Source organism: Filicampus tigris, chromosome 14 (genome assembly GCF_054856515.1).
Source record: "Filicampus tigris isolate MCC_2025a chromosome 14, RoL_Ftig_1.0, whole genome shotgun sequence".
Lineage (NCBI taxonomy): Eukaryota > Metazoa > Chordata > Actinopteri > Syngnathiformes > Syngnathidae > Filicampus > Filicampus tigris.
In genome coordinates this window covers 15,686,951-15,831,129 of record NC_141230.1, presented here as the reverse complement: position 1 = coordinate 15,831,129, position 144,179 = coordinate 15,686,951, and the positions used below count along the sequence as shown (strand labels likewise).

At 39.7% G+C, this 144,179-nt stretch overlaps 1 protein-coding gene and 1 long non-coding RNA gene across 5 annotated transcripts; both read left to right on the top strand.

The window, feature by feature from the left end:
- Positions 1-44,061: 44,061 nt before the first annotated feature.
- epha3 (eph receptor A3) lies at positions 44,062-127,831 on the top strand. Of its 4 annotated transcripts, none has more exons than XM_086050993.1 (18): positions 44,062-44,228; positions 50,430-50,494; positions 58,007-58,667; positions 90,154-90,309; positions 92,124-92,483; positions 98,775-98,899; positions 103,954-104,116; positions 104,291-104,396; positions 104,848-104,912; positions 106,471-106,596; positions 108,494-108,679; positions 111,410-111,471; positions 113,956-114,165; positions 115,874-116,023; positions 116,155-116,348; positions 120,476-120,631; positions 123,134-123,252; positions 124,870-127,831. In XM_086050993.1, the coding sequence occupies exons 1-17, from the start codon at positions 44,135-44,137 to the stop codon at positions 123,210-123,212; spliced, it is 2,958 nt and encodes a 985-aa protein (XP_085907119.1). In that variant the 5' UTR covers positions 44,062-44,134; the 3' UTR covers positions 123,213-123,252; positions 124,870-127,831. The 4 variants fall into 4 exon arrangements, with proteins under 4 accessions (XP_085907119.1, XP_085907118.1, XP_085907116.1 ...); XM_086050992.1 differs by having other exon boundaries at positions 123,131-123,252; XM_086050990.1 differs by lacking the exon at positions 123,134-123,252 and having other exon boundaries at positions 104,294-104,396.
- Positions 127,832-133,312: 5,481 nt separating this feature from the next.
- LOC147136526 (uncharacterized) lies at positions 133,313-135,396 on the top strand. Its single transcript, XR_015089707.1, has 3 exons — positions 133,313-133,624; positions 134,455-134,553; positions 134,910-135,396. It is a non-coding gene; the product is annotated as an uncharacterized LOC147136526 (long non-coding RNA).
- The last annotated feature ends 8,783 nt before the right edge of the window (positions 135,397-144,179 follow it).

Below are 144,179 nucleotides of genomic sequence, written 5' to 3'. Positions count from 1 at the left end.
AAAAAGTGGTAGTCAGTACAGGGAGGACAGCATAAATTGTCCTCCATAGATATACCCTAACATTATTTGGTGTGTTTTTTATTTCTCCATGTTACTGTCAATGTGAATATTAAAGTCTCATGTTATGACCAAAGCGTGGTAGTCAGTACAGATAACTGACAGCATAAATTGTCCTCCATAAATATACCATAAAATTATTTGGTGTGTTTTTTCCCCCCCATGTTATTGTCAACGTTAATATAAAAGTCTTCTGCTATGACCAAAAAGTGGTAGTCAGTACAGACAACTGACAGCATAAACTGTCCTCCATAAATATACCATAAATTTTGCCTTGAAGGTCTATAAATTATTAAAACAATAACCTCTAGACCACCTTTTATGAAGACACTGAGATATGTTATAGTCACAATTCCTTTACACTGAAATAATGATTTTAAAATGGAAGCAACAATGAAACCATTTAATTAACACTTCCAGTAACCCTGGGCTTGCGAAGGTTATTTGGTACTGCAAAGAAAATGTAAAAGCATGACAATCACATATTTACATGGTTTATTTGCCATCTTTGCACACACACTGTGCTAACTCAACCTGCCCTAACTGTGCTGGCATCCTGCGCCGCTCACAACCCAGTTTGGCAGCATGCTTGCCATCAGCCCTGCCATCTGCTGGGCTCTCAGCAGCTTGTTTGGAGGTTAATAGCTTCATGATCTCTCTATCAGTCTTCTCCATCTTCAAATGGTTAAGTCTTCCACTTTGGTGGTGATTAGCAGAACCCATCGTGCAGCCGTCATTGCTGCTTTTTCAGCAAAAGTTGAGCCTTCGCCGGGACAACAATCCCAGGTTGTTACCGGACATGTGATATCAGAATAGATTTTATAAAGCGTGCAGCCACAACACAATGACACATCTGGAGCCAATGGAGATAGATCAATATCCCATTCTCAGAGGCACTGGGGTCTCTAACAGGCCTATCCTTTTTAATAGGCCACAGATCACACATACAAAGCCGGCATATAATTGCATTTCTGCTGCTGACAGCTTGGTAGTGAGATGGGATTTTATACAGCAGGCATGTGAAACGTGATCAGTTGCATGGATTTACTGTATGTTGACAGAGATCAAAATGCTGTGACTGATCATTTATCGACAGGTTTTGTGTTGTCTCCACACATAAACACAGCTAAAAATGAATAGATGGTGCAAGCACAGATTTATTTTGATGTTTGTTCAGTGGGAGATTGTATTCATATGCCACGATCCACCACCACCTCATTTATAGGTTGAGCTGCATTAAATTAATGAGAACAGAGATACAGATACCTGGTGTAAATGTGGCAGGTGTGGGGTAATGGGTCCAAGGCTACTAAATGTGCAGAGGTCTTCTTGAGTCAGGACAGCAGGGACCTGTGTGCCCTCTGAAGGAGTCTGTCACTTTAACTTCTAATCAACCCGATCCATAACCGACCGATTTTCTTGGAAAATTCTCAAACTGCCTCTTAAATTAAGTTTAAGTTTTTTTTTTCCATATGACTTCCGAATGACCCCCATAAATTTGCATATTACATAGCTGAGAACGGAATATTAAGCGCTTCAGCGAATTACTGTCTCTCAGTTGATATTCCCTGTGCAGCTTGAGGTGGGGAGCAAACCAGCGGGCAGGCATTTAAACCCCTTTTGAAGATAATGTGATTTTTTTTTTCCCCCACTCTTCGTTTTGGACGATAAGGACGTGTCATGGAACGTTTCATTATTTTTGGACACTAAGCATTTTTCTTCTTCTTCATATCTTACAGAGTGGAACAAAAAATTAATCTGGCATCATATTATTGGTGGTTCGGATGAGGAAAGAGAGTGGGTTCATGGGAGGGGAGGGGGGGGGGAGTATTCACTACGATTGCTGCCAGATCGTCTTCAGGGATCTGCTCTGATTCTGATGATGCTGGCATACGTCAACACTTGCAGGCTCGAGGCCCAGAGATGACATGCTTTCACACCAGTGCCACCAGTGTTTGCTCATCATCCAGAGGACACAACAGGCATGAACAAGCCAGTGCATATCGCTAAGCCTTTTGGGGTACACGTGAACTTTTTCAGCAACATTACAGTAAGTGCAATTGGGTATCTGACTATAATTGCTCCAGCCCATGCATATGTATTATACAAACATGAAAAGGCCTGATGGCTTGAAGGGAAACGAGGATCTCTCAACACATTCTAATTAGTGATTCCTAACAACACTTAGACCCAAAATGGCTGTGTTCCACAGAAGAAGCCATATCATGGTGTCAGTTATTGTTAATACGTATGCTAATTTCAAGAGAGGATGCTGATCATTCTCAAGGCTGGGGATGATGAGCTTGACAAGGCTACAGTTGATTGAGGATACACTAAGATTTCCACATACCCCCGCAACCTCACTTTTTTTTCCCCCTCTGGATGAAAACACTGAAATAGATTTATGAGATTTTGCTTCCAATATCTTGGCTGACATCATGGTAGTGCCTTGGCAGTAATGGAGGACAAACATTGGCAGACAGCAGACAGACAAACCCACCGCACACATCTCATACAAGCACGCAAATCAAGTCTGAATATCAAGAACCAAATAAATCATGTCTTTGTCTTGTCTGCAGAGAGAGCGTGTGCTGGAAGATTTTTGAAGCTGTCAAAATTCCAAATGCTCCATAAGCACTTTGTCTAAAGTGTGTTATTCCCTACTCGCAGCAAAGATGTCAGATTGGTGTTTATATTACAGCACTGTCTCGTCTAGGCAAAATTTGGCCTTGGACACATCTACTCAAACTATACTGGTGATGAAAGCAAGGTTTATGTTATTACTATTGCGACGACTGTCAATAATATGCGATCATTAATATTGATGTAGCTTTTCACAAATTGTATAATATGTTGGGATTTCCCCGTGCGGTTCTGATTATTATTATTTTTTTTTATCACAAATGGCAATAAAATACAATTAATCCTAAATACAAGTAGATCTATCTGACCCTGACTCACTGACGGATGCCAAATTAGGCAGACCAGCCTATAGACGGGTAATACCCCCTCCCCTCCCCCGGAAAAAAAGGCGACTGGCTGACGACGGAAGGGTACCCACGCTGCAGACGAATGACGAATAACTGACGCTCAATTTTTAGTAAAATGTCAAGCTCTGAATATATAGACAATATTATAGCCACACACTGTATAAGTGATTCAGCTTGGTTATGGAATACACAGAATATAAATAAACACATTCATTAACATTCGGTCAAAACAATCATCTCCCCATGAAGCTAATTAAGAATGTTAGCGCTTATTAGTTAGCCATTTATAATGTATGCTCTTTTAGTGAGCCTATAGGCACAACAAACCTCACTGTTATTACAGTGAAAAAAAAATAGAAACAGTGTTCTCTCATATACCATGATTTCAACTATGGTCAATTAATTCCCTGGAGAAAATCTGGAATACAAAGGGGGTGTGGGGGTTGGTTGAAGGGTTAAAGTCTCGCTGAGAATTATAATAGGGGGCTTTCAATAAAGAAAGTCCTCAACAATAGTTAAAATATTAGATAGTGTATGTAAATGTTTAAAACCAGTCAGTGTTAACTACTATATCAACTACTATGACTATAAAGTAGACAGTATGTAGTCCAACATGTCGACATTAGATGGATGAGTAACACCATAACGGAAACACTTCATTTGACTAGTGCATGATGTCAGTATTAGCCTTTTGACGATCTCTGGTCAATGCAGCTAACCCTAACCCTACTAAATAAAACACACACTTTTCAACTCAGACCAGCATGTTGTTTGAAATCAGCCATTATCTTAAAGCTCATCCAAATATTTGGACAGCATGGAATGGGGAATCCCTGCATGAAAAGGTAATACCGAACAAATGTGAGCTGCAGCTCATTCAGGCAGTACGCTTATTTAACTGTCCTGGTGAGGCTGAGATCAATGTGATTGTTAGAATCCTGTCAAAACAGCGTGATAGTAGGCAAACAGTGACCCCTCATAAGTTGATCATTCCTACCACATGGAGGATGTTTGTGCAGATCTGCTGGGTTCTCAACACAGGAATGCATGTCCAATTCCTCCCAATCTTTCTGTTGGCTGCATTTTCGCTGTTCACTTGGCAATGCCAATAACAAGCTTGATCGAAGTACATTAAAGAGATTATAGTGACGATGATTAAACTGTGATGAAATGCATTTGTCTGTTTGTGCTTGGTGGTGGCTGAAGTATGATACCACGTCAAGGTTAACCCGTAAAGGTTAAGAAGACAGCTCTAGGCTAAAATAAATGACAGGGACGCAGACTGTTGACTTTGCTGACATGGACAAAATTATACGACAACCTGTTTGGAAAAAAAAGGAGATGGAATCGAAAGTGCAGACATTGATAACTCACATTACCCTGGTGAATGCTAAAATAAATACTGTAGATAGACAGATAGATAGATAGATAGATAGATAGATAGATAGATAGATAGATAGATAGATAGATAGATAGATAGATAGATAGATAGATAGATAGATAGATAGATAGAGATAGCATTAAAGTGTTTTGTTTATTTTTAACATTCCAGACAAATTGTGACAAATTGAGAGCCAAAAGGCAACAAGAACTTGGTGGAACCACAAAGGCAACTTCATGGGAAAGTGACCATGTTGAAGGCATAAGTCACCTTGAAATGTTCAAATTGAGACCTCCTGTTGCCTTGTTTCAACGTCTCAGTCCCTTATCCTTGAGGAATGTCTGAATTTGGATGGATGAAAGGCAATAATAACATTGTTGCTTTTTATGTTATAATAGCAGTCTTATTTGTAAACTCGTGTCCACTCGTGAGAGTTTCTAAAAACTGTGCACTGTACTTCAAAAACTGACCAATCCAATGTATATATATATATATATATATATATATATATATATATATATATATATATATATATATATATATATATATATATATACACATATATATATTGATTTCGAATGTAGAGGTTACTACATGCATTTCGTTGCCTTGTGTTTGTTGAATGTGTAATGACAACATTGAACTAACTGGAGTTTAATTATGGCTTTTCAAGGATTGTAGGACTGAACTAATTCCCCATGGCCATGCTTCAAGAAGGCTCTGTTTGGTAGAATGGTATTTGTTCAAAATATTTTGTATTTGATTGATCACAGTGTACTGTACAAATGTCTACCGTACACCCATTCACATCCCAGAATGTGAACCCTCTGAACAGCCTCTGTCTATATAAACACTTAATAACGCAATCACTGTGGGTATAAATGGTGGCTTATTTTCCTAATTGTGTGAGTTAAGTCAGTTAAGTGCACATACTTAGTGTGTGTACGTGTTTGCATGTGAATATGTGTAACCCTAAACCACAGTCAGAATCTACCAATAGGGTAACACTGTCTGACCTCCAACATGCATCATCTTTCTCACTCTTTTCTATCCACTTTTTGGCTTACCCGCCAATGTTTCAATTTGGGTCCTTTGATTTTTTTTTTTTTCAAGAACCGCTTTTCATGTTTTCACTTGCCGTCATGCATCATGACTCTGTCTATCCCACAGACATTGCCAGTAATAAATGGGTTCACTCCTCAGAAGGTCTATCTTCACTTCACTGTTGATAACTGTCAATGTATTTGTCATCTTGAGTGCTGATCGATGGATTGTCTGTGTGCGTGTGTGTGTGTGTGTGTGTGTGTGTGTAAGAGAGAGACAGACAGAAAGAAATAGATTGTGTGTATAAGATCATTGGAGCCACTGTTTCAGATTGGGTTGGCTTGTAAGATATAAGAAGGTCAGATCTGCCTGGACTGAATCAATGACTTTGGGGCCGAATTGTCTGTTCTGACAAACACACACACACCTACCTGTTTGTGGCAGATACAATGACGCCTAATGTTCAGATGCTTAACAAGCAGAGAAGAACTGGAAATGACAGGGAATTTCTGTCAAATCTGTGAACCTTGAAGGACTGTGGTTAGCAAATGAGCAGCTGTGTAACCACCGGTGACCGTACTGAGGTCTACACCTAATAAGGCCTATGTGTAGATGAGCATTATAATCCAAGTGCTGATGTGGTGCATGTCCCCGTCTTTCCATCCGTTATTTGATATAAAACCTGATACAATCATGATTTATTTATTTTTTTGTTCTGGTAATGAATAAGAACCATTTCATGAATGCGTCTCATATAAATCAGAGGTCACCAATCTGATTCTTCATGGCCAAAGGACAGCAATAATTGACCAGCCGACTGTGTTTTTAATCAGAAATCCTACTGGGACTGTAATTTGTATGCAAGTGCAAGGGTTACAGCTGATTTTGAAAATGTTTAATGAATACACTCATTGCCTTCCATTCTTTTGTCATCGTCTCCAGAGAGAAGCTTAGTGACGCTTGCGTCTTTGTACTGGTTCACCTCTCTGGAAGTAAGAACCAGAATCGTTCCCATCTTTGCCAGCTGAGAACACGACAGACGGTAGAATAGAAGATTGAAGGTGAAGCCTGTTCACAAATGAGTCTGAATACCTTGATGAACAAGATTTGACAGTAAACATGAGAGCTAAGAATATAACAAGTAATGTGTTTATTAGTAAAAAAGAAATGCAGCTGCCCACCCAAAATGCAATAATTATATTGATCACTTTAACATAAAGTAGCCCAATAATCCGACACGATGCATATGTTTCCACCAAGTGATCTCTAAATTCTGATCAGGCTTGCATTTGTAGCATTTTTAGCATGACATCCTAGATGCAAAATAGTGTAAAAAGTGAGTCAGGACAGGCTGAATATTTTCTGTTTAATGAACTTTACAATGGCCACGTTGCCAAATCCTTTTTGAAATTAATAACACTTAAAGTTTGCATTCAAAACAAACAGTAGATGCGATTTTTAATATTTTGCACACATTCCAAAAACATGCATGGTAGGTTAATGGGACAGTCTAAATTGCCCCTTGGTGTGATTGTGAGTGTGTATGTTTGTTTGTCTCTGTGTGCCCTCTGATTGGCTGGCAACCAGTTCAGGGTGTACCCAGTCTACTGCCCGAAGACAGCTGGGATAGGCTCCAGCACCCCCGCGACCCTCGTGAGGATGAAGCGGTATAGATAATGGTTGGATGGAAAATACATCTTTGACCATCCTTCCTCTTTAATTTGAGTGTTACCAGGAAAAGCACAAGTAGTACCATGCAGAGCCTATTCTTAAAAAATATATATGAAAATTCATTTGAAGTATTTTCAGTGCTTCCATGGGAATGCACACACTGCCCACTTAAAACAACGCATGGAATACTTACAATGTTCAGGCCGCTTACATAAAATCCATGAGAATGCTTTTATTTGCAATAGAGAAAATGGAAGTGACTATAAAGCTAAATCTTTGAAGTTTGTGACTCCCAACAGAAAAAAAGGACATAAAAAGATGTAATGATACCTGAAGTTAGCACACTCATATTCAAAGCAGTTGGATTCCGAGTATCATTGTCGCAGTTGTCGAAGTAAAAACATGTATAAACATTTCAAAATGATTTTTCATTGTTTGGTGTGATGGTGATACAGATTATTTGTATTTCAATTACTTTGAAACATGAGAAAATTGTAGCCCGTCCACCTTCACTGAATGGATTTTGTTCCAGTCTATACTACCCTGTTTTTCTTGTTGTGCCCAGAAGATAATTTATTTTCTTGACTCTGCTAAGTACACACAAACACAAGAAAGATGAGGTGGACAAAATGCCACACTTTATAAACAAGGTAAATGAAGGCAGCCACACTGATATACTGGAAACTGTGTACTTATGTAAATGTGTGCAATTTTTGACAGCTCATACATAATTATTTTTATCTTCCTGCTGACCGCAACATTCCCCCCCAACCACTGCGACTGGAGAATTTCATTAGCGTTCAGTTAGTTGATCATCTTTTCCTTTGTGATCCACTCACACATCAGTGGGACCTTACTCATTACTGGGTTCTAATCACACCACAATGACCACATGCTCCACTTTCTTTTTCCTCATATTTAAAGAATGGAGTTGTTGGCAATATTGGCCAGTAAAAAAAAAAAAAAAAAAATCAGCAGATGCCTTTCATGAACTTCTATGTCACCTTGGGACTCATTTAAACAAAGCTAAGAGTTCTGGTGAATGCAGACTTTAAAAAAAAATAAAAAATACCACATGTGCTACTAGAACGCAGAAAGTATCTGCAACTGCTTGTTACTCGTTTCTGACTCAATTCATGTGTTTTGGGTGTGACCTGAAAGTGTCATCTCCCATCTCCCATTCTCTGCAATGTCCACACCATCATGCACATAAAGTAAAAGTTGAGACAATTTAGTGTTTTCTTCAAAGGACTGTCAATAAGCCAAAAGAACAAATGGAAGAGAAAAAGATTCATCTTTATTTACCATTACATTTTCCATGGTTCTATCATGTGAATCAAAATACTGCTGCTGGAGCATTTGGGGTAGTTTCCAAGCAGACACATGAGTCACTAAATTATAATTTTAATAGGGGTTTTAAAAGAAAATGAAGCCAGATTGTAGTATTAAGAGTGGTCCATGAATTGTAGCGTCATCTCTGTTTGGACACATTTGTGATCCTTTCACTAGTACAAGACTAATCGTGCTGATCGTTTAGCCCACCCGCATTTTAGCAGTGTTGTAAACTGGGTGGCTTCGCTCCCTACTATCGCGAGTGATGGATAGTTCCCACCTGTCACCACGACGCTTGTAGTGGTCCCTTTCAAGAATGAGGGCCGGGAGGAACAAATGGAGGTAGAGAAACAGAGAAAGACAAATGTCTTTTGGTTCTCTGTTTTGTGCTCTTTATATTGGCTGGGGGGTGGTATGATGGGGCACTGTAGACATGATTCACTTTGAATTGTGTTCTGCAGATGCAAATTGCTACCAACCGTTGTGTGTTTTCCGCATAAATCTTACTTTCTCCCTTCACGAATCTCTTTAGATGCCACGGTATTTCGGCATACTCACAGACCTCCATTTAGCTCAACACTTTGATGTGCTTTTCACTGAAGAGTTTCCGTTACCAAACACTGTTGATATATCAGCATTTTGTAAGTCAATCCCCAGTGACGAATCCATGCAAACATACTGTAGTTCCTCGTACAATGACTGCTGGCGGAGTCACTGATGGCACATTCGCCTGACATCTGTGCTAATGTGAGAGTGAATGGTTGTGTATCTCTCCAGGATATGTGCCCTGTGATTGACTGGTGACCAGTCTAGGGTGTAGCCTGCCTTTTGCCTGGAGTAAATTGTCATAAACTCCAGCTTCCCGCGACCCTGAACAGGGTAAGCAATAAAGAGAATGGATGGAAAGTGGTTGTTGGCATTGATTTACTCAACTGCACAGATAGGGGAAACCTTTATTTCAACAAACAGGTTTATAGTAATGTAAAGTAATATTACAGTGTATAATCCGAAATCCCAAATATATTATGATGCTTAATTTCCATTGTAGTTTTGAAGATAAAAAAAGAAGTACTCTTAGATAATACAAAAAATTGGCAAGAACTTAACTCGTTTGGACGATATTCAACAAATTGTCATGTGCGCCAGACACATGTCAAAGGAAACACCAAGAAGTACACCAGAATCCTCAGCATGGCACAGAGTGATCTGCCAAATTTCCTAAAAGGCAAAACGAGGCTTTCACTGGCTCAAAAATCAAGATGTGCCCATTTGTATGCTTAAGCACAGCTGAGCCATCTACAAATATATAGTCCGTAATAGTCAATGTATTACTTATTACACTATTGTGAAACATTTGTTATCAGTGGCAAAATATTGTGACACTTTGTGATTCCCAGTGATGGGCTTTCCGGAATGTTCCAGGGACGGAATGGCCTGTCCGTCCATCCTGGACATACGCCCATTTTGGGGATGGAGGATGAGAAGTTTTTTAAAATGGACAGACTAAGCAAGGACGGAAGTGGGTTTTTGGCCATCCCTGTTATCATCCCAAACCGGGTCAAGTACCGACTGACGCCCACTTCATTGATGAAAGACAGAAACATGCCCTGCCTGTCTTGCATGTGTATTCCGCCAATACGCGACTTCAGACCGAATGTTAAATATCACAATGCGCCGCTTGTCTTGTGCGTGTTTGCCGTGTTTGTATGCGGGAGGGAGTGACTTCACTTTGCTTCCAGCGTACAAAAGGAGGAGCACTCATCTTACGTCCAAAACAGTTTACACATCGCTGGTCAGTCTGGTGACCGACGGTGGTGGTGTTGGCAGCTAAATGCTATCTTGGTGGACACTTAAACAGTTGTAAACAATTCAATCCACTCACAAGATACTCCCAGCTGGTTAAGAGAGCTGGCTTTGTTGTATGGCTCTCGGTCCCGTCCCACAGGCCGCAAGGCTATCGTTGTCCCACATTGTTTTTTTTTTTGTTTTTTTTATTTCACCATATATGTGTCTGTACATGTTTTTTTTTTTCCTTTATTCGGCTGTGTCTGCTTAAGTGCATACATGTGACATACTACCAGCTAATGGACGGAGGACAGACCGGCAATATAGGGTAAAGTGCCCAACTCTGGTGATTCCCAAAAGAGTTACACAGATGCAAATATTCTGAGTGGACTGGTAATTACGGAGGTAGGTCAAATGTTTTATGTCAAAATTTAAATACCCCCATATCGTGTCTTCCTCAAGTGCATTTAGACAAGATTGCAGACTAGGACAGGGAATGGTCAAAAACAACTTTGTCCTTGTGAGGAGATGCATTTATGCTGGCGTTAGTTGAACTCTCGGGTTGTGTGTACGTGTGTCTGCGTGTATGCGTGCGAATGTGCGTGTGGATGTGTGCGCACAGACGATACCTTGCTGAAGAAGACAGCTAGGGGGATATGGGAGTCTGAAGTGGTTAATTGATGACTGTATGTTTAAGCTGCTCTTATAAACACAGCATATATTTTGGCAGGCAAAACAGAAGGCTGCAAAGAGACAGAATGTTTCCACACAGCTGCCAAGTGATTCTTGAGTGGACCTTTGAAATATTGCAATGCAGCGTACTTTATGTCTTATCTGTGAGGATTTCACGCAGTAGGAAATTCCCTGCGCAAACATAACAGAAAAAATATATAAAGCAAAGATTGTATTACACATTGAAATGCTGGTTCTAATAGCAAAGGGTTTTCATTCACTAAACAATGTTTTATGACCAGTTAAAGTTTTACTGTACAATGGTTCACATATTTATAATTTTAACAAAGGTGCAAAGCAGAGCATTTTACTAAAAATTGAGCGTCCGTTATTTCATCACCCGTCTGCAGCGTTGGTACCTTTGCATAATAATCATTCGCCTTTTTTTTCCGGGTTTGGGGGCTGGGATGTTACCCTCCTATAGGGCAGTCCGCCTCTAATTTTAAATGGCCGTCCGTCGGGGAGTCCGACTAAACTTTCAAAAACTTTCAAATGTTCCCTTATACAGCGATTAAGTTAATTTTATATTCATACAACAGATTAAAAACTGTTTAGTAACTTAGAAGTATAAACGTGCAGTTAATAATGATCTGTGATAGTGATATGCTGGAACAAATTATTTGAGTTAAATAAAAATCCATCTCAATTACAAAAAAGCCTTTTGAAATTAAACACATTTGGAGACGATAAATGTAATCGAATGGAACGTATAATTTAGGCTTCCACTGTTTTTGTAATAATTATAATTACTGTTATGCATAGTAGAACAAATTGCAAAAAGACACAGCTGCAATCGTCAAAATCTTTTCGTCTCATTTTAACTCCACACAGTCACATTTTTAAATTCATAGTCTCAAAAGCTATTGGACGATGAGCCAGTTTTCCTGCAGTGTGCTTGCCGTATATCTGTATTGCATATGTGTGTCTAGACAGTCATGCGATGTTTCAATGACTAAAGTGTGCCTTGGCTTCTTCTTTGTGTGTGGGTCTGGGAATCTGTTGCCAAACACAAAGTAAAATGGATTGTCTTGAATCTCCCCCTTGCTGACCCCGACACACACACACAAATTACACAGGGAAAAGGTTTAGTCAGTATTGAGAATTTCGCTTTCCAAGTGCTTACATCCAGTTTGCCACCCACCACAGCTCTGTGTATGGCATGCTAAATAAATCGTGTTTCAAGTATGCACAAACACCGACGCTCACTTGAGTGAGTTCAGCTTTACCTCTTTGAACTCTGAAGAAGCAAGGCCACATAGGGTTGCATAACCTGGCTAGCTTGCTGGATTTGAAAAAAAAAAGAAGAAAACACAGGGAATTCCTTTATCTCTCTATCTTGTAAAACTTCAAGCTGATACCTGGCCTAAGCATCAAAGAGGATATGGCAAATAAATGCATCATTTCAGGAGATGAAAATTGCAGCTGCGGGTGTATTTTGGATGCAACAATTGCAACCCCTAAAGACCTAATTTAAGGCTGCAGAAGAAGCAGTTTTATCAGAACTAGACACTTTCTGAAATAAATTGTGATTGAGGTGTCAGTAGCTCATCTGTCAGGAATTATTCTTTACATCCGAACAGTATTGGAAAAAAATATTAAAAATACAAGTGGTTGCTGGAGAGATGCTAGTCTGCTTTGTGGCCTCTGTCAAAGTGTCCTTGAGCAAGGCATCAGCGGCATCCCTCAGCTAAAGTAGTGCAGCAGAGTTTGCGTGTCCCTTTCATTCTGAATATCTACTTGTATGCATGCAAATGTTCTGGTTATCTTTGTTGTGTGTGACACTACAGCACAGTGCAAGTTGAATTACCCTTGAGAGAATATATTGAATATAATAGTACATTTTAAAAATGTGACAGTGTCATGCAGGAGTGACAGCAGGTTTAGACAATGCATTTGATACTGATTTTGTTCAACAGAATATCTGTCAGAGTAGGTTAGGTGTTTATGATGCATTTTCAGTACCAAATACAACTGTCAACTGTTCTGTCAGGGTCGAAGGCTCCATTTGTTTACTTTTCTGGATGATGAGGGTTGTAATATTGTATTGGAACTTTATCGTAGTAACATATGTAAAAAATTAAATGGTGGTTATTTTATATTTCCTCTAGTTGATTGTTAATTCACACTGTATGTGCAGACCATATGGTTAATAAAAAGATGCGCTGATTTATTTTGGTGTTGAGTGCTTCTCATATCAGGAAGGCAATTACCAGGCTATTCTGTTGTTGTAGCAAACAAAAGACCATCATCATTTTCTTTTAATGAGATAAGTCTTTGTCAGAATGAGAATATCTGTAGGATTCCAATAATGACGAACCTTGGAAAAAAAAAATTCCAAGGCTTTGCAAGATTGTTGTCACAGTGTTAGGTAGCATTCAAGGATATTAAGCAAAAACAGACTCTGACAGTCTCATTAAAAGATGGCCACGTCAGACTCCCAAAGGACTTCAGTCATTCTCTCAAATTGGTTGGCAAATGTTCCCAGAATGCATCAGTGGAGTCTTCTGCAAGCAATATGAGCTTGCCTTGTCTCTACAATATATGACGGGATATACAGCATACTTTAATCTACTACTCGTACTAAGAGATGTATCCTGAATACAGTGGTGACTGAACTAAGTAAGTGACTCAAATTACTTTTTTTTTTTTCAAGCAATCGATCGGCCGATTTTTTTTGTCTTGCGTCGTGAGCAAAAAAATGAGTTACGGAGTGCTTCATGGTTGCAATGAATTTCTCAACAGGTGGTGAACAATTCTTCACAAGAGAGGCCAGAGGACTGCTTCACACTGTTTATTGGCATTCCTCGTTTAAGTTTAAACAAAATAAAGAGAATTAATTACAGGTCGCCTGTTTAACCATACCACATAACTCACGAACGTCAGCTACTTTGATGCTAATGCATGATGCAAAATGACGTTCTTACATAAGTAGTGTCAATGGTGCAGTAGTTATAACCATTTAAGCAACAGATTTTTTAAACAAAAATGGTGTAGCAACATGGGTTTGAGTGAATGTATTTTTTTTTTTTTTTACGGTTACACTTAGATAAATTACACACACCCCACGAAAATACCATTCATTCCAAGGGGGAGGGTGTTTTTCGACACAATAGCTTCAGCTCTGAGTAACCCACGTGGACGCTGTAGATATGTGGATAGGTCTTGTCTAGCCCTATCTAATGTTTTATGATACACTCCTGTTCAACACTCCGAGCATGAGGCCTGACCAAAAACCAACTTTTTTCTTTAGCCTTCCCCTAACCCTGAAACCAAATTTCAACCACGGACACTCTGAGTGGATTCCCAACCCACTAACCTTAACCCTAACTTCGACTGACCCAAACCCAAATACTAATATCAACCGCTAGTGAGTGCGCCCACAGCTAGGGACATGTGGTACTAAACTCATCCCACTTATTTCTTTGTGGAGGATAGTTTTGACCACAACCTTTGAAGCCAATGGCCAAGAAAGTCAGAACTAATGTTGACGCCCCGTTTCCCAGGCTCCTGAAGACGCTGGGCATACTTATGGAAATTATCTCGGCATCCTTCGGGAACGTAAACCAGAATAAGATAGACATTTTAATTGCTAGTTTTTTGGGGGGAAAAGTAATATTACATACTCAGGGACAGAGAGCATTATGAGCTGACTGGGGGAAAAGGAGCACCCCTTAGCATTCAAACTATAGCATTGTGGCACTAATGGGGCATTAGATTGGGGTTAAGCGGATGAATGGGGAATGGTCCGTTACCTCTAGCCTGTGGCTAAACATACAGGGACGCCGCTGTGCATTAGCATAATTGCTGGACACCGGAGCACAGCGCAGTGATTGAGCTCAGAGGACTAGCACTGAACTCGAAGAATGGCTCTTGGATGGGAAAAGAGGATCTGGTAAAATGGTTAGAGGGGATATAAAACAGCACGGATGAAGCAACACTGTTTAGACGTCAGTGAATGATCACTTAGATTCTTTGCTAAAGGGGAGAGGTAGTGCAGGAAAGAAAAAGAACAGGGCGGCTGCAGCAAAAACAATCATGTGACTGCTTGTAATTAAGCAAAAAAAATACTTTTTTTCAACAGAAAGCGCAGCAGCTCTTGATGAGATAAAATGATCTCAGGACTCAGTAACTTTGTCATGTGTGTTGGAGCATACAAGTCCTTACACTCGTAATTTTCTATCTGTGCTGGGATTGATTATTTTTATTTTACTTTTATCAAGATGCGGGAAAAACAAGGGGCGGGAGGTAAGAAAGTCTCATTTTTTAGTTGGTCAGTTGCAACGCCAGAACAAGATGCAATTCACAGAGATTTATTAAGCGAAGTGTGGAATGAGCAATGGCAAGAGGTCGTATTAAAAATCGATGGCATTTTTCAGCATTTCTCAACCTTACTGAGCCAAGGCAGCCATATTACATTAGAAAAATCTCACAGCTCACCAAACCAAACATAAGTGAACTTCAAAAGGCAGTTTTGTTGTGAGACACATTGCTCTTATGATACACAAGAATTGATAAAAAAAACTCAGTTGAATTCCTGACAAATATAAACATCATACTACTTTAAACACCAACGAATAGGAGGTCATCTGTGATTAGGATGAGTTCAACATCTTTGCAGGAATGCTAAGCAACATCCTCACGGGGCTTGAAATCAGGACCCATGGCCACACCGCGCCTGTGAGGGTTCCCTGAACCCGAACAAGTGTTTCCCCTCCCACCTTGAGCCATCGCACCGCTCCCCTTGCTTTGGGTTGCTATTCAGCTTGTTTACCATACCAGCAGGCCTATTCAAATCTGCAGTGAGCAGGTCTTACAGAGCCTTACAGAGCCAGTGAACTCTTCCTAACCCACTAATCAGACCTCTCCTCCCTTTCAGCCCTAAAACATAAGGCCCTATCTTGACCACCATTTTGTAGGTCAGCCACTGTGGGTATTGTGCAGCCAGTAGCCCCACCAGAGAAAGATCCTCCTCCTATTGATGCATAGAGAGCATCTCACCCACAAACCTCCCCTTGCAGATGGAGGCACCTCAAGACACCCAGTTTATTAAGCTGTCACCGCGCATCTAAATCTGCTCCCTATTGCAATGGTACGAGCGTTTGCAGAGAGCATAAGAACCCATTGTGTGACACCAAGGTATTCACAGGAGTATGTAAAAAAAAATCCCACACATTAGTAGTAGTGCACACACACGCACACCCCCCCACACACACAGTAAAATGAGATGCAAATCCAGCAATTTGTTCGGCAGCGTGAGTGTGCTTTCATTGTGCGTGTGACATTGTTAAGTGCATATCCACCAAATTCCTCTCTTTCAGTGTATGGTAGTATAACAGCACCTGTAGTTCAGCCATCTTAACGTACAGTACGTTATGGGTGCATTGTGTACTTAGGCAAGGAGGAAGCTCACAAATAAAATTTTACCAGTTAGTCATGGTGGCAGTGAGGGCAAATGTTGCCCAAATACACCCACTATGTTGGAGATGAGCAGGCTTATGGAGATGAGGAGAGAAGATAAACAGCAGCAGAGTGAGGGTGAAGGGGAACTAGATGCTAGTTAGGACTTCCAGGTTCTTTCTTTCATTTAGACCTCCAACACTCACAGTGGATTTGCATAGTTAATGGGAATTTGTGGCTCTTATATATGCAAAAGGCATTCTGCTAGGGTATTACAGAAGCCTACCTTACTTGTAGAAGCTAGTGTTAACAGACACCGTCCTTAAAAAAAAAGAAAAAGAACAAAGCAAAGACGTTCAGAAAAGCCACTGGGGCAGCCGAAGAGCCTCATGTTGGCCATCCGCATTTTTGTACTTTTGGTAATATTTCCCTTAACTCGGTTGATCCACTGAATCCTGCCTCAACTCTATTGGTGTGTTATACATTTTAAAAGTTATTCTTATAGTTGTCATTCTTAATTGTCCCCTTTTCTGTCTGGACTTAATGGCTCATTCAAAGTAGTGCAAATTACCTTGTCAGACCTTAAACCAATAAACTGGCCTTTGCTAGCTACCATTCTCATGCAAGTGGGTATGCGTGTAAGTGCGCGTGTGTGGCGGGTGGAAATTATAGGCTCAAAAGGTAAATGCGGGCATTAGGAAGGAAAACTAACAGTAAGCCATTCAGTGACACCCTCTGTTGTTGAGCCACTGCCCAAGCTCTCAAACTTTAAAACACACACACAGTGTAAATATATTAACAGATATAAATGATGGACAGAACCAAGTTGAGGGAATAAGTACTCGCCACTCAGATGCAACTTTCCCACCAACTATTGCACAGATTTAAGAAGATATATGATTTGTTTTAAATGAAGTTGTTTTGGAGCACATTTAACGAAATAGCTCTGTTAGGTGCTTCGAGGACTAAGTTACAGTAAAAACATTACAGTCGTGCATGCGTTTCAATATCATTACGTCTGCCTTGTGCGTGAGATGAAATATGACCCAATTAGCAATGGTAGCAGTTTTGTTTTTATTTCTCCTTGAATGAATCTGCTGGAAACTGAACCGTAGTGTGGTTTGGAATGGTAGATATTTCCCAAGGTATTGCTTCTGTGAAATAGTTTACATATGTACGCTGCCCACTTAGGGCCTGATTTACTAAGGTCCAAAAAAGCGGGCGCTAAATTGCAGGTTTGCTCAAACAGATTGCAGGCACTGTTGGTGGGTGTGTTGCATGTGATGAAAATGTTGATATGCATAATCCATATAAGATTGTGATCTTTGACTAAAATCCCAAATAGCGGACACTAAATAACATGTTCAATGAATGCAAATATTTCACGTGCTGTTGGCAACAGGTGTAAAAGTGGAGAAGTCTGCCGGATTCAAAAGAGGGTTTTGTGCTTTCAGCAGCTCTGATGGTTTTTACCATTTAGGTGATATGTCATGACTTCTTCTTGTGACTGGTTTCAAGTCAGCCCCTTACACCATTCAGAAGCTGCAGAATTGCATGACTGAATAGACAATATTTCGCAATAATGGTGCAAATTTTTGTTGGCATTTAAAAAAATGTTTGCACAATACACAGTTGCATAAGTTCATTTCACCACCACTAATTCTGCCTGCACTACACTGCCATTGCTTTTTTTTCACTGGTTTTGACACAAGCACTTCCAAATATGGGCAAGCTTGCACCGGGGTCCCTGTCGCCCTTGCTCGCAACCACGCAGCAAACTCCAAGAAAACCAAGTGCTGTGTGAAAAGGCTTTACAATTACAAGACTGTAATGACTTATTGTTTAGCTTTTGAAATATGTTTGCTGCCGTGGAATGCATGTAGATGACTTTTTGCACATTTATTACGCGTAATAGATGTGCAAAGAAAATAGTCCAACAGCCACGAGTTACAAATAGCAGACACATAAGAACCCTCGAGCACTTCCAGATGATCTTTCAATTATACCAAGTGAATTTCTCTTTGTTTTCCAGCACAAGATGGATAACTTAGAGAATGGGCTGTCAACATAGTAAACAGCACTATGGATTTAATCACAATAACACATCTAAGAGCTTAGAGATTGTTGAACAGGGGTACGTTTTAACAGGCAGCTAGACGGGAAATCGATAAGTTGAGCGAAAGGAAGAGCTGTTATGTGATGGATGAAGCTTGGCGAGGCGAAGGGTGATTGAGATGAAATGACCAGGAAAAGGGAGGATTTTATTAACTAAGGGAACTGTCCTTTCAAGAAAATAAATACAAACACCATACATTTAAGTGATACACAGACAAGGGGAGAAAAGGAGAAAATAACAGTGAATGAATAAAAACTTCATATCATTTGACCCATCTTAGTAACTGATCGCCATTGAAAATTGTACACAATGCGAGTTTGCTGGCAGTTAAATTACTGTTGTCTTATTCATTTTCAACACATATCTAAAATGTCTTGCATGCAGGCTAATTCATTCTGGTTGATGCCGTTTAAAATTTCAAATGTGTTTAAAGTACATACAGTTCATGAGTCTAGAATGTGTTTGTATTGAAAATAAACTTCCTGCTTTTAGTGCATCTGTGATTTGTGTGTTTTTATATTTATAATCGCTACTGTATATTGTGACAATACTGATAACCAGGATACTTTGATGTGAACTTTTCACCCAAAAGTCAGCTGGGGCAGGCTCCAGAGCGAGTACCGTAGTAAATTGATGGATGAAAACTACAAAGTCCTCAAAGATCAGGCTGTACTAAATCAAATCAAACCAAACGCTTAACATTTTTTCCAATCAAGTTCAGTTCGCAATGAACCCCATAAAATGAGAGCTACTTCAGCAACGCAGTGGAAAAATAATGTGGTGGTGCTGTTTCCAATAGTTCTGTAATATGAAGATGAACTGGCAGTTATGTTTGTCCTCAAGTCATCTGTTTGTTTTATAATTGCCCTTCTCCGAGTGGGGAGGCAGACAAAATTCCCTCTCTTATCAGTGGTACTCCTAACATCCAAGATAAAGGTGTAAACAAAGCATGCTGCTCCATGCTGATAAATCTCTGCCAAATGAACAGTGTTCATTTCCTAACAAAGTAAAAGTTTGCCCATTAACATTAGGAGGTATTCAAAATAAATCAGTTACTTGAAAATCATTGATGTCGCAGTTTAATGATAAAAATACTGTTATGGAAAAATCACATAGCATTGGAGTTTGTTCCCTTTGTAAGTGCAGCCAGTTTAACTAATTCACTGCCAGACATTTTCCAACCCTCTTTTACTCTAACGTTTGAAAAAAATTGAAAAATATATACATACATTCCTGGAATTGAATGGCTGGACTGTGAAAACACAAATAAATATGTCAATGGCAGTGAATGAGTTAACAGTGTAAGATAATATTTGAATTTTTACATGCATTGCATTGTATTGAGCTTCTGTGTTAGCAAGCATCTTTAGCGACATTTTGAGAACGGAAATACCACATCTTAACCAATAAACAGCTATGCACTTTTGACATTAATTGAATCAGTCTTGGTTAGTGAGAACTGTGTGAGTGTGTGTATTTTTATTATTATTGTATAGACATTTCACCAATTTAATCCCTGAAAGGAGAGTCATTGTTCACCTTGCCGTATATTCAGTATTGTGTTGTGCGTTACAGCATATATACAACCGAACCACACACATGTTGTATGAAAGGGGGGCTGTCATAGTTCTGGTTTGAACAAAAAGTGTTTCAGCTGTGTTGTAGAGTTTTCGGTGCTTTACTCAATGGTACCTCGATTTGTCACGAAACACGAGCCTGCAAACAAAGCCTGGTCCTTACTCGTCCATAGATGAACATTATTTTGTCATATGTTGGTGGTTATGTAGGACTGGCAGTAGCACCACCACTTTTTGAGAATTACCCAATTAAATTACATTTAAAAAGCATGAAAACAACACCAATTGGCTGTACCAACAGATGACCTCAACGACTTTAGATCAGTTTGACGGCTTCCCGATACACTCATTTGGCTGGCTCACTACAACCAGGAAGTAACATGTTTTTCAAATACTCTGCTGAAATAGTCACTGACATGTTTACTTTTCTTCATTGGATGGTGGTTATATTGCACATGTGCCTTCTATTGAGTGAGTCAGTCAAAAGGTGGGCTATATGTCAGAACATGGGCCTCATGATAATTTCTGTTCCTGTTATATAACTGAGATCATCAAGTCTTCACATTCTGCAACTTTGACCTCATGGTGTTTGGGATGCTTTGAGTCAAATCAGGAAATGCTTCTATGGGCAGTGCTGGAAACAGTCATCTATGTAGAGAATAATATTTGGTAATCAAGCTCTTTTGTCTGCGAGCACCATTTCCCTCAGTTTTGTTCTCTCTCCATACACCTAACAATGAGCCACATACTTACATCATAGCCATATTTGAGCAGAGCTTCTCAATAAGATCCTTTTTAACGTTTGTGGTATTTGATAATAAAATCTGTGCAATACATGCTCTACCAAAATCTAGTTTGAATTCTTCTCGTCATGCCAGAATTTCCTTCTGGATCAATAAAGTATCTGCTTAACCTAATTCCAGTTACTACTGCTCCCTTTGAATGTGGTGGTATCCCTGCCAGGACACGCAGCATCCACTCAATGAAAGACCAGTCTGTCAATGCACTTTCTTGCAGACATGTGGTTCTTATTTCGAAGCCGGAGGAGCAGATTAACATAAAAGAGGGTGTGTAACAGTTTTCGTATTCAAAACCCAGCCTGGAGCAAGAGGGGGCCTCGGTGGGATTACCTCATTTAAGATCCCTTAAAAACTCTGTTTACCTTGCAAAGTGCACATCTTAAATGAAGTATTGCTGTGGCAGCAAGCATATCAGGGTCATTTCCATTAACTTCCTTATTTCACCGAGTACTTGGTATACTTTGACAAGCTGATACAAACTATTATGTTCTCAAACCAACATGAGACTCATTCATACGTCTCTAGCACTATACTGTACAAGTAAACAATAAAATACAAGATGGCCGAGTCATGCACACTGTGATTGTGACGTAGAATGGAAAAGCTAAGCAGGATGCTTCCCAAAAGTCACAATGTTGTCAGACTTAAATTAAATGGAGGACAACCTTGTTGAGTTGTTTTTGTGTAATGACTACTATACTACTACTTTGTGTTTTCCGCCAGTCTAGATACCCTGTGGCACCATTCTTCTTCACACAAGTCAGCATACGGGTACTACCCCAGACGTCTGATTTGGGTTAAGACACTCTTTCATTGGAGAGACTGTTAAGTGTGTGGTGCATTGTTGATCATTTCCAAGTGGACAAAGTCGATTTCCAAGTACTGGTAAGTTTTTTACTATGAGTACCACGTTTGTCACCAGATGTCATCAACAGATCTTTTGTGAAAGTAGATCTTTGGAGGTTCATTAAAATCTAGATGTGACCCAGATCATACCAGTTCATTTTGAAGTAATGCTACAAGTTAGAATCCATATCCAACATGGCCTTCTCCATATCTTTTCTCCCTGTTTCCTCACTCAGTGCTGCACCCTCCCGATACGAGTTTCTTTGTCACACAAGAGGCCATTTGAATAGTCACCTGGAAAATACCCGATAAGAACAAATCCATTGTCTAAGAGAAAAACTATTTAATTTTGAGCAGTTTGAATAAATCATAATACAGCTGGTAATGAATATCCACTATTACTTTTTCATTACTCTAGCCAGTCATGTTATTAAGCTCTAAATATAACCTCATTATATATTCCATTTCTATGAGCTTAATTCGAAAACCAAATGGTTCTCTGAACATCAGGTGTGCATTTCACTTTACAATTCATGCACAGTCTGGGGCTCTTTCTTTTTTTTTCTCCCTAGCTCTCACTCCATCTCTCTGAATTATCGCCACCATTCACACCCACGGCCACCAGATAAAGGAAGGGGAATTGGAGCTAGTTGAGAGAAACAAGGTGAATCGCCATAATGAAAGGATGAAATTATTTTACTGATTGGTACTGGGAAATGTTTCACAATGACATCAATTTGGCCAAAGCATCTCTGTGGTGGTATGGAAGCTGAATTGAATCACCCAGATATGTTACTTTTCAAAAATACATTTGGGAAAATGCTTTGCACCTATATGTGTGTGTGCTTGTTTTATGTAAACCCATCATCAAATGGCATGGAATCTGTAATTAGAATGAAGATGCTACATAATGACCTTGACCCTAAGAGGTGGGGCAGATGATGTCTGAATCTGAGTCAGTGAACTAATTCATCTCGACACAGGGGTCAGAGGTCATGGATGAAGCTGCGATAACAGACAGAGCTAATGAATAACAATGGATGGATTAACTGGATGCCAATCCTAGTTTGTGAGGAGGTTTGGCCAATGATGCCCAACAAATTTCACATTAGGAATAAAAGTCATTATGTCCAATGCACCTGAAAGTCAAACACATATTCGAGATATATATATATATATATATATATAACAATAAGCTAATAAACTATACCTTATATATTTGAATCGTTTTTTTTCAAAAACAAAGGGGGATGGATGTGATCATGAGCACATTTATTTAATTTTGTTTTTTTGGGTGCAAATCCAGATGGACGCTCAGATCCAGAAATAATGATACCTTTTATCAAAAGTGCAGGGATGTGTGTTTGTGCTCACTAGAAAGTGATGCAAATCATTTATGTAATTATATCGTGATCCTACACAAACAATGGGCCATTTTGTTGTCAAATGTATTTGGATATGGGTTACCTGGTTTCATCGTTGATAGTATGCGCACCATTGCTCCAGTGTGAATACATGGACTGACTACCGTGTGTTGCGTTACTTGCGTTACTTTTACGCTTTTGAGTAGAGATGAGCATTCCGTCCCAGGGACCTCCGTCACGGACAGATGCCCATTTTGGGGATAGAGAACGGAAGTGGAAGCATTTCGTTCTCCTCCTAAAATAACATCATGTTAATTTGCAATAATTATTTTTATTACAAAACAACTTTATTGCATTATAGCACAAACGTTTTGCAATAAAATGCAATAGTATTGCATTATAAGACAATTTTTAATATTCTCGTGATATCCTCTGGCGGGCTCCGGTTGGTGGTTGTGTTGGCAGCTAAATGCTATCTTGATTAAACAGTTAGAAACAATTCAATCCACTCACAATACTCCCAGCTGGTAAGTGGATGTGAATAGGAAATTAGTCAGCTGATGAGCTTTAAATAATGTTTATGAATTATGAAACCTCTGCCGTTAGCATCTCTCCCACGGCGTCATGCACGGGCACTTTTTTGGGCGGGGAGGACTGATGAAATGAAAGGATGGAAGGTCTTTTAAAGGACGAGGATGGATGGGGTCGGAGGATGATCATTTTTTTAGGATAAGGACAGAGGGACGATGACATGAGGGTGCCCATATCGTGGCCGGAGGACGGACCGGTAAAATAGGGTAAAGTATTTATCTCTGCTTTTAACACTTCTGCTTACATATTCTACATTAGGTAAATGACCATGTGTTTTGTTGCCACTCAGAAGTTACACCGAGACCCTCAATGATGTTCATTTTTGGGTCAAGCTTTGTGACCCAGACGAACCTATTTTTCTTAAGAGGCATTTTATCAATACCCTTCCTGCTGCCACTCTCCCTGGCAAACCTGCATTTTGCAGCCCAGTCTTTCTTCAGAATCTAAACTGATTCTTAAGCTGCTTGAAGTTGTTAGCCTTTGTGTCGACTGTCAGAAACTCGTCCTGCGATTATGCTGTGGTTTTCGATTTGACAGACCTCTTCCTGCTAGTTTCGTCCACTTTACACTGGACCTTTGATGGCAGAGGAAACCACGTTCACTGACTCCTCAGTTTTCTTTGCAGGCTCTCTGAAAGGAAGGCCTACACCTGAACACTGTTAGTCCCTCTGTGGAACATTCTGTTCCAAGTTTGAACGTCTGAAGGTTGAAATGTTATCACCAACTGTCTTGGATTTATTTCATTCATTTAGTTGAATTGCTGCCAAAGATCTGGGAGCTACAGACTTTGTTTATATAATGTTTTTCACTTTTCTTTTATGTCTCAAATACCACCGAAGGTACAAAAAAGTTATGTAAACTTCAAATACAAGTTAAACCTCACCCCCGACTTACTAAAAACGGGGGGGGGGGGGGGCATTTTGGACAACACACAGAAAAATTGAATGTCACATTCCCAGGGTTCCCACAGTCAGAGCATCACATGAAATATCAATTTTTCCAAAAGAAATATTGAAGGGTAAAACTATTAATTAAGTCTAAAATTATATTATTGTATAAAAGGTTGAAAATCTAACATTTCAATTTTTTTTGGAGATATCATCAAACAATTGTGAAACAGATTTTTGAGGTCAATTTCTGTCACAGTGTTCAAATCTTCAGGGTTTATTATACATTAAAATAAGAACTAGATATTTTAAAATATGTACATACTAACCAGTTTACACTTATACCTTAGGGTATACTTGGGTTACTTTTATTTTAATAGGAATGATTCTGTCCCAAGTGAAGATCCTTGGGGTACTCCAATGAAAGCCTTAAAGGTCACTGTGGGGGAGGATACCTGCTTTTTCTTTTTTTTTTTTTTGACCCACAGGGTCACTGGAGGCCTGTATGATGGAGATAGCTGAAAGGAGTGAAGATAACAGGATGGAATAACAATATGTGTTGTGCTCAACATTACATTTGCACATACATTCAAGCCCTAAGTGCACATGTGTTGATGAGGTCTCCAGTCTGTTGGCTTGTTTGTACGGTCAGTGCTGCATTAAATCCTCAGCAGTTCGCCGCTGGCCACATGCATGAGCCGGAGATAACTGTGTTTGCATCTTAAAGTCCATAGCCCAAATATTACTTTGTATTTTCCCTATAGATTAAAACTGGCACTTGGAGATAACAAAGGAGCTTAGAGAGCCTATCGTGTTGTTTACACCTGCTGTCCTCATCTTCCACATCATTATAGATAAACTTTTCCCCCCATCAAAAAGATCAGTTCATTTTTTTTTAAATCAAATTTTTCTTAAACTACAGAAGATACCAGAATGATAAACACGGAATGGCTAAAATAATTGTATGGAAATGTGTATTTGTGGAAACAATTTCTGCTGTCCCAGTGTAAAAAGCAAGATCATATAGGCGTGACTGGATGAGTTTAGTGCGGTAGAACCTGAGATGTCTGACCTTTCATCTGTTCATCTGGATGAAGGGACAAAAAAAAGAAAACAATCCCAGATAGACCCTAACATCTCAAACCTTAATCTTCAATCAATTTGAGTGAAAGCTTAGATGTCAGTATGGAGTTGAACGTGCTATTTTTTGCGGGGGCTGATAGTGTTGCACCTCTACATTTTAAACACTTTTCCCCCTATTTTCATTCATCTAATTTAAATAAAAGCAAACTTCTTTGTGTTGCCTCTTGGGTAAAGAGCTGCATATTGACACAAATGCTGGACTAATGTTGGTCTAATTGCAACGGTGGTACTCCTGGATTGTTTTTCAGCAAACCTAATTGTGTGGACAGGCAGAGTGAACTAATTATCTGCATGCTGTTTTCCCAGCCAGTGCTGGTAATTTAACAGCAATTGACCTCCTGCAGTCTGCTTGAAAATGAAAACATGTAGGCCGGTTTGCTAATGAGGGGACCAGAGACCGCAGGGTTCTTCGGGGCCTTGCACTCGACACAGGACACAGAACCCCTCACTTCATTTCCAATTTAGCTCTGAACCACCTCCAGGGAAGACATCATTGTCCTCATACAGTGTAATGTCTGAGACTTACAAACTTCAGTGGAGGAGATGCCTGTCAGGAAAATAATCAAATCCCTATCAGTGTACAGACAATAATGTTCAGTGCCAAATCCAGGTTCAATCCCACCACTATGGTAGGCCACAGCTCATCTGTGACCCTGACACCCAAACACTAAAAATCTGATCTTCAGGATTCAGGTTTTGTGATACTACTACTTACTTCAGAAGCAGTTTCTACACTCCACTTACCTTTATTTTGTAGCAAGATAAAGATTATCATTTGCATATTTGCCGGGGTGTAGACAGATATTCTTCTGTGGGATAGCCAGGGTGACAAACATCTCATTGAGGGGTGCACACGCACATTTACTTATTTACTTACTAAACATCTCTGTAACTAAGAAGTCATTGTTTCTCATGCCATCTGCAGTCAGGGTTTCGTGACATGAAATGCACGTATATCCAGAATCGTGCCCAACACACTCACAATACAAGCAAGATCAACTCTACATAAAAAGATATACATTGCCGAATATAGTTTACAATAAATAAATGATTATTGAAACCATTAATAAAGAATGCACAGTATGTGAAGAATGTTAATAGTAGACACAAAGGATATGTTGGTGTTTCAAAATGTTTACACTCATGGAATTTTAGACATTTTTGTGAATGTTCTTTGTATATTTTTACTTCATGCTGTGGCTTCTTAAGCAAACATGACTGCTTTATGAAGACTAAGTAACTTCACCACCATAGTGCGTTTGTGTGCGTGTGTGTGTGTGTTGTGATCATTCACCGCAACCAAGATGGTTGGTGGTTGTTATCATGACTGTGTCAGTACCCAGTAATTTGCGATGCCAGTGACTGGCTTAGACAGAAGACAGCTGTCGTCAACATGTCCACATCGAAAACATGCGTGAACTTGTATGTTTTGTTGAGGCAGCTAGACAAGGACACTAAAGTTAGAGTGGGAAATAATACCAGCAGATTAGCCTTTTTTTTCCCCTAGCCAAATACCAATGTGTCTAAGAGCAGCTCTCCCACACCCATTTTAAGAGTCAAAATAAGTTCTGGATTGGAATGTATTAATGGCCAAGGCCAATGTGCAACTGCAACTCCTCCAGAAAAATCAAAGGGAGTATGTCAACGTTATGTGTGCGGAAAACCCATACATTTATAAGCGTACCCAGATGAGCATTTTCTCTTGACATTGTACCCAAATTTACACTACACTAAAGGATAGTCAGTGTGTGTATGTGTGTGTGTGTATTGAACACAGCAGCTTTCTGGCGAGGATTGATATCTGCAGCAAGCACATTCTTTGCTGGCAGTACAGTATAAGCTGTTGATGCTCAACATGTGCTGAATTTGCAGCAACAGTCTGAACTGCTGAATCACCTTCCACACTGTGAGCAACTCCAGCGGTATCATGTGGAAAGGTGGGAAAGAGTCACCATCTATCTGCCACCTGCTTTGTACTTTCTTTTTCATCAATACCCTCCATGGATATGACACCAAGGTCGTGATTTACTTGAGGTTTACACATGCAAAAATGGGCTCCAACTTGATTGCTCACGCAAAACAGATGTGGACTCTGATTTACTAACTGGACGCACCCAGGACTGCGTCTTCCAAAATGCGCATTCTGCGAGGAATACAGTAAATGCAAATAGATTAATTCAGTGGGTGTAATGTGATTTATCAAACCTGGAACTCATTGCGATGGGGGATTTTGTCTTTGAAGATCTGAAAGGCAAGCACACACCAGCATGCGCTGTTGCTAGAGTAGCACAGGCAAAATGAGAGGAGACAAGGTGAACTTAAAAGTTTTTAAATGCTACAAATAAAAATGATCACATCATATTGTTTATTCAGCAAGGTAACTCTCGAGCTTCTCAATGATTTCAGGGCTGATCTGGAGCCTGCCACAACAAGTCATAGCATCCAAACTCCTTTCATCTCTGCATTTCTGGGCATTGGGGTCATTTCTGCACATTGTGACAATTGGTGCTTGGCTCTCCCAGAACAATTTTCTGTAACTCATGATAATAAACTCATAATACGCTTGTTTCACTTCCACCAAGACTTCCAATTCCATCACTTCAAACTTCATTTTGTTCTTGCTTAGGTGAAAACCATCAGTGTCCTAAAGGACAAAACACTCTTTTCTCCATAATATTTAGAAATGTTGCCAACACCTCGTGCAGTCAGTTAGAGTGACCGAAAATGCAATTTAGCACCCACTATTTGGGATTTTAGTAAAAGATACACAATCTCAGAACATCCATTAATCCTCGGAAACATCATTTTTATACAGTTTCACCAATGTGTGCCCAACTACCCATTGTGGAGTAAATGAGGACTCATGGGGTCAAGTCCGTCCGGGTCCCTGAATATGGTAAAAAAAAAAAAGTAGTGCCTACTGTGTGGCTGATTAATTCTCAACTCAAATAGGTGCTATGTCTCAATCAAAGGTCGTTAGCATCATCCAGATGAAACAAATATTTTTTTTTTTGACATAATAATTCCTGCATACAGTAGATATCACACTCCTAACCAAAACAATATAAAAAAATAATACCACAAAATAATTTAAATATTCAGCAGTTTGATCATGTCATGAGGAAACTTTCCACAACCAGAACAAAAAGATCAATTTGGTCCCTGCAGTCAGAACGGCATGTAAATATTTTCAGTGTCGGTAAAACAGTGTTCATCTGTTCCCAATTGTTCATCATCCGCTTGTCACTCTAAACATTTACATGACAGACTCAAATAGGCACCATGTATACAGTAGTGTCATAATCAGAGGATGTACTGTTGATGCATCCCCGTCAACCTGTGGACATGTGATTTATGTGTGGTCAGCCTCTGTTGTATTGACCTGCCATCGATTGTTAGCTGTGAATGAATTCATTTGTTCCTCAGTTTAGACATTAGTCATCATTTTCCCTAACTTGAGAACTGCAGTGTTCGAGTGTGGGTCGGCATCAGTGTGTGTGTAATGTGTGTGTGTATGTGTGTGTTTTTCACCCCTACCGGTATTCTGCTGTAGATTAACATGATCGCAGAAAATCAAAGAGAATAAAAAAAAGACAGTAAAGTAGAGCACTGGGAATGTGGGTGGGCATTGTGCAAAGTCAGTTTGAATTCCTGGCAGTGCATCTGTGTATTTTCCAGGCTAGCTTCAATAAATCATGCTAAATGCACTATGTTAATGAAAAACAACTCATTTGTTAGTCTCGACATATGCAATTGATGACTTCAGCAAGCTCAATCCAAAATGAATCCGACCAGACTCCAGATGAATATTTATCAGTCGTTGCATGGATATTATTGTATCATGATGAAAAAAAAACCCAGATTTCATGAATATCATGATGAAAAATATTGATTTTAAAATAGTCTTTAGATCACTGTCAGCCATGAAAAAAAATCCTGCACCGAAACCTTGCCTTTTCATTGTATGATATGTAATAGCTTATTTCTTTTGCCTGTTTATCCCTTCACGAGGCCAGTAAAAGCTAGCACAGAGTCCTTAAATAGCCTCCCAACAATCAAAGCCAATGATGGTTGCTACAAACAGTATCATGCTGCACTGTATGATCAGCTGTGCAATTAATTTCCTCCCTTTTACGACATGAAGGGCTGTTAAGATGCAGTGTCTGGCATGACGAAAGAGGGCAACCTTGCGTGAGAGAATGGGGAGTGTGAGGTTGGCAGAGAAGAAGAAAGGGAGGGAAAGTGTGTCAGAGTGAAATGTCTGACATGCAACTGAGTTCTTTGACCTGGCAGGCCAACAAGTAGAATGGCTCCAAAGCAGCCAGAAGTGAGGGATGGATGTTAAAGAGGGAGAAGGGAAAGAGAAAGAGGTCATGTTGGGAGAGAAAAAAAAAGGAGGGGCTTACCATTTTATTCAAACGGACAAGTGAATGGAATATTTACGGCCATGTATTTCAGACATGGTGATATTTTTCTTCTTGATTCACCTGTGTGGTGAAGACCCGGTACACATCAAAAGACATTAAAAAAAAAATCCTGGAGTATTCTGGCAGACAGTGTGGCAACTTTAAATCACATTCAGTTAAGGTCTAAGTCACGCTAACCACCAAGCGGCACCAGTCTTGCACATTCTGTCATATTGACCCACAGTTTATTTTTACCACTCAGCGCCTGCTACACACAACATCACCATCATGGATTACCACACCATCAGTTGCATCACTCACTTTTAAAATACATTTAATGAAAACCCGAGCGGCCTTGTAAAAGTGGTATTTTACTGTTCACCCGACAGTGCAGTTATTCAGACATTTGTGCTTACTAAACATGTACACCAAAAAGTCACCGGAACTAGCAAAGAGTTTACAAAAAAGGCCACAGGGTACAGTTTTTTTTTGTTTTTTTGGTTGCACATTTAATCTCCAGCCTTGCTGTCTTTTGCTCCTGTTTGACTTTTATTTCAGTTATTGCTTGATTGTTAAGAGAAGTGTTGCAGTGTCATTTATATTTTACATTGTTCAGCATTATTATCAAAACATATACTGTTTAAAAAAAATCATAATTGAAGTCATTGTCATTTTCCTGACCATAATCATTTGAATTCCCATCCAGTATTCAAACAGCAAGCCGTGAATGATGAATGTTTGGTCTGTCAATTACAATCTTAAATCCATGTGTACAATTCATCTTTACTTTTTTACAGTGGCAAATAAGATACCCTGAGCAAAGGGGTAAAGTGTCTTTATGTGTGATTGTCATTCCTAGTTAGACACTCCACTGACCTGAAATAATCACTTGAGAAGGGCAACAACACGTTTCTTCCTTTTTTGTGCAGGATAGGGGAAAAAAAATGAGAGCACTTGGCTAAAGTGAATCATCAAACAACAGAACTTAAACCCATCAGATTAATTTACAACCATTTTGTTCACTGACTGATGACACATTTTGATGCTTGGTACCAATGTTTGCTGTAACACGAAACCAATAAGTAAAAAACAACAACAACAACACCAACAACACCAAAAACATTTAGAGGTAAAGGATGGCATGATGCTAAGCATGTGTGTCAGTTAAATTGTGCCACTGGGCCTGTGTCACAATGCTTTAGAGTGTAGACAGTCTAACGAGCATGCGTGTGTTCATTGGTTGGATATACACGCAAGCCCTGCACCATGAAGCCAGTTGAACATATTGTTTGCTGACAACTTTGATAGAAGAATTTCCATTTCATTCTCTGTCATCATTTTCGGTGTCAACAATGACATAAGGTTACACGTCCAAATGCACTACTAAGTTCACTACTACAACCACCGAATGCCATATTTCATTTTCATGTTATCTCCTTGATAAAACATGATTTTAAATAATAGTAATACAATAGGGGCACGGTGGTCGACTGGTTAGCACGTCCGCCTCACAGTTCAGAGGGCGTGGGTTCGATCACGGCTCCGGCCTCCCTGTGTGGAGTTTGCATGTTCTACCCGTGCCTGCGTGGGTTTTCTCCGGGTCCTCCGGTTTCCTCCCACATTCCAAAAACATGCATGGTAGGTTGATTGGACACTAAATTGCCCCTTGGTGTGATCGTGAGTGCGGATGTTTGTTTGTCTCTGTGTGCCCTGCAATTGGCTGGCAACCAATCCAGAGTGTCCCCCGCCTACTACCCGAAGACAGCTGGGATAGGCTCCAGTACGCCTGCGACCCTTGTGAGGATAAGCGGCATAGATAACGGATGGAGTAACGCAGTAAGTTATAGTGTATTAGGTGTTTTAGTAAGCCACACTGTAACTGGTGTAGAGCAGAAACTGTACATTGAATTATTGATTTTAGACAGGCAGCACTCCAACTGTACATATGTATATTGACAACTTATGAGTGGCAAATTCCAATGCCTCGTTCTGACCTGAACTCTCTGAACTCTTCATCTGCTGCTGGATGCCTACGCAGTTGGCTTATCAACCACAGAGCCACAACAAAGTGATGCAAAAAATATCCCCTAATTGGGCACAGTTGCTGGGATATTGTTTGTGCCTAGCAATTAGCCACATCTCAGCTGCCAGTTGCACCGTTTTATGAGGAGTACACACTTCACAATTTCACTCACAGTCTGCAATCATCTATGTATTTGAATGGATCAAACATACCGCTGGCAGGTTATATATACAAATCTTTTTTGGAATAAAGGAAATAAACTAAAATACCCCTCATAAGGTGCATTCTGTTTAGAATGTAGTGAAAATGCTCATATTGCAATAACTCGATGTCAGAATTATTCTCAGTGCGATGCAAAAGCAAATGGCCGTCTGTCTGATGAGAGTTGTTTCCTCTGTGTTTTCACATACAGTGTGCACGCAAGCGATAACAGTAAGCAGCGCAAGAGTCAAGGTGAAGTTCATATCTGGAATCCCTTTATTACTGAAGCACACACATGCATCCCTCTATAGATTCCTTCAGTGATTTACCGGAGTTCAAAGATATCTTAGAATTACAGCATTTTCCCACGCTGACTCCAGCAACAAGCCTGTTAGCTAATTTGCTAATGAAGACTAATGGAGGTTATCTCCCTGTGCACAGGATAATTCCAGCAGCAAAGACAGAGATAATATAATGGAAATGTTGATTAAAGGCAGGTACAGGTCTATCCAAGTGTTTATTTTTCAACCCGGCAACACACATTTCCCACCAACCTACTACACAAAGGCCAAACGGCAACACAAAAGATCACAGCTTGTGATGCTAACTCCCTGTGCTGATGGTTAATCCCTCTCCATTTAATAACTCTGAAACAAGACAGGAAGAGCACCAGCCAGACATTCCTGACGTGAAAGATGTGATGACTGAAAAGGCGTCTGAGTGCTCAGTTTCACTTGAACGTGATGCAAACATGTTCTGCGTTTTTCCACTGCGTTTCAAAAATGGGAAAACAACCCAAAAACGGTTGAAGGCCCATAACACAGTTTGTGAAGTAACATGGTAAAACAAGAGTCATTGTGTTAAACCAGCAAGTGCGCGCATGCGTGTGTGTGTTTAAGTTTTATGTTAAATGCCACAAAATGTTTGGACAAAGTCGCCATTACACTTTTCACTTTTTTTTTTTTTTTTTTTGCACACATTATTGGCAAGCATTTCAAGTCATGCATGCATATATATACTCTTACTTTGAGTGGACAGCTTTTTTGTGAGTAGATTCATTTATTGGCAAAGTCATAAACGAAACACCACTTCTGAGATAAGCGTAATTATTTTCTTGCTCACTTCTTAGCTCCACTTAGCGTTGCCATTTTAACATTAGATTTTTGAGTCTATCACTCAAGCACATTCAGCCTGACATGTGCCAAGTCAACGGAACTTTCTGTATCGATAAATCTTTGTAATTCTTGTTTTACACACTGTAAAAGTATATCAATGCACCTGAACCTCTCAATACTACTAATATGAACTCATTGTTTCTTATTTTCACTTCATGGCAGTGTAATTTCGGAGGGAAACAACTGACAACAAAGCTATACACGTTTTACTGATATGAAAAGTGGATTTTAATGACTGCTGTTACTTAATATTCCTTATATTAAACAGTGCCAATCAATGAAGACATATTGACATTGCTGTCTAGTAACTATAAGCTATGATGTCCCAGGTGGTGTGTCTTATAAATGCTATATTGTAAGACAATGTTTACCTGTTGTTAATGTGGGTTTTTAATTTGCATATTTGCATGCAAGCACTTGGCAGAGTGCTTGCACTAACTACTTTAAATGAGCAAGTGACAAGGGACACTCACAGCTCAAATACATTTCCTATCCATTGTTTCATATAATTTGTAGTAAATCCTGAATCCTGAAAAACATCCCAAAAGATGTTTTAACTTAATGGATTTATTAAAATAAATGTAATCCACTGCTGCAACAAAGAGCATTTTTAGTGATCTCTTTTTAGAGCCTGGGAATGATGATATGTGGAATATTTTATGCTTTTGAAGAAACAGAAATTAACAGTAAGGTTAAAGTATCTTCCTACTGTGGAATCTCTGAGGTTGAATACAATTCTTGCCGGGTGGCTGCTTGGCCTCTAAATTATACAAACATTATACAGTATCGTATAATAATATACTCTGGCTTTACTTCTGTCGAAAATGACGACACCTACACCATGGAAGTACTAGGACACCGTAAGGACAAAAGTAATTATAATGTCTGCTTTCTTGTACCGTAACTTGTGGTGTTTAATCTTGTACTTTTCTTGACAACCCGTTTTGAGGCTGGTTCTTCATTTAGCGTAAGACTTGTGAAAAGGCACATGAAAAGCAGAAGAAAAAGCAAAGCAAAACCCAGAAAAAGGTCTGTGGCTGTTGCTGTATATTCATTAATTTGTCAATAATATTCATGTAGAGTTAATTAGCAAGACTTAAAAAAAAAAAAATATTGACTTAACTCTATTTATAGTCTTCTTTATTCTCTTGACATTTTTGTGCTTCTTATTAAATAGAATCTATGCACACCAGCAAAACCGTATCTCATTTGAGAATATTTATTACACATTTTCAAATATTTTCAAATACTTATTAATGATCCTGCCATCATACATTATACATCACACACATTAAAAAAAATGCTTTCCACCAGACCAGATTCTAATTAAGTGTTGCACACCATCGCCTTGGCTTTTAACAGACATGCCCAACTAATCATAGACAGGCGAAACCTGAGGGAAAGGTTTACAGCTGAAGAAAACATATATTACCATTAAAATGTTTATTTTTGTTCCTGTTCTGTTCCCGATTCAGTTTCTTAAACAATAGTCAGTGTTACTTTTTTTGTTTGTTTTAACACTTTCTCACTTGTTTAACATCATCCTTCGGCAGAACACATTAATCTTAGTGTAGTGTGTTTGCGTGATACTCATACTTTTCTCATTCCCAAATAAATCAACTCAGTACCTCTACTGAAAACACTGTGTAGGTCCACACAGCACAAATACATGGGTAGGTGTTGAAATAATCAAATTAATATAAGTAGTTGAGTGTTTGCGCCAGGGTTTGGCGTCACTTGATGCTTCAGCTGCGTTTTCTTTGCATGACAGCTTGACTGTATGTTGCTCAGGTAACAGCCATGATTAATGAATAAGGGACTGGCCATTAATAGCTTGGGCAGAGAGCAGGCAACAAGTGTGTGTTTGTAAGTGCTTTTGTACAAAGCGTTTCCTGACTCCAGTGTCGTCCTGTTTATCCCATAGCTTAACACAAAAGTCCCTATCAATGTGCTGCACTTAGCTTGTCAGCAGATTTAAGATTTGAATAGGCGTGTGAACGTGAGCATGCACAAATAATAGTGTGTCGCGGAAAGTAACAATATTAAAGTGTTAATGTATGCGTGCTATTGTAGGTTTAGGTATAATGTACAACTGTATCTGATGATTAAAAGGTAAGACAGCAGTGGGTCAACAATGGTGTTCCCAGTTAGACTCATTTAGAGACACACTACTGTAGGGTCTACCCTCCATCATCTGTATGATTAAGGTGCTTTTTTCCTGAATATTTTAATCCAAAGTCTCTGCAGCAGCAACCGAGAACTGCAGTGAGTGAAAGCTATTTAAACATATCTCGGCATGCAAACCGATCTTATCGCACTGACTGATGATCCCATAATGCCCAAGTCATTTGCTGGGTATTTGCCATTAAACGTGTCCATATGTAATTATCCAATAATATTTAATTTGACTTTGACAGGTTGTGCGTAGCTTTAAAGTCAAATTGAATTAGGAGGCAGAACAGGAGAGGAAAGGGCTTGTTTGCCTTTCTTATGCAGCTCCCCAAGACAAAACCAAAGCATCAAAGAGACCATGTTTTTTTCTTCCTTTCCAATTAAACATTCTTGTGGTTTACTTTTGTGTTTAGTCACTCCCCACAAAATAAGCGCTCTTACGACTGTTATTGTTTGGGAGTATTTTTCAAATTGATGCCTTGCCACCTTACAGAAACCCTCAAGTAATAGCAAAATTGTTAAAGTAAAAAAAAACAATATATATATATATATATATATATATACATATATATATATATATAGTAAATGCGTATGTGAGTAAATGTAAATGTGACAATTATCAAGCTACTCTTGTTCATGAAGAAGGAACACTTAAGGATTAAACTGATGTAATTAAATTCTGTGCATCATACACAGTTCCATCCTGACCAATATGATGAAACAAAAGTTCTCTAAGTGAATGTTTCAAATCGAGATTTGTAATGGTTAATTTGCATTGAAGACCCAATTGCAGGAAAACAGGGAGGCGATGCAGACACCCAAAAAGTATATAATCCAAAAATATAAAACAAAGAAAGAAGGCACTTTGGGGTGGTAAAATCTAAATGAAAGAAAGTCCAAACAAACCTGAATCAAAGCAACAAAACAAACACTAGGAAAAACACTCAGCCTGACTTGATTTGGACAAGGACAACAAACAAACAATGAACCGAGAAGAATCCAAAAGGCAGTTAACTAAATGAAAGTCAACTGACAAGACAACGAGAAACACCTGGACAACACACAAGTGGGTGACGGAGGAGGCTGATGAGAACAGGTGAACACAAAACCCTAACGAGAGACACTGAACAAACCACGAGACAACACATAACATGAAACAAAACTAAAAGCACTCAAAATGTACCAAGACTAAAAATACAGATTTTAACAAGATTTGCATCAAAATTCCTTCACATGTGTCACTTCTTCACAGCATTTCCTAAAAACCAGGTCCGTAGTCCTGTGATGTAAAAAAAATAAAATAAAAAATAAATAAACCTACAAATTAGCTAACAAATGGTGATGCAAATAATAGCTTTGCCTGCTTCATGGAAATGTGTTATGCATATCCCTGATGGCCTGTGAAATTTAACTGTAAACTATAAAACTGTAACTGTTATGCATTAGGAACAATGTTAACTGTCCCCATGTTTTAAAATAACCCTCAATCAGCAAAGCAACTTTCACATAATAGCGCTTTCATATTGTTTTCCCCACCCCCCCAGACACTTCCCGCCGCTCCATATGATTGGCATGACGGTGTCTGAATGTAGGAAGCCAGTGAATTGTTTGTCATGGGACCAAGGCCTGACACTGTGTGTTGTGGCAGGTTAGTCCTGAAGCAGAATATGCCACATGAAGCGTAAACCAATTAATCAGTTCTTCAACCAGAGGGGCTTTTGCTTCATTTGTGCAAATGACAGTAAATTAAACACACTCTTCCAAGATAAGAAAACGTAGCTCATATGACACTGAAATTCCTTTGCCCTGAGGTATCAGTTCTGTCGGGAAGTGGCTACTTCAATAAGAGGCACCAACTTTCAATGCTTTGACACTTCATTATATGGTGGAACTTCTCATGGGAAATAAGTTCTATTGTCTGTAATTCACATGGCAGCTTCCAAATGTACCTGATTGTATTTCTTTCTTACTGCTTCTACGAAAAGTTCAACATAGCTTTTTGTGAGGAAAAGGTTACACAAATACAGAGGTGCGCATTCCGTCTGACTGACGGACTGGTCCGTCTGTCCGTCCATGATGGACGCCCGTTTTGCTGACGTTAGATGATACTACGGACTAAGCATGGACGGAAAAGGATTTTCATCTGTCCGTGTAATCATAACTAACATGGTCAAGTCCGAACGGAGCTCACTGTCCATTATTGACGGATGCCCGTTTTGCTGAAGAGAGACAGAAATGCGTCCCAAACTGCATTGTCTGTATATGTACAGCAGGTGGCAGTATGCGCCAATGTGTGTTGGTATATGGTTGTGAAATTCATATTTTTCCACCCCCCACACTCCATTTCCGAAGGTGGCAGAAATGCTCTAAAAGTTGTTTTCCAACCGCTAAAAGACAGAAGAAGAAGTAAAAAAAAAGGAGACTACCTGGATTGCATCTTTGGCAACAATGTGACACGGGATTCTGGTTAAGGAAAGAATAACTCTAAAGTAAAACTTGTGTGTTAGTGTAGAGCTGTTTGAGCAGAAAGCTGACACATTATGATGTGGTTCAAATCTGTTCAGATAATGGATGTATTTTTCATCCTTTGATGTTTACTGACAAAAGTGCGGTTAAAATAACATGACGGACTGACCAACAGACGATTACAGTTTGGTTCGGCTTGAAAAATAGACAGGCTGATGGATGACGAATGATGCACCAGCAATTTTTTTGTGAAATGCCCACCACTGCACAAATATTGATACATTTAATATTATGAGGATTCTGATTCAACTGAAGATCCATAATTATGATCTATATTTGGCTATGTATATATACGTTTTTAAAAAATACAAAAAGTGAATGGCTGTTTTCATTCACTGGTGAGATCATCAGCAATTGCAATCTTGACTTGCAGTGTACTTTTGCAAGAAAATGAAAGGACAGAGTATTGGCGATGGTGAAAAAAACATGAAAAGCGCCATTCGTGAGATGTTTGGTATAGTGGGATTGTGTTCCATGCCAGCAGCCCGCTAGGCTCTCCTCCCTCAGTATGCTGGGAGTATGAAGGAATGCGCTGCCCGAGAACCACAGGGAGGAAGAAGGTACTGACAGCAAACAGGAAATCCAGCCAGCCAGTCTTTGTTTGTTGGTGTGTTACTGTGTAACACTGTCAGGCCTTGGCAGCTTCAAAGCCGTTAGAAGCTCTCTATAGCCGCGGCTAGATACATCGGGATTTACATCGCAGCTCTGAATCAATATTTGCTTCCATTTCATACTGGATTGTTCCACTGGCAGAGGTTCAAGAATGGTCAGTATTTGTGGCAAAAGGGTGGGGAAAATGGAGCTCATCAGACCAAATGAGATGGCAAATCTTCGTGGTTGCCATTTTACTTAGCCTAGTGTGAGTCATCTCTCCAGTGAAAGTGAACATTAGGACTTATGACTACACATTGACAGTTGTCCAAGAAAATGACGGAATAAGAATTCATTTAATCATCCATCTTCTATCCATCCATCCATCCATCCATCCATCTTACGTCTTACCTCCTGTTCTGGGTCATACTACAGCTTAATGCACGTCGCACGTAGGGGGAATAATTAAAATGTTTTGGTAATACACTCAAATGTGATGAAAGTCTAGTCAAAGACCCTTAATCAATGATGTCATTGATACTTTTTCAGCACAGTAATGTAGTCACCAACCATTTTGGCACCATAGACCAGTTTCACGAAAGGACATATTTTGACGGACCAGCATGGAAACTAATTTAAAAAAGGATTAAAACTACAACTCACCATGACGTAAAAAATCCAGTTGTGTTAATTAGAGTGACAGTCTGTATGTTTCTCTTCAACGAATAACTTGTTGTAATACGGGACATCACGACCAGGCAAAAAATTAAGCTTTTTTGTTTTACTATCTATACTTCAGTTGTTATTCTTTTATTGCATTTGCGGATACACTTGAATATATCGCACGCAACTGTGCTACCAATCAAATTTTTGGTGAAATATTTCCGCACACTTGTTGCATCGTACAACAGTAAGTGTTACGACACAAATGTTTAGATGTTGGTGAGTGTTGTGAAATAAAGATATATATGAAGAAATAAAAGCATTTTGTTCTTCTGGAATAGCCTTAAAGGATTTAAAAAAAATTATTTGAAAGGCATAGTTCCATACTATGTTCCATTTCTATTTTCTAATCTAATTCACTGTGATTGTTTTCAAAATAAGTACCTGCATTAGATTTGGCCCAACGGCAGTAGTAGGGGGATTTGGATTAATAGTCTTCCCTGGTGCTCAGTTTATCTTGTGTTTATCCATCCATACAACCATTTTCTGACTGCTTATTTTTACTCGGGCAAGAATGAGCTGTAGCTTATCCAAGATGACTTGAGGCATGAGGCAAGGTACTGTACACCCCAAACTGGTCGCCAGACAATTGCCAGAATAAAACGAAACAGGAATACTGTGACTTTGGGGCAAAAAAAAAACTTCTTTCAAAACTAATAAGAATGATGTGTCTATATTAGAGCGTAATAATCTTCAATTTATAAGGACTTCAGCAGGCATTACCCTTCTCGACCATCATTCCACACTACTCAGAAGCCTAACCCCACATAGCTATTAATACGTGGTTTGTACTTACCAGTTAGTTGGTGTTGCACCTATTAGCATAAACTTTGAACCAGCGAGCATTGCCGTGGCCTAGCACATGATTTAGCTTAGCACATGCTTTAGCTTAGCTCAAGCTCAACAGGCATGGAGCAACCCCGTGACATGACCCCATGTCAGTAAGTTTCAATCAAAATACCAAACCCTAGTTCAGTTGAATTGGATGAAAGCTAAGGGCATTTCTTTATTAATGTCATTTAACGTTTAAGGAGTAAATTACTGGGATGATGTGAGATGAAGGTTGACACACAGATTCAAATTTGCTGTAAATCCAAAAGCCAAAGCTATAATGTGGCAAGAGACTTTGCTCCTTATTGTATCAATCGACAGGCCAGAACTCACAATTACCTTCACAGAACACAGTATACTACATTACTATTTCTATATTCAAAACATGTTAGGCCATATACGTGGTTCATAATACCTGCAAGTAAGGCTGAGTCTCCTGTTGATGGCAGGAGATATACCATCAATGTTATGAATTAGGCTACAGTTTTTAAAAATTGATAAGAGGCTTACACAGGAACACTGGACACTGGACAAACAGTGGACTTGAAGAAAGTTTCACTCATGATACCAAACTGGAACTAAACAGTATCCCATCTATCATAATAATGTGAGTCAAAATCAGTCTTGACATGCTGTTGAAAACAGGGAGTGAACTGTAAATGCAGCAAAGCCCACTGTTAGCAGAGTCACACCATCAGGAGAGGCAAACCAGGCCCTTCCTGAAAAAGAAATGAAATGTGAGGAGGTCCTAATAGCATCCATGTGCATAAATAGTATACTGTATATACAAAATACGCGGCTGTTAAAAAAAATGAAATTAAACATGTTACCAAAAATGCAACATTTATACACCAGTCATTCCAGCCCAATCCAAATGTGTAGAATTTAGTTGACATACACAGACATCAGCATAACTTCAAAGAGTACCTCTTGTGTAAAAAATAACAATCACAACAAAATGTGGAACATGTTTGTCTTGATTTCAACCAAGTTTTTGTTAGTTGCTGCCTTTTGTGACTTTGCGTGAGCTCTGGATCAAGACATAAAGTCATTTAAATTCAGACGCTGTTTCCAGGAATCTGAGCGAGTAGCTGTGTTGTTAGTTGCTGTCTCCTCTAACTTTGCCCATACGTCAAATGCCTTTGCAGCCGTCAACCCCCCACCACAACAGCTGGTGTCTCAGCACAGAAACTGACGTTGCACTGTCAGTGCAGGCTTTTGCTGCGGATCAAGTCTAGCGGTGGCAGGGGCCCCTAATGGCCCTTGCAGAAACATGCACAGAGTAGGATATAATATCCCTCAATGCCCAAAGATTTGGCCTTCACTTGTAAATTGGATGTATCCTCTTCAACCACCACTGTTTGGTCCTTCTCTCCACATTAGATTTACAATACATTATAACCATGGAAATGTTTAAATATCCATTTCTGTCACTTGTTATGAAATAACTGGAGTCAGTCCCAAAGGTCTTGCTAGAAAGTGCCTTTTTTAAACACAAGGACATTTTGTTAGGTCAAAGGAAGAATTAAGACTAAGACAAATTGTACAAAACCGCAACATCCAAAACTTAGAGAGCTTGTCCTTAATCTTTTGTGTGTTTTGTTTATTGCTTGAAGTCCAAATCAATCAATTCAAAACCAAAGCTTATGTTCCCCATTTTCTACCCAATCAAGCTTAATTTTTAACATTTGAACTTCAATAAGAAAACTGTCAAATACAGGAGTTTTCAGGCACTGCGGACAAGAAGACTGGTACGTTTTATTTTAGCTTCATATGTGTTTCGTTAAGGCAAATACATTTTCTGATTGTTGTTTATTATTTTGCTAACCTTTCTTTCAAGCCACTTCCAAAATACTTGTTAAGGGGAAGTCAACCCAAACATATTTTTTCAAGAATATCTTTGGGTTGATTTCATACATAACAACATATTCTTGAAAAAAATATGTTTTTATGCAAGCCCACTAGTTGAAATAAAGCATTCTGATAAATATTGCGTTTGTGGAATAAGAGTTAATCCACTCATTTTTAGCCATCTCTGGGGGCAGCCATTTTGTCACTTCTCTCGACTGAAAATGACATCCCACTACCCAGGGCTCAGGTAACGACCAATCACGGCTCAGCTTTAGAAAACAGGCGAGCTTGTGATTGGTCATTCCCTGAGCCCTGGAAAGTTGTGATGTCATTTTCAGTCGACAGAAATGAGAAAATGACCGCCCCCCTGAGATGGCTAAAAACGGGCGGATTTTGCTGCTTAACTCATATTGCACAAACACACTATTAATCAGAATGCCCTTTTTCAACTAGCGGTCCTGCCAGGAACATATTCATGAAAAAAGTATGTTTGGGTTGATTACCACTTTAAGTAACCCCTGTTGTTATTTGTTTCTTTAATGGAAATTACAGTGTTTTGTTTTGTTTTTTTGTTTTTTTCAAGATCCTAGTTGGATTGTAGTCCGGGATGTTTTGGCTGTTTTGGCATGCATTTAGTATTTTCTCATGAAACAAGAGTACTAACCCATTCCTTGGTGGATGCAGCGGAGTAGCAAAGAAGTTTGGGGCCCTCAACGGCACTTCCTCCACCGACAGAGGAGCCACAGGCTCAAAGCGGCACTGGTTCCTGCCGGCGAGTATTAACCGCCCCAAGAGAGGTAAAAGTCCGTCAGTACTTGAGCTTGCTAGTAATAGTGTTAGCAGGGCTTCATGGTCCAATGTTTCCTCGTAAAGCCCCTCCGTTTTCTTGCATTTTAAGATGCATTTCACTGCACGTCTACACTTTTTTACATTATCATGTACAGTATCATGGATGGCCCAAATGGCTGCCACATCCCACAATGCATTGCGGTTCCCCAAGCATACACTACTGAGTGTGAAAGGGCTAAGACTTTGAGAATATGATTTGCTAGCGAACAGTACACACCAGATGTTATGTTTTCGTAATATAGTGTGCTTTCACTTATTTCTATATTATAGGCTACAATATATACTTTTAGCTACACATTGATTAAAAACAAGCTAAAGATAACTTTGTTCAGCAGATTCATTGAATTAATTGCATATCCTTTCATTGGAAACAATCCAGTGGAGTCAAAGGACGGATTACATTTGTGAACTGAGGTGCCACTGTATTACAGTTGCAAGTGCTACACAGGTGGCATCTTCATTTTGTTTTATTTTAGGGGTGAGGGGTCGGGGCAATCTATTGAAAGCTGTTGAAAGAAAATTTGATGTGCATTACTGCCGTCTGTATGACTTGTGAAATATAACACTAGTGTTCGGACAGCAGCAGCAAAGTTGTTAAATCCAATTAATTCAATTGTGCAGAGAAAATTAAAGGGAAAGAACAACACTACTAAAATTGTATGTGCAATACAACATGAGTAAATCATGAAAAATTGAGTACCATTAGTAATGTTTAATTCTGTCCGCCATATGGTTTCCTTTGCTTTCACTGTATCATACCTATGTGTTTAAATTGGTGTACGTACTGTAATTCTACTGTCAAAATGTTTTCTTCTTTATTTTCAAGTCAAAAACCGATTTGCAAATTTTTCATTCACTCAACTCTTGTGAAGGTTGCTGTCCCCTGATCCAGACGGTGAAGTATAGCTTGCTATGTATCTCTCTCTCTCTGACTGCCTTTTATTGCCGACTTTGTAGGACCCAGCGGAAAAGCGCCTGCGTGATCCTGTAGAGTGGGAGAGAGCGGCGCGCATAGTAGAAGCTCTCAGACCAGTCAGTGGCTTCATGGAGTTATGCACCTCTGATGCACCGCCATGGATTGCAATTCGCGATCGCAGCTTTACGTTTTACCTCTTTTACTGTCTCTCGTGCTTCCAGTTTTCACCATCGTCTACCCTCCAAATGAAGGTAAGCAAAGTCTGCCTTATTTTTGAGTGCCCATGTGCTCTTTAGTGTGCGCGCGAGCGTGCGTGCATGCGTGCTTCGCTTCTTTGGCCGCTGCTTTGCGCTCCTGTCCGATTTGTCCAAGTGGTTGTAATTCCAACAAAAACACTACAATGGAAAAGGTGATTCGTGGTATGTCATATGAAGCGTTAGTACTAGTAGCAATACATCTGTATCAATCGCTGATCGCTGCCCACTCTGAAACATGACAATAGACACAAACACACCAGACAGAGTTCCGTAATTTAGGATTATCGCTCCAAAAAGGATTAAGTACTTGGATGGGGGAGAATGTACGGATTGCCGACCAGACATGTCGCCAAGACATTGCAGAGTTATACCGGGGTGGGAAAAGAAAGCTCAAAAGAAACTAAGACTGGCGGATCTGTCTGTTCAGCCACGTACGTAAATCTGGATTCCAGTCGTTCCTATTTTTAAGCAGTAAACAATGTACTAGCCACACGTGCGTAAATACGCGCAAACCACTGTTCTTTATGTTTTGACATGCATCGCCAAAACAGTTCATTTATGATTGGTGGTTTTGCAACGCGCATCTGAAGTTAGTATATAGCCCGAATGCATTGTAACTCAACACACGAAAACAAATAACGGTACATTATGAGTCGAAATGAGTCACTCCTAATTTTACCCGATCCCTGTCACTATGCCACAGTGTGTGGGGCGGCTTTGTGAACCGCGACAGAAGGAAAAGCGTGGACGTTTAGTCACCTGTTTAAACACTTGATATTGCCTTGCGAACAAGTGAAAGTCGCACATGTTCTACTTTGCACACCAACTTCAAAAACAAGTTGTTTGGCTTCTTAGTTAAGGCCAGATATCGTTTGGTAATGTATTTTGTAGAAAGATCAAAACAACAAGCTGGCAGACGAGTGCGCCATGCTGGATGTGTCTGCGATGTCTGACGTGCGTGCATAAATTATCGTGCAATCGTATCAATTGTCTATTGTACCATGAATAGAGATCACAATAAATATATTTACTTTGAGCTTCCCTGATAATTTTGCTTTTTGTTCCTGTTACTCACTTTATTTAATTTATTTTAATATACTTGACATCATTCGGTTGTGGGAGATAATGACAGCTGCGAGGCCGTCAATGTAATCTCTGTATGTGGTTTCTAACATCGCAAAACATGTCTTTAAAAACATGTATATCAAGCGTTTTGATTATAAGCCTAAACTGACTTATTTGGACTTTTAAAAAGTTGGACATATGACCGCTGTCCCTTATTCACGTGGGAAAAAAAAGTCAGAACTAAACCACGTTACATGTGATGAGTTTGGACTGTGATCATGGGACAGCAAGCCCTACCACCCCGAGAAATGTGTATAACTTTCATTTTATTACTAGTATGAAAAATTAAGAGAAAGATCACACTAAACTATATTGTTAACATACTGAAGGCGCAACTAAATATTCAAAACTTTTTTTTTTAAATTGTATTATTCAGGCCTGAATGGGTTTAGTTTAGTTTTAAAATAACACTTCCGATATATAGTGTGATCTTCCCAAGTGAAAAAAAAGTTTGAATAAATAAATAATTATATCTGAAAATATAGTGAACTCTCAAAATTATGTTTTATTGATTTGTTTTACCACATCAAGCTCAAAGAAAGAATATAAAACAATTTTCTACAATATTAGAGTATGTTCTTGAATACGTACATATTCAGCGTTTGTGTGCGAGTGTGGGGTGTGCGTGTTTGTGTGTGTGTGTGTGTGTGTGTGTGCCCGCGCACGCACGCGCGTGCGTGTTTTTAAACGAACTGAAAATAATCAATGGACGAATAGAACAAATGACCTATTCTCTATTATTTTTTAGCACAGCATTGAAAATGTGCTTTATTTTGTTTGTGTGCGTGGGTGCGTGTGTGTGTGTGGCTTTCAAGCTGAGGAAAAAAGTTCGTAGTGACTTTTAAGAATTGCAACAGTTAACCTATATCTGTTCTCTATCCCAGAGTTAATGAAATGATAGGATCATTATGAAGATGAATTAAAGACAATGTAAAGTTGCAATTTGAATATTTTGATTTGAATGTTAAGAAATATTACATTTTTTAGTAAATTTGTGGTCATACATTAATTTATCTCGTCGTTATATGCATTAAGGCTCTTATTTAGAAATTACAATTATGATATCTAATTGTGTACTCAAAATATGAATTTCTTTGTTTTAATTGTATCTTTTTTTAAAGATAATTTAGCTCTTGTTTTGTGCCTTATTAAAATATATTGTGAACTGCTAGTAATTTAGAGAATATCACCGTGTTTTGCCTTCACATAGCAGGCACCAATTTTTTTCCACTCTTGAACATTGAGATGTATTTTTGAGGAGGCTACAGTTAGTGTATCGCTGGTGTGAATTTGGCCCTTGCTGCTGGGCGTCGAGGCCTTGGACCGGCTATTTTTAGGCGGCATGGGGAGCTTTGGCCCCGCAAGCGCAGCGGGGGAGCCCCGCTGGGCAAGTTCAACGTGTATGGCGGGCATGGTACCTTTTTTTTTTTTGAGGGATCTGCTGAAAACAGACTAAAACAGACACCTTGAAAAATATCCTTTCACCTAAAACGCGCAACCTTACGTGTGACAACCAATCACTGAGCTGGAATAACGCTGACAAGAAACGGTGTTGAACATTGGACTTGGATAACAGATAGGTCCTTTTGTCGGTAACCGCAGTTATGTAGTGCATATGCTGCATATATTTATGTTTTTATTGTTAGTATTATTGTGAACGTATAGGTGTATGATAAGTATAGGGCGTGTGACTATAAAAGAAAAAGAGAAAGAAAGAAGAATGGGGCCAGAGGGGTTGGGCACGCAGCAGCAACATCAGACAGAGCGACTCTGCACTTGAATTATTCATAATGGGAGGTGAACACTTCATCCTTTAACACAGACACAAGTCGCCTTGCTGTGCCTGCACTGCAGCCTGCCAACCTACACATGCACACAGCCGTTGCAAGACAAAGCCCTTTGACTTATAGCCTATAGTGGATATACTATAGCATCATTCTATTCTATTCTATTCCATTCTATTCTATTACTCATATGTTTTGATCTGTGTTCATCAATAGTTCCTGTTATTATTTTGTTAGGTGCACAATGAGGGGAAATTCCATGACTTGCACATCAATGCTAAAATCATTAACTTGACAATGCACACACACGCACACACACAGAAGTGCATATCGTACAAATATTTCCTTTCAACAAGTGGTGTCTATGATTTTCCCCCTGACTTAGTAAAAAAACAACAACAAAAAAAAAACATACTTTGATTGCCCATAGCAGTTTGACCTCTACACAGGGTTATTTTATGGTCACGGCCAAGGTTGCTGTTTCATATCAACCGACCGATTTCAACCACAGAGACATTTCACATACGGTCTGGCTCAATTTAAAGAAAAATGAAAAATACTATAACCTATAACTGTTTCCCGGTTAGAGGCACTCCCTCACATGGGTAGGGGTAAACTGCGTGATGCTAGCATGCTAAGTGTGTGTACATGAGCGAGGGGCCTGCCTCTGTCTGCTCCTGTGCATGTCGGGGTCTTTGTTTGTGTCTTTTTAGTTGTTTAGTATGTTATATTATATGCATATAATATAAACGAACATGTTTTCAAGTGTGTCTACTTTGATGAGGACTTTGGTGTGAATGTGTGTATTTTTCTGGAACTGCGCTCCAATTGAGTGTTTATATACTGTATGTGTGAGTATTGGTGCTGAATTCTCGGCCGAGTGCAGCTGGATGGAGCATTTTTTCCCCCCGCATGCGATATAAGAGCTGTTTAATTTTCTGCTCTCAAATTCCCCCGCTTGGCTCAATTTGAGTGGTGGGCTCGCCTCATTGAGAAATGTAAATTGGAAGCAATGGCCCTGGATGCTGAGCTGCTATTATCTGACATGAACAGATAGCTTCATTAGACTCTAATAGGAATGTGTCTGCTGCCATTCAACTGTCTGATTGGCCCAAGGAGGCTACAGTTCAGGTGGATCCCAATTCGGTTTTGTACACCACGAGATACACAGAGCTTTTTTCTAGTGTGAAACCACAAGATGAACTCGGAGTGCTGAGTTGTCTTTGATAATGCTGCTTGTGTCAGGTAAATGTTGTTTGACAAACTAGACAGTGGAATGTGACAAAACCGTACCATTCAGCAAAAGCATATTCTGCAATGTCATACAGAAGTTTTGTATTGTTTGGGTCTGGCGTCGTGTTTTTGTGTGCACAGTTACCATTTGTTTGTCCGTGATGACAGAAGATGACATCTTCTCATGATAATGTAATAGGAAACTGTATGCAAACAAATGCACAATTATGTTCAAATTGGGCAATGTTCGTGTAACTCGAGTAAACTTGTTCACGCGCCAATGTGAGCTCCACGAATTTGGCCAAAAACCCACAACAAGACACCCCCACAAAATTGCCAAGTTTCGCAGCAGCACTCTTCACCAACACGGCAAACATGCTTGCTGAAAACATATGTTGGAGCAAATTTTCAAAAGGGCTGCATTTAGGGAATTATGGTCAGAGTCTATTCGTAAGAAAAGGTTCAGTATGTATTAAAATCTCATCACGGACATTTTCGCTTCGGACTGACTGAGGGCATTTTATGTACTTGCTCATACATTATTTCTTTCACATCGCAATTGATTATTTTATTTTATTTACAAAAACTAAGAGAGGCGTCAAATGTGAATTCCGTAATAATGCACAATAGTCACATAACTTTTTGTCATCAAAATGGAACTACATAACTAGATAATTGTACCTACAATGTATTCAAGGTTCAGGTACAACTAAAAAATGATTTGTGGTTGTCGCTAAGATTCCAGGCACATTTTGTGGATATTCCTGCTTTGCACTGCTTTTTTTCCCTGCATCTCAGCAATACTGAGATGGAAATTACATGGCATGCTACGTTGACAGCTTGTGTATAGAACGTGTGTCAGGTTTGTCGGGATGCCTCCCGCCAACACATTTTAAAATGCATACCCCTGAAACGGCATTTAGATCAGATTGTCTCCTTTATTTAAGTCACGTCTGAGAAACTTGAGAAAATACAGACACTGAGTCAATGCAAATTTCTTTCCTTGGCTCACTTGGACATATTTCCATTTGTGTAAATACAAATTAGAAATAAAATGCTTGCTACATAATCATTGCAAATGAAAATTGGTCTGCAGTCAAGTTTGATCCCCCCCACTTTGCCAATAGTGTTGACAGGACTGAGTGTTTTCCAGCCAAGAAACTGCTCGTCACATCTCACCGTCAACCTGGGATGAATAACCAGAACCAAAGTTCTGGAACTGTAATTCACCCACACTAGTTTTCTCACATATGTTTTGTCAAGTAGAGTGTCCTTCTGGGAAAAGAATACTGAATGCCAACTTAATCACTTTGGGAAAATGCGCTTATATTCATAAGCCGTTCCGTATTTGTTTTGTGTCAATAGTCGTTCTTCGGCTTTTATTGCAACTTTTATGCCTTTTTTGATAAACAGAATCATGCTGTAAAGACTGAAATCATGCATCTCAGTAGTCCCTTTGCATTCTTTTCTTCAATTGTTGTGGGCGGCGACGGCAGTTCGTTTGATTTCCATATTCCATCACAGTCATTTTATTCTTAAAGACAGAGCTTTCCGTATATTTTCTCAATATGAATAAGGCACACCGTGTCTCTTTATCTGTCATCTCATTACGGAATGATTTACTAGCAAGATGTCTGAATTACGCTTAGACTTGTTTTATTTCTTCTCGTGTCGCTCTTTTCAGAAACGAGCAATTATAGACTACCTACACGCTGCTTCTGTTCCCCACAAAATGTATAACATGGTGTTGGGTCGACAACGGGCACAATGGGTCAGAAGCTCACATCAGCAAAAATGACCTTTTTTTTCAGTGCCACATGTTTTCCTTTCTGATATCTGTGCCTAGCAACTTCTGCTTGCGTGACTTGCGTCTGCCTTGACTGTTGCCAAGCACAGAATATGTGTATTGTGTGGCAGCTGAGTAAACAGTGGCATGATCAACGCTAGAGTGCTTGAACTCGGGATCTCTCTTGTGGGATTAGATAAGGGCTAATTGGGGCTAACAAGGACGAGGCACTCATATGTTCTTTGTTTTCTCTTTTCCCCTCGACAGTGAACCTGTTAGATTCTAAAGCAAGCCAAGGAGAGTTAGGATGGATTTCCTACCCGTCGCATGGGGTGAGTATCCTCTGTCTCCAGTTAACTTAGTCATGTGATCCTCCTGACATTGACGAGCTGCTGTTATTTCCACTGTTACGATATTTCATGTCGGTTTTGCCAGTTTGCCGACTAGGATTGTTTTCTCACTGTCCACAGGATCTCTCTCGCTTTGTCATGTCAGACAAATAAGCCAAGTGTAGATTAACCCACTTTTCTTTAGACATTTTGGTCCATTCTCCATCTCACTAAACATTGAACACTCGCCATATGGTCGAGATGCTTAAGAGAAAATGTTTGTATTGGTGTTTAATGTATTTGTGTGCGTGTGTGTGTGTGGGTGTGTGTGGGTGTGTGTGTGCGTAAAAAGAAAGATTATGGCATTAAGGGATTTTGGGTTGTCTGGACAAAAGCATGCTTGCCGGAATTTTCAATGTGCTCAACCCCTTTCTGGCACGATATGTGTTCAAAATTGACCTCATATTTTACCCCTTTTTTATTTTTTGATGAAAATACTGTAATTTAATTGTTACGGTCATACTAAATAAACCAATTTTCTATTTGGAATTTGAAGATATTCCACAATGAATTTTGGCAGCAGACCTATATATATATATATATATATATATATATATATATATATATATATATATATATACACACACACACACAAATAATATTGATTGACGTTTCCTTTGATAAAAATAAAATTTAAAAAATCTGAATGTGACAAATTTTTATCTTGCTTAGCCTATAAAGTGTGGTCAGGATTGTGAGGAACAAAACGGAATCCTGCCTGCATTGTGATATACTGTAGCTTTGCTGGGAAGCTAAACAATAATCATTGCGTGCATCCACTGAAAGCTTTATTTTTTGAAACCACAACAAAAATGTTAGTATTGCATTATGCAAATTTCACACTTGAGTGTGCTTTTTAAAATGAATTCGCACCACTAGTTTTGGGGTTAAAGAAAAAAATCTGCAGGCTCATCTGTCAGCCTTTCTCCACTACAAAGTCTCTGCAGTGGGTTCTCGCTCAGAGTTTATTTGTCTAACTGGTTAGGCTACTGTGCCTCAGGGCTGGCCTGCACACTCACATATGCACACACACGTACGCACGCATACACACACACACACACACACACACACTAGCACATTTTCTTATTTTTCCTTGATTAAGTGTTACTTTTTGGCTGTGACTTGAAATAATTCTCATTTTCTCAGAGGAGCTGCCAGTAGTTTTTTCTTCAATCGCATATGGAACTGGAACCGTATAAAAGCGTCTAACTTGGTTATTTATCATTATAAAGTTTATCTTAAAAAAAATACTTAGTGTGAAAACGGTTGCATTTCCTTGGCAAATTGTGAAAAAAAATTGAAAGGTTTTTTGGACAAAATGAGGTATGAAAACTCTACAGTGGAGGCTTTTCATTTAAATGCCGCTAAAGAAAGATGTGCATCGGTGGGAAAAATCAAGTTCTAAAACATTGATCATACATTCCGCAGTTATACATTGGCAAAGATAAAATTCTTACATCATAGACATTGACTAAAATTGCCATATTTTGACGACAGAGCTACATGAGGGGGATACAATTGTTGCTATTTGAAATTTGGCCAGCAGGAGATGACGCAAAACTAAAGTGTCAGCAACAAATTTTGACCAACATTGGAAGCTCCACTGCAGAAGTATGGAGTAACTACAGTAGTCTTGTATAAATATGTGAAAGTAGATAGTGGGAGTTGGTCGAGGTCGGTAGACGGAAACGCTAACATACCCCGGTTTAAAATGATAGGCGGACCGGCCTATAGGCGATCACTAATGAGTACTGACGATGGTTAGGGAAAAGGTAGTTGGAGTAAAAGAATGCATTTTGTTTGGGAATTGTAGTGGGGTAAAAGTAAAAGTTGCCAGAAACATAAGTAACGAGATAAAGTGCATACAGTATATGGGAAATTTCCACTTAAATACAGTAATGCCATATTTGTACTCCATTCATTCTAAGACTGGTAGTGACACATTTTAGAAAATAAATAACACAGTCAGGGGTACCACTGCCGCAATGTCCTGAGTGAGTGTGAGCTAGAAAAGACAGCGATTGAACAATATGAGGCACAAAAAAGGCAAAAGCAGAGAAAGGCAGGATGAGAGACACACTGGCAGGGAAAGAATGCTGATGATGAAGTCCTCAAGGTGAATCATCTGTAATTACTCACGTCATCTAGTGACTTGCCCCGATAAGCAGCCTGCCCTGGGACACCGCTGCGCACAAATGATTTCTCATAATGTGGCACCAAGCCCTGACACACACGCACACTCCCTCACATTGACGGAGAGGCAGTGGCTATTGGTCCACTGGGGCACAACACGCTCCGGTCAGAGCAAATTAAAGAGTTCAGCCTCCCAGGATGTTCACAGCGTAGACAGGCTGAAATGATGAGTGTCTGTCTGTATGTTAGTATATGCCAATGTGTGTGATCCAGATATACTCTTATCTGTTTGGGAGGCAGGCTGATGGCTGAGCAGTGTCCTGGGAGCTTAGCCGTCCACAAGACTAAAGAGAGTTACAGATTACATTCTTGAGTGCTCTGAAAGCATTCTTCAGCAACAAACCAACACCCCAGACACTCTCTGGACATGCAAATAGAATTAATGGCTACACACAATGTGAAGTCTATTTTTCGTGGAAACCAGTGGAGAATACAACTACATTGCGGCATTGGCCAACAACTTTGCATATCCTGTGATCATAAACTCGAACAAAAGTTGAAAGTTTATGAATGGAGTTGAAATTCATGCAATAAAACATGAACATTTTGACAATGTATTGGTACACATAGCTGACCTTTGTCCAGCCAGTGTGAGATTGATTCCTACTCAGTGAGTGACTGTGGATTTGAATTGTGTTTGACTTGATGTGCAGTTGACCAGCGAACAATCCTGGATGTGCATTAAGTCAGCTGGGTTAGGCTCGAGCTTCCTGTGACCCGGAAAACGATAAGCACTAGAAATGGATGGAACATACACATTTTACTTAAACAAAACTACTTAAAATAAATAATAAAATAAAATATGTGACATCTTTTTTTTTTCCTGTCCTCATTTGCTGTGAGCAGCTTCGGCCTAACAAAGTCAGTGATTGGAAAGTTGTTCAGTTCAGACGAAATTGATTCAAAGATTATAAGAAAAGCAACACACTGTTCCCTCACTTTATCATATTTCATCATTTTCATCCCCGCTACTTTGCTTTTTTTTTTTCCTCTCGAGTGATTGTATTTTATGTTTTTTCACAGTATACTTAATGCGCTTGTGGGAAAGGAAAACCACAGTGGCCGATGCACTTTTCAGTCAGGCCAGGAAAACAGTAAAACAAATAAAGACAATGAACACTTCATGCCCGAACACTCACATGCAGACTCAGTTCACGTGCCACCTCACTAGGCCCCGCCTCTTAAAGGCGCATGCATGTACACAGACACTTGCTTGGAATTTTACATTTTTGCCTTCAAATGTGTTTTAAATGTGTTAAAAATGTGTTGGGAGGGTAACATTATTAAAACAATGTTTTTTTCCCCCTATGGATTCTCAAATAGCGTGTTTTCACCTATTGCAGGAAAAGCATTATAAACTTTCTCATCAAAGTTTTCATCGATATTTTCTCTCATCCACAAACATTTGGTATATTGGCATCAGTATAAAGGAGCGCTGAGTCAATGTGACTGCTAAATAAAAAGACATCCTTGTAATTGTTTCTGTAGCTCCACAAGACCGCCAAAAAGTGCCTTTTCCCATCACATCATAGAAGTTGCATACGGTAATAATTACAACTTGTACACAATCTTGCCTGAATTGAAGCTAGCATGGCTTTATTTACACCAGCTCATCTGTGTTATGAACATTAAACACATTCACATCTTGTTGAAAATTCACCCAAAATCAGATTGGCAGCAAAGTCAAACAGAGGAAGCATGCAATGTGTGCTCCTTTTGGATAACAGAGGCTGAAGAAATGCCCTTTGACTGATATGCAGCAGTTGTCGTGTCTGTGACCCCCGTGACCCCCACAGAGGCCAGAGTGTAAGATGGCTCCACACTTGCTGTGGACAATTTTGTCCTACTGTGGAGGAAAAAACATTCAGTGATCAAACCATTAACTACTCAGGTATCACCATTAGGCTAAAGTGTGTTTTATAGGCTACAAGCATGCGTTTACGTATATGATGAAGTTTAAAATGTAGACGTAGTGTATAGAAATACATGAACGAGAATCACAAGGTTAACAATCACAGCAAAGTTATTATTGTTGGATTCATTCAGGATGCTTACCTTCCGTCGTTTCGTAAAGTTTTGGTCCGAACGCATTGTTACCCAATACTTTACACTGGCCCGTTAACTCTCATTGACCTTCCTTTGAAGCGTGTGAACTGGTGAACTGCTAAGGCGTGCCTGTTGCCATAGTTGTAATTTCTTTAACAGCTCATGTTACCGCACTCTCATTTTACTGTCCCTTAAGTTGCTCCACCTACAGCAAAGATCAGAGAAACCTGGGACAAGATCACACCAAACAGTGGCCCAGCTGTGACCATGGGGGGCAGGGGGCAAAGGTCACAAGGACCGGTGTAGGGTCCTAGTGTTGTTATATGTCAATTAGGAGCCAATGGGAGGGGAGTTTCACCCACCTGGTGATAAACAAAAGACTTGTCCGCTTGTTGCTTTTAATTATCGAGACATGTTTGGGAAGCAAGAGTCTCCGTATCCACAGCTGGAGCTTCCTCAGTTGTTGGATGGGCTTCTTATTGACCCTCTAAACCTTCATTTTTACAAAATCATTTGTTGGTATCTACAGTTAATGTAATTTTGCTGTAAATGAAGAAGACCGTTGTCTCCAAATCTGCCTTATTAACTACTTATTTGGGTGTTTTTCGCCGAGTTTAAGACGTGTAATAGTGTTCTCCTACTTCATTTCTGTTCTGTGTTTTAAATCATAATTGAACAATTCTTTTAATGGGTTGATACATTAGCATACCGCAGGGCAAGCTATTGTGACTCAGGTCAATTGATATTAATAGGATGACATTTGGTTCAACGGCCTCCTTCACAAAGAATCCTTTTCGTGAATGACTAATTATATACTGTACATATAAAAATAATGACAATGTTTTAACATCGAGTATTCCTGATAGCTTCCCTTTTTCTTTCTATAATAAATGAAGAACAAAACAGACAAGCCAAGCAATTTATTTTAATTGTTTTAATTGTACAATTTTGACAAAGGTACAAGACCTACAGCTTGGCATCAGCGGTCCATTTATGTGAAAATCAATTCTATACATATTTTCAAGGAACCGACAAAACATTTTTAAATGAAACCTGAAATTGTCTCAATGAGAGGAAGGTATTTTAAAGCAAAAAACAGAGCATATGTCTAGTATGCAAACAGCACCAAGCAAAGTGAAATGAACTTTCTCACAAACAATAACAAAGACAGTTGATGAGAGCACAAGCATCAATGATCCAAACCCACTGAACTACAAATGGGCCACTAAATAGACATAATTACTTGCCACACAGAAAAGACACCTCTGGGTAGAACACTGTAGTAGGCTGGTAACTGATTGGGTGAAACAGAAGCAGTAGGGCGGAACTGGTGAGGCAGTGAAACTAATAACACTGACACTTGGAATTAAACATTCATCCATCCATTTTCTATGCCACTTATCTTCATTAGGGTCAAATGAAAGAATAAAAACACAACTGATTGAAATAAAAAAATACACATGAACCAATTCCAGCTCTAGTCCAGGTATCCATTTACTGTCCTATCCTGGTCAGCGTCACAGGTGAGCAGAAGCCTTTCTCCGCTGACTTCGGGCGAGTATCTTAAAAATATCTAAAGCTAATTTCTGATACGGTCGGCCGGCTATTTTACATCAGGAGTAAAACTCCATTTAAAGTTTCACTGAAGTTTAAAAAAAAAAAGCCAATAGTGCAATGTACGCTTTATTTAGCCAGAGCACTCAAGTGTGTCTACTTTTGCCTGTATTTGTTAGACCTATAGAGCGCTTAGACTACACTGATGAATGAGGTGATGCTGTGAAACTATGACAGTGGAGGATAAACACCAAAGGAATTTCAAGGACTGTTTTTTTGTAGCTTATGGTGCTCTCTCCTTCCTCCATCACTCTGCTCTTTGTTGCTATAACTCTAGTTGAGCTAGCATCCCCTCGCCAGCTCTCCAGACTTTCACTTGAGGTCTTTTACTAAGAGATGAAAAGCAAGTGGCTACCCTCAAGCCTGAGAGGTCCTTGAACACTCAAAAGATATGATTGGCACACACACAATCGCAACAAAATTAGTAATAGAGGACAGAAGCACTCAAACCTCGCCTTGCTTTGTGCACGCTTTTAAAGCACCTGCTGCGTGTCTACAGTGTGCCTAAACATGCCACATGAACCCTATGTGAACTATACGTGAATGCACATGTGTCCGGAAGGGTTTAAGTTGAAGTAACACTTGTCCAAAAGTGCCGATAATTTTGTTTCCACTTATCAAGTGTGTCTCTCTCTCTCTTTGTTGCTCAAAAGTGCTGCCCATCCAGGCGCCCATCCATTCTTCATTTCGCTAGAAGAGAACAAAGCATCCCTTTAGACCCAATCATGCTAATGTCTGTCAATGTAACCACAATGAACCCAGTGTTTCAGGTGTTTGCGCATTCATCATCTCTCTGATTCACTGTTGATTTTCCTGAACTGCGAAGCCAAAGCGCATGATCAATGAGTCTTCCCACTGTGTTGAATTCAAAAGGAATGACGCCGCTTTCTTGTCTCCTTTCCTCTCTCATCGCTTTCTTCCAGTGGAGGGAAAATGTAAGATAGCCATGAACGTTCCTGGTATACACTGAAATCTCTCCATACTTTCTAGCTTTTCTTTTTTTTTCGTAGTAGTTACCGCACGTTTCTAGTAGCATTACTATGACGTAGATAGCCAAAGACTGCAGTCCTCACTTGTAGATCAACTGTTAGTAAAAGGGGTGGAAAAAAGCACTACACGATTTTTTTTAAAGAACATCCCACCAATTGTACTGATTTTAACCATGTTTCTCTATCACTAGAACATTGTATCTATTTGTTTAAAGTTCGGTGTTCTATAAGAGATCTGGTAGTGGGATTTTCCACCCTTAGGTGTTTAGATTTCAGCATGGATGTGTCTGAATCTAAATAACTTGACTGTAAATGGTGCGGAATGGCAATAACTCACTTTTTTCTCTCTATTATCCTTCCCTATTTTTCCTTATTTCTTCTTCTCCTCACCCCAAATGCTTTTCTTGCACCTTCTCATTCTTCAACCCCTGACTGCCTCCCTTTCCTGATCTTTTACTTCTACGGTTTCTCTCTTTAACTACCTTCCCTACCTTACTTTCTCTACCTTTCCTGCAAATTTCCTCCTGCATTTACCTCTGCGACTTTCCTATCTTTTGCCTCTATTTGTCTTTCCCTTCTCTCCTTTGTCCCTTTCCATCCATTTCTTTTTCAGTGGGAGGAGATCAGTGGGGTGGATGAGCATTACACACCCATCAGGACTTTCCAGGTGTGCAATGTAATGGAGTACAGCCAGAACAACTGGCTTCGCACCAACTGGATCCCTCGTCAGTCAGCCCAGAAGATCTATGTCGAACTGAAGTTCACACTGAGGGACTGCAACTCCATACCATTAGTCCTGGGCACATGCAAGGAGACCTTCAACCTTCTCTACTTGGAGACCGATGATGACCAAGGCAGTCACTTTCGAGAACACCAGTTCTCCAAGATTGACACCATAGCTGCGGATGAAAGTTTCACACAAATGGACCTTGGCGACCGCATTCTAAAACTCAACACTGAAGTACGTGAAGTGGGGCCCATGACCAAGAAGGGCTTCTACCTGGCATTCCAGGACGTGGGTGCCTGCGTCGCTCTAGTCTCTGTGAGGGTTTACTTTAAAAAGTGCCCAAACACTGTGAAGAATCTGGCCTCCTTTCCTGACACGGTGCCAGTGGACTCCCAGTCGCTGGTTGAGGTGAAAGGTTTATGTGTCAATAACTCGAAAGAGGAGGAACCTCCGCGAATGTACTGCAGCACAGATGGCGAGTGGCTTGTGCCTATTGGAAAGTGCCTGTGCAATGCCGGCTATGAAGAAAGGAGCAACACCTGTCAAAGTAAGACTTTTTATTCTTGCATGCATTCATCATTCTGTGTTTTATTTTGTCCGTCACCTTCCCATGTATCATGTATTTTCTTCTACACATTCTTGAACCCGCCTCCCTTAATCACACAGTGCCTTAGGTCTTTGAAAAATTGGAAGTCTTATAATGCACATTTACCAAATATGCAGATGTATTTGATGTGAACACTTTCACACCTCATATCTGTCAACCCAGAAGAACCTTTCTAACATAAAATGTCCAATCTTTGTTTTAAGTTGGTGCATGTGCTTTCTGTGTGCGTAGTGCGTTCAAAAGAACCCACAAAAACCATAGTGGGGGTGGATGAATCAGCAATCACACATTTATTTTTCCATTCATGCATAATGTGTTATCCAGGTCTTGGCTGTGTGTTCAACACACGGTAGTTTGATAGTAAGCCACTCTGTGTCACATCATTAACTTTGGGGAGATCTGAACCAGAAGACCAAGAATGGAAGTGATAACATAAAGAAGAGGGTTGGAGAGTGGATGGTAAAATACGAAATAACTGCGGTGGTGGTTGTGGGTGTCGGAGGAGACATGAGTGAGTCGGCATTACATCAAGTCTGGAGATACTCAATTTCACCCTGGAAGTGTATTGATACCCTGGAGGTGGTTTCCAGCTATCCTGCTGTTTAATTTTGGGCTAAGGTCTGCTTACGTCATTATCTTGCATGAAATGCAGAAGACTGATGTGAGTTGTTGTCAGTTGGTTGCTGGAGCAAAAATACGCAATGAGTGGATGGGCTGTTTTTCTTCTACTTGACCTCAACTAAGATTTTTAGCAATAGATTTAATGTATATGCTCTCCATAGTACTTCTATTTTTTTGTTTTCTGTACACCATTTTATGTGTCATTTTCATATATACTGTTAGACATATTCATTTGAATTTTCCATTCATTTTCGATGACCACTTGTGCTCATTATGGTCTCAAGTGAGATAGCGCCTGTTCTAACGGGTAAAAACTGAAACGGTCATCAATCATTTGCGGGGCACATAGAGAAAAGCATTCACCTTCATTCACGCCTATGCTTTGACTGACCTAATGTGTATGTTTTGCGAATGTGCTAGCAAGTTGAAGATGCCGGAAAAATCTGCGCAAGCATGGGGAAAGGCTTGAGATTCAAACCTAGAGCCTCTTTACTATGAAGGAAATGTGCAAACCATAATTCCATTTATTTGTTATTTTATTTTGAATGGATAAGAGTAAATTATCTGATGATGGTTTGTGACTGTGATATTCCCATTGGGACAAAGCAACCAAGTGGGTTCACAGGATTAGTGACGTAATGACGATGTTATCACATATCAGTGCGCCTTTTGCCTACAAAACTTTAGCTTGTATATTTGAATGTCTTGTCTGAATGTAAAGTACAGAATTCAGGTACACACGTTTGAAAACAATGGATTTTGAAAAACATAATCATAAACCAAAAGGCATGCGTTACCTATATAAACTGTTTGTGTTACATTGTGTTTAAACTAGCTACCATAATGCACACATTTCTTATTATTCAGAGTCACATGCATCATTTAAAAATCAGATACATGATATTGTGACATCCTGCCACAAAATGAGAGCATCTTAGCAATTGATGTTATTTTCCTGAGCTAACCCAGAGTGTTTGCACAGAACTCAAACATCATCTTACCAATTCATCCCTCTTGCCTCTTTTCTCACTTTATCTAAAGGCCATCACATGACCACGTCTGCTTTTTCTAAAATTGTTTTGGAAACTCTGAGATTATACATATCAGTGCTTTCTGGCAACTTCCTGTTTAATTCATGCTCCTCTGGTTTATGCATGTGTTTACATTTTTTTTTTTTTCAAATTAAAGCCAAAAGTGCTTGCAGACACAGCATGTGCCATAAAACCCCAAGCTGTCTTCGATGTGGCTGGCAGCAGTGGTTTATATCATTCTATATGTTCTGCTCCAGAATTTGAATGTGTTTGACACCGACATTCCTGCTCTAGCTGTCCACAATGACTGTATGCTCTCCTTGTGCAGTATAGGAGACTATGTCTGCATCCCTTTTATCATATCTGGTTGAAAATACTGCCATGTTGATGCACTTTCTGCTTTCCAAAGCCCCACTCATTGTTAATTAAAGATCAAAGATTGTGTCACGGGTTAAACCCCTGCTGGTGGGGCCAAAGGAACTTCTTTTCTGGGATGGTGGACCTCTGGCAGACTCACCGTCCTCATGCTTTGTTATCATGCGGGTATCCTGTACTAACAAAACGTCAAAAGATAGAGGAAACTTATGTATACTTGTTCTGCTCTGATAAATGAGGATTATCATGAGTTGTTGTTGTTCTGATAATGCTTAGAAACAGACATTGACCAGGCAAAGGCATTCGCCTCTGACCTGGGTTATGACCTGCAATGCTGAAATATCATTAGAATACTTCAAAAAGCTGCAATCACGACATAAATAGATGTAACATCAAATGCTCATCGTGCGGGATAGAGTCGTGTTAAGGTTGCTTCAACTTTTCCCTGTGTATATAAATGTTGTAAATGCATTATGCTGGCAAACAGCAACGAGCCAACATCAACCCCTTGAGCCAATCAGACGTCTTTCACTGCCTTACTCCCTGTGAATTGTGTGAATGTTTGGATGTACTGGACAATCTCTTATTGAATTCAAAGTGCTCTAATGGACTCTAATAAGGTCTTATGTTACGCTGGAGTGGGACAGCTGCATCAACAGGCCCCTGCATCCCCCACGTGTAGCCACCGTGGGCCCCAGAGCAGAGCTCGATGCCCAGACCCTCTGTGTTAACAGACAGATGAGTGTATGCAGTTAGGTCACCTTACAGACTGATAGTAGGGAAGCTGAACACATATTTACAATGCAGTGGACAGCAAAAACGGATAAATACTGGCATGTGTAAGCCCACAGACAATATCAGTGGCCATATAAAAAATGAAGGCAGGGACACCCAAAAAAAAAAAGCAGGAAGTTTTGCTACAGTCATTGACTATACATCAGTTTTTCTATTTCACTTTTCTTTGGCTGTCTGGAAATTGATATCTTATATAAAATGTAATGCTCTAATTAGTAAGTGGCATATTTTTGTTCTTGTTAAATCGAAGCCAAAAGTCTACACTTGACTCAAATCACGTTATTTCAAATCCATTGTTTTGTTGTATTAGGTTAAAAATTCTAAAAACGATCAGCATTCAAATACATTCGCAACTTTATCCGTACTTACCGGCACACGCACAAACAAAAGTTAAACGAGGTTCACAGCTGAGTAATCAGTTCATGACTGAATTGATTTTATTTTCATTTATTTAAATTTATTTACCTTTATTTAGTCAGGCAAAACAGATTAAGAACACACTTCTTATTTACCACTGTGGCCCTTACAAGAAGCAAATTGAAGTGAATTTAATCACGGAATGTGGTGAGTGAGCTGTTGGTGTCGAATGTTTTGGTGTGTTAGTGATTCTGCTCTTTGTTGAATATTTCATGTGTTGTTTTTCATCACGGCTGTAGAATTAATGCAGGATCTTCCATTAACTGACACCTCTGGCGAGATGCGAGGGGGCCAAGAGAGAACATTAGAGCAGTTTTTTTGTTTATACAGACACAAAAGTGTCTTTAAAGGGCCTCTACAGAGTACACTTTCATTATTATCGTGTGCGTGTGTGTGCAGAGTTCCCTCCATAATATGAACTGTATATGGAAACAAGGTTGTTTTTTCTGCGGCGCCATCAAAAGTAAGCATGCACCTGTACGTTATTAGAAATGGACCACCATGATCAATCTGTTATGATCCAAATGTGTGTGCAAGCATTAGTTGTGTGTGGCACAGAACGGAGGCTAAATGTTGTGAGTGCGTTTGGTTATTTCATCATCAATATCACAGCGGACAATGACGCGGGGTCTTAGTGTGTGAGCGGTCGTGACAGTGGTCGCCAGATTACCGTATGTTTTGAGAGTAGCCTTTCCGCAGAGAATGTGGGGCCAGATCTAATCTAGCTAAGTCGGTCTTTCATCTGTCATTAGAACAAACTGCAGCAGGTGAAGCGACTCCTGTCTACTACCATCAGTGTGAAATTCCTGCCACCTTAATTTGATCCTAAAACAGCAAACGGATGTCTGTAAGGAGAGTATGGATGTGTGTGTACAAATGTGTTTGTGTGTGTGTGTGTGCCCCTATATGCATTTTGCAAATGCAAGCAGCTGTCCGGTCGCATGTTGATGCGAGGCCAGAGTTTACGTTCTCACTTGATGTATCCAGACACACAATACCTTAACCGGCCAGCCTGTTGTGAATGCTTTAAACAAATAAGATATTCATACAGTAACTGCAAAAAAAAAGAAAAGAAAAGGGTTTTGACAAAACTTGATTCAATGTCCTTGTCACATCGGATTTAGAGTAAAATGATAATTTGGGGGTAAATATTGTGGCACTGTACATAAATGACCTCGATACAACTATTTGATGATTTTTTTTTTTTGCTATGTAATTTTAAGGAAAACCAAGAATCTCAATCTTCACATTTTGCTGTTTTGTTATGTATCAGTGGTGTTGATCATGTTGAAGTGGCATTGGGGAACCTGCTCCATTTATAGATTATTTTACTCCACTGGGTTATTACAGTAATACTGCTGTCTTTATGAATTCTCTTGAATTGCTGACATCAACCTGAGAAAGGAATCAATACAATTGAGTCGATACATTAAAATGGCCAAATATAACACACATTTCCTTTATGGGGTGTGTGTGTATCTATGACATCAGGACAATCAACATTAGACATGTAGGGCTTGATTTAGTGCATAGTACCGAGATCGAAAATGTTCACTCAAGTGATCCACTGTATGTGATATCAATGAAATAAATTGTTGTAATAATTTTAGCTTCAAGCACTTCAAATGTGAAACTGTTTTCTCAGAAAGGATCTGGTCTTTTTGTTACCTCTTATTTTTCCTGTGCCTCCTACTCCCGGTTCTCCATAGCAGTGCCATTTGCACCTGCCTTTCAGAGGTGGTATTTAAAGTGGAAGTCAACCCCCAAAAATTCCTTGCAATGATATGTTCTACGCGCCTCCATTAGTCTAACCATGTCATTCTGATTGATATTGTGTTTGTGGAATATGAGTTAAGCAGCAAAATTCCCCCCTTTTTAGCCTTCTCAGTGGGCGGCCATTTTGCTACTTTCTGTCGACTAAAAATGACATGGCAGTTGCTCAGGGCTCAGCTAACGACCAATCACGGCTCACCTGTTTTTTGAAGCTGAGCCACGATTGGTTGTTACCTGAGCCCTGAGCAACTGTGGTGTCATTTTCAGTCGTGAAAGAGGCAAAATCGATGCCTGTACAAAAATGGGTGGATTTTGCTGCTTAAACTCAAATTCCACAAATGCAACATTTATCAGAATACTGTGTTTAAACTAGTGGAGCTGCATAGAACATATTATTGTAAAGACAATTTTGGGGTTGACTTTCCGTTTAAGACGCAAAATCAGCCATCATATGGTCATACAGTATGTTTTAAAACAATTTTTTGTGTGCTAAATTATTTCATTTGCATATAATTGATATGATATTGATATGAGTCGCATTTTAGCACTATTGGAAGACACTCCCTGGGTGCGCTCAGTTAGAAGACCAGCTTTTGTTGGTGTAATAAACTCAACAACAACAACAACAACAACAATAATGATGATGATGATGATGATGATGATGATGAATGGTAAGCCATTCCCTATTTTTTCCCAAACAGCTTCCTAGCCAGACATTTTAGGCTGGGTTCTATAAAACCACATTTATTGGCTCTGCTTTGCTCCCTTAGAAAGTCTGGCTTTGTTTGTGTTGACCGTTATATAACCACTCGCCTCTCGAGAACATGTCATCTCTGCTCACACATGAGCATGCATCTGTATAGTATACTATACGTCTCTGTGTTGTAGCCTTTATATTTATATCTTCGCAGAGTAAACCGAGCAATTGTTCTCCGTTCCAGCAGCACTCAGCTACACATGATACTTTTACTCTAGATAATGTCTTTTACCGTTTGCTGACCAGATTCGGTCTGCATTGCGCTTTGTGGTTCAGTGTGGAGTTATTTAATACTACTCAGAGACAACCAACAGAATGCTCACATATTTTCAAAACAGCCATTTCATATCAAATCATCAAATTGCGCTGTCCGGTGTATGAATGCACTTTTTTTTTTTCGTTTTGGTAAATGAAGTGTTATACTGTATATGGCTGTGTTGTATGCTAGTGTTCCATTGCATCCGTCCTCTCCTCCCTTGTCACATTAGTTTAGTGTGAAGGCTTTCTCTGCTGCAGCCTTTTGGCTGGGTGCTCCCTGGAATGTAGCCATTTTGGAGCTAAGAAAGAAAAAGAGAAGAAGAGCTGAGAAGAAAGGACATGGTTTGGATTGAGTGCTCCAGTTAGAGGGATCTCATAGTACCTTAGTACCTTATTGCTAAACAGTTTTAAAAAAAATGTCAAAAACATTAGGCCAGTGAGAAGTCGCTGTGGAATACATTGTGAGTTATTTTTCATAACATCAGACGCAAAGCTAAGTATGGCAACATAGATTCTTACAAGCACATAGTCCTCACATCAAAAGACTAGAACCCTCCTGTATCGTTTGACTTTTTGGGGCTCCCCCATTGCCTCGATGTATACACAAAGCTAATTAAAAAGCTTGGTGAGGGGCCTGCAGTAATCATACCACTCGATTACACAGCAGCCTGGAGGAAAATCTGACTGGGGAGGGGGAGCAAAAAAAGAAGGGAGTGTGGAAAAAGTGAAAAGAGAGAGGCAAGAGGATGAGTGTGTAGTTAATTAGAGACACCCTTAATTCAAAGACTGGAATTGACTAAGCGAGGCAACTCAGCAATAATTCTGACCGCTGGAGCATATACTGATCCCTCTGTGTGTGTGGGGGTGTGTGTAATGTGCGTACGTGTGTGTGCTCGCGCACGCGTGCGCGTTTGTGTGTGGTAGTGAAAGAGAGGGCCAGAATGTTCAAATAAAACACACACTCACATGCTCATCCTTCGCAAAGTTAACATTGCATGGATATAAGTGTGCTTACCGTGTACTGTACAGTATTCTGCTATTTCTCGGAGCATCGTTTGCACCCATGCAGCTATATATTGTGTACACTGAAAAACAAAGAGTGTGATGAATTGACTTGATTATATCTTGTCAATTGGGTACACATAATAAAATCATCTGGACACGTTTTAAGTAGATGTAAAGTCTACTTAAAAAAAATCCTGATTATTTTATTTCGAGCAACCACTTGACAAAATAAAATCGAGGTAATTCAGAAAAAAACCTTTTCAATGTATATAGTTGTTGTTCCAACAGAGCAGAGAGAATATGTGCCTGTGAGTAATGCTGTATACTCCCTTTATTTGCGTTGCTGTTCCATGTGTAGCAATTGTTTGAAGGTTCATAATTACAATGACATCTATGCTAATTTCTGTTAGCCTGTCTCTGACATTATAGTGTATGTTAACATTAAGCTAATAGACTTCGGTAAGATGAAATTGTATGGTTTGGTTGAACAATTTGGTGATTTAATATATAATGTTTGGTTCGCTTTTATTTTAAGGAATACTTTAAAAGCGGGTCACTGATGGTGTAGTGGTACACACGCCTGAGTTGTGTGCGGGCAGCGTGGGATTGGTTCCCGCTCAGTGACGGTGTCTGTGTGTGTGGCCTGCGACTGGCTGGCGACCAGTTCGGGGTGTAGTCTGCCTTTCGCCCATTGTCAGCTGGGATAGTTTCCAGCACCTCCCCTCAACCCTGTACAGCATAAGCGGTTTGGAAGATGACACATGATACTTTAAAAGTGCTTCTTAATGTGTTTACGTGTGTTTTATTAAGATTGAATGTCTTTAAAAGGGAAGTCAACACAAAAAACTTCTTGTAATATGTTTTATGCGTCCCCAGTAGTCGAAACACGTCTTTCTGATCACAATAGTGTTTGTGGAACATGAGTTAAGAAGAAAAACCCACCCGTTTTTAGCCATCTCAGGGGGCGGCCATTTTGTCACTTCTGTCGACTGAAAATTACATCACACACCCTCAGATAACGACCAATTACAGCTCACCTGTTTTCTGAAGTTGAGCCGGTTCAGACTAGTGGGGCTGCATAGGACATTTTTGGGTTGACTTTCCCTCTTAAGCGTGTGCGATGGGATAAAAACAAAACAAAAATATCTAAGTATATGAATTATCTACATTGTGGATTTTCACCTAATATAGTTGGGTTGGGAATGTATCCCCTGGAAAAAAAAAGGGGTTTAAAGACACTGATTAACTAAACTTGTGTGTTTACGTTTTTTGGGGGCAAATGAGCATGCCCTAGCTAAGGTTGCAAGTGGGGTTTGTTCATTTGTGGCATCATTGCCTGTTGCGCTCCTCTTTATGGGCCTTCCACTGCAAGCTGGGTAAGCCTGTCACCTTGGGGCCCTAGTAATGTTAGGACTTCAAAGCTGTTGGTAACCAACCACAGGCTGAGGAATTTAACTGAACAACAAACACATCCAAATGAACACATGTACGCACACACACACACACACCCCCCCCCCCCCCACACACACACACACACACACTCACTCACACGTTCAATGAAAGGACAGATAGATAGATAGTGTGTTTATTTGTTGAAGAGTCCTGGCTAGTTGACAGCACCACTTCCCAGTGGTCAGTCTTTGTGTGTCAGCGCGTGCGCATAAGGACTCCCATGCGTGTGTTTTTGTGTCTTTCCACAGGAAAGAAAAGATACAAATGCTGAGCAACATTTTTTTTATGTATGTTTGCATGCAAACCACATACGCAATTGATGGGTGTGGAACTTTCCCTGACATGGATTTTAGTGTGCGTGTGTGTGTTAGCGATTGCATGTCTTGTGTGTGTACACTAGTATGTGTGGGTGGCCTTACAGTGAAAGCAGGATGGACATTGTGGGAAATGTTGTGTTTACTGACACTGTGGATGTTTGGACACACATGTAATGTAATAGGGAAGTCAATCCATCACTGCTTGATAGGCAAGTAAAGGTGAACTGAATAAGAAGAAATAAGGAAACTGGGTTAAGAGGGAACATAAAGAAAGAGCTGTCAAAGGTTTAAAGACTGCTACTGACACTCTCAAATGAATGCTCTGAAATTTCTGCTGTTAGATCTCAGATAGTGACTTGCCGTATCTTTTTAACATGATTGTTGAGTGGTTGTTCCCAGCATATATTGCTTTTAGGTGTATCTGTAATAAAATACAATCAAAAACAACAACACATATTTACTTGGAAAGAGCTATCTTATTTGCCCCACTAGATCAGAATCTGCGGATTACATTTGGATGTATATAAAAAGATTAAACGGTAATATAGAGTTGCCTGAGGAGATATAGGGATGGATGAGGTTGCCCACTTGTGAGATAAAAACTAATATTTTTCATTGAGACTACCTTAGAACAAAGCCCAAAAATGATATGATGTTGCTGTCTATGCACTTGATAAACGTATAATGTGCACTTCATTTGGTACCCGTGGGGCTGTATAACAAATTCTACCTTTGCAACACGAGCAATATTGTCATTTATATTGTTTTGTACTATAACTTATATTTTATACTAGAAATGTTTTAGAGGCGATAAGAGATGTTTTAATACTTTGCACTCTTGAGTGGACTATTTTTTGCCAATGTATTAGAAGCAGCTTTCTGTGCGATACAGTTTGACGCTCGAGTGACCACAATAATAAACCTACTTGTCAATTAATACCAATCTGACTGTGTCAAACCTGTTCAATGTCTTCCTCAGAGGACATTTTAATATACGTCTTGTGCTAGATCTCATTCGAATTGCAGGTGTATCTTTTTCTATGCAGTGGCTCAAAAGGCTTATTACTAAAAACCCATCATGTGTGAAGCGTGCTTGTCCCTCAGACTCATCTGGGCGCCGCATCTGTCAAGTGTCTCACTTATCTAAACAGCTCCTGTAGGCATATATGGCAACATTTTGAGTAGTTGTCAGGAGCATCATGTCTCTGTACAGCTGCAATTTTGAGACGGAAGCTTCCAGCCACATAAATGTCTGTCTTGCAGCAGCCGTCTAATCTCGGTGCACTGGTTTGTCACAGACGCAAGCGTGACAAGAATTTCCACAAACTCTCCAAAGACAGCGAAGCAACATCTGTTTTCACTGGAAATAATTGCTATTGCTCAGCTCTGTCTTTTTCTCTTTTTCCCATATTAAAGAGAAGGTATGACAACGGCTCTACTCATCCCTCCAGATTAAAATTTTCTGCTAGACGAATCATACAAACAGTCTTAATACATTTCTTTACAATGTAACACTTTGTAACACGCCCTCATGCTATCACACTGTCACAGCATGTCACTTGTCTGGCCCAAGTAGAAGGCTTTCATTCTGGGATGGTGGGAGGAGTAGAAGAGTGTGTGGTCTGGCTGGCTTTTTGTTTTACAATTTTTTTTGACACATGTTCAGTTCATTGAATACTCAAAATTTTCCTTAGGTGTGAATGGGTGTGTGAATGGATGTTTGTTCCCTGGGATTGGCTGGTTGGGATAAGGGTCCAACCCACTGTCAACCCTAGTGAGGATAACCAGTATAGATGGATGGATAGATGGTCTAAAGTTTTTCTTGTCTTTTGCACTTATTTTTATCACCATGTACAGAATTAAATGCTTTCATCAAAATAGCCTTAAACGATTTTATGTGACAGCAGTAAACAATATTGTCATGTATATATTTATTTCCATATTATATCCAGTATGTAATATTATATTGCATTGGTATTTAGTAACAAAGCTCAAACATATTCATGGAAGCATGAATGCAAAATGTAAAAAATGATTCTAATGAACAGTAAATGAACAGACAAATTGGTCATTGGTTACACCTTAACTTGGGTATTTGTTGGGATTCCCCACAAGTTAACATTGGTCTTGTTACTTTTCGCTCTCATTTTAATTAATGTGTGTAAGCAACATACGCTAAGGGGAATCTGTTACATTCTGTAGGTGTATGCATGCAATTGAGTCCGATACAAGAGATGCATGCAAAATGTTGCTTTTATAAAGATGACACTCAGTTTTGATTTGCTCCCAGGAGGGATTGTGCATGTGTACCCAATTTTATTGTCTGTGAAGAATTTCTCAGTAGACATAACACAGCTCAATTTAACATCAATATGACATTTTGACCATTCTATCTGACTAACTTGTGCTGTTCTTTGTGTTAGCACAGTCTTCAATTAAGGTCTAAAACGATCGTTTTGATCTTTCAAGTCACTTATCTTGATTTTTTTTTCCCTCCCAACGATCAGTCTGTGAGATTGACGTAACATCCAAAAGATTGAAGATTGACCTAAAAATGAGCACAATATCAGAAATCTTACTCGCTGAAATTCAAGTCTCATCTTAGTATTTTGTCATTCTGAAGTTTAAGATCTTAAAAAAAAAGATTATTCCTAAACTGGACAGTATAAATTGTTCTCTTTCATGTTTCCTTTTTTAATTTTTTTTTTTTATTGCTGAAACGATGATGGGAAATATACTGCCAGAACTGCTAGAAGTAAAATGTTCCACCACTTCTGTGTGTGATAGAAGAGCCATGGAGAGAGAGAGAGAGAGAGAGAGAGAGAGAGAGAGAGAGAGAGAGAGAGAGAGAGAGAGAGAGAGAGAGAGAGAGAGAGAGAGAGAGAGAGAGAGAGAGAGAGAGAGAGAGAGAAAAATAAATGCACAATTTAAGTGGAAGAGACACATCTGTCAATATACTGCATACAAGTCATTAGTAAAGTAGCGGTGGTGAAGACAAGAAGACGATGTGCTTACCATTGCACAAAGGCATTTTCAGCACCCACATACACACACACTCACACACATCCTGTGGTTGTGCGGTATTTGGGGCTGTAACAAGTCAGGGTGTTGTGCACGTTGCCCTTCCAATTTGTGATATTTGTTGGTTATTGATTGAAAACAGAATCACGCTGTGCAAGTTTTAACTGGTTTGTTTTTCATTTTGGAATTTAACACCATTTCACTCTTGTGCCACTTGTTCAGCAAAGTTAAAGTTGGCTGAAAACTGACACTCATGGAGATGAGTCACCTTCTGTTCCCTTTATACTCTGTATCAGAGACAATTTCTCAGCGAGGAGAGAACATTTGGGCCCAGTTAAGCTGTATCGTTTGGCATCACTGACTGGCAACTGACCCACGTGGATCCTGAGGCTCGCAATTTCTCAAAAGAGCAAACAGTGATTCAGAAACCTCATACTATCCAAGTCGGTAAGATGGTGGAGAGTTACCGATGATGTTGACCACATTTAATGTTTGTTTATTTTTTTAGAGATACATATTGAATCGTCTTTTATTGGAGAGATGCACTCCCCTAGCAACACCAGATCCTGGCGTAAAGTGAGCAATAACTGCAGCCGTTTTCTTGTTAATTGCATTGTGCATAGCAGGAAGTTTAAGTTCACTTTTGGCAGCCCCTGTATATTGTGTTTTTTTGTTTTGTTTTTGTTATTATTTATTTATTGAACCGGTTTATTTACAAAGCTGACCTGACTGCAGACAGCAGGGCAAAACAAGACAAAAGGCAAAAGCAAGTAAAAAAAGCTACAAATACGTCCAACAGACTGTTGGGTGAACCCTATTTTTTATTCTGTTTGTACAATATTTTTGTGACCCATTCCTCTTGCTCGGTCTCAGTGTGTTTCTTTGAATGTGTTTATATGGTTTTAAAAGTGTTTTAAGACTTTAAAAAATAAGTAGCATACATGATATAAAAACATGCCCGTGTATTTAAATAAGTCATTTCTATTTTATGGAATTTTACTTACCACGGGGGGTCTGGAACTTAACCCCTGTGAAGGAGGCGGGATTACGTGTGTGTACACACAGAGAACTTCTACTCAAGCCGACATGTCTAAATGATCCATATGCTCAGTTTCCATGCATCCATGAGCTTGCGACCACAGTTGATCAAGATAAAGGAAGAGCTCCCTGTACACTCATTTATTGCGCAGTCCACACTTCTCTGTCCACTTGCAAGAGGCAGAACGGTGACATTTACCCTCAGCTGTAGCGCTTGACTTAGAAATGGTGTCAGACGGAATGACGTGCCCTCTAGTGTGTGAGTGTTTGCGTGCACAAGTGTGGTAGTGGGTCATTTGCGTGCGAGCTACATAGTGCTCTGTATGCATATACGTGCATGTGAGTTTGTGTGTGCTGATTAAAAGCGGTTAGGCCTCAGCGATCAGGCCTTTAACTGCCCTGCACTCTGAATGCCAAACACAACTGAGCATGCTCAGTGCAGCCAAGCATGGAGGCTGGAACACGGACGACCTTAAAGGCCTGCAGCTGTGTGGATGTTTGGGTATGTGTCTGTTCTCATCTCCGGCTTGACCTTTACCCTCTCCTTAGACCAGGCAGTGCAGTCTCGAGCAGCCACGTTCATGTTTAAATTTCTCATTACTGATGCCATCGAGCAAACAAAACAAAACAGTGACTGCAAGATTACCTAATGCACTTACGTGATCATTAATAAATCAAAGCTCACTTAGATGTGTGTGCTGCAAAACCTGCCAATGTTTGGCGTTTATATAGAACTTACAGTACTTTCATGCTAAAGAGAAAACACAGACACAGACACGCAACGCATCAAATTAAAGACTGCAAACGAATTGTAAAAAAAAATAGCAAAGTAGCAGGTTACCTTGGTCACCAGTATTTAATCATATTTATGAATTTAGGGATTTTTTGGGGGGTGAAATGCCACAGCTACAACAAATGGTATTATCCATATTGCGCAAGCTATTTTAAGTCAAACCTAATAAAATAAAATGAAAATATCTGAAAATCCTGATGGGCTGGAAACAAAGTAAAGGCATTTTATTAAAATCAGTGTCAAAAAATATATTTAAGGACACACAAAGACATCTCTGATTTAAATTTGCTGTTGACCAGTGTAACCCAACATAATTATCTAATAACCTTGGGCCACACACAGATTAAAATACTTAAAGGTGTTGACCACCATGCATGTTAGCTAAACTAAACTGTTTTAATTCTAAATTGTCCAACAGTGTGGATGTGCATTTGATTGGTTGCTTGCCTATGCATTATGTGATTGACTGCCAACCAGTCCAGGGTGTACCCTGTTCATCGCCCAGCTAGAATATGCTCGGGCTATCATGCGGCCCAAAGGAATGAAAAGATGGATGTAAATTAATAATCACTTTTAAAACAATCAAATCCAGTTGAAAATGATTTATTTAATTTTGTTTGTATTTGTATCCCTTTTGTTTTCATTTCATTGTTCATTGCGAATAAACCCTTCACAAGTGGGTCGCTCTTCCAAGTTGGCCTCAATCACTTGAAAATGCGGCTGTTGCATATGCAGGCAAAAATGTATGATTCGAACTACAAACACTGTTCTGTATTCTTCTGAATTGCTCTTCCTGTAGGGATATTAATGTGCTACTTAAAGCAGGACAAAAGATCTAACCTTTAAAGGTTCTGGGACACAGTGCAGATGAGCACTGACCTTTCTTAGAAATTACACACACTCATGCACATATTTTCTCCCCCTCACGCACGCACACAAAGCTGCATGCGGGGCAGTCTGGGGAAGAAAGGAAAAAAGAGGCAGACAGCAGTGTCCAACAAAATTACTTTACTCATCATCCACAGATTTCCCACCTCCAATTCATTTCCCCTCATCTCCACCTGTTCAGATACATGGCAGCAGGTATTTGTCATGGTGAAGGTAGCATGACCCATGCCTGCGATACACGTGACCAGTTTTGCCATTCCTTCCACTTGGCTAGGCTTTTTCCGTTAAATGTCCAATTTCAGCGCAGGAAGGTGATGCCGAAGTACAAATTCGGACAGTATTTAGGAGGAACATCTTTGATTAATAAATGAAAGATAGCTGTAGGGATTCATGCTTTCCTCACTTGTCTTATGTTAGAAAACACTTCTGATTTGTATATTTCCCCTTTTATAGTCAACACTGGGAATAGGCATTTTATTAATTTTGCTGTTTTCTTTTGTAGCTTTATAGGTTGCCAGTTAATTTCTGTTTTGGATTAAAGCATTTAAAGGCATTTACTAAAACGACGATGATCATCATGAGTTTCAGGTGCTCTGATGTAACCGATGTCTGTTATTGATGAGATCCAAACTCTAATGAGCTTTGGACAATTAATCCATTGATTTACATGTAAATGGTTCCTGAAAGGCTACTATGACTGCCATCTGCATGTACTTACCATGCTAATGCCGTGCGTAGTGACACATGCACACACACCTCTACATACACACTCGCACGCACGCACGCAAGTGATTTAGAGGTTGATAGACGAGGTGCATGTGAGATGAAGGGAGACATGGCCGCTTGGTGACTCGTAAATTGCATTGCATCCAATTAACAGCAAAATAAGGTGTTAATTACGATGCCCACCTACTAACTGAGGGTGTACACATCTTTTGATTATCAGGTGAACATCTTGCACTGCGCCATATCCTTTCTGACTACATCTACCCAAAATGCTGTTTCTAAAGGAGCCACTTGCAATCGATTCGCTCTGGGCAACAGACCGTGGAGTCTGTAAACTTTGTTTTTCACACTAGGAAAATGTAACATTACAGGATTCTGCTATTGGCCAGTTAAATTACTGGGGTTCAGTGTTAATTACTAACATGCTTTCGTTTTTCTCTCAGTGAAATTATTCCCAGGTGCGGGAAAGAATCGGCTTCATCACACTTTTCTTTGAGTCAGCTAATACTTTGTGTGTGTAGGTTACTTGAGAGGATAAGCATTTGTTGTGCAGTTTGTCACATTCTTTTGGAGTTAATAATGTGACTTATCGGCACAGCTGGGCATTCCGCCTAGGCGACGGACCGGTCCGTCTATCCGCCTATGATGGACGCCCATTTTGCCGGCGACAAACAATAAACGGGAATTTAAAAAAAAAGACGGATTAAGCATAAGCGGAAGTGGATTTTCGCCAGTCTATGTAATCGTCTATAACCTGACATTGATTATTGTTTCCTTTGATGCAGGTAAATTTGATGATTGATTCGTGCATTTTACATCAGGCGTGTGTTTGGTCAGTTAATGGGTCCTAATAGCATGCTGCGGGATGTCAGGGTCACACCATGGACTGTTGACAATAATAGATGTGTGCTCGCAGATGATTCCTGTTAGTGCTGCTTGTATTCTGCCCGTTTATCTCAGAAAGAAAATGCCATCTATTGACGGATAAATGGATTAAAATTGTGCGGTAGTTGGTCGCAGTTTGTAGTCATAAACGCTAACGGAAGCCCGTTTAAAATCATAGGCAGACCGGCCCATAGGTGGGTACTATTTTTTCTGGCTGAACAAAATGGCGGATAAACGGACGGCAGAAGGGTACCCCGGCTGTAGGCGGAAGGAGATAAACGGACCGCAATTTTTTCATAAAATGCCCACCCCTGCTGATTGGTGTGTTTTTTTGATAATGTATTCTAGGTCCAGACATTTCAAGGTTTCTATCTCTGTTTGGTTTTGCTTGTGCACGTGTGCCAAAAGTTCCGTGAAGCGACATGTCACTCTATAATAATACCATCAATCACGGCCTCCGTGTCTTCATTCCTCTCTGTGTCTGCGGCCTCGTTAATTTAGCTTACCATTTATGAGCCTAAGAAAACAGTGAGGGAAAAAACGACGACGAAGGCACAGCAGACGCTTGCAATGCATGGGAATGATGAGGTCTGTGAAGTTCCATGTAGCACACCACGTCACTTTGAATTAATTGCACTAGATTTGTAACATCTGGTTAACATTGGAATATGTTTTCATACAGTATACGCCGCATGTTTCTGGACATATCACAGCTCGTCTGTTCAGTAATTAAGATCATAGGTGAAATTAAGATGAGTCATGGTTACTGGTAATTAGGAATGAAGGAAACTAAATCTGTCTTCTCAAATACAGACTGAGTCGAACTTATGGTGTATTCACACAGTAGGAGGCAGTGACTTACCTCTCATCATCTAGCTATCTAAAACTATAATTCATGTTTTCATATTTGAGATTGTTTATAAAATCAGTACGTATAATGTATGTCTTATAAATGTAAATTATCATACAGCTAAACTATATTCATTTAATTAAGCTCAATAAGATGCTTACACTTACTAAAAGCTATTATTCCATGTGTGTTAGTTATGTATGTTGATTAGAAATGATGATGAGATATATTCCAGAAGTCCTGCAAATTGCCAATGTAATATTTTTCACAAAAATGATCCGGTTAAGTTTTAGGGGAAAAATACGGTTTGGCTTCCATTGTTTGTTATTGTGGTTTGTAAAATACACTGTCAACTTGGAAAAGTGAAATTCTGTGGTTCCTAACAGGAAATATTGCTAGCAGTCTCCCTTTGCAGTCCTTCAAACCAGTATTGATCCATCCAACATCTTTTTGGGGGAAAGACCACTACTTTTGTTGACTCGCTCTTGCTTTACATAAATACTTCAGTATTTATAGGATAGCTGATATCTTAAGCTAATCATTGACTAACTGAGATGGAACACAATAAGATAACAAAGACGCAATGGAGCAGATGCCGAAATCCATCTGATCTGTATGAGATGCGGGACCGATTGAACATTACCTACGTCAAGAAAAGGAGAAAAAACATTTCAAACAACACGCATTACATGTTGTCTATCCGAGCCTTACAAGAATATACAGTTCACTATGTCAATCACAGCAATCTGCCTGTCATCGGGGAAATGCAATGTGATAGAAATCACAAGCGCTGACAGCAAATTATGTTGTGGTTGCCTTTGCTCTCAGAGTGCTAAGTGTGATTGTGGCTTTTTACTAAAAGAAAAGAGAATGTCCAAATTCTGAGTGTGTAACAGCCATGAGCATTTTACTTTGATCTTGCTTTGAGTTCTAATGCTGCAGTAGCCTACTAGCACTGTGTTTCTTATTCCATCAGCCTCTCTGCCGTAAAGGTGTGCTTTAATCTGCATTAAACTTTTGCGGAAGCCAGGATGGAGTATGTAACTCACACTATTGGATAATCTTCATGAAGCTGTAACGTGCCTTTAGCTTCACTGCGTGGCTTGAAACGGAGGCTGCGTAGAGTTTAGAGTGGTACTCAAGTGCGCTGGGGGGCTGCTACTGTGTGTGTTTGAGCAGCTTGAGATGATCCTTTTTGCAGGTGAAAATGGCATAGTCGTTGAACATAATCATTGGCTAGGTTTAGAGTTGGGCATTTTAATTAAAAAAATCCATCTAATTCATTCATAGGAACTGAGGTTGCTAGAGACCAAGTTACATTATATTGGAAGCTGAAATAGCTTAGCGATAACCTACAATATAAGCATTTTGATCTAAGTAGGCCAGTTCGTTTCAAATGCAGTTAAAATTAGGGTGTTTTCCGTTATCGTTAAAGAGTACCAAAATTAAAGATGTATAACACGTAAAGCTTCTACTGGAATACCAACCACAGCGGTAAGAACATTGAATGTGCACCATCTTCCAATTCGAACACCCAGACAAAACACATGTGTCTGATGTCTCCATTGTTTTTGTTTAATTTCTTGGTGGGATACTTGGTGTGCCATGGTGGTTTGATGTCATACTCATACAAACATACTTACAGGATGGGGGTTAAACTGTAGCACGGAGAGTTTAGTTGAACTACTGCACTCATTGGAAATGTGGCTACAGATCATAAACTGGAGCATCGCCTCTATTTTCCAACATGATGTATTTGTCTGCAATCGGAACTCTTTGCCATATTTGTTTTTAATGACAGACTGTTCTGGGTGGAGGTTATCACCCTTCCGCAAAGCGAAATACCATGTGTGTGCCCAGCAGGGGGACATTCCTGCTAGCCCCATGATTTCCTCTGGTCATTCATGCGGTCTTCATCCCCACTGTAACGGTATTGTCTTGGGGCTCAGCCTCCCTGACAGGCCCCCCACACGTCAGTCTTTGGCCACCCTGACAGCGCTGCCCTTCGGCTTCGTGTCAACCACGTTGACACTGAAACGCGTGATGGGACAGTGAGACCTGACGAAGATGAGCCCTTTGTTGGACTTAATCCCATCACTTGGTGGCCCCCCCCCAAAAAAAAAGATAATTTTACTCTTTGCTTTTAATTGCTTTTAATGTACTTTTTTTTTTATTTAGTTAATAGGTGTTTCCCTTTTTTAAAAGTAATATCACATTATTCTATATTACGTTTTTGAGGTGTTCTCACTTGCTTTCGACATCAACTGCATGTTTTCTGATATTTGAAAGTACAGACAGTATTTACCACATAGCAAACTGAGAGAATGTTTTAGACGGTTCCCATGAAATGTCGACAGTGAAGTCACACAACAAAACCCCCAACTCATTAAAAAAAAAAAAGGTAGAAAAAATCTTCCTCTGACTAAACTTGATTAGAGTTCTACCCTTTTTTCCCTTTTGGTAATTGATAAACTAACAAGAGAATGCGGCTGTGTGAACCAAGAAAGGGCACACAATGCTTTCTATAAGTCTATCAGCTACACCAACAAAACGGATGTATGCAATGGAAGCAAAAGGCAGGACAGAGGGCATCTGCCTCTACTTATGAACTCCACAAAGGGCATTCAGCTTTTCTTTCTTGGACCCTCACTCTTTCCTTTCCTCGCTCTTACTGCATTATGTGAATGTAAAAGGCGGCTGTGCGTCATCATTTAAGGAAGAAGCTGATTAAAGGTGATTAAGCCCTGCCCATCCATCACTCCTGCTTTTCAGCCTGTCACAGGCCCCGAATTGAGGAGGAAACTATTGTGTTTATGTTTATGTGTGTGTTCAATGCAGAAAGAGTGACTGTTCAGCCATCTATGTAGTTAAAAACTCCACTTTTACTCTGTAATTGAATGTCATTTTTTCAAAGCCACATAAACTAAATCTGCATAGTATTAACATAATACACAAGGGTATTGGAATTACCCAAATGGTCCATAGCGGCCCATTGTTGTAAGACATTCTAGCATTTTCGCAAATCAAATGATTGATGTTCACATCCTGCCAGTGAAAGACTTTCTTTCCTTGCCATGCTTTTCATTAGAAGTCCTTTATTAGGCAAGGAATCATATTTGGTTACTCACAAAGAGAACCGATGGATTTGTTCCATAATTTAGACAAAGAAACTAACCATATTAATGGTTTTGCTGAGCGAATGGATATAAAAATAGATACGACATACAATGAACTATCATTATGATTAAAATAAAGTATACGGGCACATAATTAGTGAAATTATCATTAAATGCACTCCAATACATTTCTAGTGATTGGTTTAATTTAGATATAATTCAACATTGAATACACACATTGTTGGACTAACAAACAAACAAACTAACTAACAAACTAACTAACTAACTAACTGTTCTACTTGCAATATATTCTGGTTTTAAACTTAACTATTATGTCAACAGAAAGCACTAGACCAATCTGACGATTTTCCTGACAACTTTCCAATAGTGGTGTTCTTCCCACTTTGATAAGGCATTTAAACTATCATGAGATGCTTAAACGCATAAATGAATTTCATTGCAGGTTTTACACTGTGTTGAATTGCTTCTCACTAACTTGGGTGTGCAAAGAAAACTGTGTATGACAGACTGGCCACTGTCTGATTTCAATTAACAAGCCCAAACCAGCTCCATAACATGAGTCAGCTTTGGTTTTTGTAGCCCCAAAGACAGAGAAGTGGTTTGGGCTTGTGTCCACGCAGGCGTAAGTTGTGTATGATTATGGTTTAGTACCAAACAGTGTATCCCCAACCTTCTGCTTGGAAAGATCATAGTGATACTGTGTAAGATAATACTTTTGGTAAAACTGTTGAGGCATTATAAGAAATTCACTTTGGGCTCCATAGACATGCTACTGGTTACACTGCAGGGTGCAGTACTGGGGAAACCTTTCTGCTGAACATGCTCTTCTCCAGGCGTCTCAATCCCGCTGCCAGAAACCACGCACTGCACCACACCCCTAGGACACAGACTTACAAAGATAAGTGTGGAAACGAATAACGGTGCAAATGTAATTCATGAATGTGATTAACTAAGGTTAAGACAAATGGGTTGTTTCCTAAACTGAAACTATGCGGAAGTGATAGAGAAATATTGTCAATGAAAAGAAACACCAAGAAACAACTAGGTTGAACTCATCTTTAGTGGAACTGACAAACACATAACAGCCAATTACCCGGGATGAAGTAGTCAGTCCCTCTAATCCAACATCAGTGACCTCTGATCTCTCAACCATTTTTTCTGGAAAACGTCTCATAGGCACACTCAAAATATTTTATAAAGTAACTGTTCATGAGAACCATCCATGTGTAATTTTTACATGGGCGATACTTTCATTGCGTCCACCGAAAGCTAGCTTTATATGAATCTTGAACGTGTCCTGGAACCAAGGTTGCAAGTGCAACACGCACTGCCAAAGTGAGCCATATAGTCATATGATAGCCAAAGCGTATGGACCCTGAATGTTGCAACCATCCTTCCTTCCCTCCACTCAGATCACTCTTTCGGGAGGCTGCAATCTCAAATGACATTGCACAAGAGGTGGGGCACCTCTGGACAGGTCACCAGTATATCACATGGCTGTCATGTACAGATAGAGAATCCATTCACATTCACAAGTCACACCTCCAAGGAATTTTAAGTAACTGTCGCCTGGTCTTCTGTGTTTGCCTTATGAGAGGAAGCAAGAGCACCTGGAGGAAATCCATGCCGTCACTGGGAAAAAGCCACCAGCAATATTTTATGTCGCACTTTCTTTCATCTGTATATTATGCTCAGGAGTGTCCATCATGGTGAAAAAGTCTTTGGATCTTAATTGGACCCTGGAGAGTTGTTTCCCTGAGCTCTTATGAATCACCACAGGATTCTTTGACAGTGTGATTTGTGTTTGTGTGCGATCCAAGTTTAGTCCACGGATAGTGTTTGGAGAAGACCCTTGGAAATGCCTACCATACTTGTGTCCATCAGCATTGGCAAGATTGTGGGCCTGTGCTCGTGTGCTCCTGCATTTGCACGTGTGTTTGATTTACTTGTGGCAGGTGTGCATTTTTGCGAGCGTACGCGCAAAAGCAACTCCAAGTCGGCGTGAAACTCCAATTTGTTCTGTAATATAAAACACTCAAATGACAAAGGCTTTATGATTTTCATCAACTTTGCAGTGTGCGTGTGTGTGGATGATGATGTCTGGGCGCATGAAATGTGTTGCATGAAGTGTAACTAATGGCACAGGTGATGAGCCACAGGAGCAGGGATAAGGGGAGAATCTTGATTTGTGCTCGGATTGTGCCAAGATGCCATTCACCTGCTTTGTTTTGTCACTCGCACACAGTATGAATGTATTGTACAGTACATACAATATTTTGCCCAGTCTATCCCAATGCAATAATTGTGCAATCATTGACACAGCTCAAGAAAACTGCCATCAACACATCATAATATCAGTGAAGGAAATGACTCCATAGGCAGACAAGATGCAAGCTGGTTTTAGCCCATAACATGAACAATGAAGAAAATAATCATCAAATAATATAATTATTAAAGGGATGGTGGGGCCGGGGTGGCCATGTTTTCACTAACAAGTTCATTTTATATATTTTTTGATCGGGAAAATGAAAAGAGTTGTCATTTTCTAAAATCACTACAGAGTCTTTTGGGGGGGGCACTTTAGTACTGATGTCACTTTTACATGCAAACCTATTATATAATTGCCAATGTTAAGATCATCCCAGTGTCCTTTTAATGTGTCTGCTTTGTACACAGTGAGAAAAAAAACTAACAATTCAAAAACACACATTTCTATTGTAACTTTTAGAACTGCATATTTATTGTGTTACCTGAATACTCCTTTCTCATGAAACAGGTCAAATAGGCATCAAAAAGTAACACAAAATAGTCAGCCAAAATCTTTGCATCTGGGAATTACTGTAACTTCTTTCCCCCTAATAACCAGGCACGGTGCCAGGATTTTTTTCCTGGAGTGTGACCGATATTTGGGGGATTGAGTGGGGGTGGGAGTTAGGCTAAATGCTAAAAACGTTGCTTTTTTTTTTTTAAAGAATTGAGCATTCACACATATTTTTTTTTTTTTTTTTTTAGCATTTTTAGCATTTGGCCTACATTATAACGATACTTTCAAATGTTCTTTGCGAATATGCGAACTCTAACCTAATGGCAAGTAACTGAAAGACTCACCCGGCCCCTCCCTGCCCTCACAAACACAGACGGGGCACAGCTGCAGCGCAAACACAGAACCAGAAATTCTATTGGAACAGAACTTTTTAATGTTTTTAAACTGAAATAAATATATCAATTGCTGGGGTGGCTAGACAGATTTATGACTGGGCAATAGCACGACCTAGCCCTGATGTCGGACCGACCGTCAATGCTAATAGCGCAGCACAACTAATTTTAATAAGAGATGGCTTTACGGCTACCTAAATGTATTTTTGATGGTGTTTAAAAAACGTATTTACTTTTTGTAATACCTTAGTTTTTTAGGTATTTTTATATTTTCCTTTAAAGCTTGACTTATAAAAACTTTTACCATGTGTTCTAATTTATAGCTATGACGTTTCAGAAAAAAATTCCACCTGTTGCTAAACATAACCCTTAAGTCATAAATATTATTAATATATTTTTATATTAAATATTAGGCTATATTATTGATATATTATTATGAAAAACAGCTGTGCTAGAGAGAAAACAAGAGCAAATTCAGAATCACCGCAAAAATCCTATAAAAGTTTACTTACATCTCTAATCTAAAAAAAAATATATATTTATATTTAAAATGTGTTGTCCAGTGTAAGATAACCTGCCACTTTGCTGTTTTTGTCATCTACAATTCGTTTACAGTCTTCAATTTGATGTGCTGCAAAGTATTGTAAAGGAATGTAGGAATTCCTTTTGAGTTATAGTTTTTTTTAAATGTTAGTATTTGAATTGATAGGGCATCACGAGGAATATTGAGTACGTTAACCATGCCATTGTAAAGACTGAGTCCACATATGCAGAAAAAAACACATTCAAGGGTAATGTGTTAGTCACTGTCTGTGTTTTTGTCTCTCTCCTGCTCTCTTTCTCTTTGTCACACACACACACACACACACACACACACCCTCACACACGAGTGTGTAAGACCCACTCGGATCACAAGATGCTGATTTATAGAAAGGTTTATCCTTCTCTCCGTGACCCAGTAACCGCTGCCCCTGGGTCTCTCTCTCGCTGTCTGTGTGCACCAACACATGGCGGTGCACCCTGTGGTGAGGTGTGTCAGTTGAGGAGTGATTTAGCGATGCTCTGCCTCAACCAGCTGACACACCTGCCTCCATGCATTCCAACTGGACACACACACATTTTATGGATACGCAGACATTAGTTTGAAAGTGTGAAAAGGATACATTAACAAATTAGATGAGCACACTACATGCAAACCCATCAAGTATTGGGTGTCTGCTCTGTGTCCATACCGCTCGTGTCATTAGAATTCCTAAAAGTGTACGGCAATTTGTGACACCATATGCAACTGGTAGCAATTCCGCATACAATAAATACATTGTAGTTTAACCATTTTTTTGCGAGGTCCTAATGCCATGGAATAAAACAATAGCTTCATTTCATGGATGTAAAATGATGGAGATGGAAATTGGAAATCGTGCTGGAGACAGTTCATGCATTCAACCTGCCAGAAGAGCCCTTACCATGCTTAACGGATTAGTTGCGATGTCCGTTTCGATGCGGACGTCTTCAATCCAAATATTAGTGCTACATTAAAAGCAAAAACAAAACAAAAAAACAGTGATTCTTGCAAAGGTGTGAATCTAAATGTTTTTGTCAATTTCCAGGTTTACTGGTAATTGTAATGGTTTCACAGATATAGTATTCTATCAAATATAATGATTACAGACCCAGGGCTATGACATTTGATGATATCCCCATCCGGTGTGTGCTCTTGTTTCAATTCAGTCCTCTATTTTGTCTGTGTTACACTTTGACAGCATTAGTGGGGAACATTAGGAATTCAGTATAATGGGATTTATTTTAACATTTAAAGGGCCACGGAAACGACATGGAGCTGTAAATGACATTGTTTTATTGAAAAGAACAAAATGGTTATTGGAAATACAAAGTCTCAGATTAGAGCTAATGAAATAAACATTATATTATTATAACCATTTATTTAGTCTGAAGTAAATGGATGTTTTACTTCAACAATATGTTCTCTCCCGTACACAACATGGCATTCATTGCATATTGTAAAGCATCTGCAGTGAATATAACTACGATCAGGAGACAAACAACATCAAATGGGGGAATGGAAATCTGGAAAATATTAATAGCTATGGACAGAATGGCTGTTTTTTTGTTGTTGTTATTTTCCCAATCACAGATGCAAACCAGATGGTGAAATATTAGACCTGTAGTGTTGTGGCTTTTAAAACATAAAACCATTCAGCCAACACTACATTAAGGACAAGAGTGAATCGAGCAAAATGTTCTTTTTTTTTTTTTTTAATAGTCTAAGCTACAATATAAATACACGAGTAAAAGCCATTAAAGATCTTTAAAGCACAGTACATTTTGTGGCTCCATTCTTTGTGTTTTGTATTCAATGGCAACAATGTAGCTAAAAAGTGAAGACCTTTAAGGAATGAGGGAAGCAGTTATAAGTTGTCATGAAACTGTCTTTTAAAGGAGTAGCTTTATACACGAATATGTAACAAACAAACCACCATTTTTTCACATACTGTATGATACAGAATGAAAACTTGGGGCATTCATACACTCGGAAAACATTTTTGTCTTTTGCTTACTTCTCATCCGTATGATTATATGTTTTATTACATGGTGACTAACGTCTTGGTTTATTTCATTGGACCTGACATCCATTCTTAAGACTGGTTTGTGCAGAGTACCACTGCGGGGAATACCGTCATGCTGTCTGAAGTTAGGGGAGTCGAGGGGAGCTTTAGCATATGGCTTTGGCCCCTTACTGAGGAGTGTGTGTAGACGTCTGTCAGTGTTTCTTTGTGCATACATGTGAATGTGTGTGTGTGTGTGTGTCCTTCACTCGTCCTCAGGTGCTCCAGAAGTGAACGTGGTATTCCCCGTTGGAATTTTCGAAAGGTATGTAGGCAGAGGAGCTTCTCCCTCTCTGGGACTCAATGTCAGCAGCCAGCTGGACCTCTTTTTATCTGAAGTATGATAATGACTTGGGAGGTGTTAACTCTAAAAATCCTAGTCCTCGATGTGAAATGAATCCAATTATAGGTTAAGGAGAGGGTTTTAAGGATATCGGTAATATGTAACCACGTCAAATCACATGACATCTGTAACCTAACCTTTTCCTTGTAAGCAATAACTTGAATCATGTTGAGTATTCATACGTGTTTTTGTTCCAATTTTGCAAACTAGTAGATCCCGTAGCTAACTTAAACGGTGGTTTAAGTCTCATATTTGGATGGACATTGTGATATGGTTGCTATTGGATAGTATTGTGAGCCTTGTGAAGTTTAGTACAATAGGATGTGTCACTCTGAATCACCGAGATGACGGTAGCTAGTGTGTTTGTGTGAGTCTGGTGTACAAGGACGGTTATCGGTGTTCAAAGCAGCACAATAGTTGTGTAAAAGGATGAATGAATGCAAATGGCTTTCAATGTTTGGTTGGGAGATGTCCGTTTCCAGGGGATGGAACGTGGAATGCGTGAGTGTGTGTGGGCAAGTGTGAGGGCATAAAAGGGTCTGTGTCACACTACACAGTTCACACATACCCATGCTGATACACAACGCGTGTGTTTTGGGGTGTGGGTTTACAAGAGTTGACTTGCTCCTGTGTGCTGGTTGTCCTGGATTTCCTCACTGACCCGGTTAATCTCCGGAGTGTGGACTGTGTATGAAACGGTTATTGCGTCCTTGATGGATGCAGCAGGGAGTTGATCCATGCCTCACTTTGTGTGTGGTTTATAGGACTTGCTCCCTTGTTTTGGCCCACTTTATTGTCCTTCAAACAACAGTAGCTTTACACACACACACACCCACACAGTTTAGAAGATTTAATACATGAGCATACATGTTTTTGGAATGAAGGAGGAAACTAGAGTAACCGGAGAGAACATGTGAACTTCACAGAGAAAGTTTAGAGCAGAGATTTGAACTCAGAATTTTTGATTGTGCAACCACCGTGCCAACCAACATTTGTGTCTCTGCAAAAACGTATCCAAAATGTAGTTACTTTGGTTCAGTTCCCACTCGGTGACGGTGTGAATGTGAATGGTTGTTGATTGTTACTTTCAGTGTTCCAAGGTGAAATTCTCATCACAAAAAAAAGAATTCTTTAATTTGTCTCGTGTTCATTTTTAACCATTTACATTTCAAAGGTGCATTAGTCAAATTAACGTGAGTATAGATGGAGACATAACAACAAAGAAGGGTTGTTTCAGAATGACCTCGGGTTATAATTATCACAGCATGTGGTCAATATTTGCTTTTATTAACATAATTTCGTATCTATCAAATAGCATCTATCAACAGTGTGTGCTTCATAAACAGAAAATACAAACACAAACGCATAGTGTGAAACAGCCACAATCGATCAAATGGTGAAATGATACTCCGATGTGGCAAAATTTCTAACGTAAAAAAAAAATCGAATATTCCCATTGAGCCATCATCCGTCCACCCGATCATCAAGTTTTATGCCGCATATGCTCTCACAGCAAAACTGGATCCTACTCCTGCTGATGATGGGCCTAAATCAGACTACACCCTGGATTAGCTGCTAGTCAATCACTGGGCATATAGAAATAGATAAATAATACACACTCACATCCAATGTTATTGAACGTGAATCTATCCGACTTGCTGCAAAAAGTCATCCTGACGATTCATTATTTTTATGCAGTGACATTAATTGTTTACTGTGAAATTTACTCACCAAAATATCATGCTTTCATACTCATGAATATCTGTATTTTACATGAAATATTAATTGCTGTATTTGACATGATAAATGCAAACTGAAGGGACATGAATTCACAGAAACAAACAACAGGATGACAGGATGTGGTAGACCAGTGGATGAAGGGAGGTAAAGGATTCGTCGCTAGGGGAAGTTGTGCCTTTTTCCTTTTTTTGTAGACGTAATGATAAATGAGCCGAGTGGTGTACAAATAGGAAATAAATCGCTGAGTTGTCACATTGCTCCACCAATGTTTACCGTCAGACAAGACTCATTTCTGTAACCGTCATAAATGAGAGCCTAGTCGCATTGAAATATTAAAAAATAGTATAACAAAGCTTCAATTGAAACATTTATAGGAAAATATAATTGAAAAATGTATACTTAAAACAGGATTGTTTTACTTGACAGTATTTTACATATTTAAATAAAACCATCTAACGGTATTTAGGTGCAAATCAACACACGATGACCAATTGAGTCAGGACAAACGATTAACATTTTGTGAGATGTCTACAAAGATATGGTGTTCTTTTCCAACTTCTTGCCAATCGCGAACTTAAGCGGACAACCATCCAAAGGTCGTGTTAATTATTGATGAGGGTGACCCATGACCTCGGCTATTGATTGAGCAAATTGCAACCTTAGTTATTCATACAGCCAACATATCACATGGCAGCTGCCATTGTACGTGTGTGCTTGTGTGTCTGTGATGCTCCTCACAAGTGAATGATGGGATTGTGTTTCAGGCGACACTTTGTCGAGAGCGGCGAGGTACTGTGATATACCCCTCGGTTTCACTTTGAAAACATGCTGGTATCGATTTAATGATTCATCTGTTGTTGTATGTAGTATTTTTTCACCCAAAGACATTCAAGACTTTTACAGGAAATGCTCTTAATTAAATAGCTCTGCTCTGAGTGTAATAAAGACAATTGAGCTGTCTCTATCATGACGTGTTGGTCCAGATTTCAATCGTTCAATTCATCTCCTCATCAACATTTTGGCTTTGTGGTTATCTTAATAGTGGAACGACTATTCCCTCCCCCTTTTCAGAGTTGGTACATACCATTTAGAATGAAGCTGAAGAGGTGCTGGGTTTCTGGCTAACTGCACATATGCTATCGCACTCTCTGCGCACGCCCCTGCACACACTGCTGGTGAATGTCAGTGGAACACATGTTGGTTCTATCCTCAATGAGGAGTTAGCTCCTTTGAGTGGAATCTGATTTTGCCATCGTCCTGTTGCAGAATCCACCCCCACTTTCTTTCCTGGCGGAGTCACAAAAAAACAGGACTTTTATTATCCGATTCCAGCTGTTAGGAAAATATTTCTACAGTTGTGGTTAAGAAAAAACAACAAATCATCACTGTCATATGAAAACTTCATAAGTGTATGTGGGCATATTAATTCTCATACTAAAAAATGTTACGAGAGCCTCACTGTGCTATGTAGTTCCCATGGTAATCTCTCAAGTATACTTTTGCAATGAAGTGTTTTGGATGAGGAAGGTTGACAGTCCTGATTATTTTCTTAACTAAATCTCAATTTCAATAGCGTTATTCACCATAATATGTTATAATATTACACATACTACTATTGCATAACAAACTAGCGGTTCTGTATTTAATGTGTCTGGAACACAATTTCTCTCCTATTAATACACATTTAGAATTGTAATTTCTAACTCAATATTGTAATATATAAAGCAGTGATTCCCAATTATCACAGGCACCGTGTAAAATTGTCCAGTTTGTATCCGTCCAAAATTATTAATTAAAAATATACAAATATACTCAGACAATTATATTTCTATTCATGCCAGTGACATATAATGAAAAGCAGAACAATTACAAGCTCTTCTGTTAGATGACAGAAGATACAATAATGTTTTTTGGTCAGTCTGTTGCCATTCTTACAACAGAATAGGACATGGCTTCCTTTGAGTATAACACAATTTTTGTTCAATTAAACAGGCCCGGATTTCACACTGAGAAAGTCAATATGTTTTGAAATTGAGACGAAACCATTATTATCACAACATTTTGTTTTTGGTGGATGCAAAATGGGTACCCTGGCTCAATAAAGGTTGGGGAACACTTAGTTAAGATTTTGGTTTTGATGACTTGTGCTTGAGTATACAGTATGCGCATTACCACGTGGTTCTAATCCCCACTGTGCTTGAGTATACAGTATGTGCACTACCGCGTGGTTCTAATCCCCACTGATAGCATTTTACTACAAGTTTGTATGTCCAGTAATGGCCACTGATCCAATTGGAGCCAAGCCAAGTGTTCAGCTGCCCAATGAATGTAATAAAATAATCTTTCCTTGGTATCTAGAGGTTAACTGTTTGGAGCGTAGGTGCTCTGTCAAAGGTCAATTTATTGATAACAGGATCAGATAAAAGGTCAATTTGGCACCATGATGAGATTAATTCATTTTACCTGTTGTCTACATTTCTGGTTTGCATTCCTTGCAGGTTTGTGCTGACCTAGCGATTAGCGATGCTGGTGCTTCTCTTGTGCGAATGGTTGGGGGTTCTGGCTGTCAAGTTTAATTTCCTGGCATATCATCCTGGAGGCGATGGGGAGGGTCTGTTTTCTGGGTGTGTCAGCAAGAATTGTGGTTGTCATTCTAGTAGTAGGATCATATTTGGTCATTTAAACCTACATTCAACACACAGACACACACACACAGACCAGATTGGATGTAGTGGAGTATTTACTGCAGCATTGGGACCTTGGTGTGCCAATGTCAGTGATGGATAAGGGAGTAGAGGTATGGGCAGTGTCACTGGCTTTTGTCAGGAGTGTGTTGTTCTGCTGAGCCAACATATTCTGCTACCTTTCCTGCGGTTGCTGTTACTGTATTTCTGACAGTGGGTTTGTACATGTGCAACAGTGTCAGTTTAAGTTTCTGACATTTTTATTTTTTTTGCATTTGATATCATATTATCACATTGAATTTCGGCAGCATCTGGAAGTGCAGCTTGAATGCACCTTTAACTTGAGTTTTCATTTATATGTGTATGTGTATCTGTAAAAATACACTATCACTAGGACAAAGACAATAGGAAACAGTAGAACTTAAAACGTTGGTACCGTAGTTGCACTCTTACAGCATTTGTCGTGATCTGGCGAAGAAGAAATGAATCGAGACAATTCAGTGAATTCTTTCTAAGAAGGCGTTAATGGGTTATTACTACAAATGTCGGATGCCTTACATTGTGCTTTAATGGGCATGCTCCTATTTGCATGTGTGACGTGCGTACGTGTGTTTTAGAGACCACCCAAGTTGCATTTCATCCACTTCAGGTGCTGTGGAGGAGAGTACATCTCTTAAGTTGCTGCTGATGTGCTCCTTCTGCATGACACTAATCTCTCTGTCTCTTTGTCTTGTCCCCAGTGTGCAGGGCTGGCTTTTACAAGTCCACACTGGGAAACGTGGAGTGTTCCAAGTGTCCGCCGCATAGTTATGCTCACCATGAAGGTTCATTGCATTGTGGATGTGAGAAAAACTACTTCCGTGCTGATGGAGACCCAGCCTCCATGGCCTGTACACGTACGTAGGCATGTTTGCATATCATTCTGATGGGTTGCAGGTTGTGATCATCTCATTATCAACTGGTGCCTCCCAATGTCTCACGGGAGAAAAACTATGGTAGGGGTGGGAGGATTTTTCAGTTAGCAATAAAACATACAATAAAACTCATCTTCACCCTGCCACGAGGAGTTAATAATCCCCCATTAGTTTGACTGTCAATGCACTTTAGTATTCCATGATGCACTAAATGCTTCCAGATGTTTCTCACTCTGAGTTATAATGCAGGATTTTTCTACACCAAATTGTAGAATGAAGTTAATAGGGTGTAATTTGGGAAAACAAGCCATTAGACAAAAGTATCAGTACTTATGGACAGACTTAAGAATATCAATCAAGGCCCTTATTGCAATGTTACCATATTATATTATACAAATAGATTAGTTACATTGAATATGATTTGCAATGTTAATTTCAAATTACTAGTCAAATTGCAGTATAGAGATTGTCTTGACAGCTTCTGACTCTGCGTAGCGTCGCTGTCATGTGAAAAACACTTATCTCCATTTTTTTTCATTGTCTTATTTTTACATGAATCGTGTTTCCGTGTTAAAGTGAAAATCAAACAAGTTTCCAAAAGTGGAGAAAAGTGTTTTTCACAGGACAGCGATGATATACTTTTACAAAGATACTCTTATTGTGTTAGATTAGGCATTTTGCTTTATTTATGTTGCCAATGTGTGAATTCTCTCCAAATCTATTGAGACCATCCTTGGAAAATATTGACCTATCATTAAAAAGAAAATCCAAGTTGACAGATTTAAAGCCCGTTGACAAGAAACCACATCAAATAAGCTTCTAAGGCAGAGGTAATTAACTCATGGATCATTCAAGTTAGAAATGTTTATTCATCTGATTCACCCTTTCTCCTGCCGACATGATTCTGTTTGTCGTCCTCTGATGCAAATTGATTGCAGATTCATCTTACAAGCTTTCCAAAAGACATTCCCCATGAAACTATCAATCAGCCCATTCCCTGATGTCTGATTACGTATTAATTTATTGCCAAAGGACTAAGAGAGAAAAGTAATTTATCATGTTTCGCCAATCGCAGGAGAACAGTAGAACATACACATGGACACCCTCAGTAATGGACAGAATTCTAATTGGAGGAACTGTCATGACAGGCTGTTATTACCTCAACGCCATCTGGTCAGCTGGGCCAGATTTTTCACTCTTTTGGGGCAGACACAGTAGTACAAGGGCTGCAAATTTATTTGAAGAGGTACGGGGGATGATCTTTAGAGTTGGCCTTGGCATTTAAAAACATTAACAAAAAAGAAAATGTTGCCTATGACATGTAACCTCCCATGTACGCTATACATTGCTGTTCTTAATGATCATTAACTTGAATGGAATAATTAGAGTGGAAAGTTGAAATATAATAATTGACATTTGCAAAATATCAGTCAGAATAACCATTTTATAGAAAACACTGCTACACAAACCACGTTCTACTTTTACACCAGGAATAAAGATTACAGATTATGACCTTTCCTGTTGTTGCCAACACAAACTGTAAAATTCCAGGCCTTGTAAAAGTAGAATTCAAAACTGCTGAGCTGATGTATTGGCTTACATCGCACTCATAAAATGGCGGTGAGTGGATTTGCCATTTGCCATTAAATGACATTTGCTTTGTGCTAGTCCCATTTTTTTCCCATCATCTCATGACTTCACTTTCCTTCTACTTTTGCTTCCTTTTCTCATCCTGTGTATCCAATGACCTCCTGGTCTTCTCACCTCCACCCCATTTCCTCTTCTCTGACCAACAGGCCCACCCTCAGCTCCTCGTAACGTTATCTCCTCCATCAACGAGACCTCCGTTATCCTAGACTGGAGCTGGCCAGAGGACACAGGTGGCCGCAGGGACCTCACCTTTACTGTCCTCTGCAAACGCTGTCGGGCTGGAGCGGCAAATGGAAGCAATGGTGGCAGCCCACGATGTGAGCCCTGCCGGAGCAACGTACGCTTTCTTCCGAGAGCCACAGGCCTCCAAAACACCACCGTGACAGTCGGAGACCTGCTAGCTCACACCAACTACACCTTCGAGATCGAGGCACAGAATGGAATCTCGTCGCTGGCGCCCAAGATGAGGCAGTATGCCGCTGTCACCATCACCACCAATCAAGCCGGTGAGATCTTACAACAGATGGTAGATAATACCAGTCAAATATTCTGTTTCCGCAGCAGCAACGAGTGCTGGGGTGCATTTCACAAGCATGCCAATGTTTCTGCTTCTGCACCTCTTAAAACAAGACTTTTTGTTTTTCAAAACCCCAAAAGTAGCAACATATGCAAATTATAACTACTTCAGGTTAGGGTGTTTATTTACTGACAGTATTCTATGCTCTTGACTGTTAACAAATCATTTCTCTTATATAGTATATTAACCTGTATAGTAGAGAATGTCGAACAACAACAAAAAATCACCCATGCTAACAAATAAAGTCCAATTAATGCTATGATCAAAGACAACCAAAATAAGAGCAGTGAAGGAAAACTACTGGTCAGAAGAAAGCGATCCACTGCGAACACTAAGAACACCACAATCATAATCCAAAAGAAAATAAATGAAAGAAAAGACAAATATAATAATTTCACAAAAGAGAAACTAAACCAAAAATTAAAACAACTTTGAAGCCAACATTCGTCTAAGTATTCACAGTCTGCCAAGTATTCCTGAAGGCTTGTCTGGAATGAAAGGTTGGGTCAAGAGGAGATGCATTTAGCCAAAAACAATTGTCTCAACTAATTCATTGGGGATATAAACAATCTTCTCAGTGCTTAAGACAATCAATTGTCTGTATTTCAATTACATCCAGCCAAGACCATCGGTCAGGGATGTGATTGTGTATCCCTAAACTCAACTAAAACACCCATGTGTACAATCAATGTTGCAGGTGGAGCACTGTGTGTGTGGTCTTTCTGGATGTCACGGAAAAGCAGTGGGTCATATGAGGATATGAGTTTTAAATGATTTGGGAGGAAATGGGTGCAACCCACCCATTGATGCACACAGGAAGTCCCCAATAGAAACAATAGCTGACCAATAGTTTCAACCATTAAGACTCATTCACTATAGAGGAGAGACACAGCAATTGAGTGGATGGAGGATACAAGACAAACAATGCACGGGTGGAACAATTTACCAAGGCGCTATCTGAAATATAGGACACACTGAGAAATTCACTGGATTATTGTTGTGAAGTTGCGTGAAGGCCATAAGTATCAAAGTGGACATGTGAAAGAACGGAAGACGAACAATTTGTTGTCTCATGCTTGGAAGCTTTTCTCTTGGCACCTTTGCGAAGGAAGAGGGAATCTAGACATCACTCCAACTCGGAAACAATGCATTGAAGTTATTTTGGTAAAATCATTTTCTCAAAGAATGAATAGCAATACTAGACTTGCTGTGTTTGGTGGCCCACATGTGGCTCACACGTTATTTTAATATTTGCATTTGTGGCTGCAACTGCTGTGGCTATGATATTGTTTAGACATTACCGGCCCAGCTTAATTTCTTTTGCTCGATATTATTTGCTTTTTTTGTTGTTGTTATTGCAGATATGGAATGGTGTCCGTAGCTTTTTTTTTTTTTTTTAAATTTATTGTTGGTATTGTTTTTTTTTGTTATTGGTTCAATTCTGAGACCAAGCAACCCAAGGTGCTCCAGGATGTTCCGTCCAAACAAATACTGTATGGTATATTTACAGCTGTATGGCATGCCTCTTATAAATATCACAGGTGCCACTTTATATCGTCCTCCAGCAATTGTCTCCTACTTGTACTTTGTGATGACACACTAGGATAGATATCTGGGTCACAAGCAGCAGGACAGAGGAGGGAGACGGCGAGTAGTCACGAGACACAAAGGAGTCTTAACAAACTGCACGCTATCTAAATAGCGTGAGGTCTGAACGCTGTCTCGACTCAACCCTTCTGGATACAGCATGACCTGGATGACATTTGAAGTAATAACTTGTGGCAGAGGCACACAGAGAAATACCGAAACATATCATCATCACTACTCCCACGCAAGATAATATTCCTGTCCCCTTTTTTTATTTAATGCTTTAGCCATTAATTTAATGTTCATGTTCAAATATACTTACACTAATCATAAATGCTTGATATTTAGAAGTCAAGCCCAGGCTACAGGATGATCATGTTCAATGAATGGAGCCTGACATCTCAGAAATGAAAATGTCATCCGTTTCACAGGCAACCTTAAAATAACAATGGGCTCCCAAAGCTACCATCCTTTTTAAAAAGACATTGCACCAAAGATCTACAGCAGCTCTCAGAAGAACAAGAGGTCCTTGTTTTGATTAATTGTCTTTAATTGTTTTAGACTTTATTTGGGACAATTGGCCATTTTACCTACAGGAAATACAAAAAGAATCATATACTGTTGAGTTGGTTTTCCTTTGGTTGATAAAACAGCTTCAATGCTCAATCAAGGATTTCAGAGTGTATCCATGGGAATGTTTGTGCCACAAATAAACAATTTAGAGTCTTAACATAACATGCATGTTTTAGGAAAGTTTATGAATAATCAACATTTATTTCACTGTTCTGTACAGCACATTGTTGGAGGAGTCAACCTTTAGCAACCCACATGAGGCAAACACATGGGATGATTACGGTCTATTCAGTTGTGTGGCATCAGTCAGGCAGTATGAACTCATAAAGCTACAAAGCATTTATTATGAATGTTTGCTATAATTACGTTGCGTGGTCCCAGATGGGTTATCTTATAGATGATAAGGACCAGACATAATTTAAATGACACTACATGGATTAGTGGCACATACGGTCGATGTTCTGCTTTTGTTTATGTTTGTTCATGTATGTGTGACAGAGTACTGGGCCACTGAAATTTGCAAAAACACATTTTTGACTGTGTGGTTGAGTAGGGCTTTATTATTGTTATGTTAACTTTTACAATCTGTGTGGCTAGTCAGGGGGATTTTTTCTGAATATATATTGAAGTGTGCTTATGAATGCTAAGGGCTACATGTGCGCGGAATGCTAACAACTATCGTTGAGTGATTGTCAGAAGAGATGGAGCTTGCTACATTGTTGATCATCACACAAAGATGGAGGCAGAGACAAATGCTTTGAAGCTGAAAGACACTATGCACTCCACCCGACATACTGTACGTGCATGTCTCAGTAGAATATCTCCGCCTGCAGCTGTACACTCTCCGTTGGCCCTGGGAGTTTACAAGGATTAAGTATGTCGGTGCGCCAGCCCCACCTGATCTACTCACACATAGAGATGCCAAAGCAGTTAAAAGATGGATTAAGTGTTTCCCTGGGTAGTAGCAGTGTGTCCGGGCAGTGTTGTCAGATAGATTTCCTCCTCTCATCTCTTTGCCCTCCAACTCATGGTCATCCGGATGTTGACTAAATCTGTGATCTACATTTAAAGCAGTTTAGTCCAATAGTAACCGTCTGAACTGCTCCCGAGTCTGATAGATGGGAAAAAAATGCTGGCACATACAGTGCTGTACTAACAATAAAAATAGTCACTGCTAGCCATTTTCACCCATTTAACCTGAACATACAATAAAGTCAGACATAATATATATAACTCACCACTTTCAATAAGGGATAGATTTAGTCTTTGATACCGATGTAAATGAGATTCCATCCACTTAGGGCTAAAGTGTGAGGATAAGAGGTAATTTGGATTTTTTGGCTTCGTAGAAGGATTATGCAAAAACTACAAAACGATTTCCATTGGGAGTGGTGACACATGGCGCTGCTGGGTAAGAACCCATTTCAGTCTGATGAGGAGCCGAATAAAGGTGCGGATACTATAATGTGTTTTCACTTTTCATTGGACAGTCCACCGGAATTGAGGCCTAGTAGGGCAGTCACCGATCAGATCCCACAGATAGACCAGTACATGTAGTGTTTGATTGGAACAGTATGGCCTGTCACATTGTGATTTTTCAATCATAAAAATAAGATGGACAAGTTTTGGATTCAATAGCTTTAGTAGAGTTCTGAGGTCGAGTGAAGTCTGCATTTTGAGCAACTCACATAGAACACTGTTTTAATATAATGGTTCAAGAATTACAGGGTAATTATAGTGACATACACTTTTTAATTATTATTTCAGTATTTTTACGAGGCTTTAATTTACTTTTAGTAATGACTTCAGCGCATTAAGTATATTTGAGTAATAGTGTGCTCCCTGGCCAATGGTCCTTACGTATGACAAGTATTCCTATAAGTGCCACTTAAATCACTTATTAATGGCTCCACAGGCCAGTTTTTAATCCATTATTGACCTTGTGTAGAACCTAAGTCATAAAGTTACACTATAGACAAAAATAAGAGACAACAAATTAAACATGTTGCACTAGACAAGCCGAAAGAGTGAGGGGGATAAAGAAAGATCCAAAACGACGATACAAGGAACTTGAAGCTGCCCTGAAGCTACTCAGACACTCAAACTCATTACCAACATAAACCACAGTGCCAATAAAAAGCACAGCCTCACCCCAATATCAGAACCAAGGGGGGGAGCATGAGTGGGCGGTATGGAAACAGATTCTTCCCATCTGGATTCATTATAGAAAAAAAAAAAAAAAAAACTTCCAGCAGAAATGCACTTGGGTATATGCATGGGAAGACAAAAACACACCCATGCCCGCAAAGGCACACTCTGTGGCTTTGCCATACCAATCAACCAAAGCTCGAACATTTCAAAGACAAACATGTTTTTTCCTGTGGTCTAATGAAATTAAAAGTCAATGCCTCAGATGGAGAGTAAACCCCGGAGCTGCCTGGCAATTAGAGAGCAGTTAAAAAAAAAAGGGAATTGAGAATGTGAGTGTAGAAAGACCAAAAAGGACATATGGCGCACAGAAAATTACCAGAGCGGGACCATGTGAACATCCTGAGGTGAATGATTGTCGAGGAAAACAGGAGAAAAAGGACCAAACTCCCCCAAATTTAGGGGCCAATGAGCCAGAAAGTTAGCTGATGCATTGTCTTTCAAATTAATGCCACAATGGCATCAATAATCTGCAGCTATCGCTACGGTTGCCTCAAATTAAAGCTAGATGGATACCCTTTTTGTATGAAAAAAAAGTATCACACACCTCTTTGTCAAATAAAAAAGAACAACACCAATTCAAGATAAGTGTGACAAGAACTGTACTGAATCTTGTGTACTGAATCTTCCGAAGGTTGTCATTTGCCCTTACATATCTGTATACTCTATAATCGTACAAATTATTTTCTGTCATGTGAAAGGAAATCAGTAATCTGAGGGGCGTTCATGTTTGAAAAGGTGTTTCCACCTGCACAAATTAGGCCAAAATTGTACAACTTGACAGGTATGCTTTCATCAACATCGGTGGTAGGAGTCGGTAGTCAAACAAGCAACAGGGAAATGGGGGTCACACGGGAGATATGGCTGTATTTATGGCACTCGTTCCCTGTGCTCATTAAACTCAATTCAAAATGCTTATTTTCGCTCTACTATGTCCTCTATATTTGCTCCTACACAGCTGCGTTTCTCAGCTGCGCACTACAACTGCAAATGGCTGATGAATATTCAGTATGGGGGCGGACTCGGGACAGTTTCATTGGTCCACTGTGACATGTTCGCTAATTTTAGATTTTAGGTAAATCTAAATGATGGCTTGAAGCTTGTCAGTAAAAATTCATAGATAAACTGCATCACATTAAATCTGCACAGTTCAAAACATGGGAAAAAAAAGTAGCAGCTTATAGTCCAAAAATACAGTACTCCACAAACATTTACATAATTATGTTTCCTTGATGTAATGTCCAGGTGCCCCCAATACATTTTTCCATGCTGTGCAACCAGCCATGTGTATTTCTTTGCCGGAACGACCTTCAACAGCAAGTATATTTGTTCATTTTAGTGCAAATAATATTTTTTTTTCCAATATGGTCTTTTGCATTAGACGTTTCAAATATGAGATGCTGTATTTGTATAGACTGAAAAAACATAGAAGTTTTCTTCTTTAACCCATGGTCCTTTAGTGCGCTCAGGCACACAGGAACTATGCTTTGGGCATTGGAGGAGACATCATGTATTTGTTTAGGTAGGGGGATATGTTAGTTATATAGGCGAGTTAAACTGAATTACGATATCTAAATACTCTCCTCTAGTAACTATGTCTCTGCCTTTGCATGAGAACTGTGTGCGTGTTGTTTGCATTTGCAACTTTGTGTAAATCATCCATATACAACCACCACTCTAGGGCTATATTCTTTAATGTGGCCCCACTGGGCAGAAAACTGGATTAGTCTAACAGGAACCATAGACAATTGCCAGGATGCAACATCGACAACTGAACTTCCACTGAACCTCCATATAGAAGACCTCACTGTCTCACATGCTCTATTTTTCTCTCTTATTTTTTCCTACCCAGCTCCCTCTCCAGTAATAGTGATCAAAAAGGAGAAGACATCACGGAATAGCGTTTCCTTGTCTTGGCTGGAGCCAGAGAGACCGAACGGCATTATTCTCGACTACGAGATCAAATACTATGAAAAGGTTGGTACTTACTAGATCACATCACTTATTTTCACTTATGAGTGTAAACAAAAATGCACACCAGCAGTGTAACATTAAATGTCAACCATATTTTTTTTCCAGCATGATGACTGACTTCTAATTTGTTCTAAATTTCAAAACTTCAAAGCTCTGCTTTTTGATGCATCTGGTGTGATGCAAAGCTATTATAGTCAAGGAAAACCAACAAAATAACTAAAACGCAAATTAAAAAAAACACATTTTTTTTGTTAATGAAATAAAATATGTATGAAAATTCTTAAAAAAAAAGGGAAAACTGACTGAATCTAAAACCAGTAGTTCATTATAAATGTATGTGTGTTTGGTCTTGCTGGACATTCGAAGCTACAACACAATACTTAGTCACATTTTTTCACCCACTAAATAGTTTAATCTATTAAAAAGTTCAAAGGCAAAATATATTGTGTTTGACAGAACCCTCTCAGGATTCTGATCCTGTACAAATGGCATTACTCCTAATAAAGTAGAAGGCACTTAAACACCTGTGCAACTCAAGTTTAAAACAAATTAAGTTTCTTGGGTATCCTAGACAGCAGGATGAAGGTTAAATGTGATACGGGAATATAATGAAGTACAGTGACATCTTAATGTAAACCGTGAATGCAAATTTAAACGATTCTTGTGTTTCGGCAAATTGCATGATGTTATCAAGGATATCCAATTAAAATCAGCCCCAAACTTACTCAACTTCCCCACCTGCTTTTGTGAACTGAACCCTTCGAATCAACTTCTCATTCCTCGTCTAGTCATCTTTATCATGTTTCTCTCTGCCTTTTCTCTTATTCTCACCTTTTTTTCCACATTTCATGTTCTGCCTCTCTCTCATCTTGTCCTCCCCTCTCCTTAATGGAGTTTTTTTATTTTATGGCAGACACTAAACGGGGTCGTTCATTCCTCTGTGAGGGAAATTAGCACCGAACGAATTACACTGGCTTTCAGCACCGCTGCGACTCCATAGCTGACATTTGATGGTGAAATTAGCCGTTGATGCAAGTTTAGTCACTCGAGCAGATTCACTGTGTGTATGTGAGAAAGAGAGTGTGCGCATTTGTGCATGTGACAGCAAGAGAAAGAGAGAGAGAGTGAGAAAAAAGTGCATGCGTGTCCCCAGATCACAGTTTGCTTCAATGCCAACTCTGGCCCCTAATCTCTTGATTAGTAGGCAGACAGAAGCAGTCTCCTCTCTAAACTCTGTTCCCTGCTCAGCCACCCTTACCTAAGATGCTAATAGACGGCTGGAAAACAGCAAGGGGAAAAGTTAATGGCTGATACTGTGCTTTTTCATTCACACACGCTTGCACACACACCACTAAACCACAAGATGCTAATTCATTACAAAACGATGAAGAAATGAAAAGGTGGGTTTTAAAATGGCGTAAAGCACAGGGCCTTTGCATAAATCCGTGTTAGTCACATCCAGGGACACGTAAGGACATGCACACAAACTCTAACACACTTTCCAGAGGATTCTCCACAGCGGCCACTGATTTTAAACTTCAGACAAAGGGTTCTTCCATGCAGATGGGTGAACAAGGACACCAGTGGGAGATCCCCTTAAAAATAGTGTATTCTGGACGGCTGTTTGAGGTGAAATGGCATGCCAAGGCTGAAGGCCACATTGGAGCACAAAGACACACGTTTAAAAAAAGGACGGTGAGACAGACATGCAGACAGACATGCGCGATATTTGAAACAAAAGACTCGCCGCGGCCATTGAAGCCCCACTGCGAAAATAGACAATAGAAGATGATGTAGACGGAAAAAATGGGCTTCCAACTAAGCTTAATCCGTTTATTTTTTTAAGGTCCCCGTCTTTCGTTTATCGCCTACAAAAAAGGGTGTGCATCATAAGCGGAATGACCAGCTTTGCTGGTTTGTTTCTGTAACCCGGTGCACCTTATAACTCGGTGCTCCCTATGTATAGAAATTCCCCAAAATAGACCTTTTCATTGAGACTGTGCCTTTTAATCTTGTGTGCCTCGTAGTCTGAAAATCACAGTACACGCAAATTTCAACATTGTTTTCCTGTAGTTTCACACATGATAATGTGCCACACAATTTCCGCAGGAAACTAAACGGCAGCAGATTGAGTGTGTTGAGCAGGGATGGCCATAAAAAGGCCTTTTCTGGGTGGCAGCATGTGTTGCTGGGAAACCTGGAAGTGCTTTTCAGCATTAATAGTAATTTCGCAGATGTGGAAGTTGCACAAGATGCCACGAGCACCAAGACACTCACTGTATCATCAAAGATTTTCAGCTTCAAGCTGGTCAAAATCTGGATGTCCTTTTCCTCCTCGCCTGGAGGACACAATTGTCCATGATGTTCAAAGGCAGTGTGGAATGAAGACTCATTACACTTCAGCACATTTAATGATAGTTTCTACTACAATAATTTGGTGGATCACTCTTGAAATCGTTTAATCGGTATCGTTTAAGCAGATGCACTTTATCAGAGATAAAGCTTTCTGTAGATTTATGAATGGAATAATCCCAAGGATGTGACTTGTATGGCGTGCATGACCCTTGAAACGGACCATTTATCATGTGTGACAAGGATTCATATCTGGCAAAAAGGTTGTTGCACATTAGATTTTCAGAATTGTTAGCTACTGGTCTGTCGAAACAACATTAGATGCACCGAAGGATTAAAAAAAAAATGATGCAAACTGCTGAACCACAAGTTGAGCTCAAATGGTGTCACTTAGCTGCAGCTGTATGAAAGTGGAATATGATGACTTTGTATTTGTATTACTTTCCCCTTGTGGTTTTATCCAAATAAATTTAAATATAAAATACATAATATGATAGATTTTGTATGATTTATTGTTTCAACCAGAGAGGGCCTCTAATGGGTGCGAAATTCTCCACATTCAGTAAAAAATCAGTTGCGGTTGTGGCAAACCACTACAGTTCTTGCACATGTTATCAATGCAATCTCTAGAGCACAGAGGCCTTCGCATGCAGAAGTTTGGTGTGTTTATTTGGTCTTACATGGAAAGAATCCTGTTTAGCATTTTTGTGTGTATGTTTATACAAGCAATAATTTTCTTCAGCTTTGTTTAGATTGCCAAAGCGGCATTACGGCAATAGTGGTGATCTATAGTGGTCTGGCGAGACACACATGGACAGCCCATAATCACAGTGTGCCATTGCTATGCTTTGCTTCCTCAAACACAGACACATACACACACACACACACACACACACGCACACAGAGGTCGTCTTACCACACCTGTGTGTGATTTTAAAAGGGATCCCATGCTGTCCTGGCCATTGAATGGTGACAAGCCGTGAGTGGATTTATAGTTGAGATGAAGAGTTATCCTGATGCAGGCCTGCTGTATCAGTTACCTCCTCACACACATACCAGTTTAAAAAGCTTTGTGCTCTATAAAACTCTAATCCCGCCATTACTGGGCGTGAAGTCCTTTTCATATTGCCCTGTGTGTGTGTTGCCTTTTACAATAATGGCCTGTAAATAAAACAGTCTGTAGAATGAGGATTCAACTGTCTTGGCATGGTTTGGACTTTAATGCGCTTGCCTTTGTTGAGACACACAAGGCTCATTTTGTGGGTTGTTAAATTAATCCTATTTAGGTTGTTGAACCTTGTTTTATCCCCCTTGTTTGTCTTCAACTATTTATTTTGTTGGAGTGAATTGGTCTAACACTGCTTGTAAGTCAGTTTCAAGATGAGACAGGGGCAGGAGGCAAGAATGGAGAAATGTGATATGGGATTAGTGTAATGGGTCAGTAGTCATTCCTCTTAATGGCATTTTACTAAAGTTGAGCGAGGGTAGGGTGTATGCATTCCAACTGCAAATCTCAAATGATTTATAAAAGTATGAAATGAAAGAAACTATAAGGCCAGGATGTTTATCATTGCTGTCCTAATTACAATTTAACCATCTGTGTGCAAAGGGGTAATGCATCCATGTGCAAAAAACATCACTGCCTAGCTACAATTCAGTTGTATTTAACATTTTGCATTTGCCTCTAATCTTTAATAACTGTTTTTAAACATTTCTGTATGTACAGTTTTCACTTCACTTTAATGTTACTTTAATTAACTGAATCATAATTCAAGTAGTAGTAGATAATAATCTTTCCCATGTTTGATAAACTGTTATCCACTACTGTATTTTAAAATTGGTTCTTGAAGAACTAACATTTTATTAGGTGGTTCTTACTGAAAAAAGTTTGAGAACCACTGTCCTTTCTTGCTTTTTTCTTTTATTATTCATTTGAAAGGGACCTGCGTAAATGTACCAAAGTTAGCAATAGCTAATTTACATTCGTAGTCCCTTGAGAGGTAACATAAAACAGGACAAGATATATCAACAAGACATCCTTCAAAATCCACGCTTTCACAATAAATCTACAATCTAAAATGCCTAAGTATAAGGACTGAAGTCCAGATATGTTGGTCCTCTCCTGCCGCTTGGGTACGACGAAGACAAGAGTCCGAAACTACTGTGTAGGGTTGTCGAGCAATACTGTTAACACTGGTTAAAAAAAAAAAAAAAAGGTAAAGTTTTATAAATTTACTTCCATAAAATAGTTTTGAATAAATCTTTCAATTAAAAAATTGGAGTGGCGCCCCCTTAATGGGACAAGCTGAAAGTCACGACATAAACTAACGAAGCATCTCCCCTCAACTTAATAAACATGCAAATTTACTAGTCAATCAATTCTATCATCTGAAAATGTCACGTCATAGACTCTAAAGTGTGATTTCCATCTCGCATACATGATTCCACATCTGGTTGCAAGGTGAAGACTCGCTTTTCTTGCTTTGCTTTATCAGCATAGATCAGCAGGAAAATTGTCGTAAAATCGGGAGGCCATAATTCATCAGATAAAGGGAAAGCTGTCAAACTGTCTGCATTGTTTGGGTGTGTGTGCTTATGACGGCCGACACTCTCAGATGACACTCTGCACATGTTGTATTCATTAATATTTAGACCCAAGGCTATGTATTTAATTTCTCTGTCTGTATTTCTGCCTCGTCTGCTAGGAGGAGCAGGAGACCAGCTACACAATCCTTCGGGCCCGGGGTTGTAATGTGACTCTGAATGGTCTTAAGCCCAACACTGCCTACCTACTGCAGATCCGAGCCCGCACAGCAGCTGGATACGGAGCCAGCAGCCCCAGTTTCCAATTTGAGACGAGTCCGGACTGTAAGTGGTTGCTATCACGCACAACATATCAACTGTGGTTTCCAGAATACAGTTTTTAAACCAAGTGTTCCAACAGACATTGTGTCCATTCTTTGTAAATAACTTTTTGAATGTGATGTATATATCGGTGGCAACAGCAGGCGGCTCACGACAGTGTTGTTCTTTGTTTTTCAGCAGCCTTCTCCATCTCCAGTGAGAGTAGCCAGGTTGTTCTAATCGCCATTTCCTCAGCAGTGGCCATCATCCTGCTCACTGTGCTGCTCTACGTCTTGATTGGGAGGTCCGTCCACCAATGACTTGGCACAATTCTCTTGCTCTCACCTAACAACTTGATCGCATAGATTAGATTAAACATGGGCATCACAAGAAATATAAGTAATAATTAATGATTAATTGAGTGATATTTTTGATATATTTTCCATATCGCTAGGTTGGCAAAGATACCCAGCCCTGATGTTTTCCGAACAAGAACTGTATGAACAATAATAACTGCTTGGTAACTTAGCTGCCTGCTTGTGTGCTTATTGGAAGACGTTAATAGTGTGGCACTGATATTGGCACTCTGGTAAAAAAAAATTACAGATTCTCCCGCAGTTAGTAATGTGTGTGTATGATTTTGCACTCATACACACTCATGCGCTCACGCACACACACGTACACTAAACTGGGCCAATGGGTGAAGCCTTATTAGACGTGGCACAGCTTCTGACCTTCTCTATTTGGATTGGCAGGTTTTGTTGCCACAGCAAATCCAAACATCCTGATGAGAAAAGACTGCACTTTGGCAACGGCCACCGTAAGTACTGGACTGTTTTTCTTCTTCAATCTTTCCTGTCTCCACTTCACAGTTCACTGAACTCCAATTAGCTGGTTGCGTTATAAATTACTTGAATGTTTCATTCCTGTTGATGGTTCTTTCTCACAGTATTTTCACACTTCTAAACAAACAACGGTCTGATGGGAAATGTTAGCAAAGCTTGACATTGTTGTATTCTGTACTGCAGTGTTTCCCTACCATTACTGAGCCAAGGCACGTATTTTATATTCGAAAAATGTCATGGCACACGACCAAACAAAAATGTCACAAAAACTTTACAAGATACATATACTGAAATAAGATGATGTGTGGTGGTTGTGGAAGGGCATTTTATTGTATGGTCCATCATCTTAAATATACATTATTTGTAGTGTACAAATACTCATTTTCAGACCAATTAATTGAAATTGGATAATTTCTTTCGGCACAGCGGATGATCTCTTATGAAGGTCTAATGTGCCGTAGCACAGTGGTTGGGTGTGTAATGGGACTTACTTCAAGTTATTTCAGTGGATGGTATGTGGGAAAACATTTATACATACAACATTTGAGAAAGGAATAATAAATAACTTCATATTGCACGTCGTCTAGCAGAAGTCATTTCCATTTATACTTGTCTAACCAGGGATTACTTTTGCAATGCAAACAAAGAAAGCTAAAGTAGAGGAAAAAAACAGACGTCCTAACAGAAAGGAAGGACATGTATACTGCATATGACGGGCATTCAGAATCAGGATTGCTTAATTATTGCAAAATATTTTTATTTTACTTTCTACCTTTTCCTTCATATACTTTAGCCGTTAACCTTCATAGGTATAAACCACAGAATTCCAAAAGAAGGCTCTCGACTCATGAATAATTTAGATGGGTCAAGATGTGACCATAAACTATCCAATAGGGGAGTCCAGTTGAAAAACGGTTGCTTTTTTCTTTCTTTACATTTTTATCAGTCTTAAAATTGCAGGAGTCCTTCTAAACTCAAGTGAATATGAAGTTTGATTCCGGTGAAAGTTTTGTCTGACTTGGAATACCTGAACACTGAGGTAACGCGGAATCTAATAAAAAGATTTTGCAATGTGAAAACCATGCAATTTTCTGTCATCCCTTTCCTCTTTCACCTCACTGAAGCCAAGATGACACAATGTAACACAAATGAACAGCAGCAAAGTATTATTTGCATCTGGTCATGATTGGGCTGGAATTTTCCCTAAGATGATCAACTTAGTTTTTCTTTTTTACTTGGATAGATGCCATTCTTATCATCATTTAGGAACATCTGTACGGCTGTTGTAACATGTGTTAGAGTGATATTAACTGGCTTCTGCAGAGTATCCTCATGTATCCTGACATGTTAGAAACTCAGTGAGATTAGATCATTTTAAAAGTTGGAAGCGATTGCTCTTTTTTTTTTGGTTCGTTTTTCTTTGTTTTGATGAAATCACCGCACCCCAAGGATTTAATGTTTAAACATCCTGAGCATTTATTTAAGAAGTGACAATTCTTGAATGATCATGTGAGCTGCTCTTTCCTGCTCCAGTGCGTCTGCCAGGTATAAAGACCTACGTAGACCCCCACACATACGAGGACCCAAGCCAGGCTGTGCATGAGTTTGCAAAGGAGCTGGATGCCTCCTGCATCGCCATTGATAAAGTGGTGGGAGCAGGTAAGAATCAACTATACGGATACTGTCAATTTAAAAAAAACATACATTGCCATGCAAGTATATTTAAAAAAAAAAAAAAAACATGTCTACCCAGAATCCTATCCTTCCTCACTTTCACTTTCTCTTCCCTCAAGCTTCATTCAAATCAGTCGCGCAAAGGAGCTACAAAAAAAGGAGCACATGCAAGGCTCCCGGGTTTAAGTGCAGTGGCGAGTTATGTTAAGTATATGCCATATAGTCTACTGCGGGGAATGATAATTCATTTTAATGCCCCGGCCTCTTCAAAGCTCTGTGATGGGGGAACACAAATGATAAATGAAAGCAAGTTTGTTGTTGTTAATTCATTTAACCTGTTTCCTTTTCTTAATTCCCCTTCAAGAATCCTGTCTTACTCCACATATTGAATATTTATCAACTATACGACAAAGATTTTAAATGCGTTTCAGTTTGTTTGAGGTTTATGACGACGTGAAAAAAATGGGGTGTATACATCTTATAAAAAGTATATAAAAGACAAATGGGGATGTAGATTTAGACGCGAAGATGCAAACGTCTCAGTCTACTCTCAACTGGAGATGGAAAATCTGTATGTGAGTAATGAAGACACGCAAATATAACTGATAAACTCCTAATTAAGCCTGCACACTTCTTTAAACATTGTTATCTTATTAACAATTTGTTAAGTCTTGATGAACCATTTACATTACATTACGGATTAATAGTGCACTCCAAATAATAACACATCCACTTTGCCTTGTTGCCATAAATGCCGGTACCGCATTAATGATATTTAATTTTATGTTAAACTGCTGTTGGTCATTTACAACTATTTAGGAACCAATTTATATGCCATTTAACGGGTAACCTTATTGCATACTATGTAATACATAAAGTCTCATTCAGCGTGGCCCTTCAAGTTATCATCTATCTCAGATAGCCTAACCAGACTCTGATCTTCTTGCAAAATGGTGATTGCGTGTTAAAAGACAGAACAGTTTTTTTTTTTTGGTGTGTGTGTTTTTTAAATGGGACTTTCCCATCAAAGTGAGATACCCGGCTCCACTTTAAACAGGAAGTGAATGAGTGTCCCTAATCAAGCCTTATTAAAATGAGATCTCCACTCTGTGGGGGTGACCACAAAAAGAGCTCCTTTACCCTGTCTGGTCTGCTCACTGCCGGACGGAGCAGAGTAGGAAAGAACAGGCATGATGTTGGTATTTAGACAGGTTGTAATTATTCTGGCCTAAATTCTTCCAGACCCCGTAGCTTCACGTCCAGATTTTGACCCATGCTCTGTGTTCCACAGTTGCACAGGGAAATTATAGTGTAGGCCAGAGGAAGCGCGAGATCTACAAATGTCTTAGCTCTGACATCACCTAGCGCTCCATATGCATATACGTTGTCGAGTCCGCATTCTTGATCCACTTGTCTAAAGCCGGGCCAAATCCCTGTAGCCAGCTGCGGCATTGATGGTTGCATTTGAAGCATGCAGTCTCCCTGCACCACTTACTGTACATTGTGCAAAACACACACACTGGCACGGGATGAAGTAAACACGCACACATCCCCTCACCAGCAAGGAATTCTAATCAGAGCGCATTGAGTCACCTTGCATCCAGTTGTACTAACAGACAATAAGGCTGTGTCAACAGGAGGGGAATTTTCCCCATTAGCCATTTTTATTTGTATTAATCAAGAAATGCACTTAGCATGTAAGTTTACTGTTAGATTGCTACACAAACAGTAAGTCACAGTTTCCATCTTTGAGATGTGTAACTTTTTTGAGCAAGCCTCTAATATGTCGTCTTTGCAAAGTGTAATTAGACCTAAGGAAAAATTAAGCTCTTCCTCAAAAGACGAAGTGTCTTTTTGTAAATCTGTCATGTTTGACATTTAGGCGAGTTTGGTGAGGTGTGCAGTGGTCGTCTGAAGCTACCCAGCAAGAAGGAGATCTGTGTGGCCATCAAGACGCTAAAAGGAGGATACACGGACAAACAGAGGCGAGACTTCCTTGCTGAAGCGTCAATCATGGGACAGTTTGACCACCCCAACATCATCAGGCTGGAGGGTGTCGTGACACGCAGTAAGTAAGATGAATTCTTCATGACACAAAGGCACTTTAAGTCTCTGTTGACCTCACTCGATGACCTCTTCTGGATTTCCTTTTCAAAGTCAAATGTTTAACTCTTTGTTTCATTTGACACTGTCGAAGAATACACCAGGAAACGTTTGACATATGATTTGTATCCACATTCCATGACACATCCATTCTCTCTGGAGTCTTTTTACCAATTCCGATCTGAAAATGTCTTTGACAAATGGCCCTAAAGTGGCCGACACTTTAGGGAAAATCGCAGCGGTTTTATCGAGTTGCCGTGGTGTAATTCTCTGCAGATCAATGTAACTCTGATCAAAGCTGTGTCCTTAGTGGGCATAAATCCATATCTCTTGCTTGCTCCCCTCTGGGTCTCTTTATAGGACTATCATCAGCGCACAGAAGGAGTCTTTAAAAAGGAATGAGTGCAAAAAAACAAAATAATGAGTCTGAACTTTGTCGCTGAGAAACATGCCTGGCCTCTATCTTTCCCTGAGGCACCAGCCTTGTTAAGAAGCACTGCTATATAGTGACTAAAACACCGAGAGCCTCTGCTCACTTAATTGTCCTCAATTTTTGCTTTCCCTTGTTTAATCTCCCTCAGTCTAATTCTCTTATTCTCTTGTGTGATCTCACTGTCTAAATTGCTCCATGCCCCTTTTTAATTCAGTTCAGCTGGATGGTTTGACTTTGCAGAAAGTACTACACCCACCCCAAGAAATCAATGCCAGCCCTAAACCTGATAAAAAAAAATAAAAAAAACATTAATTGTTCATCATTTATTTCTGTTTTTAATTGTCCTTACGCAATGCTTGATTTTTCTTCACATTTGATTTACCGGTAAATAGATTAAATTGTCGATTAACGTGTCCTACATACCACACATCTCACTATAAAACACCAAATGTTTGCTGGAGAAACATGTCCATAAGCCAATAAAATATATGTAGAATCTTAATACATCACTCCTTTCTTCTGCCTGTGTGTGCGCACATGTGCATATATGCATGCTGTGTATTTGTGCGTGAGAAAGTGAGTGAACATTTGGAGAGATACGCTGAACATATGCGCATGAGTTGGAGTAGCCCGGGAGCAGTGCTCGATTTTAGGTTCATTTGGTCTGCACTCATACAAGTTACACACGCGCACACGCACGCATGCACACACACACACACACACACACACACGGGTGATTTATTAAGATGCTCCTGTTAATTCTTAATCCTGAGAGTTTCACACCACATTTACCTTGCTGCTTTCGGGTGATCCACAGGCTGCATATTTTCTGAGACACACATGCATGTATGATGCTCTCACACACACCCACACACACACACACACATACTCAGTCATCCACATGAGCAGAGCGGCACAACAAAGGGGCTGCAGGGCCTTTATCTATGTTGCCAATGCCAAGGGAGAAAAGGATGGAAGTGATGAGGATTGAAGACATGAGGGAGGAACCTGTGTGTGTGTGTGTTCCACTCACTTACAATAAAATGTTCTTCTAATAAATGCAGACATCCATCAGTATGTTGTAGGAGTTTAAGCACAGATGTAAAAGCTACGATTGTAAAAGTAAGCTTTGTGAGTTTATTGAGACAAACTATCTTACACTAGACTAGACTTTCAACATGGAGTGAATCAAAAAGTAAACATTTTTCATAAAAGGGGTGTTAACTTTGGGCAAGAGCTTCATTATGAAGTATTACTTCAAGCAGTTTTTTTTGTCCATAAAACATCATCTTCTTTGTGTGTATTTTAAATATGACAATACTGAGGTCTGACAACCAAATGTCAGAAGAAATTACTAGAAGTGGTATTCATGGTGGAGACCGTCCAAAAACAGGTGGATTTGCATCTTTTTTTGATTCCTGTTCCTGGATTTACTTATCATCTGAAAATAATGAAGTCATTTTATTTTAAACCATAAAGCCCCTTCCTTAAGTACTAAATAAAAACATACAGGTTAGGGACAGTATACTCCCACATAGCTCAAAACAAATCTTGTGCATTCTAGTTTCATGTCATAACCTAACTATTCTGTTGGCATGTCCAATGACAATCAGTACACTGCACACTGATTTGTCACACAAGTGATCGTAAATTGAAACCATCCTACTTATGTGGTTTATATGGTGTAGTTTGAAATGCTAGATGGCATGCTGCTCAAACAGTAATTGATATCATCTATTCGCTTGCAGCCTGCTTTGATTTAATTAAAGTGATCAATCACGACTGGGATGGCAATGCTATTTCTTTCATTCAGGGTGATAGATTTGTTACATTTAACATGCAGTTCCATCACTGCCACATCTGATCCAGATGTGAGGACAGTTCACATATGATGTGGAAAGGAGAGGAGGGGCAAATTCATCAGGATAAAATGGAGATGGAGCATATGGCTGATGGCAAGTCAAGAGTGAAGCAGTGACAACAAAGCCATCTGGGACACAACAAGTCTTGATGCCAGGCCTGTTGATTTAACAATGGCTGGTTTAGAAGATGCATAAAGTGTTTTTTTTTTCCCCGCTCCTGCGTAATAAACCTCATGCTGGCTGTAGTTTGAAGCAAAAACGTCACTCTTGATTGCTGACCTTCTGGAGCCACTCAACTGAGTTCTGAGAAGTGAAAACTTCTTTAATTGATGTGGTTAGCATTATCGCTGCACGGATAACAAATAATGAATAGTAGTCATGAATGTCATTCTCTTTGCAGGTAAGCCTGTCATGATTGTCACCGAGTACATGGAGAACGGTTCGCTGGACAGCTTTTTAAGAGTGAGTACTCTCATGAAATTACGGGGACAAAAAAATGGCAAATATGCCCTCATGTCAGAAATATTGCCGATCAAAGGTTAACTCATTCACTGCCAGACATTTGCAGACTGTCTTTTACTCTTTACAAACATTTTAAAAATGATAAAAGTAAATTCCAGGGTTTGAATAGCTGTACCGTAAAAAAACAAGTAAATTTGTCAATGGCAGTGAATGAGTTAATGCGATAAATCTTCAGAAAAAGGGAAATAATGTACCATTTGACAAGTTAAGCATGAAATGATCGAACATTTTGTGGTGTTATAAATCTACCGACGACTGCCAAAATGTAAGTTAGCACAGCAAGTTGTGTGTTAACCACATACTTGACTTTCATTGGCTTCTCTATCCTCAAGACTTGTGTTTGATAAATGTTTGTTTACTTCCTCTATTTGTTTGCATTTACCGTAGCATTTACAAATAATATTATACCTCACGAGGGACCTGCAACAGAAAGAGAAACAAGTTAAACAAGGCTACATGATCGCACTCCACATCTGTTAATTCAAATTATGAGTCAGACTGCATGATGCCTTTTGTAGTCAATGTGAAATGGTCCGTGTGCAAAGAAGAATTGCAGTCATGGTGTCATAGCAAAGTGTAACGACAAAAACCACATCACAATCACAGCCTCTCCAGACAGCGGTGACTTTGCTTTCAGAACGGTTCATTTGCCAGCTACCTTTTCTAATTCAGTAAGCATGCACAAACAGTGATTCTGATGTTATTTTGCCTGTTCCAGAAATAGTGGAAATACATTTCCTGACCTTGTGCTAAAAACAAGACAAAAATATTGACCGCTCTCTTTAGGCTTTTCCAATCAAGGGTTCCCACAGTGATGTAAATAGATCCACCAAATATTAGGTCGGATGTCTTTCCTTATGTAACACTCGCAACTAATCACTGTCCAACGCGTAATCAGCATTATTGTCAATGAGTTTGTACAGTTCAGGTTCAGATTGGGTTCTCTGTAGATTATGTGCCCATTTCACACACATATTCATCATGCGAGGAGGGACTTTTTTATATTTTATTTTTACCATGTCTGTGCTCCTTAAAAAGGAGTGACCCGCCTCACTGAAATTAGTCAAAGCATGAGAGCCAAGTCATAACACTGACATCAAAGCTTGCAGACTCATGTTTTAGCCCTTTACCACGTCTGCACTGCATCATAGTTCATCCTGGAGGAGTAGCTGTTTGTTGGCATGTTGCCCGAGGCCTGCACTTCATCTCTGTAGACGTGTCATATGTGCACACACAAACACACACACCAACTCATAGCTTATGCATTATAGCATATGTCGGATCCTGGCGGGCTTTGAAGTGACAATTCCAGGTGGTCTGGCCACTAACTGCTGCTGTCGAAATGAGACGGTCAAGTCGGATTCATAAACAAAGTAAAACAACAAAAATGACTCATTTTATTCTGGTCTTGAAAATGATGTGATGTGAAGACGCCACATTTCCACGGACATAATCTCAGTTTAGTCACTCATATGCTAAATTTGACTCACAGACTGCTTTAGATGCAGCATTTGTATTGATATATCACTAGCAAATGGCAAAGAAGTATAAAACTGCTCATAAAACACTTTACACACTTCTCCCTGCCATGACAAACCAATGAAAGCGTATTTATTATGTCAATGTATTGCGCGACACCATTTTGCAATTGTTGTGTGGACTAATAAATGCCTTGGCACACTCAATAAATGAATCCATTGGGTATTGGGATGAATCGCCAGTGTCCCGTCTAAATCTTATGAGAGGATACAAAGACATTTTTGACAACTGCTACTTCCTGGAAATCTTTTGGTGAATTAATGATTTTGTTCAAGTTTGGCTATGGCCAGTGCACAAAGAAAAGGTTAATTAAAGTATGGTTGGATGAGTTGAGTGCAGAAACCCCCCAAACGGCCTCAGCCCCTTCAAACACACTTGGGGTGAACTAGAACAGAGCCAGGCCAACATTAGTGACCTCTGACCGCACAAATCAAAATTCTCTCAAGACAGTATGAAGTCTCCTGTTTCCTTATATTCGTATACTTTACCTATTATACGTGCCATAGCAATTAGTACTAATACCTTTGTGTGCCTAGTAAACGTGTTGTTTAGAAATGGTAAAAATGGAAAAACTGTATTAAGGCATTGATCAAATTAATAGCAAAAGATATGATTTAAGAGAACTTTACAGTGAATTTTCTGACTTCCTATTTCTATTTGGAGCACTGTGGGACTTTCGTCACCTCTGACTTTAAATGTGGAATGAAATGTCAAAGGTGCTTTTAAAAAATTAATTACAACACAGTGTTTTTTTTGTTGTTGTTGTTTTTTTGTGAAGTTATGTTTCTTGCAAATAGCCTACAAGGTGAGAATGGTGGTCCCCAACAAGAGCAATTTCAAAGAGTGACATTAACTTGTGCTCACGTTGAATTTTCTTTTTTCCAGAAACACGATGCCCAGTTCACTGGAATTCAGTTGGTTGGCATGCTGCGTGGCATCGCCTCAGGCATGAAGTATCTGTCAGACATGGGCTACGTTCACAGAGACCTTGCTGCACGAAACATCTTAGTCAACAGCAACCTGGTGTGTAAAGTGTCAGACTTCGGCTTGTCAAGGGTCCTGGAGGATGACCCTGAGGCTGCTTACACTACAAGGGTGAGCTCAAACACAAACCTGATGGTGCAGCGATTAAGTAGGACATGCCATAAAACCTTCTGGGTGGAGGAACTGAATTGAGAGTGTATTTTACTCGTTTAATAATGTACAATGTGAAATGAAGGTACCTATCTCAGATATTCACATTGTTGTCGCGCATGATTTTTAACATTGCCATACTCTGAGATAGAGCGGGAAAAAGTTTGTTGAAGAAAGTCAAAGATGTGTTAATATTTATATTGGAACTAGAAACAATTCTCTGCCAACATTTGAATGGCATTCCACTTACAGTACCAGCCGGCCTGGCATGCTGCAGACTTACAGCTGTGTTATTTTGCAGCATGTGTGTGGTCATTTTCATCACAGGGATAATATGGTCTAGACTATACACACAGCCCCTTTAAGCATGCTGCAATTTGCTGACCAATGATTGCTTGTCAAATAAACAGGCAGGGTGCCATTTGCCTTCCTAGAAATACTACATGAAATGTGGAATGATAAAACACAATAAATAAACAGAGGTATATTACAGTAACTGACAATGCTTGACATGGGAATTTTATCTTACCTGATTTATTAGGCAAAATATGCAGTAGTACAGATTGTCTTGTTGTTTTTGTATGATTTAGCATGCATTTGAACAAGGGAAACAAATTGTCACATATGCGTAGTTATGATGTCTGTGTTCCAAGTCTGTTTGCGTTGCACTTCTGTCCGCACTTCAGTCACACATCAAATATTATAATACACACGTGTGCGCAATTTTCTTTTTTTTTTCTCTGTCATATACATCTCACTGTTTTTCCTCGGAGCTGTGAGAGTGTGTGTTGTTGTAGAGGAGTGTGTATGACTGCACACCACCATGCATGAACAGAATAGTCTTGGCCGATGACTTGTTAGTTTTGGCTGCCATCGGCCTCCCTCCCTCAGCTCCATGTCCCTCATTTGTCCTGTCTCTTGGCTAAAATGACAAATGAAGCAGACGCTACAATGAGAAATGTTGCAGGAAATTTTGGATTACATTTGAAAGATATGTTATTTTTGGAAAATATTTCATTTATGTTTGTAATGAATACATGCCCGGGTGGGAAACCCAATCAATCTGTAATGGGCTTTTAAAGTTGAACACATGTGACTCAGCAGCTTCTTGGGGCCCGCAGTGGTTTTACCTATAGCGTATGTCTATATGGACCATGGTGTGAATTGGCTTGACAAATCACTTAACAGATCAATCAGTGATGGCTCGGGATTCCTTAGTTTCCCAATCTTTGTTAATCATCTTATCAAGACATTTGAACACCTCTATGAGTTCATGTTTTTGCGAGGAATTTGGGAAAGGGCCTTTTGTCTTAACTGTGCTGTGCACTCAAAGCAAGGTCTATAAGTGGGCGGTTAAATGAGTCTCATGCGGAAGAGTTTCACTGGCCTGTACAGAGCCGCAGTGCCTTCAATCACATTTTGGATGGGCCAACTTTCTTGAATTTGCAGTTCCTGTAGGCTACTCCAAGGCCAAGCACAACATTTTGTATGATCGTGGTAGAGCCAATCCATCCAGACACAATTCAACTGTAACGTCCTCAAGAACTTCATTGTAATAGTTTCCCATTTTAAGTTGAGTGTACTTTGATATTTCAGAGGTTTTGGCTAAAACTCAATCGACAAACCTCTGTCTGTCTGATTTATCTTTCCCTTACTACTGGTCTCACAGGGAGGTAAGATCCCTATCCGGTGGACAGCTCCAGAGGCAATTGCTTACAGGAAGTTTACGTCATCAAGCGATGCTTGGAGTTATGGCATCGTGCTCTGGGAAGTAATGTCGTATGGGGAACGGCCTTACTGGGAGATGTCCAATCAAGACGTGAGTACACAAACGGCCTATTGCAGGGTTCTTTGTAAGGCCGAGGCACAACAAGACTCAATTGCCAGCAAACATCTACTGCGGTAATGTCAAGCTTTAATCAATACTTTCATTTTCCTTCCTATATCAAGGTAATAAAGGCTGTAGATGAGGGTTACCGCCTCCCCCCACCCATGGACTGCCCTGCTACACTTTATCAGCTGATGCTAGACTGCTGGCAGAAAGAAAGGAACAACCGGCCCAAGTTTGAACAGATAGTCAGCATCTTGGACAAACTCATACGCAACCCCGGTAGTCTGAAAATTACAGCCAACACCACATCAAGGTAAGGATATACTCAGGATCTAACAACTTCATGTGTTTTTGATTGTATGACCATTTCCATAATGGTACATCCATAAACTTTTTAGAGGCACCATTATTCAAACCATCCCTCCCAAAAAACATAATTCTTTATAAACTGCATGTCTCAAACTAAATGTAACCTTTCGTGATATACCCTAAATATTTTTTCCTCATGAGTGATTTCACAGCCCTAGGAGATGAAGGACTGATTTAGTTGATGATAAGCATTTCAGTACTGTCTCTGGAAAGGTGAAAGGTAGTAACTTTGGGCGGGGGGCATTACTATATCTCAGAGTCAGCTTTCTTTGCTCTATTTACTTGATATTATCCCGTACTCTATTGTGGTAGTGTTGCTTACACTGTTTTTCCACCATTCTGTCCTAAAGAGCCATGATGGAGGAGGGTAGTACTTGCACAATTGTCAGTTTAGGCAGGAAGCAGGACAGGCAAAAGGGTCTGCAGCAGCCGCATGTGGTATTATGGAGACGTCAAAGCTCATAACAGTGACTAATGATTTCTTAAGAAAGTGAAAATAGGTCCCTTGGAGTTTGCATGTAATTTTCCTGATTGGCTTTTAACACTGGGTGAGCACCGGCTGGCCGACATAGTCTCGCGTGCTGATTTATGGGAAGTTTGTGTGTGTGTGCGTGTGCGCGTGGTGGCAGTTGCGCAGTGGGAGCAGCTGCACTCAACTCTGCACACCTCGTTTGTCACAGAGCTGTCCTAGCTGGGTAATGGTGCACCCCCTCTTCCCCACACCCAGACAAGAGCCTGGGACCAGAGTATAGCATCTGGAGGGTTCAGGGGTGGGACCCAGTCAGAGTTGACTGTCTCTGCATGGAGAGGTTCTGGGGTCAGTGGGTCAAGGTTGGCTGTCAGAGACTAATTATAGGCCAACAACAGTCCAAACAGGGCTGGAGGGCACTGTCTATCATATGCCGGCTGTACAGTGGTACCAAAGCAGAGATTCCAGAATGGCATCATTGAATAATGCATGTGTGTGCTCTACAAATTATGTTAATTTGCCAAACAAACTACTTTGTCAATCAGTGTTTGCCTTCAAGACTCTGTACTGCTACACATGTATTTGGAATTTAAAATCAGATTAAATTTGTTTCATTGTTTCCATTGATGTTTCAGGCATTATGGATGAAACTAATAAAAATGATAAAGACAATCTGAGTAAATACTAATGCTTGCAATATCCCAAACGTTGATAGATCTTTTAGTACAGAAAAGTCCATATAATCAATTAGATAGCAATTGATTGCGCCTTATGAAAAGCACCATACCGTCGCTGTCCCATGAAAAACACTTCAGTCCAATTTTGCACTAAAGAATACTTTCCCATTAATGCAATGTCTGTAATGCGGAAACAACAGTTATTTGAAAATAAAAACATTGAAAAGAATGGACATAATTGTTTTTCACAGGACAGCGACAATATGCAACATTTTGCTCATTGTTAAGTGGCGCAATGAAGATGTGAATGTAACTTATCACAGTAGAGCTAAAACTATAACATTTGCATGATTCGCTTTGTGATAGTGAAACGCTTTAATATTGTTAACTGATGTCAAACAAATATGACAAAAAGGTAATCGATTGGCAATGTGGACTTGTCTCTGTTATAATGGAATTTTGACAACATGCATTCAAAATAAGGTAAACGTGCTGATGTTGTCATCTGCACAACCATTCCACTTAGCAATAAATACAATTTAGAGTGCAATTCAAAGGCCCATCATTAAATAAATCAATATAGTTTAAGTAAAAATATCATCCACATCCATTAAAAATTATGGCACATATAATTCATCACATATTTAGAGTGACAATCTTGCATGCAAGAGCGAGATAAAATCATAACGTCACACCTGAAGTATTTCAGGTTAATAGCTTCCCTCAGACCACCTGAGTGGTACTGATTAACGCTACAGCACATCCATCATATCCAACAGAGGCAGATCAGAAATTCAATTTAAAGGGCCAACTCTGGCTCTTTGTATCAGCCTCTCCTCTCTGAGAGACTCCATGGGAATTGTCCCAGTCGCACAGCCAGAGATGAATTGCTCTCCCGCTGTCTTGCTCTCATGTGTCTGCACAAGTTCTTCTCCTTGCCTCCCCTCCTCCCTTAAGATCACTAAAAACAAGAGTTACACAGCTATGGTTATCTGGAGGTCAAAAGAATGACAAACAGTGTGGACGGGGCGGAAATAAAAAAAAAAAAAAAAAAAGAGGGGCATCATGTTTATTGTTTGACAACGGCACATTTACGTCTGTCTTGTGTTTTCTTTACTCTGATGGTGTTAAGGTCGGAAAGGGGTTTTCAAATTCCCTTTGCTGTCTTGCTCAGATCTCCTTGTTTCTTTACTGGTGATCCTGTCTTGGGTTTCTGTGCGATGCTGCTGAAAATGCAACAACAGAGCAAACAAAGAGAATGATAAGGCAAGGAAAACAAGGTCGTTTGCAGTTTACATCTCAGAGGAAAGTCAAGGAGAAAGCAGATGATAAAGGGGAAAAGAGATCAGAGGAGAGCAAATGAAACAGAGCAAATACACAGAGATGATCAATACGGCTTTAAAACAAACATTTCAGGGTAGAAGTTTTAATCATTTGATATTTTTAGATGTGTTTTAAATATCATCTGGCCTTAAAGTGACCATGTCTTACTTACAAATATATACTTTTTTTTCACAAATCAGTCTTGTTTAGTCGCTCCTGTGGGCCAGTCGCTATTTTGACATGCCTCTGATCTGGCAGGAAAAGATTCTGTCAATGTGCCACCCACTCACAGCCTGAAACACATTTCCCTCTTTTCACTTCTCCATTTGAGATGTTATTTTCCTTGTCCTCTAAGTTTATCATCCTTTTTTGTGATGCAAATGCAACTCTTAATTAAATTGCTCATTTTCTATCGTTGGCTCGATCCTTTTTGTTATATTTTTACCTTCAGATTGTGTTCAAATTTCATAGTTCAAGTTTTTTTATTTTAAGATTGCACCGAATAACACATGCCCTTTCATTCTTCTTGCATGATATTTCTCTCCTTTCTGCCGTGCTGCACCACAGCTCTCACCGGTGTTCTCACCTTGCCAATAATTCCATTCCATCCGCTTCACCGGATAAAAAGCAAGGCTTTTCAAAAAATTCAAGCATAGCAGTTTTCCCAAAAATATTAGATATTGCGCAAAGGTACTTTCGACAGTTTCCTAACACTAGCCAAAGCTCTGGAGACAGCAGACTCTTCTCAATGTTTGCTATTCTCACTGCGTTCTTTTCCTTTTTATCTTAAAAAATAAATAAATTGAAGTGCTTGTTGAGTTTTGTTAGATAAGAGCCAAGTATCGAACATCAATTTTGTGTATAAACACGCCTGAGAAGGGAGACGTTCTAAAAAACATTTGGAAGCTGCACTCCTGAGTAAAGCAAAATAAAAGTTTGGATTGACAAAAGCATAAAGAGTTCCCCTGACTTGAGGCATTATCATACTCGTGTGCCATTTAGTCAGTGCCATTTAACACATTTGCCACTAAGGAAATGTGCTTTTTTAGATAGTTATCGGGTGAGGCTAAATAGCCAAGTGCTTAACTGATTTTCACAAGATTTTGTGAAACAGGTTGTGCCTTGCCATTGTAACTACCCACGTGGTATCAGTTTAGCACCGGATCCAGAAATCGACAACACACAAAATATGACAACATATAACACATAGCATTCCTCAGTAAATATCGCATGAGGTAGGCCTTTATGACCATGGAAAATTTGATGCTGATCCAAGAAAAGATTTTTGCTTTGGCGGGGGTCTGTGCCCTACTTAGTGCCATTTTATTTAGGATCATTATTAATAGTAAGAGCACCAATGTGTGCTTGGAGGTCTGCCAATTTGGTCGGTGAAAGCGGAAAGCTTCGTTTAAGCTCTAGCATTGGCCCTTTGCTGCACTTCACCTCACTTTTCCCCATAAAGTCCCCGTCCTTCTCTCTGAACTTTGCCTGGGATAAACCTGGTATAAAAAAAGCACATCTGCTCTACTTATTTATTTGTGCACATAAAGTTCCTCAAGTGTATTTTCCTGTGTGCTTTTTTGCTTCCACTCTCCGTCATAGGCCGGCCAACTTGTTGCTGGATAGAAGTAGTTCAGAGGTTCCCTCAGTGGGGACGATGGGTGACTGGATGGATGGAATGAGGACCTTGCCTTGCAATGAGGCCTTCTCTGGGGTCAGCTACAGCTCTTGCGATACCCTGGCCAAGACTTCCACAGAGTAAGACACAAACACACTAGGCTACTCTGCCTATTCATGTCAACAGTCTTTATAAGGGCCCAAATTGCGAGGCAAGCGTTACTGGGAATTTATACAGCCCTTTGATAAAGAACTCACAATCCTTCTCTCTTGTTCATCAGAAGCCAAAAAAGCTATGGAGCCATTACTAAAGGTCTCACAGTAACTCATCATGACAGGCGTTTCGCCATGCTCTCGTCTCGTCTCTAGTATGACTATGAAGGTAGAAGGTGAGGGCGTGAAAAGAAGTGATAAATAGAGAAACAGAAATCGAGATAGGGAGGGAGATAGAGTCATAGGGAATTGTGAGGAAAAAAGAGAAACTGTTCATGGATGGAATGAGAGGGTAAATTTGACAGGGGAAAAGAAAAGCAAGGGGAGCCTTTGCAAGAGAAATGCAGACATGGTTGTCAGATTGGTGTGCAAGAATGAGACATTCTCTATAATGTGGATGATGAAAACAATGCAAATCAAACATCAAGCAATAGTGACCAAAAGTTATGTAGAAACCAAACAAGAGCAGATGTTTTAGTAGTGTACCACTGGGAGTGTATTACTGAATCCATCGTCCCCTCCTATGGTCAAGTATTGTCCCAATGGCCAACAGGTTCATTAAAAAAATAAATAAATGAATTGAAAGGCACAGTTTGGTTAAAAGGCTGATAGATTTCCCAAAAAAAAACAATATATTCTGTGCATGTATCATCCTGATATGTGTCATGCCGTTTCTATCAATTGCTAAGTTTAATCAATGAAAAGTTATCTCCAGTCAACAACGCGCAAAAGAGCTTACTCTGCAGACGCGCGGATGACAAGACACAACACACAAGACTAATCTTGTACGAAAGAAATCCCATTGCCCTACACTTTTTCCCCCTGTGACTAGATGCTAAATCATTTCAGTATTAATCCTCTGAAAGATGAGGCTATAGCAACCAAGGCCAACACCGCTGCAGCGGCAAGACTAGCAGCCTTGACTGGGACTATGCATTGCTCTATATAGATTACTCTATTGATTCGTACAGACTTAATCTAGTCCTTGATAGTCAGCACAAGCGTCGGCAGTGCTCTGACCTCCTACGAACAGTAATCGTACTTGGCTGCAACGTGCTGACTCATCTGTTGTTGTAATTTAAGTCCAGGTCGGGGGATTGGTGGTTCCATTGGTTCTATTTTATTAGATTTTTTGGACACAAAATTCATAACAAATCTTAAAAAGGTAAAATATCGTTTTTTTTAAAGTGTTAAGTTTAGTGTAAAACAACAGCTCTCTCTCTAACACTGGCAGTCGCCTCAGAGAAAATTGGTGCACGCAGACCATGCAGACATTTTACTTGGTTTGGTGTCTTGCTTAAGGGTACACCTCGATCAATATTTCCTTATTTTTGTCTGGCGTGGAAAGTGAAAAAGAAATTTTAGCCTACGGTCACCTCCACATCAAAACCGGTACTTTGGAAAATAGGTTCATTTTTTGGGGGGGGCCATCATTGATGTTTTGACCGCTTTTAAAATTATTTGAACTGTATTGGAAATTGTTGACAGTCTGCATCACATTTCTGATTTCTTCAATTCCATGCATGTGGACAGACATCTTCTTGGACAATGAAGTGGGAAAAATACCTGAGTACATGTGGAGATAGTCTTATCTCAAAGTTTGCCACACATGCTTTGCGCTATTTTGCAAATCTGGAAAAGCCTTCAAACCCTCCAAGGACATATGAAGTGATCATAGCTCTTATCCAGCCTCCACTTTAGATCATGTCCTGAAATTTGCTCAAGGAAGGTCTTCTCTCTCTTTTATATAAAAACTGGCCCTCATGTAGTGAAAGGTGCAATCAATAGGCAGCAGTCCACAGAGTACACACTGTGCTGTTGTCACATTTAATTATTCTAAATACAAATGCCCTGCAGAGGTATTATACTGGGGTCATGGGAATGTCTGCGCAAACATTGAAGAAAGGAACATTTGACAGCTATTTTTTTAGAGATACCTATCTCTGGCTGTGGTGTAATCCAACCCCTCAGGTTTATACATACAGTATAGAAAATCATCGTATTGTTTTGGCAACGCTGCCTGTTTTTGAGCTCATTCCTTTTGGCCATACTGATGAGAAAATAACAAACAGGCCTGGTTAATTAAGATGAGGTGGGGGAAAAGGTAACACGTGGCTCATGAGATCATTCAAGAGGTTTTAGATTTAAAGAAAAAAATGACAACACAAACATGAACTCACAGGGCAACAGATGAGCTTTACTGGTAGGGTTTGCCGTTTTATAGTATTCGGAATACTTTGTTTGAATTCCTTGTGTGACTTTACCTTTTCTGTGAAATGATATTATTGCAGTTTGACAATGTTGAACCTTTTGGTTTTGTGTGTACATACAAATGTGACATATTGTAATACCAAAATACCAACCAGGACATGACAAATAGTGATGGGATTCCATTTTTTAACATTGCTGGGCATGGCTGTGTCTCAGTAGAGTGATTCTGACAGAGGTCCACGTCACACCAGCAACTTGCCCAGAATGGGAGCCGTCCATGGGGATCACCACTCTCTAACACGCAGTTCCTCTCCTTTCGATTCCTCGGACACTGGATGGTGGGTGGTGCAGCACAGCCAAGGCCCTCCTCGGGAGCGGAACGTGATCTGTCGAACGTCTGATTGGCCTTCACGTCTGGGTTTTAAGGGGATAGTTAGTGATAACTTGATGGCTATGTTTCCACCCCACAATACATAAGTATACATGCATGCTATGTTTCCATTAAAAAAACATGTATGTCCTCACCATCCGACCACGAGACATTTCCCTTTACTTTTAGCATGCCAGCTGATGTGCATATTTGCCGAACTGTCTGACTGATATGCATACCTAGGTCACAAATGGCTATATTTGCCGTTGGCGTACACATGCAAATGTCCATGTAAAATTGTAAAGCAGTGCTTGTATGCAATTATGAAGTTTGTGTGGGGAACATGGACGGGTGATTTGTTCAAGTTGGAAAAAATATCTTCTGCCATAATTTAAAGTCTGCTTAAAATGATTACTGACACATACCAGAGACAATATCTGTTTAGTAACAGTCATTTCATAAGGGTTTGGACATACATGTTTTTGTTGGACAGTGCCAATTTAGATATTTTTAAGTGAGCATTCCAAGCAACTGTTGGAGAGCAACTGACTCTGAATACCGAAAAATTTACGTATTTTAATTGTATAAGGTTGTTATCTAAAATAAATAGCATTCCTCTAGTGTGGATGGAAACCAAGCTATCATCTCCTTTTTTCAAACTAATGCTGCTTGTTCCTGCAACTCCTTTATTTATATTGTTTGTTTGTTTGTTTTTACTGCAAACCTGACTCATCCCATTACATGTAACGTGTCCTTTTGTGTTCAAGCACGGATTGAGGCAATGTCTTTCTTAAAGTCTGCTGCTTTGCAAAACCAATGCCCTGCTTCTATAACGAACTATTTCTCATTACACTTAACCAAAAAAAGACCAAACATAGGTTCTTGTAATGCCATCACTTGGACTGTGACTTATCTGCTTCTACTAATATTGCCTTTACATGTACTCACCGGATTAGTGAGTTCTTGAATGAGTTTCCAAATACACAGACTTTATTGTCTTTCAGTTGCTGATCCATACCTACGGTTGAAGTGAAGCGGTAGCTCCTAATGAGCAATCTTTCTTCCTAAATGAATAGTCTTTGTTGAATTGCATGTTTAATTAGAATTCATGTACCAGTTGTGCTCCTTTCCCCATATCCCTACCTGCCTGTTAGATCCAATCCAATTCGATTCGGTGCAGGAAACCAGACCATTGCATGTGATTGTTTCTTCCACTGACAGGTCATAACTGCAACTGTCAGTGTATCGCCACAGGCCTATATTGTTGATTATTAGCGATGGAGAGTAGAGGCATATCCTCATTCAGAGCAGTGGCAGCTCACTGGCCTTCTGGGAAATGCAGTCCGGTGTGAATGGCAGCTGCATGGGAAAGTGAAGGGAGCCGTGCTGGGAGCATGTCATTAAATGTCACAAGGATGTCACATCCTTCATCACTAATGCACACTTTCTATCTCTTTTTCGCCCAATCCTTCCCTCTGTCATGTCCCTCTCTGTCACTGTGTCTGGTAAATGACCTCCCCCTTCCATCCTTCTTTTCTCTCTCTTCCCTGTTTCTTTTCTTTGTACTGCATTTCCTTCTCTCTAGGGATTTGAAAAAGGTTGGAGTGACAATTGCAGGACCTCAGAAGAAGATCGTGAGCAGCCTCAAAGCCCTAGAATCTCACACCAAGAACGGTCCAGTACCTGTTTAAAAGATGAGGCCAACAGAGGAAAACCGCCACGTTGGTGCGTGAGCAGATTGTTGGAGCTAATTGCTTGCTATTATTACACACTGTGTATACATAGTGATGATGGCAGATGACTGATAGAGAATTCAAGAAATATGGGCTTTTGTTAGACACATAAAGCCTTGGCAGAGAAATGGGAAGAGCCCAGAATAGCAAACCAGTTAACTGGCTGACTTGAACTGAACCCTCCGTTGTTCCATGCTCAAGTTGAGATGCCTTACAGACACAAAAAGAGCGGCGCAGGGTTGGGTTTTAAAGATGCATAAGAGAACTAACACAGCCGAACAGAACTGGTCAGGGATAGAGACGAGTTGGGCGGACTGGGATGCAAGAGCGAACAAAGGCCACAGCTGTAGCTCTTGGTACCAGTCAGGGCGGACGGCGTTTCCCTCCATGTACTGCCAGCCTGGGGTGCTCAGTGGCTCCTCCCACTCAACCTGGTCGGCAACCTGCGCATAGCACGACAATGGTGTGGCCGAACTGCCCCGTGTGACACTTCATGGAAGACAGCAGCAGCAGCTGATCCAGTGTGGACCCTTCCTGGACTGATGAAGTCTTGAGATTATTTTACAACTACCTACACATTAACTCAATCTGTTCTGATGTTTAGCATTCTTTATAGATGTCACATAAAAGCAATAATGATGATAATCAGATATGAGCTTGCATCGTTTGAAAGCCATGGCCATGCCACACTCACAGTGGATTGAACAGTGAGCTTTGAAGGTACAGGAGCAATAACACACTTCACGCTTTATATGACAAATGTAAGTTAAATGTGATCCAAGCAGATATTGTAACGTTATAGTGCTGTTCCCGCAACCCGGCAACCTTTTGTGTGAATTCTCAGGATGCACACATTATTTGATCTATATTTTCTCTAACAAGCGGAAACAGATGAAGTGAACAGAGCGAACCGGAGCAGGGAATTGAGAGTGCACGGTAAGAGAGACGAGAGGGAGAAATTGTTAAGTTGGAAATGAGACGTAAAAGATGAAGCTGTGTTTTTCCAAACCTCTCCTTCAGATAATCTTATTGTGCAACAGAGGTTTTGAACTCCAGGTGTAATTATGCTTGAGTTTGTTTTCCTGGGAAAGAAAAGTTTCATTCAGCAGCTCATATTCTTTAGTGACTAAAGCTGGGCATACAAGGAAACCGTGACCATTTTTTTAACCCAATTCTGAGTCAGCCTTACTTACGAATATGGCGCAATTTCAAGTCTGGTAGGCCTCATCGCACGATGACCTGATCAATTGTGAGGTGTCAGAAATTTGCTATGTCCTGACGGTTTTCTTAGACAGGCCAAACTATTACTATTAGATTTCACAAAAAGTAGATGAACAGTGTGTACAAACCATCTCATAAAAAACAAATGACAATGGAAACATCATTATTGTTAGCTTTGTTTTTAGCATTAGCGCTTACGCTGAAGGAAAGACGACTCTTTCTCAGTTTAATTTGACAGTCTGCAACACTTTAAAATGCACTCTTCTGAAACCTACAGGACTTACGTGGAATAACAATGACCCAAAAATGCACAAGTTGAGGCCTTTCGGCACAGGCATTGTGCTCATACAGCGCAAGTTGAAAACGAATGCCAACAAGAAATTGAACAGAGTATGCCCAGCTTATGAGAATAACTGTCTCCTATCCTCAGTCTGAGAACATGTTTAACAGAAGCCAAGAGACTTTGTGTTTTCTCTTTTCTTGAATGAGCTGCTGATGGGGATCATGCAAAACGTTGAGTGCCTCATGTGGTTGGGTTGGATCATGTTGGGATCACCATGCAAACACTCCTGTTTGGGTTGAACTGAATAGGGTTTAGCACCACCACCATATACAAGTGTGACGTTTTCTTAAAACTGCTAAGATGAGATCCAAATACATATGTCCAGAAAGGGATTCCCTGAATGCACCTTTACATTTGAATGCTCCACAGTATAGAAGTACATCTGCATGGATTCTGGTCAGTGGCCAGTATGACCAGTATTATGAACTGCTACTACTCTATACTTTTGGATGAGAAACATTCAACTACAAGGGTGCACTCTAAATGCACTTCGTACGCAATGTGTGAGCACTTTCCTTGAGGAATTTTATTGGCTTGGCAGGAGATTAAATTTAACCAATGGACGGAGAAGACGTTGGTGCTTTTGGGAAAACCCAGCTCTGTTCATGGTATCGGTATAGCCAGTGTTCTACCTGTGGATGCTGCTGTTGCTGCTATTTGATCTGATTAGCATGTACATAATGTAAACCATCATAACGATATAGCAACTAGCCCGACAGATCCTGCAATATGTACATGCCATCCTTCTTTGTACAAATTTTTGTATGTATAAAAGATTACAAATTGTGCAACAATTTTAATTAAAAAAAGACAAAAAGCATCTGTATTATACTTTATCCTGTTTTGAATTATATTTGTCAGCCTGTTTTTATTTTCTACAATAAAAACGCATTGTGATTACATAATTATTTATTTGTTAACATTACACAGCACAGTGTTTTTTGTTGTTTTTTGTTTTTTGTTTTGTTTTGTTCTTTGAAGCTTATAGTAAATTATGTGTCAGTGTTACCTGTGTTTTGTTTTTAGACTTATTTTATCAACCTGGGACATCTGAGAGAGCAATACTGTTATGCACCCCATATCCAGAACCCTTTTTTTCTGTCTCAAGACTGACCCGTGTGTTTGTGTGAGAGTTTACGTGTTCAAACGTAGATGGCCTTGTCAACTAATGTAAAAGGATTTGTAGTGGAAACATTTATATTTTTATAATAAATATTCTCAAAATATTTTCCAAAAAAGTAATGATGATAGATCTGGTTCTGTGTTTTGTTTTCCCACACAAAGATAGCGAAACCATATATAGAAAACATCAGTGTTGACAAAATGCATGTATGTTGCGCCTTCAGGGCAGGCGCTAGACAATTGTTTATGCTGTGGATCAGCACCGTAGAATTTATAATAACAATATAAATGATTAAATAATCCATAACCAGTGAGTGGAATATTGTTGTTACAGTGGGAGCTGTAGTGCCCACCCCTGATGCTGACCCTCTGCATGCACTGTTTATTCTGTTCAGTACACAGATATAACAAGTTCAAAATTCCTCAACAAGATAATGAACATGTTAATTTAATATAGCCAAAGGATTTTGTTGGTGGTCAATAACTACATCTCAAATTAGTGTTCCACAAGCTGTTTAGGCTTTAGTGAGTCATGGTTAAGTACGTAAACAAAAGAGTGAAAGCTATAGCTTTGGCTATATCATGTCGTCGCTGCCCTGTGAAAAACACATATGTCCAATTTTGGATTTTAAAAAAAAAATGTTCACATTAATGCAATGTCTGTAATGCAGAAACACCATTCACGTTAAAATAAGAAAATTGGGAAAAAAATGGACATAATTGTTTTTCACAGGACAGCGACCGTATGCGGAAATTGTATTGAATTGTATTTCTATTGGCTTGAAACATTTAATATGAAGTAATTTATCTACTAATTTAATCAACATTTAATTAATCACTAAGTAAAGAGGGATTTATTTTCAATCATTACAAGGAAACCCAATAAAATGTAAGTCTAAACTATAGATATTCAGAGGTACAATATGTGTTGTAAGCTGTCTACAGTACACTTTCTGTGTAATACTGTGAAATGAGGTTTAATTGCACTGCCAGTGAGTAAAACAATTATTTAGAGAGAAGTACTGCATCACATGACGTAACCCATGTATCATTTTGTCTACCATCAGTGAACACTTAGTATTTCTAGAAAGAAATAAGTAAATAAAATGCCACTCTGTGGTAGGGCAAAGACATTTTCTGCCCCATGACTGCCCCGGTGAATCAGGTAAGGTCTACAAAAGGATGAGCATCAAACACCTTTGTGATGAGAGAGAGCAGAGTTGGTGAGCCAGGCCTCCTCCCAGATCCAACGTCAGTAGTGTTGACTTATGTATTCCACTCAATTGAATTGTTGTGTCCAGAGTCATTAGTCATGTGTCTGTCATGCACCTGAGATCAGACAATTGTCCTCAGACCTTTCCAGTTTTTGTTATAGAGATCCCAATTGAGCACTTCTCCCTTATCTAAACAACCCTGCTGCCATGTCCAATGAACCCAATCACAAAGAATGTGGTGAAATATATTAATAAAGATGATTTGTGTGTTTTTTTTTTTTTTATGACTGCTAAAAGGACTAGAGGAGAAAGAGTAATGGTTGCTCTGCTCAGTGTTGTAAGGGTGACTCTGTCCAGATGTTTTGAGGCAGATGTGCAAGGAGAGAAAACAGGATCCTGCAGGATCCTATGTCAAGAAACAATGAAGGCAGTGTGCATGACATCGCCACCAATTTCGTCCTGTTTTTTATCTAGAAATCCTCCCTGGTGCATAAACCATCAGGGTGATGTGTTGAGAGAAAAAAACAAAAAAACAGCCAGGGTGGAAGTGGGATCGGCAGGAAGAATATTGAAGGAAAGATAGGGCAGGTGTGCTTTGTGTCACTTGTGTCCAAGTCGAGAGGACTTTGTGAACAATATTGGCGCATCACAGGCGGAGGGTAACCAGCAGCATTCATCTAACCTGGCAGCATCCTGTTGTAATGCATTCTCTCTGCAGCTGCACATACATGTTCCACTCGTACAGCAAGGACAATGACAAACAAACAGGAAGAGGAGAGTTCATTCTCCCCAACTGAATAGAGGTAATACAGGGTGACCCCCCAAACAAAAAAAAAACTTGAAGTATAATTATTTTATTGCGTCTAGAACATCACTTAAAAATATCATTCTCATTGGCCATTCCTTCTTAACAAATCCATTTCAAATTTCAAATCCAAATCTTTCGGCGCCGTTTTTTTTTTTTTTTTGTCCCGTCCGTCCCACCTCTTGACGACACAGGGAAATATATTGCCTTCCAATACCGTCGTGGTCTGAGTGCTTAAAGCAGGATATGTGGTTCTCCTAATCAATGCCATTTTTTCTGGTGCTTTTAATTGTAACTTACTGTTTTTGTTGTGTAGGAAATGTTTCAGGTGGTCAGAGACTTCTGACAACTGGAATGGGAGAAGCTCGCTGTTGTGTCATGCGCAAGTGTTAATTTTAAAACCAATGTTCTACTGAGAAAATTTGTATTACTGTAGAATTCCTATTAGGACAGAGAGAGAGAGAGAGGGATGGGTACATTTGCATTAAAATGTACAAAACTTTAAAAAATGTATCTTGCCTGGCCGGGAGCTCAGCACGCCTAAACCTCTGATCCTCGAATCGCCAAGTGCCCATCTTGAAGGATTGAGACTTGAGGGCAATTAGTGAAGTGAGGTTACATTCAAACCTTGCTCGCAGTTTTAAAACTGCAAACTGCCCCTCTAAGGAAATGTTCCACCTTTAGCCATCTTGGTGGACTTGATGGAGTTCTGAACTGAATTACCGGGTAAGTTGGTTTTAAGATCACAAAAGTCTTTTTGTGGGCTCATGCTGGATCCCTGCAGTCTTCCCTTCAGTTCTTAGTGAACTTTGAGTCTCCAGCTGAGTGCAGCTGCCTGACACCACGTTAATAACTCATAACACTCCACTGAGCTCCTTGCCAGGCCACAGTGTGGCTCGAACTTTGGAAGTCCACTCCAAGGGGGGTTAAAGCGCACAACCGCAGTGTCATATTTTAATGATCTTTGTTACACAAGGTGTTTATCTGTTTACTGGCATTGTTGGACAAAACATGACTAACACAAAGAGAATCCTCTATGTTCTCATGTCGAGCATGCTGCAAGGATGCCCCCTGTGGTGCATTGGTCCCCTAAGCTGTCAAACGTCTGTCTCAATCACACGCACACACAGATACACACACAAAGATGAATGTTAGCTTTGTACTGTCCGTGCTCTCAAAGGAACCTAACCACACACTGGCTCCTCGATCATTTTTTCACTAAAGTAACATGAAGTGCTGCCCTTACAGCTCACACACTTACAGAGGTCCCAGGACTGTCGTGCTCACACCACCTTCTGTCAACGTAACAAATGATGGTAGCACAAAAATAAGTGGAAATATAATCACAAGGAATTCCTCTGCATCCTGGGAGGTGCAAGGAGGAGAAACGTGTTTGTTCTTGAAATGTTAAGCACAGGTCATCAACTTAAAGGTGATCGGCTCTATATTCGTAGACAGCGCAATGGAAAAAGTGGCCTATCCTGATTTTCATGCCAAAGCAAGCCTCAATGCGCTTGTTTGGAAATTTGTTATTAGATACATATCCAATTGAAATCTATGAATGAAAAAGGCCCAGGTTGGATTTGAAAAAAAAATCTGATATAAAAATTTGGAATTGACCTGCACTATGAACATAGCCTATGTCTACAAAATGTTGCCATTACGTGATCAGTTTGACAGACCAGTTCAGTAAAGAATTTCTCAGCTAAGTTGAAGATCAAGGTGAATGTCTATCTTCGTGCTGCAATTACCGCTCTGTCTGCAAATGCTAATGCGATGGAAGCAAAATTGAGAGCCGGCAGTGTACATTTCAGAGAGAATCGATTTTCAGTGAAAGCTGAATGATGCGTCGTTCTGACGTCAGCACTTTGCCAGCACCGATGTTTGCGCACTTCATTCCTTCCAATCGTACCTCACCTCGCCTCTCCCCAACAGCCGTCCTTAATTTGCAGCTGAACCCCTGACACATCCAACTCACTATTACTCTCCTGCTGTTGCATCGCTTGTCTTACTATCTCCTTCCCCTTTTACATTAGCAAGATGATCGATTCTAAGATTGTGATCCTCAAGACCAGCACACTTTGCATTCGCTCACATTGAATGGCTGAGTTAAGCATAGTGCAGTCATTCATTCAGCGGCAATTACATGTTAATTGTGTTCTACATGCTACATGTCCTTCCTCTTGTTTTCCATCACATCCCTCCATTTCTCTCACTCCATATTTCTTTCTCATTCCTCAGTCTTTCCATCCTTTCATGCAGATCTGGGCATTCCATGCCGGGGGCGGAACAGTCCGTCCCTCCATCCCGCACAAACGCCCATTTTTGGAAATGGAGGATGGGGGATAATCAGCAACTCGAAGGGATGACCAATGGAAGGTCTCCCTGGACCAGGTGTCCCCGCCCATCCGTTCAGAGACTGACATCTCTCACATCCGCTGCATTGACATATAAACAATGACCACTGTTAAATGAAACAGTTACATGACAACTCTCGACTCGCTCACTTCGTCTCCTTACACATATATTATGCCGTTAGATTGATGCCACAATTACGTCACCGTAATGTCAAATACCGCGTACAAAAATGTGTTTCGCATGTATGTAATGTGAAATACCGCGTGCAAAAGCACGTTTTGAGCGTTCAAGAATGTGTTTCGCGTATACAAAACCATCCACATGCACACACAAGATTGTTTCTTAAGCTTGCCTCTTCTCTCTACTACGCGTACAATACACTGATTCACGCTTGCGATGCATGCGTTATAACTGTGCCACAATTCTTAACCAATCAGGAGTCAGACAGTAGGGCTAATTCTGGTTGACTGTTTACTATCCAACTGTAATTAAGAAGTGGGGAGAAACTGGAGAAAAAAACAACAACTGCCGGTGTCTCAAGGGACAATAACATTAAACAAAACAAAGACACTTTGAAAAAAAAAAATTTAATTATCAAACACAACAATACGCCATACATACCCTTCCATCGACTGTTTGTGTTTGAGGCTTCCGGATGTCATACTTACTGCTCTAAAATGCGATTGGATAGAAAACAGGCAATCAGAATTAGCCCTATTGTCCGACTTCTGATTGGTTAAGAATTGTGGCACAATTATAACGCCTGTATCGCAAACGTGAATCCGCGTATTGTACGCGTAGCGGATAGCAGAAGCAAGCGTAAAAAACAATCTTGTGCGTGCATGTGGACGGTTTTGTACACACAAAACACATTCTTGAACGCACAAAACATGCTTTTAGATGCGGTATTTCACATTACATACAGGCAAAACACTTTTGTACGCGGCATTTCACATTACATATGTCATGTTTGGTTTGTTTTGGTTTGGGTTTTTTCTTTAGTTTCATGTTTTTCTCAGTGTTCTGTGTCTGTCTCGTCATGATTATTGTGTCCACCTGTGTGCCTTCCACTCCCTAGTGTTGGCCAATCAGCTCCTTCCTACCTTGTATCGCTTGTCCAGGTGTTTCTCATTGTCTCGTCAGTGTGCTTGTATTTAAGTTGCTAGTTTTTGTTCAGTTCTTGTATGTTCTCCTAGTTGTTGGTTTAGTCCTTGGTGTGGCTGTCATGTTGTTTTGTTGCTCCCAGTGTTATGTTTTGTTTCTGAGTGTTTCTTTGTTACTTTGAGTTTTGGATTTTTAAAGATTTGTTTGTGTTGGTTTTGTTTTCGTTAATAAATACACTCTTCAGTACGCCCTGCTTCTCCTGCCTCCCTGCATTTGGGTCCTCCTTCCCCCAACCCTGACAACACACGAAACACATTTTTGTACGCGGTATTTGACATTACGCTGAAGTAATTGTGGCATCAATCTAACACCATAATATATAGTGTGTGTGGTGGCAAGTGGTTCGTCATACCGTTAACCGAGAAGTGGGTGCCAATAAGGTAAGCGGATTTGAATAGTAAATTAGCCAGCTGATGAGCTTTAAATAAACCTCTCCCGTTAGCATCCGTCCCGTGGTGTCATGCACGGACGCTTTTTTTTTTTGTGAATGGGGGCGGACGTAAGGACGGAAACGCTATAAAAGGGCAAGGACGGACGGGGTCGGAGGACGATAATTTTTATGAATAAGGATGGAGGGACAAGGATGGAAGGGTACCCAGGTCGTGGGAGGAGGACGGATTGGCAAAAAAGGCTCAAGTGGCCAGCTCTGCTTTCATTCACATATTAAAGTCGTACATCACCAGGATCAAACCCCATATGTGAGAACCTTTGACAGGCTGATTTACTGCTAGGTGTCCTCTGTGTCTATAAGTTTTTTGATTAGGGTCAAGTGCCAGGGATACAGGGAGACACTCCTCACAAGGTGTGTCTGTGGCCACCGGTGGCTCAGCACCTATTTGCCGCCTCCATCAGCTTGACCTCTGAGAATTCCAAGGCCACCTGTTAATGTTACTTTTGACTCAAACGGCTGAGTTGTAGAATGTCCCGTAAACAGCTTACCAGATGCTATATGACTTAAGAAATAGTCTGGACTATGTTTGAAATAGGCACCAAAGCACATAACCAGTCATTGAAAGTATTGTACTGGCTATGATACTTGGGTAGTTCATTTCAGGCAGCGTAAAGTCCAGGGGTGGGGTGGCCATTGGGAATTTCAGGACTATATGTGAATTTTCCCGAACGGCCTGTGTCTTTCCGGGACAGTCCTGGCTATCACAGCCGCCAACCGCCATTCCCCCTAACCGCTGCCTAGTTAACGATTATGTTTCAGAGCGTGACGGCCGCACCCCGTCGGCAACTACGTTTTGGCGCATGATGGCTGCTGTCCTTGAATATTCCCGGGACAAATTTTGGTCCTCGCACATCCCTGGTAAATACATCCATTTGTTTTCTGTACCACTAATGTTAAATTGAGCTGTGCCTAAGCCAGCAGACTTTTGGGCAAGAGGCATAGTACATCCTGAACTGATGACCAGTACTTTTACTTGTAATACGTGTAATTTTTATTATGATTCCAGTCTCCAACCATTTGTAAGAATTTTGCACCCAAGTGTGTGGTTTTCAAATCTTATTTCTAACATTTATTTTGAAAGAGCCCTTTATATTTTGAAGACAAAAGCGTTGCGAGTGTAAACAAGCTAGCTCTCCAAATATTAGTCATGGAGCTGTTGTATAAGTAGCTTTTTTCAGAAGAACCATGAACTAATCCACATCCCATGTTAACAGAACTCGGGCCAGGAACCATGACCCAACCCCAACAATTAACACAACACCGGATCAGAGCACTGGGCAACAAAGACAACGGAGAAAACAACAAATGACACAATCCCGCGTGCTGCTGAGGCTCCAAGGTCTGCATGCATGAATGCCTGCACATAGTGCATGAAGCAAGATTTCTATCTCTTCTTTTCCTTCTACGCACTCCAGCCCTTCATCTCTCCTCCCTCATGTGTTTTCATGTCTGCAAAGGAGACATGACAAGCTCTTTCCGGCCTTTCCCCAAAGTGAGCCAGTTCATTTACCACAGTCCCTCTGTCAGCCAGCCAATCAGTCAATCAGCTGTACCGCACTAGCCCTACAGGAATGTAAAAGATGAGTCCAGCCCCCAGTTAGAACCTCAGTCCTTTTGTTTGCAATGCAATGCTGTTTAGATGGAGAATGCGGATGAATCAGGGAGTATATACACTATGTCGGGAGCAGAGTTACAGTCTGTTTGTGCATAACATTACTCAAGATTCAAGATGTATGGGCACAGAATTCATCTGCTTATACCTCCATGGCAAATGTATGAATGACTTCTTTATGGGTCATGTTACCTTCAATACAAAACTGATAGAAAACAAACGAGTTGAAATTGTTGTATGTAGGCTTGTGTTTGTTGGCTCTCCTACTCCCTCTAATGCGCTGTATATATGTACACAAGAAAAAATAAAGCTATTTACTTTCATGCTAATTCTGCCTGACATGTACAATTACCACTGTGTTTGGTTACAGCAAGACCAGCTTTTACGGTCCTGTTGACTGTCAAATTTGGTTAAGTCTCTTTTTTAAGCCTCGGCTTTCCTTTCATGGGAACCATCTTGTTTGGTTATTTCTGTATGTGTGTATGAGAGAGAGCGCGTGTGTGTATAGAGGGAAAATCCCCATTAACATTTGTGTTTGAATGTGCAAACAATGAAGTGAGCATATACGTTGCAACAAAAATTAATTTTATACCAGTGTGATATTCGGTCGTGATCCGACTACACAAATGATACATTTAAATAACTTATTTATTTTACTTTTCTTTGCTAATTAGTTGGGAGAAGAGACAGGGTTCTATCCATGCTTCTATTGTCTACAGTAGTGTTTTTCAAACTGTGTGCCGCAGCACACTGGTGTGCCGCGAGATATTGTCAGGTGAGCCGTGGGAAATGATCTAATTTGTGTGCCTGTGAGGTCTAGTGCCTGGCAGCGTAATCAATGCTTTATGGTGTGTATGGTATGGGATTTTTTTCAATGAAATAAATGTGCCTTGACTCAAAAAAGTTTGAAAAACACTGGTCCACACCACTTGTCATTAGTGTTGTGGGTAAGATAAAGCTTAGGTCAGCTTACCTTTGCTTTGAATAGCACGGCGCAAACAAACATTGAAAGTTGCCTTCAGACCTATGGACTGGAGGTGTCAATTAAGCTAACATGGACGTTTTTCCCTGCAAACACACTCAACACTGGAGGGTCTGAGCTGATATTTGAAACCAAAATCTCTTGACTATGAGGCAAAGATGCTAACGACTACACCATCACGCCGCCCACATGGTTTTAATGAACTCAAGACATGTGGGAAATTCTGTTGTGTATTTGTCAGTTACCAAAAACAAGATGACCACATAAAAAGCAGCTGGCAGTGCTATGTTCGTTCTTCTCCATGCTCGTTCTTCTCCATGTTTTAAGAGAAAACATGACAACATTCTAGAGGGGACATAGTGATGTATATGTTGTGATGCTGCATTACACGATAGCTCTAACATGTATATGGCCATTAAAACTAGACACTTGTGTCAACATAACTTAAATAATGGTTGTTTTGGAATAAAGTTCACATTAGGGTTAAGAGTAAAAAAAAAATTTTAAAAAAATCCGTAAAAGAGGGTTACGGTTAGCATGAGAAGACCATAAAGTCTTCAATTTGATAAGGTTAGAGAACGTTGTGACATGGGTCAGAGTTATGACAACATAAACGTTAAACTTTTGGCTCAGAGTGATGTGACTCAACCAAACAACCTCCCCCTGCCTGTGTTGGTCTAAATTGATTTATTAGTTAAAGCTTAAGAGTATCTGCCATTTGAACATAAAAATTACTTTTATGACACCAGTCGGCGTTCCCCTGATGAAAACGTCAAGTTCACCTTTGGATTTTATGACATTATACTCAAATATACTTTCATGCACTTTTCCTTCAGATTATATGCGTGTATAGTCATTCAACTAACAAACAGTAGTGTAATCTGTCTGTCCCTTAAATGATCAATCCGTTTTTAGTCACTCCCTCACATGGAGGTTTAACACCAATATTAGAGTACAGTATGTCTGTGACTGTGTACATACAGTTTTCAGCAATTTATAGGCCTGGTGGGCCTTACAGAGACAGGACGGGTCCTGCTTTGCTACAGACACAAATGGTTGAGTTGTTCCCCCTCAGATATTATCATAAAGGGGGAAAATGACATTAACAAGCCAAGCAATATCATCTGGCTTTTTATGCATTCGGAATCCCACATGCTCTCCAATTACAGCCAGCCAAACGGTTCAGGGAAATGGCCTGGTGAAATTCACTAATGGCATGAAGAGTATGCAGAGGACATACTGTACAGACAGACAGATATAAGTCATGAGGACTGTCAGACACGTCACTATTGATTTTGTAAGATGACACTATTTCCTAATGGAGGCATTATATTGTTAATTGTGAATTATCGCAAGCCGTTCTATGCTGAAAGCTAAAATTTCAGCAGCATGAAATCATTTTTGCATTGGTGATTGCATACATAGAGTATATTCTAGTGTAGTTAGTGTACTGGACGAATGTAAATGGAATCAAATACTGTAAATATAGATGTTTTTGTTTCACTGATTTTTAAGGGAGTGTGCTTTATGTGAAAACTAATTTGGAAAACTTGAATAAATGCAATACAGCTTGTAAATCCATTCATGATGTCCAAGGAAAAATTCCACCATTTGCAATTCTATGTGCACTTACCTGGTGTAATTAACACTAGCTGAATTTACATTACAGCTTGTTGTATTTGTAATTGTCCTTCAATGAAAATAAAAGATTATATCTTAACAACATTTCAAACAAAGATACAACTGTATGATAGTTGATTTAAACAACGTTGCACTAAATTGTACTAAAGTGAGATTGTATATCTCTGTTTATTATTGAAAGTCAAACAACTCATGTAATTAAGGTTAACGTAAGAGACTAAGAAGACAAAAAAATCAAACTGATGAGGATAAGACAAAATGTAAAGATTTAAGAATATTTATTCTTCCAATAAATAGATGACTGGTTCGCACAGCCGCCTCACATTTCTGTACCCTGCCTCTCGCCCAAAGTCAGCTGGGATAGGCTCCTGCTTACCCGAGTGAGGATAAGCGCTAGGCCTATAGAGAAAGAATGGATGGATAATTTTCCAATAATTAAGCATTGCATTTAAGTATCAAAGAAAAGTGCAACAATGCAAAGCCTAAACACATCACATATGTAAATCAATTTTGAATTTATAAAATTACAACCCATAAAGCCTGCGGGATAAAAGGCTTTGCATCTTATGGTCGACTGAACAAAAGACAAGTGTTCCGAGGAAGAGGGAACTGAGGAGCCATACGTTATATGTTGATGTTACATTCCAGTTTGGAGCAAATCTTGGCACACTCACATGGCGCGTTGCCCACTTTCTCGTACTGGAGAGGTATAGCTATCAAAGGCCTGATAATGATGTGATGGTCTGCTAGCGCTTTCGCGTCGATGGATGGAAAATGTGAGGAGAGATCAGAGTAAAGGTTCAGTGTGATCAAACGCAATCCTCTAAAATACTCCAAATCCTCCTCTTTCCCCTTCCGTCCGCAGAAGGTGGAGAGATCAGGAGGATTTTTTTAGGTTTAACAGCTTCATTTGGATCCCTTGGTTATTGTCAAAAGTATAAGTTATAGGAAGTGAATACCAAAAGAGATGAGCATTTCATCCTACTCGGAAAGTCTTCGTCACGTGTTCAGAGAATTACGCTGCTCTCCAACTGACATCATAAATTGGAACAAAAGTTGTCAGCGTATGAGGAATGCGCTGTAGGTGGTGTGAAGGTCAAGGGCGCTGCTGGTTGTTAATCTTGCAATGTCTTGTATTGTGGTTGGACAACACCCCCCCCCAAAAAAAAATGCACGTGCATGAGTTAAAAAAAAAAAAAAGGACCAATATGTGGTAAGACGTCTGCTTTGAAATTTTTAAATATGATGTATTTGCATCTTTGTTCACGCTTAGTGCATTTGTATATTGTAAACTACACTACACATAACTGAGTGTGAGCACAAGTCAATTGGGCATGTTTTTGTTTGTGGAACGATTTTTATTTGATTTATTTTATAAATTACCCTCAAGTGTCATTTGAAGCCTATACTGAGATGTGGTCATTTGCTGCTGAGGTTAAATAGAGAGTGGTCTCGCCATTCTTTTTCTTTTCACTAATCCACTGCTGACTGTTTGGAAGAGAAAATCCAGCATCTGTGATGAAGTTGATGAGTGCAGTTTGCAAATGAGGACCATAAAAAATGAAAAAGACGTGTACGCACAGTTTTCGATTTGTGTGCCTGAATGTGCCGTATACTATACATCTGGACCCAGGTCTGTGGAATAAATTGTGTGGTGGGAGAGATTATTATATGCTGTATAGTATGTCTATAATCAGACCTGATGATCATGGAAATTAGTTATAGTCATGCGTCATGGTCTTATGACAACCAAATAATTTTCCTATACTATAGCCAAAAATGCTTAATGCGCAAAAGCCCAATTTCAGATATATTTGACTATGTTGAAATTGAATTATCGTCCAAATTATCAAAATGAAAATCATAATATTTATATCAACACTCTAAGTAGTTGTCATTTTGTATAAATTTAAATAAAGATTCAATTCTTAAAACCTACATGTACATTACATTTGTCCTGTTAATATAACAATACATTTCGGTCCTTTCACATTTGGCAGCATACTTCGTAAATTAACATCTAGAGCACCATCACTAATGCTGTGTTCATGGCCAACCAATAATGTTGTTTTTTCTGGAACTATACTCAATATTGTATAAAGACTGGCACAACAATAATGTATTTGATTTATAAAGAACTGGACACAAGTGTATTAACACAGTTCAGATGCCGACATCTAAATACAACTCCTTGCAGTATGTCTGACTTGGGAAATTAACGCTTCTCATATTTCAAACCGTTTCGGTCATTTCACTTCTGTCGGGTATGAAAATCTCAACTGACAGTCAAAATCGCAATCTGGTTGAAATCAGCAAGTCCTCATTAGAGCCAAGACCATCTGTTTACACCGATGCAGGCCACATTGCTCCGAGTCAGGGTCACCCAACACCGGCAACCGGTCAGAAAGAGTCCTATCATAGTCAGATCTGAAATCGCTTTTTTTTGCAAACTGTTGGAGATGCCACAATGCGATAATTGCACTTTAAGTGAAATTAATCAATTGTATGTGTTCACAAGCGTTGATGTATGTGAATAATAGCACAACTGTTAGAAAAGCTCGAAGCACTAATGACTTTGCAAGTGTTGCTCAGTTTCCAGTCAAGCCCTGAGAGGGTGTCACATCGAAAGAATGATTGTTCTCTTTCTTGTTGGGTCGCAACCACTGGTGCTGTGGGATATTCTGCAAATCAAGTCAACGTAACTTATAAAGAAAGATGCTCCTTGCGGGTATACCCCAGAGAATGTAGTAGACGGTATTCTTGTTCTCTGTTTCCAATAACAATAGCTACTTTTCCACATTCTTTTGTCTATGACAAGTCACCAGCAGATTAAACCTTCTGAATATGTGATACAGACTAAAGTTTTTTAATTATCACAGTGATCATTATTATTATATAATTGATAGAAAATAAACATAAGCAAGCAACAAAATGTTTTACTCTATTTGTTGATTAGCTCTCTAGATATTTATTTCAATACTGACTTGACTATACATCTTCAACTGTCGGTACAATCAGTATGACACATTCCAGTCAAGCTGCTACTCTCAAAAGACTCCAGTGACAAATGGAATTATTTCCTTTATATGAATAATCAATATTTACCAGAGCCTGTGTGTATATAAAGTCTTATTTCCAGTGTGTCAGCCAAATACAGAAGGCATTAAGCAGGCAGGTGTCTCATTCCCTTACTGCATTATTCCCAAAACACAGTTAATTCCCCCTTAGGCGTAATTGCATGTTAAATCCATTATCATCAGAGTCCATGCTAATCATATTGCGAGACTGGGCTAACGGGTAATTGTTGAACTTTCTGGTCAATATGTGGAGATGCAATCCTGGCACTACCATGGCTGCAGCTGCTTCCCCTTCTCCTGTGTGACCCACCCCCGCCCCACCCCCAAACCACTACAGATTGCTTTTCACTCAGCCCTGGAGTGGAATATAGAGGAGAGTTAAGTTCTTTTAGATGACATAGAATTTTATTCTTGTTACCATACCTTGAGAGTTGGCAGTTCTCTCTTCGAGATGAAAAATTGACTTCGGCATGCCTTGTACAGAGAGAAAAAGAGAGAAGAATACAAGCAAGTGGATTCAGGGGAGAGGGAGAGAAAGAAGAAAGTGGAGTGAGAGTGGGATGTAGAGTTTCGTGTTTAAGAGTCAATGTAGAGACAGCTGTCACAGAGCAGCTTGCACTTTGGAAACAGACTCATCAGTCAAACAGAGTTGCACCTGCACCAATGTTTGTGCTGTGCGTGTGCAAATGCAAGCATGTGTCACATGAGTGTGTATCGGCACATTTGTGTAAGATAAATGAAAGCACGGAGTGGACTTTATTTATATTACTAAGTGTTCAATTTGAATCTGTTTCATGTCTCTTATTGTGCTTAAAATTTCCAGACACTCCGATGTTTCTTCCAAAATGTCGAACCGATTTAGCTGACTGACGGATGGAGTTGCTTTATAAAAGTCCCATACAAACAAATACAGTGGTGGAGAAAATCTAACAGACAGCAAGTAGTCTGAATGGCAAGACAAGGGCTCATGGTAGAATCTGATTAATTCTAAGAAATCCAAAAATGGATACATATATATTCACATATATACACATACATAACCACTTGCGAAAAAAAGTAATCAGGCGGATAGGGTGATAAGAATTAATAATAATTCTTGCACTTGATCACACTAATATCATTTACCTGTAAAATTTCGAACCAAGTAACAATCACGCATGCCAATAAAGAGAAAGCACAGAGAAGTTTGAAATTAAAAAAAGGACACAAAAATGCTAGTATATGTCAAAAAGCCAACAAACCACAAAGTGAACATCCAAGTTTAAAGTCCAGTAAATTTGGACAAATTCTTCATCTGTATTTTACTGTCATCCAAAAACTACTTGGAAGCTTTTAAACACAATTCAAAACACATCTGCCATCTGCTCCTGATAAAAGTAGATTAACCAGCTTTCTATTAATACCAGAGTTGGACTATGAACCACTAAACACTGCAATGTAATTCCTTGCTTGAGCCAGTCCACCGTGCACGTGCACTTCCATTCAAAAAGAATAAAATGTATTATGTTACAAGGAAACCATCACCACTTAACTCCTGGAATTATTGCCTGTTTCAAAAAAATAGGGAATGTATAATTACTTGATTAAGTCTTCTAATTCCATACAAAATTGAAAGTCATATTGCATCCATTTTATGGAGCCTGATAGCAAGTATCTTGAGTTAGATTAAAATGGAGTTCTTGCATGAACATAAAAAGTGTAGGTTTCAAAGAATAGACCAACGAAGCCCTCTGAAAGCCAATTATGAAGCTACCAGTTGATTCTTAACAACAAAACAAGATAGTGTCTATACTGAGTGTCACAAGTGAACAGATGGCCTCGTCATTGAAACTGTATAGGATGCATTTTTATTAGGAAGAGACTAAACTTTGTATTGTTAAGGACTGTGTTATGGCTGGATGAATTGTCCCCACGGCTCACATGAAGGGATCGCGCACTGGATTAAAGGGCTCTATAGACCTGGTGTTAATGTTTAATGCATGCCACCGGGCTGACTATGCTTATTACAGATGGGCCGAAGCAACTGTTGTGTTTCAGAAGGAGTGGTGCTTGAATGGGTCTCATACTGTACTTATTGATGTAAGGTTATACGACTTTTACACACTGTGGCGTCTGATGCGGCTGGCATGATGTCTTATGTGTGAAGCGCTGGCCTGCTATGGTTATTTAGAGGATTTGCTGATATGTGTTTGATGTTAAAGGCACACTACGTTGTGCACTTGGAGATCTGTGAGACGGAGATGAGGTCGGTTGAGAGTGCGCGGCAGGATCACAACACATTAAAGCAAGATTGTTCATAACATACAATGTCGCTGGTACATTCACTCACACAAATATACATCAGAAATACTGTATAAGACACTGTTTTATTTCCCCACTCAATGAACAATGATTTGAAGAATGAATATATGCAGAAAATACTTATTTTAAAACCTTGATATTTTTAAGAGTGACCAGAAGACATCAACACAGTCTGATTAAACACCGAGAGTATTAGAATCAACAAGCTTTTTTCATAAAACTGGAGCTAACTTATGAGAATATTTTAGAAAATACAGAAGGCAAATAGGTTTCTTCCAAAGTCATTACCCAGACCTATTCAAGTATGCATTCATGAAACTATTCTCCCCAAAAGTGAATGCATTAGTGGAATGATATTAATGATGTTTGTTTCAGCAAGCCCGGAACATGAACACAATTGAAAACATTCCATCCACTGATCTGTATGTTTAGTGCAAACTGCCATTAGGTGATGTGACATTGTTTCCAAATATGTCAGAAATGGCTTGTGTTTGTTATGGGACAAATCTTTGGCTCAGTAAATGACTGCCGTATGATTAATAGAGGTAATAAAGAAAGGACCACCAGGATAGAAACTAGAAACAAGGACCCTATGTACAGTTCATACAGTGTATACACCTAATCTTATATAGGAATGAGAAGTGACAAATTACAATTATTTGTTACTACATTTGAGTATTCTTATAGGGTAATTGTAATAGTAATTAAGTACTTTTGTTTAACTTTTTCATTTTAGTGGACATTAGATTGTTTGGCCAGAGAAGGTGACCAAGCATACAGGAGACTGTATTTGCATGAAGAGGTGATATTGAAAGACAGAGATATTCTTTGAGGCGCGTTTGGGCAATGGGCTTTACACATTGAGACATTT

Coding starts and splice junctions, on each gene's coding strand:
- epha3 (XM_086050989.1), top strand. CDS start 44,135: ATGGATTGCAATTCGCGATCGCAGCTTTACGTTTTACCTCTTTTACTG. Junction 111,472..113,955: donor CGCTGGACAGCTTTTTAAGA/GTGAGTACTCTC, acceptor TCTTTTTTCCAG/AAACACGATGCCCAGTTCAC. Junction 120,632..124,869: donor CTGGCCAAGACTTCCACAGA/GTAAGACACAAA, acceptor CCTTCTCTCTAG/GGATTTGAAAAAGGTTGGAG.